Raw genomic sequence first — 143,252 nt, forward strand, 5'->3', positions numbered from 1 at the left:
AATGGTCATGGGTGAGGTTGTTGCCTCTGGAACCGATGACGGGTATGTTACTTACCACCCTGTACTACTTTCCACTTATCTGTCACATGAGTGGTTGATTCATACTGGAGCTAATGTACATATTTGTGTTGATATTAGCTTGTTGTATCTTATCAACAGTCATGGAGTGACAGTGACGATGGGGAATGTTAGTGCTGCACAAGTGCTTGGAATAGGAAACGTGGACCTGAAATTTGCTTCTGGGTAGATTCTATCTCTCACTAGAGTGCATCATGTTCCTTCTATTCGTAGAAATATTATAAGTGGAAGTTGTTTAGTTAAAAACGGCTTTGAACTTTCTTTGAAATGTAATAAAGTAGTTATTACTCATACTGGTACATTCTTTGGCAAGGGTTACTTGTCTGATGGTTTGTTTTTAATAAATGTTGAACCCGTTTTGTGTGGTTTTATTAATGATAGTGTTGCATCTTCTGTTAATTGTGTAGAATCATCTGATTTGTGGCACTTACGACTTGGTCATTTAAAATCTTGGTGCTCTAAAGAATATGTTGAATTTAGAGTTGATTCCAAAGTACGCCATTGATAAGAAATCTAAGTGTCAAGTGTGTGTAACTGCTAAACAAACAAGGAAACCTTTTCATAATATTGTTAGGGATTCAGACTTGTTAGATTTAGTACACCCAGACATATGTGAATTTGGTGGTGTGTTGACTAAGGATCACTGTAGATATTTCATTACCTTTATAGATGATTGTGGTAGATATTGTTATGTTTATTTGCTTAAACATAAGTATGAAGCACTAGATAAATTCATTATGTATAAAAATGAAGCTGAAACATAAATTGGCAAAGTACTTAAACGTTTGAGGTCTGATAGAGGTGGTGAGTATACGAGTACCTTGTTTAATGAATTTTGCGCAAATAATGGTATAGTTCATGAGGTTACTCCACCATACACACCTGAGTCTAATGGGTGGCAGAACGAAAGAACATAATTTTTAAAGACATGATTGACAATATGCTAATTAATTCTGGGTTGCCTAAGTACATGTGGGTAGAGGCTCTGAATACGGCTTGCCATATTCTAAATAGAGTCCCTCTGAAACATATGGACAAGACACCATATGAATTATGGAGAAAGCGTAGGACAAGTTTGAGTTATCTTCATGTGTGGGGGTGCCTTGCTAAGGTGCTTTTCCCTGAACACAAGAGAAAGAAACTGGGTCCGAAAACTGTTGATTGTATCTTTCTGGGCTATCTTGAAACCACAAATGCTATGAGATTTTTAGTATTAAAATCTGACATAGATGGTATTGTGGCGAATACGATAGTTGAGTTTCGTGATGCAACTTTCTTTGAGGAAGTATTCCCAATGAAGACTGGTATATCTTTGGGTAGTTCTGAGGATGATCCCACTCACACATCAAGTTCTATTCCTGATCATGTGGAAAAGATGACAAATATGGGGGTGGATCCTGGTAGTAGCTCTACTCCTAACAAAGTAGAGGAACCTAGAAGGAGTAAGCGTGCAAAGGTAGTCAAGGACTTTGGAAGTGACTTTATCACTTACAATGTCGAGGATGAACCTTTAACTTTCCATCAAGCCAAGGATTCTTCAGAGTCAAGGCATTGGAAAGGCGCTGTAAAGAGTGAAATTGACTCAATTATTTCAAACGGAACATGGGAGTTAGTTGATCTCCCTCCAGGGTGTTCTATTATTGGATGTAAATGGATCTTCAAGAGGAAGCTAAACCCTGATGGCTCAATAAATAAGTACAAGGCTAGGCTAGTTGCTAAGGGCTTTAGGCAAAGAGAAGGCATTGATTATTTTGATACATATTCTCCAGTTGCCTGAATGACAACAATCAGAATGCTTATTGCATTGGCTTCTGTACATGGTCTTATCATCCATCAAATGGATGTAAAGACAGCTTTTCTTCATGGTGACCTTGAAGAAGAGATTTATATGGATCAGCCTGAGGGATTTGTTGCTTCTGGTAATGAGAGGAAAGTATGTAGACTAGTCAAGTCCATCTATGGCCTTAAACAAACACCTATAGACTGGCATAAAAGTTTGATAAAACTGTTTTAGACTTCAAATTTTTTAATTAATGAAAGTGACAAGTGTGTCTACTATAAGGTTAGAGGTAATGATTGTGTGATCGTGTGCTTGTATGTAGATGATATCTTGTTGTTTGGAACCAATATTGAGATTATTAACGAGACAAAGAGTTTCTTGAAGATGCACTTTGAGATGAAGGATATGGGTGAAGCTAGTGTGATTCTTGGGATCAAGTTGACTCAGTCAACTGATGGAATAACTTTGTCACAGTCTCATTATTTAGAGAAATCTATACTTGAGAAGTATGGTTATTCAAATTGTAGAATCGCTAGTACACCATATGATTCAAAAGTTGCCTTAGTCAAGAATAGTTCAGGAGTTCCTGTGTCTCAGTTAAGGTATTCTTAGATTATTGGGAGTTTGCAATATCTTGCTAATGTGACTAGGCCAGATATTTCTTATTCTGTATCTCAGTTGGCTAGATATATAAGCTATCTAAACAAGACTCATTGGGAGGCACTGGATAGAGTTCTTAGATATCCGAAGGGAACTATTTCCCTTGGCTTGCATTATCGGAGATTTTCGGGGGTACTCGAGGGGTACAATGATGCAAGTTGGATAGCTAAGAAATCTGGTTCCAATGGAGTGACTGTATATGTGTTTACCCTTGCGGGTGGAGCAGTGTCCTGAAAGTCTTCTAGACAGACTTTGATTACTCGGTCTACTTTTGAGGCTGAGTTATGTGCACTTGATGCCACGGGTCGAAAGCTGAATGGTTATATGGACTCATGAGTATGTTACCTGTAGTAAGCAAGCCGCTTTCTGCCATTTCTGTTCATTGTGATAGTCGTACAACTATCGACAAAGTCAGAAGTGTAAAGTATAATGCTAAAACAAAGAGACACATCCAAGTTAGACTAAAGTCTATAAGGGGTCTTGTGTCTGATAGGATTATTGCTATAGAGTTCATAGGAACTCAGGATAATATAGCTGATCCGCTGACTAAAGGGATTGAGCATGCTATAGTCCTTAAGTCGAGGTTGGGGATGAGACTGGTAACCCATCATAATTCATCAACAGCGGGAACCCAATACACCTGAGAGGAGATCACTCGAAGTGTATTCAATGTGGTAATAACAAGTTGTAAGGATGAATTGGTAGTACCTCTACCATATACATTTAGATACTTATGTATCTGAGTCTATCCCCTATAAACCTTAAGAGGTACTTGAACTGCTAGTTAGCAAGAGTTATTTGAACTCTGAATGGGGTCAAGTCGTTTGACGAGATGATAGCAGTACATCTCTGGAGATGCCCAGCTAAGCGAATGTAATTGTGTGGTCGCAATTAGAGGAAAGGGTTATTCCTCGAAACATTCGACGAACAGGATCGAGACATGACCATTAACGTCTCAAAGCCGTAGATTGGCACCATAGTCTTTGACTTGTCGTCGTCTATGGAGTGTGGTTACACCCAACGGATAAAGATTCAAGGTGAAACATTCCATCTGTATCCAGTAGCCATCGAAGTAGAGGACTTAGGAGGGTTCAAACCCGGGAGGGTACCGACTCTGAAAAGCAAGTCATGATAAAATCTGGTATGCAATTTAATTATGGATTTGTGGGGGATTGTTAGAAAATGGAAAGTTTGAGGCATATTTTATATATGTTCTTGATATGATTTCCGGAAACTAACACTTGGAGGTTGTTCCTTGACATGAGGACTTAAACTTTCATATTTGGATCTAAGACATTTTCTTAGTGGAATCCATGAATATATTGTGACAAAGTTGCTTGTTTGAAATGGGTTATGGGGATTTTGTCCCACATTGGTATTGTAAAAGAAAGATATTGAGTTTATATAGCATCTTGTGTTAGTGTTGTTTACAACTACTAGCATAAGTGGAATGCTTGTGTGGCCTAGTGCTAGTGGGAACTCTTATATTTTTCTTTTCTATTACAAGTTTAATTATTTATATTGATTATTTAATTATTAATATAAAATATATTGAGTAAGGATTATTTTAATCATACTCTGAATATATTTTGTAATATTATTATTAATTAATCAGGATATAATATAAATAATAAGGAAAACCCATTTTGTTCACTTTTTCTGTTTTGTTACTTGGTGTACCACATCGAGTAAAATAGAAGAAGAGCAACTTGAGATGCCTATATATTGAGAGGTATACTTGAGATTAAAATGACACAAGTCTCGATGCCTACCCCGCAAACATATATGAGTTGCATAGGTTTTTTGGGCAAACTGAGGTGCGAGTCGCCGTTGATCATTGTTGGTTCTGTGGCCAGATTGATCTGTTGCTGTTTTATCCTGGAAGCGATATTGCTGCATTCCATCACAGCTTAAGTGGGGGGCAATAATCTCTTCAAGAACAGTCAAGTCCCCTTGAAGGGTTTGGCGACTCAGCTGTTATGTTCTTCTTCTTATCATAATTTGGAAAGCGATAAGAGATAAGTTTTCTTTACTTTCTTTGTCAATTACAGTCTTTATAGTTTGTTATTGTCTTCGTGTTTTGTTTCGTTATTTGGTTATTTGCCATGTTCTTGTTATTATATATATAACTGCCCATTGTTGCTGTGTAGTTAGAATTATACCCAACAGTATCAACCTCTCGTCCAATGACAAGAGCACAACATAATATTTTTAAACCGAATAAGTTCTATGGTTTTACAGCTGTGCCTTCTAGCATGTACACACCAGTCTCTTTTAAACAAGCACAAAAATATTCTCATTGGCGTGATGCTATGCAAGCAGAGTATACTACTTTATTACAAAATAAGACATGGGTTTTAGTACCGCCTACTGCCTCCCAAAATGTTGTTGATTGTCGATGGATTTTTAAAATCAAATAAAATTCTGATGGTTTGGTTGAGCGCTACAAGGCTCGGCTTGTTGCCAAGGGTTTCACTCAGCGCCCAGGAATTGATTTCCACGATACTTTTAGTCCGGTAATCAAACCGACTACAATTCATCTTGTCTTGTCCATTGCAGTTAAATCTTGCTGGAATACTCGCCAATTAGATATTAATAACGCATTCCTTCAAGGTCATTTAGATGAAGAAGTTTACATGAGGCAGCCTCCAGGATTTGTAAGTTCAAAATACCCTCACTATGTCTGCAAACTTCGGAAACCCATCTACGGACTTAAGCAGGCTTCTCGTTCATGGTACAGTGCCTTAAAATCCTACTTGATTACTATTGGTTTTTCTAAATCTGAGTCTGATGGTTCTTTATTTATCCTAAGCCTTGATGGTAGTATTGCTTATGTTCTTGTTTACGTTGATGATATAATAGTCACTGGCTGCACTGATTCTGTTGTTGAAAAAATTATTCAGCAATTATCTAGTCGATTTTCTTTAAAAGATCTCGGTCCTCTGCACTATTTCTTGGGAGTGGAAGTTTTTCGGTATTCTGGTGGTCTAATACTATCTCAAAGCAAGTATATTCAGGACTTATTGGTTGAACATAATATGCACGAGAGTAACGGCATGCCTACACCTATGAGTTCCTCTCTTTCTCTCACAACTGATCCAAATGCTTCAGCCACTGATATTACTGCGTATCGACAGATTATTGGAAAACTCCAATATATTTCTTTTACTAGGCCGGATATTGGATTTGCTGTCAATAAGCTCGCTCAATATATGCATCATCCTCAACATTCACAGTGGTTGGCTATTAAGCGTTTACTGAGATATCTTAAGCTTACTTGTATGTTTGGTTTAAACATAAGTTGTAAGGGTGATTCATGTTTGCGAGTTTATTCAGATTCAGATTGGGCTGGAAATCTTGTTGATTGGACTTCTACAACAGGATATGTTCTTTACTATGGTTCATCTCCCATAAGCTGGTCTTCTAAAAAGCAACGAACTGTTGCTCGCTCTTCCACAGAAGCAGAATATCGTGCTGTTGCTAGTGCTGTAGCTGAGACTAATTGGATATCTAATCTGTTGTTTGAGCTAAAATGTCCACTACAGTCTGCTCCTGATGTTTTCTGTGACAATGTAGGCACTACATACCTGTGTCGAAATCCTGTATTTCATAGCCGTATGAAGCACATTGCACTTGACTTTCACTTTGTTAGAGAACAGGTACAACGGAAGTCCATTCAAGTCCATCACATTCCTTCAACTGATCAAGTAGCTGACTTGCTTACTAAGCCTCTGCCTAAGTCTACCTTCCTGCATCAGTTTCACAAGCTTGGCCTCGTTCACTCCTTGCCGCGCTTGAGGGGGGATGATAAGATTAAGATAAATACATCTTCCTGAAGTTATTTGTTCTCAACAAACTCTAGTAGATAATCTTGTTGTACCGTGGATAATCTTGTACTATGTTAAGATAAATGATAAACTTAATAGTTTATCTCTATGACTAGATAGGAGTCAGTTCAGGTTGTATTTGTATTAGTATTTATACCCATGTAATCATGCTGATGAAAATAACAAGATAGTTCAATCACTTTACATCTCTTCCTTAACCCTTTTAGTGAGGTGGTTGAGCTAGAGACAGATAATGTAGTTGCTGAGAAGGAGTGGTCTAAGTCTAACTTTATGATAGACAGATAGAATTGTTCTAGAGCATGCGTATTGTCGTGCGATAACTAAGCATCGTACTAAGATGTTTCCCTATGCTCTAGCTAGTTTCAAGGAGTCCTCGCTAATTATTATTATTTGCGAAGCGTAGAGTTAAAAGCTCGGGTACTTCTGAAAACCCCAAGAAGGCTTAGCTTAGATAGACTTATCGCTTATGCGATTGACCCGACCTATAAATTAAATTTTGAGGAGTCTTAATATTTGGCTTCATATGTGGAAAGTGTTTAAAATCACCATTTAATTGAACTTTTATTAACTTTCAACCATGGTTCAAACACTTATAACCACACCCATAATTCTCCCATTCACCACTACGAAAGTGGAAATGTCAACGTGTCTTCGTTCCGCTATTACCAGAGATGAATGCTCTATCTAGGGCCATCCCATTCACCCCTGAGCAGTGATCGTCGTGCATGACTAAACCTTATTGTTGCACACGAGGAGCAATAATTCTCCGTGACCGAGATCTCGGCCGAAATCGTGGAAATTCCCTAACTTCAAAAAAAGGAACACCTTTGAGGAGATATAATTTGGAAGAAGAGTTCAATCGGGTACAAGATATAACACTCGGTTACAATGGCCAACATCCTCGCCCTCAGGATATAAAGATCAACTTTGTGTCGAATGAAGGCATTACACGAGAAACAACGAGAAATCGCCCCCGAGCGAGAATGTTTGGAGCGAAGGATAGTGCGAAGGGACTCTCCATCTTGAAGATCTTTTTTAAAGAGTACTCCCCTCCCCCAGTACGTCACCTTAACGGAGACGAAGATGATCCAGAGATTAGAGCCCTAGGAGTAGTGAAGGGGGGTCACCTCCTCGAGACTAGTCCCGACCTTATGTTAATGGTAAAAAGGATCGTAGTGCTATACACAATTGAAGAAATGACCGAGGACATGAGGAAGATAAATGATACGACAATAGAGGTGAGGAATATTATTATCCAAATATAATAATAAAATAGTGTTATTAAAATCATTCCGTTTGTGAAAGTTTTGCGGAAAAATCATTCTGAGAATGTGGCTACTTGGGAATTAAAAGAATCTATTCGTGAGAAATATCCACATTTGTTCGATTCAGGTACAAATATTTAGTTTTGTTATATTTCGGGGACGGAATCTTTTTTAAGGGGATATATATGTAATATACGTGAAATTTAATAATAATAATGATAATAATAATAATAATAATAATAATAATAATAATAAGATCTGGATTAAATTTAAATAAGTGATTTATTATATTTATGCTAATTAGAAAAGAAATAGAATTTGTAATTGATTATTATAATTTTAATTCTAATAATAGTAGGATACTTGTATTATTATATAAACTCAAGAGAGCCGATAGGAAAACCTAAATTTTATTGGAGAGAATAGCTGCAGAGCCGCCTAGGGAGAAAAATTGAGTTAGGGAATCAGTTGGTCGGTGATTTATTTGTTAAGGGCTACAGGTTTATAGATTTCATGATGTATAATGATTAAAATAATATAAGTTTGGATCTGGTAATTTGATTAATTAGTTGTAGCATCATTATATTTATGTTTTTCTTTCTTTCTTTTGTTCGTGGTCCGTTAATATATGTGTTAGTTACATAATCAAGATTTCATGATTAAAATTTGATAATTAAAAATAAAAGTTATTTATGACTTTATATGTTAATATGAATTGTGTTTGTTTAGTGTTTAATTATCATGTATTAACGTGGTATTTATTAATTTAATGCATATAAAATTTATGTAAATGCTTTAACTAGTTTATTTTATTATTAACAAATTATGTATGTTCCTATTTTGTCTTATGCTATATGTGTTAGATGAATATGCAATTTGCTTGCTTTCTTTTCGTATAATATTTATTATTATGATCCATATTATTAAAAGATAATTTATATTCCTAAAATATGAAGTACGTGTTTATGATCTAATCTACAAATATATATTATTTTTTAAAAAAAAACGGATATTAATATATATAGGTGTCGTAGAGTGTCGTGTGTAACATATAAGCATTAAATAATTTTGATATTGTATTTATAATTATTTAATATAGATTAGTTAGGCTTGTTCTTGATTTTGAGGATAAAACCATTTATTTGATTTTGTCTCGTCATGTTAGTCTAGTATATTAGTATAATTTATTATTAGTTTTAAGGCATATGCTGCAGGTAGAATTAATAAATTAAATATGTTATTAAATAATTCGAATAATGTAAAAAGCAACTTATGCAAATAATAAATTATATTTGTTATTTAGATTGGGGGCCAGTAATTTAGCGGAACGTTTACGGATTTTGTTAGTACGGATTTCGAGAGGTACGGAACGTTTGCGATATTCGAGATACGGATTTCTGTCGCCTTTTTATTCAGTGCTACTACTCTTAGAATTAAATATCTCTGATTCGCTCAACTCCATATTTTATTTGCTCCGTTAATATTATTTGATCATTTTGACTTCCGAAAATTATTTTAAAATTTGATTTGGAAAAATTTAAATATCTATTTATGTGGTTTTTAAAAATTATTTATGACACCCTCTACTTTGGAACTCTGAATTATTTGTCTCAGGTGATTTTTAAATTTTGCGAGAATATTTTATTTGAATCCTTATTGTGATTTAGGGTATACTGAGTTAACCAGCTGTAGGGGTACTACAGCCATGTCATTGCGGCACCAGTGACATGACACTTTCGTGACAGTGTGATTGGTCGCGGAGTATCCTTCTGTTAGCGCTTGAGAGGAGCTTTTGCGCATTTGATATTTGTTACGTGGGTGCACCCAGAGTTTGATTTGTGATTTGATTTATGGTGACGTTATATATGTCGTACACGTTATCCATCTTGTTACACGCATTAGGTACCCTATGATGTGTGTATTTGTATCTTTTATGATCTCGGTATGAAATATCCTAACCCCTCGTTGTTTCAGTCATACTTGTTTTTAAAATTATTGTTTTATTATAAATTGTGAAATCTTCATTTCTGATTTTTGTTTTATAAATTGTATTCCAAATCCGTACTGGGCGTTTGGCTCATGCCGTATTCTTTTTCTGGCAGATGCTTAGGGGGATCTGGTATTGTGTGATGGAGAACTACCCCAATTCGTTGATCAGGATTTCGGATTTTATCATTAATTAGACTTAATTATTTATTTAGAGAATTCAGAATTTATATTATTGGTTTAAACAGTTTGGAGATTTAATATTATCTTGAAGATTTTAGACTGTTTAATTTTTGTTTAGAAATATATTAGTGCTCTGTTTGCAGGTTTATGGATTACAGGTAATATCTCCTTTTAAAAGAAGGGGGTGTTACACCAGAGAATGCTCTAGCTAGGGCCATCCCGTTCACCCCTGAGCAGTGATCGTCGTGCATGACTAAACCTTACTGATGCACAAAAGGAACAAGAATTCTCTGTGACCGAGATATCGGCCGAAACCGTGGAAATTCTCGACTTCAAAAAAGGAACACCTTTGAGGAGGAATAATTAGGAAGAAGAGTTCAATTAGGTACAAGATATAATACTCGGTTGTAATGGCCAACATCCTCGCCCTCAGGATCATCAACAAGATGAAGACCAACTTTGTGTATGGATGAAGGCATTACACGAGAAACAACGAGAAAAATGTCTGGAGCGAAGGATAGTGTGAAGGGACTCTTCATCTTGAAGGTTTTTTTTAAAGAGCACTCCCCTCCCCAAATACGTCACCTTAACGGAGACGAATATAATCCAGAGATCAGAGCCCTAGGAGTGTGAAGGAGGATCACCTCATCGAAACTAGTCCCGACCTTATGTTGATGGTAAAAGGGATCGTGGTGCTATACAATTGAAGAAATGATCGAGGGCATGACGAAGATAAATAATACGATGATCGACGTGAGAAATATTATTATCTAAAGATAATAATAAAATAGTGTTGTTAAAATATAACTAACAGAACCCCACAAGAATCAAAATTGGCTTGTTGGTTGAAAATTATTCTTTTGGTCAAATGTTCGAATATTTTTTGAAAATATTTACAAAAATATTGCTTGCAATCAAAAGTAACTACTATTTCTATTTTGCGTTTTTCCTAAAAATTAATTGGAGTTGTTTTTTGTTACAATTAAGGTGCCATCTTGTAAAGCACCGTATTATGCGATCTAATATGATTTTATTTATTATATTTTAAAATTGCATTTGTGCCTGATTCCAATCGAAAATATGCTTGCAATATTACAAACTATAATTTTGTAAATATCTTTCATAAAGCGCTATTTTTGTATTTTCTTTTGAAAAATTATATTTTTGCAATATTCTTTTAAAAATTCTGTTTTTTTCCAAAAAAAAAAGCCTTAAATTTTTTTTAAAAAAGGCCCGTACATGATCTTACGTTATTTTAAGCAATTGAACACCTTTCATCCGGATGCTTTTACTCCGAACTTGTTAACCGGAATATAAATCATCATCAACGTCGACGATCTAAAGGAGGGTTTAGAATATAATAATTATTGTTATTATTATTTTTTCTGGGAATTTTAACTTATACTGATTTCAATTTAAGTATTGAGCTATGTATTAAATACTTCGAGTTGATTATAGTAAGTATTGAGCTATGTATTAAATACTTCGAGTTGATTATAATAAAATTTTATGTTTTTCCTCTATTTATCTATAATCTATCTATACTATTATGTTAAAAACGAAACAATAAGAGTTTGGTTGTGGGTGTTCATTCATTACTCAATTCAGAGCCGAATTGACGAGAACAATTAGATTTATTCTTAAAAATTAGTACTCCCTCCGTCCTCCTCAATTCTTCGAAATGAGGCTCAACACGTATTTTAATGCTCTTATTAAATGTAAATGTAGTTACATATTTTTTTAATTTTTTTTTCTTTTAAATAAAAATATGATGTTCAAATTTTAATAAAAAAAAGAAAATTTTAAAAATAAATTACAAAAATATATTTTATAGTTATCTTAAAATGCGTGTCAAGCGTGTGAAAAAAACTGTAAAGAAATGAGAGGGGCGGAGGTAGTATTATTTAAGAGATATAAAATTCGAATCTTGCCATCAATATAGTAAAAAAAATTAGTATTTTTTAAACGGTATAAGATTTGAATCCTGCCAGAAACATGTTAAAATTAGAATTTACAATATATAATGATAAAAATAACCGTTCTAACGGGTTATATACTAGTATAATATTATTCGAGCTAAAGTGGAAGAGAAGCTGTTACCAAATTATCGGACCAGGGTGGTTCAAACCTTAATATTCCATAACGTGGCATGAGTATTAGATCAAAGAGAAAAGCCTTCATTAGCAATCTGTTTTTCATTAGCAAGAGTATACATTTCTTACAGAGCAGGGGAAAAAGTGCAGTATCAGACTAATCTCTGGAATCACTATGCAGATATCCAGTTCAAGAAGCTAACAAAGCAAAAAAAAAAGTGAGCACCAATTCCTCCGAGCAGATCAGTCGTTGGAGCCAAGTCTAGTGTTAATATCTCAGACAAAAACTAGCAGTTGTAATAAGAGAACAGTGTCACAATAACAGTGGTACAAGAGTTGATGTATATTGTTTTGAGAAGCAGTACCGTGACGAACAAGATTATTAGAAAAAACACGCATAAGTCCACTCTCATCAACTCTAGTCTAGTAACAACAGCAGGTGCCAGGTGGTGATGCAATATCCAGAATATCCAGTGAATCAAGCAGCCCTTTCTACAATTAGCAGTGCTTCTAGTTCTTCTCTACGACGTTCCAGATCCTGCAATTGAGGGAGTCTTTTTATATTGAAGGATGAAAGCAGATTAAGAAACCCAAAAAGCTTTATACGAGTAAATGTATAAACTAATGGTATCCAGCCATAATTACAGAAATGACATTGCTGTTTTTTACTTGACCCAACATATATTTTTATAGAAAAATGTTTACCATTGAATAGTGATCACTGATCAACTGATCATACTATTATCTTAATCTAAGATTTCAAAATAGCAAACTTCTGCAAATTCGGATTTCATACAAATAATTTCCAAGGAATATTAAGTGCATCATTGTTCAAAACTACTCAACTCCAAGTTCTTACGATGTGCCTGCTGCTATGTAAACTGAGTACTACACATATAGTACCTTCCAGTGCATTTAAAAAAAAGTACAGAGTAGGCTGTTTCACCAGTTGACATTTAGAGCTAGGTTATTTGGATGAGATTTGACTCAGCTCACTAAGCAGTAAGCACCTCCTAGTTTTAGCCATCTAAACTTCTCAAAGGCACAGAACATGTAATATCATCCATCAAAAAATATATGATTATAAAATGGCGTGCAAAACAAAGTTATCCGTCAGAATGTAAGAGAGAAAGTAAGACGTGAGACTTCATGTCAATGAAGCAAGAGGAATAATTTATTTATTTTTGCTAAATGAAGCAAGAGGAAATTAAGACGAACAAATATATTATTGCGGTTATTATGGGAATCTATTTTGCTTTCTAATTGCTTGATGTATCCACCATTAAGTGCAATAATAAACATTAAGAGCCTGGACATTGAATTTCGGACTCCGTACATCTAGTTAGAAAATAATAACATTATTTACAGCTTACTTCCAGATCCTTTATTGCTTGCTCTGCTGACACTTCCTTTTTCTGGCGAGCACGTTTTAGATGTCCAATGCAGAGGACTCCCTGAAATTTGAATAAAATGAACTGGACTTCCACAAGAATCACATTCCCAAATATTTTCAATCCGAACGTCATGGGTAACTTTAAAACTAGATCACAAAACAAAGAATGTCTAAGAACATTCAATTAAAGATGAATCCTCGTGGTCCAAAACATACTGATGTACATTAGGATGGGAACGTTTTTGAGCTTACTGATACAACATAAACTACACCACAAGCAAGGAGCATGTAGCTAGCTACATTCTGGAGAAGAAGAAGGTCCTTCCTCTTGGTGGAAGTCTCAGGATATGCTCTAGTCATCACAGCAACACTGAAATGATATACTTGAGAAATCAAATTCAACAATTCAAGTTTGATAGGTGTCTGTGAAGAAGACCGAGTGAGCAAGTAATTTCGGATAAAAATAGAAGCTGTTCACTGTGTTCATATCATATATAGATAGCTCCATAAACAAAAAAAACTATAAAGATACATATTTTAAGGTTATTTAATCTTGGCATGACTAGATCCTATCCTTTTGAGCATGTAGCAAACTCAAACCCAATCATAACTAAATATACATTGCAGACATATCATATTACAGCTGAACTGTCCAGCCTAAGCTTTCAATCATATTCATCAAAATTTGTTAAATAGAACCGCACCCCATTAAAATGTTATTTAAATGTCTACAAAAGTTACTCCAAAGCAACTGAAATTGGTCACTTACTCAGCCCCCCTAGGCCAGACAGAGAACAATAGCTGAAGACTAGACACAGTGGCTCTTTAGACTGGATTCCAGATTAGTAGTAGAAGAATTACGCCTTCAGTAAAGTGCAATTTATATAAGTACAATGTCAGGAGCCTACTTTTGCTATAGCAATAACACAAGATGGGAAACTAATACTTTAGCAGAGTTTTTTAAGGCTGTAATATGATCCGGGCAGCTCGCGAGCTCACCCGGCTCGAAATCGTGTTACTGGGTTCGGCTCAGATCGTTTAGTTAAACGAGCTTGAGTCCGGGTAGAGGTTTCGGCTCGTTTAATTAAACGAGTCGGGAAACGAGCTGGCTCGACTTGACTCGTGAAATTAAACGAGCCCAATTTAGGTGGCGTTTTAGGCTCGATATAGCCGGCTCGTTTAAACCGACTCATTTAGCTAAACGAGCCGGCTCAACTCGACTCGTGAAAATTAACGAGTCGAGTTCGGGCAGAGGTTTAGGCTCGTTTAACTAAATGAGTCGGCTCGGCTCGGCTCAACTCAACTAAACCCGGCTCGAATTACACCCGGCTCGAAACTCGGCTCGCCCGAACCGGATTACACCCCTAGAGTTTTTTGATGTCTATCGGTCTTGTGCACCATAAAATTAGACCTTACATGCTATAACTTATAAAGCTTATACGTACGACCCAAGTGTGCTTATCTAGAAATTGGAGATTGCCTTACATAAATTGAGTCGACCTTTTACTTTTGCAATCACTGGTTTATAATTAGCATCTTGTATATAAAGTTCTGAGCCTAATCTACAAAACAAGAACCAACTCCTACTTCCCTCCCCCCTCCATGTACCTCTCTTGACTATAATATCCATCGTTAAGTCTAATGCCTTTTCCGTTAAAGAATATGTTACTGAGGGGAAAATACAAGTGTCAAGTGTCAGTAAACCAGTTAAAATAGCGAATTCGAGTCATACAAAAGAACTGGTTCATAGATATCAGATTTATCTAAAGTTTGAACATACAATATCTGCAGCATACCCCTGCCAACCCAATATTCCAAAACCTGCACCAGCAAAGTAAAACCTACAATAAGATTTGATCAATCTAAATATCATTTATGTATTTTAATCAAATAAGATGTCAAACAACATAATTACATAATGTGCCCGAACGTGTCCTTCCAAATTTCTAATCTAATACCACAGCAACAAGCACGCTAATCCAAAATTACTCGATCAAACCAAATGGATAAATTACAACCATTCATTATTAGAATTTAACATCCACAATAGCTAGTTATCGAGTGAAGTTACATTTATATAAATGAAAGCATAATAACCAAGCTTAACTAACTAATTAATTACCTTAGAAAACCTCATAATCAAATCCCATTCTGTCTCGGCAACAACTACAAATATAGCAATCGCAACCGCGTAACACCGGAATATTCCATCAAATAGCTACAATTAACACAAATGCTCACATTAATTGTCACAAAAACATAAACTCATATCACATTACACACACACAAAACATGAATTTCTCCGCATTCGATTATTTCATACAGTTAAAGTATACACACACATTACAAATAAGCAAATAGAGAGAGGGGGAGAGTAGAGACAGGGGAGAGAGATAGAGAGAGGAAGAGAGAGAGAGGGGAGAGAGATAGAGAGAGGGGAGAAAGGGGAGAGAGGGGAGAGAGATGGAGAGAGGAGAGAGAGAGAGACGGGAGAGAGAGTGGAGAGAAGAGAGAGAGAGAGAGAGAGAGAGAGAGTAGAGAGAGGGGAGAGAGATAGAGAGTGGAGAGAGAGACAGAGAACGAGAGATAGGGGAGAGAGATGGATAATTACATCATAACCATTTTTAAAAGATCGGATTGCGGAGAGAACATTAACAACAATGCAAAGAACAGAAGCAACACAAGTAAAAAAGCTGAAGCAACGACAAGTAATCAAAAACGGGTCGGGTCGGGTCCGAACTCTCGATCCATTTGTTGAAGAAGAACCACCACTACCAGTGTTCGGATTCAACTGCTGCGAGCTCTCGCCTTCAGCTGTAGACATTTCCAGAAGTTTCTAGAACAAAATGATTGTTTCACATCAAACCCTCGATTTACAATACATACACACAAATTATGTATCTATTTTATTCTTAGCGGAGCGAGTGAGGCCTCTAAGATTCTTCATCGAAAATGTAAAATCCGTTGGAGACCGGTAAGTGTCCGTTATGGACTTGTGATAAACAGACACCTCCCGGTATTTTGATTTTATAATCAGATTTTTTGTTTTTCATTTACTAATTAGGCTTTACATATTTTTAAAGTCACAACTCGAGTTTACAAAATGGACTCGAATCCTGAAAATCGAATCAAAATTTATAGAACTGAGATTCAATCCGAGATTCGAATCATATGATTCAATAATTATTCAAAAACATATTTAAACTAATTCGAAAATTACTTGAATCGAAAATTTAAATGAAAATGATCCAAAATACTGGATCTGATTATAAATTGGAACCGATGAAAATCGAATAATATATTATCTGAACCGAATATGACCCGAATTAAGTAAAATTCCTACTTTAAACATTTTTATGTTTATGATAACATAATTATTTAATCATATTTTTCTGTAAAAGTACATTATATAATATTAAAAATACTAAATTTATTAAAATTATATTTTTTTAAGTCTCACAAGTTAGAAAAATTAAATAAGCTTTGATCCGAAAATATCCGAACCGAAATTTGTGCGATCTTAATATAAATTTCATTCGATTTTAATCTGAATTAGACCCGAACCGAATCACACCCGATCCGAATGGTCTCCAAATATATCATAATCCGAAAGAGCATCTGATCCTAAATTCATCCGATTCGGAACCGAACCGATTATCCGAATTTCCAGGTCTAGTTACAACTATCTAATAGATAGATAAAGCGTTCCCGAAATCGTTTTCAAATGCCGAGTTATCATACCGTTATTGGTTGTTTTCTCGTAAATGTAATGAATTCCTCGTATATTAATTTGAGTTTTCCGAATGAAATAATGTCACGTATTATTTGAGAATATTTTTAAATTTATTTTGGGACATATAGTATTGCTCTATTGGATATGTGAATATGTAGCATTGCTCTTGGATGACAAAAACTTAGCCTTATCTTATATTTTTTTTGTTTTAATATTGTTGAAATTTAAAAACATTGTTTAATCAATTTTCATTTGTTAAATCTCAAAAATTACTCTTTGTTTGACATTTAACAAATTTTTGGTTGTCAAACTCTTTAACCCAACTCCGAATTTAAACTCGACAATGTTAGAAGTATTATCGATTCATTAATCACATCGGAACTAGAACTCACAATTCGTTCGTGTCGTGTCATGTAATTTCATGTCGTGTACTTTTTCGTGTCATGTACTCAAAAGCCAAACACAAAACCGACCCATTCAGGGTTCAGGGTTCATATACCTCTGTTTCGTGTTGTTCTCGTTTCGTGTAAAATTGAATATTAATATTTAATATAATTAAATAAATATATAAATGTAAATTGAATTTTTAGGTAAAATATATACGAAATTATATGAAATATATACATTCACATCATTTATATTTACAACATTATAAAGCTATGCATTATTTTTAAAGTATTCATTATAATTATACATATTTATATTTACATTTATTTAATTTAGATGTTAATATTTATAATAATTATTAATATTTAATTAAAATATATCTATTTCGTGTATTTCGTGTCGTGTCGTGTACCCAAAGGGTAAACACAAAACTGACACAATATCTCGGTCGTGTATCTCGTGTCGTGTACCTTTTCGTGTCGTGTACTGAAAATACAAATACAAATACTAAATTTTAGTGTCGTGTTCGTGTGTTTTCGTGTCGTGTTAAAAATTGCCAGGTTTAATCGGAACACCACAATTTTCAAAGAATTAAATTATTAATCACATCAAACTTCAAATCCCATCAGCAAATCTATGCCTTGGAAATGTTTACATTGTCAATTCAGTAAATGGATGAATTTTTGATTGACTGGGTGTTACATAGCTGCAAGTTCAAGCAATGATGATAAGCCAGCCATATTGACACTTACAATTTTTGGTTACAATCAGGAAGGATGCAAAATAAATAGTGTCCTTCAACCAAAGCATTTTCTGGTTCATGGTTCAGTTGTTTAACGAGAAAGCACGCAAACAGATCATGTCGCATTTCAAATACCTTAACCATTTAGAAGGGTCGCCATTGACAGTGGTGTTGTACTGCTGTTGTACTCATCCATCATTGCAACTCGTTATCGTAATTGACAGTGGTGTTGTGCTACGGTTGTACTCGTCCATCATTGCAACACGTTATCGTAATTGACTGGTGTTGTACTGCTATTGTACTCGTCCATCATTGCAACTAGTTATCGTACATTAGATAGATCCCAAAAATACCTGCATTTCCTGATGTTAACTCAATACTATCATCACCATCACTGACTGTGAATGTGGCTTTTGGTACTATTTTTAGCTGTGCTTCATGGGTAAAATTTTGAAAAATGCCACTCAATATAATATATGTAGTTGTATTCTTGACAGAATATATGATTCTGTAAAAATTAGCATACCCCAAGTGTTTAAAGCAAAGAAGTGTAGCCAAGAAACTTAATACAATAGTAATATCAAGATTGAAAAGTAAACTTACTGAATTGTAAACTGAAGAATCAGAGCGGCAAGTACATCCGGCTTCTTGTAACAAACTTAAGTTTTACTCTCCTGCCTCTCATGTGCATCATAAGAACCATGTGCTACTTGCTTATTGCTCTCAACACCCTCCCTCAAACTAGGCATCATGTTGATCATGCCAAGTTTGGAAAGCAGCTCATTAAAATGACCAGATGGAAGGATTTTAGTAAATACATCTGCTACCTGCAACTCAATAGGCAAATATGAGATTTGTAGCAGTTCTTCCATTACCTTATCTCTTGTAAAGTGTATATCTATTTCAATATGCTTGGTCCTTTCATGATGTACAGGATTTTTAGCTATATGAATAGCACTTTGATTGTCACATAGAAGAGTGACTGGTTTTAATCCTTTTATTCCCAATTCTTCTAATAATCTCACCATCCATGTTACTTCTGCTGCAGTTGCAGACATTGCTCTGTACTGTGCTTCTGATGAACTCTTTGAAACAACACTCTGTTTCTTAGATTTCCAACTTATTGGTGATTTCCCTAGCATTATAACATATCCAGAAATTGACCTTCTTGTGTCCAAGCAAGCACCCCAATCTGAGTCTGAATATGCTTGTAATACCAATTGATCACTTCCTTTCAGTAAAACTCCTTGTCCAGCGGTTGAGACCACATACTTAATAACATGCATTAAAGCCTTATAATGTGAAGTCATGGGCTGTTGTAGATACTGACTTAAATGCTGAACAGTGTAAGCCAAATCAGGTCTGGTGTGAGTTAGAAAATTAAGTTTTCCAACTAAACACCTATAGAGAGTAGGATTCTCAAATATCTCTCCTTCAGATGCTTCTAATTTGAGATTAATAGGAAGTGGAGTAACTACAGACTTGCAGTTCTTTATTCCAGTTTCAGCCAATAACTCTTTGGTAAACTTCTTCTGAGTTAAAGAAATCCCAAAATCAGAATACCCAACTTCTATTCCAAGAAAGTAGCTGAGTCTTCCCAGATATTTAATGCTAAAGACATCATCCAAATGTTGTTTGAGTTCCTTAATAGCATCAAGTTTTCTCCTGTCAAAATTATATTGTTAGATATATTTGATAATGTCATGGCTAATATAATTTATGTTTAGATTTCAGATCTTACTTAACAGGACAAATCAGTACTTAACCGTTGATCAGTACTTATACTGGAAGTCAGGACTTAAGGATATCAGTACTTATATTATCAGGAGATAATCATCAGAAGTTAGATATCAGAACTTAAGTGCTGAAGGATGATCAGATAAGGACAGTAGCTGATTAAAGGAAAGAAGATCAAGATAAACATAAGAAGAGATATGCATGAAGAAGGAGTTCCGTGAAGAATGGAATACTTGGAAGAAAAGATATCTGATTGATATATTTTAGGAAGCAAAATTATATTCCATATCAATTAGCGATTATCTTGTAACTGTGTAGTATATAAACTCAGACATACGGTTTACACTATAAGTATTATCATATTCGAGAAGATTATTCATTGTAACCCTAGCAGCTCTCGTGATATTTGTTCATCACTGAGAGGTAACAGTTCCATACTGTAACAGAGTTTATTGTTTCAATAAAGTTTGTTTTCTGTTACTTAAGATATTAAAGTTCGATTTGATTGTATTATACATTGTATTCACCCCCTCTACAGTGTGTGTGACCTAACATATATCATCTACATAAACAGCCACCACTGTTATAAGACCTTTATCATGCCTCAAGAATAAGGAATAATCATTCTTAGACTGTTGATAACCCTTATGCTGCAATTCCCCCACTAACTTGGCAAACCATTGCCTGGAAGCCTGTTTTAAGCCATAGATGGATTTGACAAGTTTGCAGACCTTTGAGAGAGGATTAGGCAAGCATTCAGGAACATGCATATAGACTTCTTCACATAGATCCCCATGCAGGAAAGCATTATTGACGTCCAACTGATGTAAAGTCAATTGTCGATGAGCAGCCACTGCAATCAAACACCGAATAGTAGCCATTTTGACAACAGGGGAAAATGTCTCAAGATAATCAATCCCCCACTTCTGATTATATCCTTTAGCCACTAACCGTGCTTTAAATCTCTCAACATTACCATCAGCCTTGAATTTAACCTTGTAGACCCATTTACAACCAATAGGCTTTTTACCAGGAGGTAAATCAACCAAAATCCAGGTGTAATTTTTATGTAAAGCAGTTAATTCTTTGTCCATGGCTTCCACCTACCTTGGATCTTGGGCTGCTTCTAAATAACTAGTTGGTTCTACCAAATTATGGAATGGAGAAACTGATAAAGAACCAGAAGCAGCAAAAGAAACTAGATTGCACCAATGAGTGAGAAAAATAGGACTACTGGTACTAGCACCACAAACATAATCACTTAAATGAATAGGTACTTTGGAAGTTCTTGTGCTTCTTCTAAGTGTATTATGTTGTGTGTCAAAATCAGTAGAACTATTAGAATCAAAATTTTAATGTGTGGAATCAGTATCAAAATGATAAGAATAGTGGTTTGTGGAAAAAATACTAGGAATCTCATCATAAGTAAAAGGTGTGTGGTTAGAAGAACTAGGTAAAAAGAAGGGAGAGGGATGTGTATTGTGATGAACATGAAAAGGAAAGTATTGCTCATGAAAAGTCACATCTCTCGAAACAGAAATGTGTAAGGTATCAACATTAAGTACCTTATAGCCCTTGATGCCCACAGGATATCCAATGAAAACATGAGTTGCAGCCCTTGTATCAAACTTAGTTCTTTGATGTTGTTGTGTGGAAACATAGCATAAGCACCCACAAACCTTGAAGTTCGAAATATCAGGAGCAGATTCAAAGAGTCTCTGGTAAGGACTAACATTATTAAGAATTGAGAGAGGCATTCTGTTTATCAAGTAGACTGCAGTAAGAATGCACTCTCCCCAAAACTGAATTGGCAATTTGGATTAGAAAAACAAAGCTCTTGCTGTCTCCAAAATGTGCATGTGCTTCCTTTCAACAATTCCATTTTGTTGAGGAGTATGTGCACATGACTTCTGATGCAGAATTCATTTGTCCAGATAGAACTTAGTAAGTTCTTTTCCACAAAATTCAGCAGCATTATCACTTCTGATGCCTTGAACTGATGTATGAAATTGATTTATCACATAAGCAACAAATCTTTGAATAACTTGGATTGCTTCATTTTTGTGAGTCATCAGAAATACCCATGTCATCCTTGTATAGTCATCAACTATTGTCAGGAAAAATTGATGTCCATTGTGTGTACCATCTTTGTAAGGACCCGAAGTGTCTACATTTATCAGTTGAAAAGAATGATGTGTTTTGATATTGCTCACAGGAAAGGACTCCCTTGTCTTTTTAGCTAAAGGACATATTTGGCAGATTTCATTTAATGTGCAAGAGCTAGATTTGTCAAACTCTGAAAGACCTGTATGAAGCAACTTATTCACTGGCATGTGTCCAAACCTAAGATGCCATAGTTTTGTTTGGACCACATGTTTACTATTAGCTGAAGTACAAGCCAAAAAATAATTTGTAACTGGACCATTATGGAGGTGAAGAGAACCTCCTTTTTCTACCCTACTTTCTTGAGATGCAGCCTCATTATCCAAGTAGTACAAACCATCCTCCAGATTACCAAGATGCAGTGCCCTCATTGAAGGGCCCTGAAGAAAGCAACCACTACTATTAAACACTACACTGCACTGTACATCCTGGCAGAGTTTAGGTATAGATATCAAATGAAACTTAAAATCTGGTACATACAGGACATCCTTTAAGACAATTTGATCATTGATGATTACAGTACCAGTATAACCAATTTCTACTTGTTTGCCATTTGGAATTGTAATATGAATATTATGGTCATCCAATGTCTTAATATCAGTAAACATAGACAAATCATAACACATATAATCTGTTGCTCCGCTATCCACTATCCAATTAATACCAAAAGAAGAGATAAGACAAAATTTACCTGCAACATTGGCAAATTTGTGTCCTGAACTCTCAGTAGAACCAATATGAGCTGCATTTTCTTCCTTTGTGTCCTTGTTTAGTAATTTCAAAATTTGTTGATATTGTGCCGTTGTGAATCCCCCAATATGATCATCTTCACTATCATTCCTGACATAATTATCTTCTGTATCATCTTCATATTGAACCATTGCTGCCTGTCTTCTATTAGATTTAAAATGATGAGAAAATCCATGAAACTTATAACATCTTTGTATTGTGTGTCCAGACATTTTACAGTGTTCACAAAAATATGTACTTGTCCTGTTTCTTGAGTCAATGTTTCCAAAATTTGACCTACTAGACATAAATTGTGAAGATCTGAATTTGTTATCTGAAAAACCTCTTCTATTAGCAGCGAAATCCATTGAATCTTCAGTTATAGAACTTTGATACAACTTTTTATGTTTCTCTTCTTGTAAAACCAATCTATAAGCCTGTGAAATAGCTGGAAGTGGATTCATTACCAGTATATTTCCTCTTATAAACTCATATCCTTCATTCAGCTTCATCAAAAAATCAACTAATCTTCTATCTTCTTGAGATTTCACCAGCTTTTATGTGATTTGACAAGAGCAATTAACACAAACACAGGATGAAAGAGGATCTACTTAGTCAAGTTGATCCCATAGCATTTTTATCTTAGTATAATAGGCAGAAATATAATCTTGTCCTTGTTTAATCTCATGTAAAGCTTGCTGTAACTCAAATAAAGATGCACCAGATGCCTGACCATATCTTTCTTCCAGATTTAACCAAATCTCCCTTGCAGATTGAAAATATAGAACACTTCTGGCTATATTCTGGCTTAGAACTCCCAACAACCATGAAATTAACATTGAATTACATCTCTCCCATGCCTTTTGATTAGAATCATTGAACACCGGTTTAGTAATCGTACCGTCTACAAATCCTATCTTATTTTTAGCTGAAAGGCTAATGAGTATTGATCTTTTCCAATCAGCATATGAAGTTCCATCAAATTGCATCGAAACTAATTTCATTCCAGGATTGTCGGAAGGATGCAAGTAAAACGGAGACGTAGGATCTTGTGTTGGCTCAATATTATTCATTGTGACAAAAGAACAAACAAGTACAGTGTACAACTTTGATTCTGATTAAACAACAACTATTTCTCCAAAACTATTGTTTCTCGATGAAGAACCAAATCAGCAAATGAACGAAAGTAGATTAAATCAACTTCACAAGCAATTATCGAAAATGCGGATCAAGAAATTTCACGGTGATCAAATCAACTTCAAGCAGAAACAATGAACTCACAACTAATCATCAAGTAGTGAGAAAGAATCGTAACTCGTGCTCTGATACCATAATACAATAGTAATATCAAGATTGAAAAGTAAACTTACTCAATTGTAAACTGAAGAATCAGAAACTCTCCATTAACAAACATTGCAAAGCTTCAAAGTCTGATCATACAAGTTCCATATACTACAAACTGTTGCTTACTGATTTCTACATATCATTTACTAGTAAACAAGAATGAATTCACAGTAATTGTTCATTCTGAAAACATACAACACAGATACAAGATTTATTCATGAAGAATGAGATGAAAGAGAAGGAAGAAGAGAAAGACAGAGTGTGGGATTTTTTTCTAACTAACTCTCCAACATCAGCACTTGGATATTTATTTTGAGTTCTTGCCGATGTGGCAAGTACAGCTGGCTTCTTATAACAAACTTAAGTTTTACTCTCCTGCTTCTCATGTGCATCATAAGAACCATGTGCTACTTGCTTATTGCTCACAACAAAACTGTGTAACCCATTCTGCGGCAAATCTAAAGTCATTTTTGGCTTCAAAATACTTCGTTGAGTGATCCAATCCGGAAAGTCTGATAAGTCGATGTATGTTTCAACTTCATGCCCAAATCCAGAGTAAATCTGTTGAAAATATATAGAGGATAGAGTTAATACCAGTTACATGCTCGAATATCGAAAACGTTTTCACTTCAGAGGGTAACTAGAGATCCAAAATCATTTACAAGTAAACCAAAAATAACTAATAAGTTAATAACAACCACTTTAGTTACCATGTGCCTGATCATAAAGAGTTCAAGATTAAGCCACCCTGAAAGAGACGTTTTGTGCAAGTGGACGCCATAAAAGATGAGCTGCAACCTCCAAGATGAAGTATTCTTAAAGAACTGAGTTGCTCCAAGCCTTATATCACTATCAAACCATTACAATTCACAAGTTCCAGCCACTCCAACTGTTTCAAACTCGATAAACCTGGTAGGTTTTCCAAAGATATACAACCATTTGCCAATATCGATTTCAGATCAAGAGGAAGTTCTGCAATAGACAACAGACGGACACAATATGTAATACAAAGATATTCTAGGTTTGAGAGCTGACTAATACCGGATGGTAAGGTAGTTAGCATGTTGTCAGTTAAAGTTAACTTATTCAACGACGGTGCAACCTGATTTGATTCAATATGTGGAAGTATTCTTAGCATAGTAGCACTAAATGCATTTATCTCGGCTAACCTTGTAAGCATCCACAGTTGATTCAGCAATATTCCTAATTTTCTACATCCAGAAACATCTAGAAGTTCCGGTGATCTAAGGTTACAAATGGCATCCGGAAGAGTTTCCAGGTTCTCATTATGGCTTAGTTTCAGCTTAACAAGCATAGTAAGATCTCCAATCGAACTCGGTAATTTCTAAATATCGAGTCCCTCATCATTCAGCTCTTTCAGGGATATAATGTTTCCCAAATTAATAGGCAATGCTTCAAGACTACTGCAGTTACCTATATTTAGCACTTTCAAGGCTCTTAAATGGCAAATGGTATTTGGAAGAGTTCTAAAGCTCTTGTTACTACTTAAACTAAGCCCAACAAGGTTACAAAGACATCCAATGGAGTCTGGTAAAAATAAAATAGCTATCCCCTCTGCATTGAGCTCTTTTAAGGATACAATCATCCCCAAGTTTATAGGCAATGCTTTCGGACTACTGCAGTCACCAATATCTAGAACCTCCAATGCTCTTAAGTTACAAACTGTGTATGGGAGAGATTCAAGGTTTTCATTACTACTTAACATAATCTCCAAAGGTTTAAGAGGAGGTCCAGTCTTCCAATCTAGTCTAAGCTCAACAAGCTTACTAAGTTGCCCGATTGAATTTGGTAGTCTCGAAACAGTCAGTCCTTCTGCATTGAGCACTTTTAGGGATCTCAAGTTCCCCAGTTTTATTGGAAATGCTTCCAGACTCGGAGAACCAGCTATATTTAAAATTTCCAGCGCTCTCAAGTTACAGATGTTGTTTGGGAGACTTCGTATGTTCAAACATCTACACAAATTTAGGGACACGAGCCTCACCAAAGTTCCAATTGATTTGTAAACCTCCTCCATGCTTTTACAGCCCTCGAGATTTAAATTTTCAAGGCATGGTAATATAGCAAAGTCTGGAGCTGTTGTTAAATGTAAAGAAAATGACATGTTTAAAGTCTTTAATTTTGCAAAAACACCTAATACCTATAAAAAGGAGTGCAATTAGGAGAAGTTACATCAGACATTGTTATGTGAATTATTATATATGCAAAAAGCATATCAATAGTACCTACCTTGTTTATCTCCAACTAGTTTTCGTTTGGCTATTAGGCAACTCAAGGATAACAAGTTTTCGTGGGTAAAATTCACAAGGCAAATACTTTAGGGGACACTGATCTGCTATGGATTCACTACGATTTACGAGACAGAGATAAGGATAAGGAAGAAATTGTACTGAATAATATAAATACTGGTTACAAGATAGATTTGCTACAATTCGAGATGTAGCCTCTCCTACAGTTAAATCCCACAATAATCAACCTGCCTATAATTATAAACCCTACTTCCTTTTATCCTCCCCACTTTCTCCTAACAAAAGACTATTATGCCCTTCTTTAAAAATAACAAGTCTTCAGTCCATTTGGGCTTCAATAGCGTGGGCTTTCTTACTCTTGGGCCTTCTCACATATGTGAACAGTATAGGTGGCTGGCCTGGGTTTATAGCATTACCCGCGACCCATACAGCCACCTTGTCCTCAAGGTGGAAAGAAGGGAATCTACTGTCCAACTCTACAAACTGCTCCCAGGTAGCTTCATATTCCGGTAACCCCTCCCATTGAATTAGCACTTCCATAGCCGCAGAGGGAGTTGCTGTGTTTTTTCGCACCCCTAGTACCTTCTGAGGAGTGCCTTCCCAGACTAGTGTGGCACTTATATTGGGAGGTAGGATTGATGTAGCATTGGATTGACCCACTGCTTTCTTTAATTGAGAAACATGGAATACTGGGTGAATTCTCGAAGTGGGTGGTAGCTGCAGTTTGTATGCCACCTTACCTACACACAGGATCACATCGAATGGGCCATAATAACGAGGTGCCAGCTTGGCACAAGCTCGCGTTGCTACTGACTATTGCCTGTACGGTTGCAGTTTGAGGTAGACGAGGTCTCCTACCTGGAACTCCAATTCTCTACGAGACTTGTCCTCTTGGTTTTTCATACGCTGTTGAGCCCGTAATAATTGTACCTTCAACTCATCAATAATAGCATCTCGTTCCTGTAACTGATCTTCAATGGCAGAGAGCCCTGTGCTTCCAGGAATGAATTTGATTAATGGTGGGGGATCTCTACCATACAAGGTCTTAAAGGGAGTGAAACCCGTTGACACATGGTACGAAGTATTATACCAATACTCCGCCCAAGATAAGCAATTTTCCCAAGTTCTTGATTTGCCATTAATAAAGCTCCTCAGATAGTTTTCCACACATTTGTTAACCACCTCTGTTTGACCGTCGGTTTGTGGGTGGTATGCGGTACTGTGATGCAACATTGTACCCTGTAGCCTAAAAATTTCTTTCCAAAAGAGACTGAGAAACACCTTATCACGATCTGATATAATAGTGGTGGGGAAACCATGGAGGCGTACCACTTCCCGAATAAAAACCGAGGCAACTCCTTGAGCTGTGAATGGGTGTTTTAAGGGCAGAAAATGTGCATATTTCGTGAGACGGTCGACTACCACCAGTACCGAATCCCAACCTTGCGATTTTGGTAGCCCCTCGATGAAATCCATCGACAACTCATCCCAAACAGTTGACGGTATTGGTAGTGGGTTAAGGAGACCCACTGGTTTGAGTGCAGATGACTTGATTTGTTGGCGCACCTTACATGCCTGCACATATTGGGTCACTGCCTTCCTCATGCCCGCCCAGAACCAAGTGGATGCAAGACGCTGATATGTCTTGAATTCGCCTGAATGGCCCCCCATGGGCGTATCATGATACGTGTGCAATAATTTGGCAATGAGAGAACACCTTGACGATAATTCAATTCTTCCATTAAACCTTAAAATCCCATGCTCCAAGGTGTATCCTTTGGCCACCACTTGTCCTTTTTCCAGGTCTGCTTTGAGTTTCTTAATAAAGGGATCTTCTTTGATAATTGCTTGTACCTCCTCCCAAGGTGTGCCCCCAGTAGTGATTAGAGTACTAAGTTCCCCAGCAGGCCCAGACTGCCGAGAGAGGGCATCTGCCACACGATTCGAGGCCCCAGACTTGTAATGAATTTCAAAGTCAAAGCCCATTAATTTGCTGACCCACTTTTGGTATTCCGGGCCTACTTCTCGTTGTTCCATCAAAAATTTCAGGCTTTGTTGGTCGGTTCTCACAATGAAATGTTGCCCGAGCAGGTAGTGTTTCCATTTGAGTATGGCTAGCACAATCGCCATTAGTTCCTTTTCGTATATGGATTTAAGTCGGGCTCTTGTTCCTAGGACCTTGCTGTAATATGCAATGGGGTGTCCTTCCTGAAGTAAAACAGCTCCCAACCCAAAACTAGAGGCGTCAGTTTCCACAATAAAAGCCTTGTTGAAGTTGGGCATAGCCAGAATAGGAGCTTGCGCCAAAGATCGTTTCAATAGCTCGAATGAAGCTGTAGTATTTTCAGTCCACCCAAAGTGATCCCTTTTCATCTGGTCCGTTAAAGGACGAGCTATTGTTGCATACCCAGCTATAAATTTTCGGTAGTAACCCGTTAACCCTAAAAAAGAACGTAACTGTTTCAAATTTTTGGGTTGTGGCCACTGTAGCATTGCCTCTATCTTACTTCCATCGACTGCAACCCCCTGATCGGAAATCACGTGTCCCAAATATGCTAACTGAGTCTGCCCAAACTCACACTTATCCTTGTTGGCATACAGTTGGTGCTCTTGTAACGTTTGTAACACCGTGGCCAAATGTCGCCGGTGTTGTGTTGCATCAGGACTGTAAACCAGAATATCATCAAAAAACACGAGGACAAAACGACGGAGATAAGGCTTGAAGACGGTGTTCATAAGGGCCTGAAAGGTAGAAGGCGCATTCTTTAACCCAAAAGGCATTACTAAGAATTCGTAATGCCCCTCATGTGTTCGGAAAGCCGTTTTCGTTACATCACCTGCCTTTACTCGAATTTGATGGTAACCCGACTGGAGATCTAATTTAGAAAAAAATTTAGCTCCATGAAGCTCATCTAATAGCTCGTCAATCACCGGTATTGGAAACTTGTCAGCCACTGTTACCTTGTTCAAAGCGCGGTAATCCACGCAAAACCTCCAAGATCCATTTTTCTTCTTCACTAAAATCACTGGACTGGAGAATGGGCTATTAGATGGTTGGATAATTCCTGCGTGCAGCATGTCCCGCACCAAAGCCTCAATTTCGTTCTTTTGAGCCTGGGAGTATCGATAAGGCCTCACGCTCACTGGGTCTGTTCCTTCCTTGAGAGTGATACCATGCTCGTGTCCCCTCGAAGGTGGCAATCCCGGAGGCATCTCAAAAACAGTCTCATAATTCTGCAGTGTAGTGCTAAGAAAGACAGGGACTTCGTGTTTGCCTTTCTCTTCAGCTCCTGGCTGTTTATTAGCAGACAGCTCGTTGAGCTCAACCAGAAAACCTTTTCATTCTTTCTTTAAGGTTTTGAGCATGGCTTTTAGAGATATTAACGAACGCCCCAAGCTTGGATCTCCTTGAACTGTCACTTGTTCTCCACCCACCATAAATTTCAATGTTTGGGTCTTCCAATTTGTTATCACCGTACCCAATTTCTCTAACCAAGCTACACCCAAGATCACGTCAGAATTACCCAAATCCAACGGTAGAAAATCCTCCACTACGGTTATAGTAGGCAATTGCACCATTACCCCCTTGCATTCTCCTTCTCCACCTGCCATTTCCCCATTTCCTAACGACACGCCAAACTTCCCTGTTTTAACCACTGATAACCCTAGTTTTTTAACCGCATTGGTGGATATAAAATTGTGGGTTGCCCCAGGATCCACCATTACCACCACATCTTTGCCCAGAACCTCGCCTCACAACTTCAGAGTTTTTGGATTAGTGATTCCCACAACCGAATTTAAGGAAATTTCAGGTGGGATCTCTTCATCTTCACTCGGTAATACAACCAGACCCTCCTCCCCCAACTCATCATTTCCCCCTTGCCCAGTCTCCCCAACCTCACCCTGCATTAAGATGACACTCAACTCACGTTTCTTACAACGATGACCTGCCGACCACTTTTCCTCACACCTGAAGCATTCCCTTTTTTCCCATTTCGCCTGTAATTCCTTCTCAGTTAATCTCCGAAACTCCCCCATCGGTTTGGCTACTGGTAAATTACTCATACTCCTTCCAGACGGACTAGAGGGTGAAGAGGATGACTGGGAATAAACTGACACTGAATGACTACTTGAACTGGGAAAACTGGACTGAGATTTAGATGAGGTTGAATACCACGTACCTGATTTGAATGGATTTGTGCTCACACCACTCGCTTTACGGTTCCCATTACATCTCAGCTTATCTTCTACTTTTACGGCCAATTCCATAGCATGGTCCAAATTAATCGGGCCTAACACACGCACTTCTGTTTTAATCTCATCCTTTAAACCGTTGATAAATTGGGCCAGTGCAATCTCTTCCGGAACTCCTGTTAGAGGGGCCATCAATTCAATGAAACGCCTTCTATATTCCACTACATCTGTTTGTTGTTCGTGGTGGAGCCACTGTTCTTGTAAGCTACCCATAGATGATGGTCGGAACTGCCGCAGCAACATGGACTTCAACTTTGTTCAATTCCGGATGGGACGACGCCTGTCTTCCCATTGAAACCATAGTAACGCATCCCCATCTAATGATACCACCGCCGCTTCTAAAGATTCCTCTTCTCCCAATCAGTAGTAATGAAAGTAAAGCTCTGCTCTCAAAATCCAGCCATCTGGGTTCATTCCATCGAACACCGGTAAATCCAGTTTTTTCACCTTCCAATTTCCTCCCACTGGGTCCCCAAACCGACCCGATCCAAACCCGAATCAACGGCCCGACCCAGTCCCTGACCCGAGACCCGATCCATAACCAAAACCCTCCTTTCGACCCGCTCCCCTCCCTTCGACACCCTTCCCTGACCCATTTAATTGAGTCGCCTCATTCACCTTCATGGACAACACCGTCGATCTCATCTCTTCTTGGAATTGCTCATGTTCCTCCTTAGATCTGTTGATTCTCATCTCAACCCGCTGCATAGCCTGGTCCAACGTGACAGATAGATGCTCTATAAGGGAACTTTGTAGGCTTCTGGTCGCATTATTAACGGTCGTTGCTACTTGTTCCCCGAGGGTTGTCCGTAGCTCTTCGATCCCCTTCTCAAGCTGCTCAATACGAGCTTGATTAGATGGCGGCGCAACCATTTCTCCTTGGATCTACTGCTCTGATACCAATTTGCTATGGATTCACTACGATTTACGAGACAAAGATAAGGATAAGGAAGAAATTGTACTGAATAATATAAATACTGGTTACAAGATAGATTTGCTACAATTCGAGATGTAGCCTCTCTTACAGTTAACTCCCACAATAATCAACCTGCCTATAATTGTAAACCCTACTTCCTTTTATCCTCCCCACTTTCTCCTAACAAAAGACTATTCTGCCCTTCTTTAAAAATAACAAGTCTTCAGTCCATTTGGGCTTCAATAACGTGGGCTTTCTTACTCTTGGGCCTTCTCACATATGTGAACAGTATAGGTGGCTGGCCTGGGTTTATAGCATGATCTCAACAGAACCACCTTAAATCTTCAAGTGCCTGTTCAAAACTTCCAGTGAGAAGTATACGATTGAGGCGAAGAAATCTTAATTTACTCATCTTTTTGAATGTTTCTGTAGCGAATGATACTCCCTCATAAAATACTCCATGGCTATAATATTTGTGAAGGATGATACCCTAAATTGCTTCTGTTCCCTACCACATAAATAAAAACAAAACTTGATGACCAGTAAATTGTAAATAACTTCAAATGATAGCAAAAATTGAAAAGATTTACCTCGTGCTTCTTTTATAATTAATTGTATCTTACGAGCAATTTTTCATGCAGTTATATATTGAGGAAAAGTTGATGAATGACAAGTATTATGTAAACTGTAAAGTCATGTAATAACATTGTTTAACATATACTGGCCTTTATATATGAAAGTTACCTTTTGGCTCCAACATGTTGCATATAATTTGCGACTCCCACAATCTACTATGTTTTTCAGTCTCATCAGAAGAGTTGTTGATGAGGATCAATGAATGAATATGTTAATTTGGATTTGGTTATGTGTGCTCGTGGTGATGTTTAATTGGAGAGGACACAAACATGGGTTATACAAACATGGGTTATGCAGCTTACTTGGACAACCCATGTTTGCGTCCTCTCCAATTGAACATCACCACGAGCACACATAACCAAATCCAAATTAACATATTCATTCATTGATCCTCGTCAGTTGTTGCGCACAATTTTCCTTCCAATATCCTTAAGCAGGTCATGCATACCTAACTTTTCCCTATTATAGATAGTTATTATAGATAAGTAATAAGCATCTTTTTCTTAGAATATCAATATTATGATCCGCATATGGATAATAAGTTTCAAGCATTTCAATCACCTTTTTTTCTTCTCTCCAATGAAACAACAACACAATATCAAGAAATAATTTCTTTAGCATAGGATCATCCGATTCCAAGGCATCCAAGCTAGGTACAAGTCTTTGCCTAATACTACAGTTGGGAGTTCACTGCAGTTTCTCAATGAAATATTTCCAACCTACTTCTGGTTTCTTATATAAAGAAGCATCAAACACCTCCAGGGCCAATAGAAGCCCACCAGCATGGCGTAATACATCTTTACACAATGCCATCAAACTGTTTTTTGGTTTAGCATTTCCAAATGCATGTTGAGTAAAAAGTGTGAGCGATTCAGCATCATCCAATTTCTTCACCATGTATCGATATCTGGGTTCTACTTCAATTGTATCTAGGATCTGTTCATTTCTCGTACTTATAATGACTACACTTCCAGAAGCAAAAGGTTTTACCAATGATTTGAATTGTTCATGGTGATCTGAATCATCAATAACAACTAAAACTTTGGTTGAACAAATTCTAGTTCCTATCAACTTAGTTCCTTGGCCAATATTGTCAACGTTAATGTCCTTACATTTAAGAACATCATTAATAAGTTGTTGTTGTAAAGATACTATGTTGTGTGCAAGCATCCCTAACATTTGCTAGGAAGCAGCTGCTAAGAATGAAGCAAGTCCACTTGTTATGTTAACATATAAGCGCAGGCAGAGAAAAGACAGAGACCCAAGGGTGCAGTTGGAATAATAAAATAACATTGAGGGTATTTTGGGGTTTTCAGTCGTGGGAGTATTTAAGATGTAAGAAAGGGGGCATAGGGTTTTCCATGAGAAATATTATTGTGGTTGTATTCTGGGAGATGCTCACCTCTCGAAGAGTGAGGTTCTTTTTTTGTAACTAACGTTTCACTTCAATCAGTATTTCGCTACCTTGAACTCTTAGTTTTCTGTTAATTATTAGCTGATTCTTAGCAAAGTGGTATCAGAGCCGCATCGATTCACTCACGGGACAGATATGGGCGCACCACCAACGAATCAACATCGCATAGAAATGTTGGAACAAGGTCTGGGGGATCTGCGTACCACTATGGCGGAGCAAATTGCTGTCTCAGTTCAAGCTGCAGCACAGGAGATGCAGAAATCCCTAATCACCCAACTCACAAACTCACTCGAGCAAACATCTCAAAGATTGGAGGACAGAGTTGCGAGGTCGAGAGAGAAACAAGATGTATTTATGAATTTATTGAAGGGGGAGCAGGAAAAATTTCAAGAGGAGATTCGTTCGACTCTCACCTCTTTCAAACCAACGGAGACATTGCAAGGGGAAGTAGTGAAACCTTCTCCGGAGTTTCGATTTGGGCAAGGACGACTGAGGTCGTTTGTGGATGAGGAAGGAGGGTCTGGAGTCGGGTCGGGTAGGTTTGTGGATGATGGGATCGGGTCGGGTCATGGAGGTGCAAACGGGTTGGGTCGAGGGCTGGAAATTGGGGGAAATTCTTCTCAGATTCATACAGGGGGCCTAATTGGCGATTTAAAAAATTGGATTTACCCACATTTGAAGGAGTTAATCCAGATGGATGGATTTTACGGGCAGAGCGGTACTTCAAGTTCTACCGATTGACAGAGGAAGAACAGGTGGAGGCAGCGGTAGTATCTCTCGATGGGGACGCGTTGTTGTGGTACCAGTGGGAGCATGGGAGGCGACCTATTCACCGTTGGGAAGAACTTAAGGGCATGCTCCTTCGTCAATTTCGCCCTACTTCAGCAGGAAGTTTACATGAACAATGGCTTGACCACTACCAGACAACGGACGTGGTTGAGTATCGGCGACGTTTTATTGAACTTATGGCGCCACTGGGGAGCATTCCTGAGGAAATTGCTAAGGGTCAGTACCTTGCTGGGTTAAAAGATGATGTAAAGGCAGAAGTTCGGTTACTTGGACCTCGAAGTCTGGATCATGCCATGGATCTCTCTGTCAAAGTGGAAGAGAAATTACGGGCTGGACCAAATGTGAAACGGGCTGGATCCTTTATGTCATCTCACTCAGGTAGCTCTAATTTTTCGTCGTTTAAGAGCCAAAACATGTCTGTCAGTCCTTCTACACGCACATCTTCTATTGTATCACACACTTCTTCTTCTCCTTCAATGACACCGACACATACCAGTAGTACTTTTCCTGTTGCAAAACCAATTGGGGCTGTTAGAAAGTTGTCAGATAAGGAGTTACAGGCAAAGAGGGCGAAAGGAGAGTGTTTTCGGTGTGATGAGAAGTGGTCAGCAGGTCACCGTTGTAAAAATAGGGAGCTTAGTGTGATTTTGTTACATGGTGATGAGGGGGATGATGAAATCAGTGATATCTTTGAGGGGGTGCCAGTTACAGATGAGATACCGGAGTGTGAAACTGTGAGACCGGAAATCTCTTTAAACTCAGTGGTTGGGATTACTAATCCAAAGACAATGAAAATGTTGGGAGAGGTTATGGGGCAAAAAGTGGTGGTGATGGTGGATCCAGGGGCCACACATAATTTCATCTCATTGGAAGCGGTAGAGAAATTGGGGCTACCGTTGCTCCCTTCGAAAGGTTTTGGTGTGTCGTTGGGAACAGGGGCAGATGTACGCGGTGAAGGTGAGTGCAGGGCAGTGGTACTTCAGTTACAAGGCATTACAGTGATCGAAAATTACTTGCCTTTACAATTGGGGAATTCTGATTTGATTTTGGGCGTTCAATGGTTAGAGAAGTTAGGGACGGTCTCGGCTAATTGGAAGACATTGACACTAAAATTCAAGCTTGGGCAAGATAATGTGGTTCTCAAAGGGGATCCTGCACTGGGCAGAACCATGATTTCACTTAAAGCAATGATAAGGACGATAAAAAAAGGGGGGGATGGATTTATGGTGGAGTGTAATCACTTAGGGGCGAATGTGGGGGAAAAAGTCAACGAAGAAACCCCAAAAGAGGTGCCCCAATATTTGGAAGCAACCCTCAGGCAACATACTAAGGTGTTTCAGATGCCATTAGGGTTACCCCCCTGTCGGGGACATGAACATTGTATCACCTTGAAGGATGGTACGAATCCAATCAGCGTCCGACCCTATCGGTATCCTCAGTCCCAAAAGGACGAGATAGAAGGGCTAATTCGTGACATGTTACAAGCTGGTATAATTCAGGAGTCCAAAAGCCCATTTTCGAGCCCAATACTCCTTGTCATAAAGAAAGACGGTTCGTGGCGGTTCTGTGTCGACTATCGAGCACTAAACAAAGCCACTGTTCCTGATAAGTATCCTATCCCAGCGATTGAGGAGTTGCTCGATGAACTGCATGGTGCAAAAGTTTTTTCAAAACTCGACTTAAAATCGGGCTACCATCAGATTCAGATTCGAAGTGAGGATGTGCCTAAAACAGCCTTTCGATCACATGAAGGGCATTACGAATTTCTCGTAATGCCATTTGGACTTATGAATGCACCCGCAACATTCCAGGCCTTAATGAACACGGTCTTTAAGCCATTTTTAAGAAAATTTGTCTGGTCTTCTTTGACGATATCCTCGTCTATAGCCCCTCAGAAGAGCAACACATGGAGCATTTAAATATGGTGCTGGAGACCCTAGAGACTCATCAGTTGTATGCCAACAAGAAAAAATGCGAGTTCGGGCAGCCTCAACTAGCATATTTGGGCCACATAATATCCGCTGATGGTGTGGCAGTAGACCCTAATAAAATTAAGGCAATGGAAATGTGGCCACTGCCCAGAAATTTAAAGGAATTAAAGGGATTTTTAGGGCTGACCGGATATTACCGGAAGTTCATTGCTGGATATGCTACCATTGCAAGGCCTCTTACTGACCAGACCAGGAAAGATCAATTTGGTTGGACACCTGAAGCATCATTGGCGTTTGAAAGGCTGAAACATGCCATGACACAAGCCCCAATTTTAGTGATGCCAAATTTTAAATTGAGTTTTGTGATAGAAACTGATGCTTCAGGGTTCGGTTTAGGGGCAGTGTTGTTGCAAGAAGGGCACCCCGTGGCCTATTTTAGTAAAGTATTGGGTTTGAGAGCACACCATAAATCTATTTACGAGAAGGAGCTTATGGCCATTGTTTTGGCAGTGTTAAGGTGGCGGCATTATCTCCTGGGGAGGAGATTTATCATACGCACGGACCAACAAAGTCTTAAATTCCTTTTGGAGCAAAGAGAGGTAGGAGCCGAGTACCAGCGATGGGTTAGTAAATTAATGGGCTTCGACTTTGAGATCCACTATAAACCGGGGGCCTCAAATAAGGTGGCCGATGCTTTATCCAGGGAGTTTCCGAGCCTGGTTGAACTGGCAGCAATGGTCTCCTCAGGTGGGCCTAAATGGACTGACATCCAACCTGTTATTCATCAAGATCCTTTTATCAAACAGATTACCCAAGACTTGATTGCTGGTAATCCAGTTCCCAAGGGTTACCATCTCGACCATGAAATATTAAAGTATAAAGGTCGGGTGGTTATTCCAAGAAATTCATCTCTAGTCAGCAACCTTCTTTAAGATTACCACGACTCTCCCTTGGGTGGTCATTCTGGTGACCTAAAGACCTATCAGCGCCTTGCTTCAAATTGGTATTGGCCAGGGATGCGCAAGCAAGTGGCAACGTATGTCTTTTCATGTCAGGTTTGCCAAAAATCAAAAACTTCTACCTTGAAACCCGCTGGACTGTTGCAACCCCTACCAGTTCCGGACAAAACTTGGGAGGATATCTCGATGGATTTTGTGGAGGGATTACCGAAATCGAAAGGGGCTGATGCAATCTTTGTGGTGGTTGACCGTTTAACAAAATATGCCCATTTTATTCCATTAAAACACCCTTTCACTGCATCATCGGTAGCAGATATCTTTATTAAGGAGATCGTTCGGCTACATGGATTTCCCTCTACCATTGTGTCGGACCGGGACAAGGTCTTTATGTCTCTTTTCTGGAAGGAACTATTTAAACTCCAGGGGACCAAGCTATGTCATAGTACAGCATACCACCCCCAGTCCGACGGACAAACGGAAGTGGTCAACAAGTGTGTTGAGACTTACTTAAGATGTTTTATTTCGGGACAACCGAAGACATGGGTCTCTTGGTTACCGTGGGCCGAGTACTGGTATAACACCTCTAGTCATGGTTCTACGGGATTCACCCCATTTAAAGCATTATATGGAAGAGACCCTCCTCAACTGGTGAAGTTCGTAAAGGGTAGTACCGGGCTGTCATCCCTTGAGGATCAGTTGGTGGAACGGGATGCCATGTTAGATGACTTAAAAGCGAACCTACTTAAAGCCCAACATCGGATGAAATTGCAAGAGGACCTGTCAAGACGAGAGTTAGAATTCGAAGTAGGAGAGCACGTGTACTTGAAGCTTCAGCCATACCGCCAGCACTCGTTAGCTAAAAAACCTTTTGACAAGCTAAGTGCCAGATTTTATGGACCCTACGAGGTGTTGCAGCGCGTAGGTAAGGCAGCTTACAAACTGAAGCTGCCATCAGAGGCGAAGATTCACCCAGTGTTCCATGTTTCGCAGCTCAAGCAAGTGGTAGGTCAGGCACCATCATCCGCTCAACTGCCACCTGCCCTTACAGATGCACTGGTTTTGGAAAGCTATCCGGAACAAGTTCTGGGCATTCGAAACACACCAGTAGGATCCTCGACGGAATCTGAGGTTTTGATTAAATGGGTGGGAGTGCCGGAGATAGAAGCAACCTGGGAACCCTTCCAAACTATAGCAGAATTGTTTCCTGATTTTCACCTTGAGGACAAGGTGACTCTTCTGGCAGGGGGTAATGCTAAGAATGAAGCAAGTCCACTTGTTATGTTAACATATAAGCGCAGGCAGAGAAAAGACAGAGACCCAAGGGTGCAGTTGGAATAATAAAATAACATTGAGGGTATTTTGGGGTTTTCAGTCGTGGGAGTATTTAAGATGTAAGAAAGGGGGCATAGGGTTTTCCATGAGAAATATTATTGTGGTTGTATTCTGGGAGATGCTCACCTCTCGAAGAGTGAGGTTCTTTTTTTGTAACTAACGTTTCACTTCAATCAGTATTTCGCTACCTTGAACTCTTAGTTTTCTGTTAATTATTAGCTGATTCTTAGCAGCAGCTTCCGTCAAAGTTACAGTAGTTCTGGTTATACACAGCTTTGGCAAGAGTTGTCTTGCCAACTCCACCCATACCATAAATACCAATCCTAGTGACACCTTCTGTGCCACTTCTCAACAGTGTCGTTAATTCTTTAACACGAGAATCTAAACCAACCAGATATTTTGCAACATCTAAAGTCTTAGGATTTAGTTCATGTACAATCCTATCAACAATTTCATTGATTATATCAGCTTCAGACCTGCAATGCAATTTTTGTATTAGTAGGAAAGGCCTCGTGTAAATTACCGCTGGTAGTTTTGTTTTTCTAATAAATACACCTAAACACTATACTCTAAACAACTCCTCAATATTTAAACCAAAGAAAAAAATACATAATGAGATTTATATCTGATGATCTCATTAAACCAAATATCAGATCTGGCAAGCGAGTATTAAACTAATCTATTGGTTACACGAAAATTAAATATAAAAACACACCTCAGTTAAGTTCGTTTTTGAAGTGTTTTACAATCTTATTGTTTAAAATCCGGAGTCATGACTGTTTGCAAATTATGAAATATCTTCTGGAGTCCTAAATTAATTATAGAAGCAGGAAGTAAACAAAACAGAACTGCCTAATAAATATGTTCAAGTTACCTTTTTCCAGATATATGTTTCCCCCAGATGTGTGCAACTTCTGTTAGTGCGAGGCGCCACTTGTTCACTTTCTCCATTTCACCAACAAAATCAATTTGGTGTTTTTCAAAAGCTTGTTCATAATTCTCAGTTTGGTGTCGCACAACAGATGCATCAATGTTGTAAAACACAGGAATAACCGATCTCTGCATCATTCTGTAACAACTAAGAATCTCTACCAGCTCTTCGAGGCACGAACCCGAAGATGCATAGTTTTCCGACAGGACAACAATAAAGTCCCGGAATTTTGAATAACATCTAGCAATGCACCTGAGATTATTTCTCCACTGCATATGGCAGGATCATCCATAAACGTTCGAACTCCATGAGGATGTAGGGCGGCGTAAAATGACTGGTAAATTTGTATCGAGTGTCTGTACAACAGAAGCTCAAGAAAACATACCAAATGGTAGAAGCCATTTAATCACATTCATGAAATAATTGAGATAGGCCTAACAAGAAGATTAGGAATAATTAAATAAAACAGGGGGAGGAGAAAGATAAAGTTGTGTATAATATATAAAACTCTGTGCTTGATTCATCATTAAGGATTCTTAATACTTAAGTTGAATTACAGTAGTACATTGCTGATTGCAGGCCTGGCCGGCAGTGGACAAAGGCTATACACATTTTATGAAGTCCATAAAAAATAAAATTTAGGTATGTCGAGTCAAATAATCAAATATCGCAAGAAAAGGTTTGTTTAGGATAGCGGAGCTTAATTACAATTATAGACAAGAAATGAATCCGCTAGGTTACAATGCTACATTCTACCGAGATATGGTTATCCCCGGATTAAAAATTCACTCAAGAACCCTAAATTACTATCCAAATCAACATGCAACTTAAGTCATTCATGGTTATTCTATTAAAAAGCTTGCATGCAGCAGGGAGAACAGAAGATTAATACCATAAACCTTGAGATGGATCACACCAAAAATACTTTTGAATTAGCAGCAAGATTGAGACTGCAGTGCATACCTTTAAAACTGAGGAAATTGATGAAGGATATCAGAAGCTTGCTTACATATGAATTTATTATAGACCACAACAGGTTTCTTCATTTTCTCATTTTTCATCCCTCTGCTAAGCAATGTAGCAGCTAGCTACAATGCATGATGATACTAATGCCTCTAGGCCTCCTTGACAACATCAAAACTTGTCTAAATTACATGGGAATTAGCCCCTCCTAAGTTCAACTCATTTTCAACAAATTTCTCCACCACAATCTTTGAATCAAATAACCAAGCCCCTCAAACTTGATCTGCACAATGCATGAACTAAATTTTATCTAGAATTATATAATAAAAACTAACAGTATATATCAACATATACTAATGAATTGGTCTATTTTATAAATTGTATATTTTATGATTTTCTCTAATTTAATAAAAGTAATCTTACTTCCCTTTTTACTCCTCAAATCTTGAGAGAAATCATAAAAAAATTCAAATTAATAATTCGATTATAATCACACTCCTTTCTGTTTCCTTTTCGTAAAGATAAATGTTATTTTCAGAGCTAATTTTTTAATTTCGAGAGTAAAATGAAAGTATAAAGACAAATTTGCCTTCACAATATTAATTGTAAATTTATATGCTTTTGGTACAATTTTATTTTTTCACTTCTGTTTTACTTTGAAAATTAAAAATTAAATATGAAAATAACATTTAAGCTTACACTTAATTTGTTTATTTAATTATTTTAAACATGAATATTCAAGTTCACAATGGATTTATTGTTTCTAAAACCAATTTGTTGTAGTAGTAAACTGTAGCCCCTCATACTAGATGCAGGCCCCACACAAAGTTCAGACACTAGGTGTAGGCCCACAACATTATTCAGACCAAGAAGCCCTCATCTTCTTGTCCAAAAATTCACTTCATTATCTACTCAAATCTTTTGTACATCTCCTCATCTTTAAAACCCATATCTGTAATGCAATCATCATCAATACCCTTGAATCATTTCCTTAATTTTCAACCAAAACTCCATTTATTCCCTCCAAAACTCTACAAAATTCACCCAAGACTCAGTCTTTTTGGGCCAAGACTCAATCTTTTTGGGCCAAGAATGGCTAATCCACCTACTGGATTGAAAATCAAAAGTATTTCACAAATGGGTAGTTCTGAATCTTCAGTTAGTGATGATGGTTTGTGTACTTTGTTAGAGTTTGTGGGTCAAAAGGGTGCTAATATGAGTGATGATTTAGCTATTTTGTTTGGTCATTTGGAGTATGCTAGCAAGAGAATTGCTTCTATTGTGGCTTCTCCATTTAATTCTAGCCTTGCCAATTATTCTGTTAATAATGTTGAAAATTCAGGGAGGGATAAACCTAAGCCACTCGATATCGTTGCGGTGCGTAATTCTTAGCATTTCTGTTGATATTTGTGCTTGTGATCTTAGGGGAAAGAATTGTAATGTTATGTTGATATGCTGATGGTTGATTTAGATTGTTCTACTTGAGTTGTTATAAGAATGTTTAAGTATATACAATAGTAAGGGACATGGGGGACACGTGTCTCCCGGAAATAATTTATTTACGGTTTTTCACCATTAAAAATTTTGAAAAATTATAACAGTGCCCTCATAAAAATTAATATATAAGAGGGTGCCTCCCAGAATTTAGTCGGTGCACCCCTAAGTAAAAACTTCTGGATCCGCCCCTAATATATATAAAACCGATTTTTTTTTAATTTAGGCGCCAACGTAGGTTTTACAATGGTAATTGCTAGTGGGAATGTTGCGGATAGTTATGTTATGTTGGTTTTCTTTGATGATTCTATAGTAGACGTCCGTTACTTGGTGAAGTTTATTACTTTAGTTGTCAATGGAATGTTAATAATATTTAAAAGTTAGTTTTTTGCAGTACTGTGAGATTAAGGTTAATAAAGTCAAATATGGTTATATGGTTTTTAGCTTATTACTTAAAGGGAGATTGTGATCTCAAGTTGGATCATTTTTTAAGTTGCTCATTATTGATAACTCGGAGAGTAGACCTTTCTTGATTGACTCCTCATGATGATATTTCTGTGCACTTGGGAAAAAATGAAAATCACTTGTTGGAAATTTTGTGAAAACAACTAATAGTCAGATATCCAGAGTTTTCTCTATGAAATTGGTTTTCCGAGAGTTACAGCAGTTGGTCATGTTCTTATGCAGAATGAAATCATTTTGTCTTCTCTGCGGAAGTCTGGTAAAGTTTCTGTTATGGCTTCAGAAGAAGATGATGCTCCAGTTTGGATAAGTGATGATGGTCCCTTTGTGGTGGTTACAGACCCTCTGGATGGTTCCCGCAATATTGATGCCTCTATTCCTACAGGAACAATCTTTGGGATCTACAACCGCCTTGCGGAAGTTGATCATTTGCCGGTGGAAGAAAAGGCAACAATAAATTCTCTTCAAAGTGGAACCCAGCTTGTTGCTGCTGGTTACGTCCTGTACTCATCGGCCACTATCATGTGCATTAGCTTTGGTTCGGGAACACATGCATTTACACTGGATCACGGAACAGGAGATTTTATTTTGACCCATCCCAGCATCATAATTCCTCCTCGAGGTAATATATTCAACCTTAGTTAATGGCTCCTGGATTTATAGTTGAATACGAAGTGGGAACCATTGGTAACTATGAAACGTATGCATGTTAAAAGAATACTTATTAACAAGCAGGGACGGAACTGGAAATTGAAAATGGGCCGGGCAGGGCTTGAGAAGTTATTACCGGGGCTTCACATATAATTAGGCAGAAATAATTTAAAATATGTTAATAGTATATTTTTTCCAAATCCTCCGGGGCTTAAGCCCAGGGAAGCCCCTCTATACTTCCGTCCCTGTTAATAACAAGAACAGGGAAGCCCCTTCGTACTTCCGTCCCTGTTAACAAGAACAGGGTATTTGAAATTCATTAGCTCAATTACGTGTTTCATAGATAACTTACTTTGTACCGAGTCTACAGTAGGCTAAGAAAACCCCTGTCAACTGTATCTATCTTTAGCGTGTGACTTGTTTTGAAAATACAATGTTGATTGGTCACCACCAAAAAAAATATGACATGACTGCAAGCAAAATTGTTTTCGAGATACTTCGTCAGTTTCTGTAAAGGTTCATTCTTCTTTTCCAGGTCAAATTTATTCGGTAAATGATGCTCGATATTTTGACTGGCCTGAAGGCTTAAGAAAATATATTGACACTGTGCGACAAGGCAAAGGCAAATACCCAAAGAAATACTCAGCTAGATATATATGTTCTCTTGTTGCTGATTTTCATAGAACCTTGTTATATGGGGGAGTGGCAATGAATCCTAGAGACCATCTTCGTCTTGTCTACGAGGCAAATCCACTCAGCTTTCTTGTGGAACATGCTGGAGGTAGAGGTTCTGATGGCAAACATAAAATTTTATCTATTCAGCCCGTGAAGTTACACCAAAGACTTCCTCTTTTCTTGGGGAGTCCGGAGGATATGGAAGAGTTGGAAAGCTATGGAGATGTTCAACAAAAAGTAAATCCTGGATATGAAGTTTGATGCTTTCTTGATCTTTGGCTGCTCATCTTAGTTCTGTCGACTAAAGCCTGAGGCCAGGCATTCCATCTAACCTCATTTCCATAAAGTCGATTTTCTCTTTAAAAAATTTGTATTTCATGGAGTATCTTACTCTGTTAAATTCACATGTAGTTTCTCCATAAATTTCAAGTTTCTGTTCATATTTTACAGCAGATGCCTAGATACATGTAAATTCTTCACTCTAAAAGATGGTGCATTGGGGTTTCTTAAACAAAAAGCATTGGGCACTAGAGCCGTAGAGCCGCCTCATCCTCCGGTCTCTTTCCTTTCTCAAGTTAGCTGAGGGGCTTTCATTGGTTTTTCTCTAGTGGAAAGCCAACCCCTTTATTTTATTAGTTTTAGTATATTTTCCTTCAATAAAATCCATTTTTTTTGTGTTTGTGTGTCTCTTTTTTGAAAGTATTTATTTTGTCTATTCTTTTGGTTGTTTTGTTATGTTTTTTGTTTATTCGGTGTTGGATTTGTTAAGAGTGGTTTTATTGATATTTTTGGAGACTTGAAAAGTCCGCATCGAATCCGGGGTGATTATTACAATAGCTAATGTTTCACAATCAAAGATTGTTCATTATTTGGAAGATTACACTTTCGACATGTTTACAGCTGATATATGAATTTGGATCATTTGAGATATATATGATTTTGTTTTTAGCTTGGTTAGTGTTTCTAAACACTAAGCTAACAATAGTTTTTATGTGATAATGTACATTGTGATTTTGTTGTTGCTTTGAGGGATGTTGGGATGTCTTTGATTTAGTTTTTAACTTCAATAATTTTTAAATTGTGTGCTAAATAATCATGAAACAAATCATCAAGTATGTTATTTGTTTCTCCAACATGTATTGACAGCTGGGATTTGTCCCCATTGTGGTATGTTATATTTAATGAAAACTGTTTTTTGTTGGTTAAAAAAAAGAAAATAAAATGATGTATTAACATAGTATGTTACAGAAATTTCTTATTCCAGTGAAAAAAATTATAATTACTAGTTTATACTGCCATGTATTAACATAGTATGGCACTTAATAATCTTGGTTATTTTCATTTTTTCTTACATTTTTTTGCATGAAATTTCATATTTTCTAATTTTACAATTAAAAAAGTTATATTTCATATATATATTTTACATCAAATATTACATCATTTTACATCAAAATTTATATTAAAAATATTATTAATTATATATTTTACATCAAAAATTGTGGATAACGTTTGAAGATATAGTATAATAAAATTAAACATATATATATATATTAATTTTATTATACTATATCTTCAAACGTAACCCACAATTTTTGATGTAAAATGTATAATTTAATAATATTTTTAATTTCTATTTGTCTATCTACAACTTAAAATTAATAATAATAATTTTGAAATTACGAATATGTCCCTGACAACCAAATCATTTTAACTCCCTTCACCAATCAATATCAATATCTTTCTTTATATATATAAAGGAAAACTTTCGGAAGATTTAGAATCACTTCAATCGTATTTATCTTTTTTTCTGGAACTCCTAAATTTTAATTCAAAAAATTGAAACTCCCTTTTCTAGGTCCTATATTTTAGAAAATAAAATACAAGTTCATGTAGAAATAGAAATTAAATCCAAGTTTATATTGAGTAGAAAACTTCCTTATTTAGGTTTTATATTTCAGAAAATTAAATCCAAGTTCATATAGAATTAGAAATAAAATTCAAGTTTATATAGAAGTAGAATTTTATTAAAATTCTATTCAATTAAACAATAGAACAATTGAAACTTATAATAGTTAAAACTTATTTCAAATTATTCAAAATAGAAAAAAAATGTACTAACATATTTGAAATGGAAAAGAGTTATAATAATTAAAATTTCTTTTAACTCATTCGAAATAGAAAAGAAAAATAATTTACTACTAACAATCTCTTCTATATATTAAAGAAGAACATGTAGATAATATTGATGAGATTAAAAAGTCTCATTGAAATTACAGTTTTACCCTTGCTATGTCTGCCTAAAATCCCTTGCTTTGCCGGCCTGAAATCCCCTACCCGCGATTTCTTTGTTCTCCACGGCCGCCCACAAGCACTTCCTCCGGACAGTCAACCCTTGGTGTTACTTTGGATTCAGATCATCATCAGCCAAAGACCCCCCAATCTTTTCAACCGCAAGCCTCAACACATCCTCACGCTAACCCTAGCGCAGTCAAACAACAATTCAAAGTTCGAGACTGAAGGGTTGGAGACCGGGAGTTCAGGGTCCAGTCGCACTGGGTGTGGTATGCCCTTTGATACTACAGGACAATTAGGTAGAGTTCTTTTCCAAATTCTCGCATTTACACTTCCGCCTCATAGGCTTGTAATTTGAATTATCGATATCACTTCTTGAATATGTTATTTTGTACACTCTTCCTCTGCTGTTGTTATTGTTGCTTCTTTTTACGTGTGGGATTGGAATCTGCATCGCTTCGCAATGCCCGCAAGTAGCACACTTCTTCTCGCACCGTGGTGGCCTTGAACCAATTTGCGTTCTCAAACTCGACTTTAATTCCTGCAATAGTTAAATTATTAATCAACCAAATTTATGTTATAGACATGAATGAAGCAATTTACTTAACTATCATGATACAGAGAAGTGGATAAGTAATTAGTCTCACCTGGGAGCGGCTAACTGGGTTCCCAGTGTTCTTCTGCCTGCATTATACAAATAATTGAATAAATATTAGCTATGAAGTGGCGTGAACTTTGTCGTGACACACACAAGCGCTTTTATCGGTAATTAGTAAGATTAATGAATTGAGATCCTTTGAGTTTACCTGTAGCAATCTAAATATGATTGATGATGGAACTTCTACAATCACTTCGAAGATATATCAAACACCGCAAAGAACACACAAATAGCATGTACAATTCTTCATAGTCAATCACTCTGGTAATGAAATTTCAACTGAATGGATAAAGGTAGGCGGAAATGAAAGTGATTGTACATGCTGGATGTTTAATCTGAATGTGTTGTAAAGTTCTAGTAATTAGTATCAGTAAATGCAATAATCTTGTTGCCTGTGTCAGCTGGTCTGAACAAATGGGTTCAAAAATCGCTTGTCAAACTTTCTAGAATTGTCAAAACATAGAATCAGAGCCTAAAGTTCCCAATGTATGGACGTTTTGAGCTCCTTTCCACATTGATTATCAAGTTATTCCAATGGTTTTTATCTACAATTAACAGGTAAAGATGGCGTGGGGACGCCTAGGAAAAGGAGGCGTCCTAGGATCACTGTGACTGAAGATGTTTTGGAGAAGAGAAGAGAATCAAGGAAATTAGTGAATGCCCGCCGTACACAAAGTAAGTTATTGTAAAAGAGTTTTGATCTGCATACATGTTGGATAAAATGCCTAGCTATTTAATTCAGTTTCTCATTGTTGTGCATATCAACTCTATTCAAAGTACACACATTTCGTACTTACAAACTCTTGTAATGTTCTTTAGATAAAATTTTAAATTAAATTATAGTGAAGGTCTAAATTGGTTTAAATCTACACTTGACAGGTAGGATGGTGTGGGGCCAACAAGGAAAAACGGGCGTCCTAAAATTATTGTGACTGGAGAGGTTTTGGAGAGAAGAAGATTATCAAGACAGGGAGTTAATTCCCACCGTAAAAAAAGTAAGTTATTATAGAAGAGTTATGAGCTACATCATTGTCGGTTTCCAGGTTAATGTGGTCAAACGGTGCAGCCACCAACCCTGCACTCATTCAAAATTCTACAACAGCTCTTACTAAATTAATTTGGTCATGTTTGATTATCCTCGTAACTTTCTACTGCCCATAAATTAATTTTGTAGGAAATCTTGCTGATGCTACTGAGGCTACCGGTGTAGGTACTAAATTCAATTTAATGCTTCTATGCCTGAACCTGGTCATCCTTGGTTATAGAAATAACAATCAGGAATCCCTTTTAGTGTTATATAGGTTCATATTTTCGTTATAAATATTTCAAGCGGTGGAGGAGCACGCACAAGGCTGTCAGCCTAACATGGTTCCATTCCCAGGTTCGATAAGTGGGGAAGGAACAAGCCGGGGTAATTTATTTATCCACAACTTCTGTAAAATAATCACCCCCAAGTCGGCCCTGAATCAAATTTCTTTATGGACTCTTGCAATGTATGTGAACCTCAACGGCTTTCTGATTATTCTCTGTCCAAAACAAGGTTCAAGGATGTAAGGAATACACAGTAATCAAGGTGTCTGAAAAAATTGTCATCGATTCATGCATCAATAAAGTAAATAACTTCGCGTTTGTTGTTACTGCAAGTGATCTAACTGGAACAAATAGGCGGAGGATGGAATAACTTTTTATATTTAGAATTTTCATATAACATAAAAGAATTTTTGTATATGCTACATCAAAATACAACTTGTGTAAACTTGGATACAACAACATAGCATGTACATAATTTCCCATGTTTTAATATTGATAAAATATGTTTGTATATTTATGGTTTGAATATACGATATTCATGTGAGTTGTATAATCATATGATGATTATATAATCTGTATGTATACCGATATATTTTTATTATGAGAATCGTATTAGATACGGATTCTGAATCAAATGTTGAAGATTCCAAGAAATCCAGGTCTAGTGTCCGATTTTCGCGAACGAATACTCTATTCGATAGGGAATCAAGCTTCTGAAAAAAACAGATAGCTAAAGCTATCATTGACTCGTATGTAAGGCGTTTGACATCGTTTATGGTCTGTAAATAGCGATTTAATATTTTCTGAATTTGATTCTGATTTTTCTGATTTTTGCTAAATTTTGTTTTTATGATTAGATCATGATGGGTATGATACGTTAAAATTAGATTATGTGTTTTAACATGTTCTTAAGTATTAATTGAGCATGATGGATGGTTATGGATTATGACTTTTAGGATAATGGTCTTGGTTTTTAAATACGGCTTGCATGTCGTTTGATCTTGTTATTATTAAATCTCGAATGTAACTCGAGTTCTTCTTGTAAGTTCATTAGATTAGTTTTTATATTCCATTCTTGTAATGTACATGAAGACATGAAGATTTAAAGATTAAGGAAAGAAAGTCCAATGGAGGCAATCCAAGGAAGTAATACAATGAGGCAACTCAAGAAAAGAAGACATGTAATCGTTAGTTTGTATTTATTTACCACCTTAGATTGACCTATATCTTTGTCATTAGCTTGATGAAGATCACATAGGATGAAGTCATAACCAATCACGTTTACTTTATTGCACTTTACATATATATGCTCATATGATGAATGTATGTGTAGAGTAGTTTAATGATGCATGCTTAATTAGATTAAGGATGTATGTATTAGATGCGACACCCATGTCATGCTTGCTAAACAAGATAAAATCTGTAACGACTCAAGAATTTAAAATGAACGAAAGATTATGAGATTCTCGTATTTATGAAACATGGAATAAAATATGAATTTTCTTTATTTCTGACATAGGGCGGTTTTGTCAAAAGCGGGTTCATTGAACTTGTAAGGTTGTGGGTTTTAAGCGAGACCGTTGTGACTCCCTCACTACCTGAAAATCAAACCATTGACGAATATTGATTTGAAGTGTTTTATTATAGGAAAAATTGGGAATCTCTTTATGATGGGATCATGATCATTTTAAAATTAACGAAACCCTAAATTTAATATTAAGTTGATCTGATTCCTTCCAATGAGTCCAATGCGTTAACCCCTAAATCGATAAGGAGTGGGTTCACCGAAGCGAAGTACTCCCATCTATTGTGGGAGATGTGTTGAAGTATATTGATACTTTTTTAATATTGAGTTTGACTTAACTAAGTTACCACAATAGGATTGTGAACATAGAGGCATAGAGTTTGGCAAAATTTATTAGATAAATATGAACAAATGTTGTTCCACCAAGCTATCCAAGAGTTATATAGTTGATATAATTGATAAATGTTGTCTACCTAAATAATCATGTTTTAGGAGAAAATCCAAAGCTGGCCTAATGTATGGTGAAATATGGATCTTGGCTCACTAGAAAGGATATAAAAGATATTCTTTTCGAATTAATAGTTAGGGATATTGATTTGATAAAAATAGTAGGAGATATATTTTGTAAATAATCACTTGAACATAATTAAGTGATCATCTGTAGACTAATTCATTTTATGTACTTTAATATTTTAGATATCAAATGACAAATTACACAAATAACTTCTCTATGTAATAGTCCTTGAGAAGGACAAGCTAACATGAAATAATTTCCTCGATTGACATGGGAACTTGAGGATTGTCCTTAGGTTCGAGGATGTCACTCAAACCCCTCCCTTATTTCTTCTAGCTGAGAATGAAATATGTGTTGAACAAAATGCTTGCCTGAAGCAAATAAATTGTGCAACTGATATTTCATGTCTCATACTTGCAATTATGAGTGCCGAGCTTTAGAAGCAACAAGAGCATATTGATGCGTATGATGTGATTGAGCACCTTCAAAGGATGTTTGAAGGATATGGTCGTCAAGAAAGATTTGACAATAATAAGGCACTATAAATTTGCATAAACGGGAGACTGAGATCCAGTTAGGCCAAATATTCTAAAGATGATAGGTATAATGAGTACCTTGATATTTTTGGGTTTCAAGATTCGTCTAGAGACTCTGATTGATTTGATCAAGCAATCTTTGAACAACTTATATTCTCAGTTTGTTATGAACAAAATGAATAAGATAGATTAAACATCTACTTAGTTGTTAAGCATGTTGAGAACTGCTGAAAACAACATGGTAAAGGCATGAACTATGTCCATATTGATGGTGTACGAAATGCAAATGGGAAAAGAAAATGGACACGCAAGGTGAAGATGTGATCTTATTCCCTAAAGGGCTTTTGAAGCCTAATGGAGGTGTTGATACTGGATATTTGAAAGTTAACCTGTAGAGCTTATTTAGAAGATCTAAATAAAAGACCGTCAAGGGTCAAGCTTCAGGTATTGGGATAGAATTAGAGCAAAAGTTGTTGCTCTAGTTGGATGAACTCGGTACCTTATTTTTCCCAAAAGATTAATTTAAGAACTTGATAAAAAAAAAATTACGTGACTGCATCTAACAGAGATATTGTATCAATTTCTTGTCAGGAAAAGAAATGTTTTCATTTAATTAAATAAACAACAGATGTTTATTTTATTTTAGTGATAATACATATAATGTTGCACAATTACTTAACAATTTATATGTTCGAAAATGACTCAAATCAAACATTACCTTTGGTACTATCGTTTAAGCTATATTAATGAAAAATACATTTTTGAATTACATATGGATGAATACTTGGATAAGTTTGATTCTGAATCACATGAAGGATGCAAACCTTGTCTCATTGGCAAAATGACTAAAGCTCCTTTTACCACAGAAGGTGAAAGGGCCATCGAACGATTAGGACTTATACATAGTGATGTATGTGGTCCAATACATATGATGGCAATGAGTGGCTTTTACTACTTCATAACATTTACTGATGATTTTAGTAGATATGAATAAGTGTATCTTTTAAAGAACAAATCTGATTCTTTTGAAATGTTCAAAGAATATTAGGCTGAAGTAGAAAAGCATACAGGTGAAAGTATAAAAGTTTTGCGATCAGATCGTGGAGGAGAATACTTAAGCCAATAATTTAAAGGTTTCTTGAAGGAATGTGGTATTGTATCACAACTTACTCCTCTAGGAACGCCTCAATGGAACAGAGTTTCTAAGATGAGAAATCGAACTATGTTGGACATGGTGTGATCGATGATGAGTCTAGCGGATCTTCCAATTAGTTTCTGGGGCTATGCTCTGGAAACAGCCGCATATACACTTAACCTAGTTCCGATAAAAGCGTTTCAAAAGACTCCATATAAAATATGGACTAAAAAATGTCATAGCATATCATTTATGAAAATTTGGGAATGTGAAGCGTTTTTGAAATGTTTAGTCTCAGAAAAGCTAGGACCAAAATCAGATATATGCTATTTTATGGGATACCCAAGTGAGACTAAAGAGTATAGTTTCTATAATCCTTCCGAGAGTAAAGTGTTTGTTGCTCGGATCGCTATTTTTCTTGAGGAAGAACTTCTTTCTAATAATATTAGTGGGAGGATAATAGATATCGATGAAGGTCGAGAACCACATGATAATATTGAACCAGAGTTGGAACATGATCATTAAGTACATCAAAATGTTGAAAGCAATCATGTTCAGAAAACACGGGTTGTTCTTAGATCTAGTAGGATTCGTTATAAGCCTGGGAGATATTATGGATTTTTCTTGACTCAAGATGGTAATGTGATGCTTGTTGATGATGACGAGCCTCTAACCTACCAAGATGCTATGATCAGTCCAGACTCCGAGAGATGACTGTAGGCCATGAAATTCGAGATGGAATCCATGTATCAAAATAAAGTATGGACTTTTAGTTGACCACTCGAAAGGGTGAAACCTATAGGGTGCAAGTGGGTTTTAAAAAAAAGCCAACATGGATGGTAAAGTACAGACCTATAAAGCGCGACTAGTGGAAAAAGGTTTCAAGCAAATTCATGGTATAGACTATGATGAGACTTTTTCACCAGTTGCTGGTCAAGTCCATCAGGATTTTGCTAGCAACGTTGCTTACTTTGACTATGAGATTTGGAAAATGGATGTCAAAACCGCTTTCTTATATGAGATCCTTGAAGATTATATATATATGATACAACCTGAGGGTTTTGTTGATCCAAAGTTTGCTAAGATGGTCTATAAGTTGCTTCTATCTATTTATAGATTGAAGCAAACCTCAAGGAGATGGAATATTCATTTCGATGAAACGGTCAAAGAGTTTGGCTTTATTCAAAATGAAGATAAACCATGTGTTTACAAGAAGGTTAGTGGGAGACATGCGACATTCCTAGCAATATATGTAGATGACATATAACAAATAGGGAATGCCATATCTTCTCTACAGGCTATTAAGACTTGGTTGAGAAATATTTTCTCGATGAAAGACTTAGGCGATGCTACCTATATATTAGGGATCAAGATCTATAGAGATAGATTGAGGAGATTAACAGACCTAGTCGGAGTACATACATTGATAAAGTATTGCATCATTTTAGGATGCAGGAGGCAAATAAAGAATATGTTTTGATGTCTCATGGGAGAGTGATCTCAAAGGATAATTGTCCCTGAATCATTAGATGATAAGGGCCATTTGAGAAAGTTCCATATGCTTCAGCAATTGGATCTATAATATGTGTAATGCTATGTATTTATCCTGATGTTTCATATGCTTTGAGCATGACGAGCAGATACTAGTCTAATCCAGGTGAGGGTCACTGGATAGTTTTCAAGAATATTCTTAAATACTTAAAGATGAATAAAGATTTATTTCTGGTGTATGAAAAAGATAGGGAACTCGTTGTAAAGGGTTACACTGATGTTAGTTTCTGAACCTAATTTTTGGACAAACATGGATGATTATGTGTTTATGTCCATTTTGTATTTTGTCTAAATATAAGTGATGTTAGCCGGAATAGTTCACAATATGAACATTGATGATTTTGTAATAGAAGCCGAATATATTGATGCTTTCAAAATAACAAAGGAGACTGTTTGGGCATGTCCTTAGGCAATATCACCTTATTAATGAGATTAATGATCAAGGAGATATATATGTAAAGTGTATAGTAATGATAATATTGCAGATTCGCTGACTAAGGCTTTGTCACAGCAGAAGCACGATGATCATACTAGTTCCATGGATATTTGATACATGGGTGATTGACTCTAGCGTAAGTGGGAGATTGTCGGTGTTTGTGCCCTAAAGACAACACTATAATGTTTTAGTTTAAAATATTTGGATTATTAATGTTTATGTTCTATCGATTATTCTCTTTATAATTTATTATGTCTTAATTTACTGCGATATAAATGTTAGATTAATAAATGTCCTTAAAATATGATATGAATTCTATATCTCTAAGTACGTGACTTAGAAATGAGATTATGAGAATAGTATAAATATTCCTAAAGGTCCCTAGTCGACTATTATTACTAAGGGACAATAATAATGCATTAAGACTAGTGTGTTTGTTGACTGATGATCACATCTCATTGATCATAGGTATAGTGATACTAAAGTAAAAAACACAGGTATATATAAATGTACATGTTGCTGGATAAGACCCAATGTGAGATTCTACATGTTTGTTGTGTCATAAGTAATTCTCACTGTGATAATGATGTAATGGTCCTTAGACTTGAAATCATTATATTTTTATACAAGAATTAATGTACTTTGATTACTTAAAAGTTACCTTTGACTGGGTAACGATAAAAGTGTATTTCAGGTATATTATGAATCATATGAGAAATACGAATGATCTAGATAGGATTAAATACTCATATTTTAGGAGTGATATTATTGGCCACTTGTGTGAGCTAGACTATGAAATGCGTGGCCATGCTCAAATGATGATTTGATATGATAGTCTACTCATTGATCAAGGAAACTTGGATTAAACTATGATGAAGATGACACATTACATGCATCTAGTTTAATCTATAATATTCGGTTAAAGGGATTATATTACATTGTACATTATTATGAAAGGTTTAATCGAATCACCGATTTAATTATTATTACTTGGGTAGCAATGATGTATTACTAGATGCCGCTCATTGTTTATAATTTTAATATGAGATATTAAAATTATTGACAACGTAATAATAACTTATAGGGTCACACACAAAGAACGCTTGAAGGAAAAATAATTTAAATTATGAATTTAAATTAAATAAGTAATTTGTTTTATTTATGATATTAATTAAATATGACTTAATTAGTTAAAAAATAAAATAGAGAAATTACTTAAACTAATTCCAAAATAAGTTATTAATTAATTAAGTGTGACTTAACTAAATAATAAATTGAGATTTCATATTAGTATTAATTATAATTAGATTATAATTAGAAAACTCATTCTTCTCTCTATGTAAACTATTTGAGGGCTGATTTATAAAAAAAAGGATACATAGTTTTTATAAAACCCTAGCCGTTCAAGGAGTAAGAGGAAGAGAGGTAGAGATGGAGTTTTCGGGTGATAGTACCCATCAATCTTTCAAGATAAGCGTTCGTGTGGATACCGTAGAGCGTAGATCGCGAGGGCGGGATACGTGGTGATTCAACAAGGTTTGGAACTTCAATAATCCTCCATTAATGAACTCTTAAAGCTTCTTTAAGGTAAAGATTCTTACTACGAATTAAATATCTATTTTCGCATGAATCTTGCGTAAGATTTCAATTTTATTCTGGTTTTAATTTAATTTTACATCGTTTCCGTTGCATTTATGTGCTCGAAACCCTTAATTATATATGTAAGTATTCTCCAACTAACTGTTGGTAGCTCCATCCTTGACGACGTATAACAAAAAAGGAGAAGTGAAAAAGAGTGTTTACAAGATTTTTCAATATGTCTAATGACAAAATAAAAAAGAAAGCCGCCCTTAAATTGATGAACTAAACCCACTTTAAAGCTTTTTAAGGCCACTAACAATATACCTTTATAATAACAAATATTTACTTGTTAAAAGTTTTTATTATCTAGGCATATTTTGAAATAAAATATAAAAATAAATTTTTTGATAAATTTTGATTGATAAAACATAGTTGTTTTACGGAAAAAATAATGTCCCTAAATATTTTATTTGTTTATGAATACACAGATTTCATATATTCGTTTGATACAAGTTTGAAAAGTATCTAAAAAATAGAATATTGCCCATTATCCATTGATTCTGACCAAATAAGATATTATTATTTTAGAAATAATTTTAGTATCTAATTAAAATTGTTGACATTAGATGCATCCTATAATATATCTTGTTGTCGCAAAAATAATAATTTAAAGATGATTCAGTTATAACTTACTGAATATGTTATATACAATACAATATTTTTAACTTTGATATTATTAATTAACTGTGAGGCATATATCATGTCATTCCCTCCAAACGAACTTTATTTTCAACATATGAGTAGACTTGAATGGTGAATGGGGAGTATCGTGTTAATGCTTCAAAACACAAAGTACATATTACTAAGTAATCTTAATCTAGGAATTTGCTATATATTAATCAAAATAAATATTTACAATTCAATTAAGTTTTTTAGCATTTAAATGCAAAACTCAACTTGTATGTGTTTGAAAAAGAAGTAATACTAACACTCAAACTAATTAAATAACATGATTGTATTACTGTATAATTGAAAATTTAGTTATAAATAAATACACATATAATATGGATCAGATTCGGATATTCGATTGTTAATAATTTAAATTCATATTTGTTTCGAATTTAATCCAAAAACAATTGGTTTGCTTATTCTATCTGATTTATTCGCATTAAAAATCCAAAGGTTCATAAAAAAACTCGATATTATTTCAGAAATTTCTATATCCCAATTCATGAAATTTTTTTTGTTTATGGCATATGTCACGACTTCTACACCCTAATCTAATATTCTTCTCGTACGGGCCTTGGGGCTGGTCTGGGTTTTTGGGCCATACTTTTCACTTACGCTATTACTAGCCTATGATTTAGCATTTTATTTCTCAAATTGTGACAAGAAGAACGATTCTCAAATTAGGTCTATATATATACGGCTAAAAGTGTTTTTTCACATCTCCGCCTCCATCGAACATTCAAGGGATTATAAGAAAAGCTACTTCTGACGCTACAATAATGGCAAGTTCTTTCTCATGCTCTAGATTTATAATAAATCCTCTAAATCCTCTCTTATTGCGAGGATCCTCATTCTTGTAAATGTGTTTATTCGGTTATCTAAGCATGTAATTGCATTCACAATTGTACTAATCTGATTACTATCTTGAGATTTATTTCTTGTAAAAGTCATTTAACATATATATATGTGTGTGTGTCTGTGTGTGTGTGTATACATATATATATATATATAAACATGTAATTGCATTCAAAATTGTACTAATCTGATTATTATCTTGAGATTTATTTCCTGTAGAAGTCATTATATATATATTTATAGAGAGAGTGAGGGGGGGGGAGAGAGAGCTATTCCACTAGAAATCTTCTAAAAATGAAAACTAAAAATTAGTGACATTTTTGTAATTATTTACTACTTCAACACCTAAATATTATACAAACATATACACCCCCAACATCATCCCTATCCTGCACATTTCATTCATCCCCCACCCAAACATCACCACCACCAGGCACCAGATCTCTTCCACCATCGCGCCGTTGACGGTAAAAACCAGATCTATCATTCTCTCTCTCCCTCCCTCTCGCTCTTCCTCCCCCTCTCTCTCTCCCATACTCACCAATCTGCACCTCCTCCGCTCACCTTGTTCGGCCGCTGCCGCGGCACAACCTCCCCTGCCCCCTTCCGCTACCCTCACCATCCTGATCATGTCATCGTCATCGTAATATTGTTTTTTAATCACTCCTACCCTTATTCTTTCATCTCTCTGCAACCTTATCTCCTTATTTTTCATTATTTCTTCTCGATAATCCACAACGAAACACTTCAGATCTGTAATTTCGGTAATTTTATTTTATTTTTTAGACATGCATATCAGATCTAGTGATTTTAAATATATGCCTATGGTGATTTTGTTGAAATTCTGATTGTGGTGTTCGGTAGTGATGAAGATGGCGTGATGGTGATATTGTTGTGGTGGTGATAATTGTAGGCGGTGGTTGTAGTTAGTAATAGTGTAATTGTTGTATTTATTAGTGGTGATTTGTGGCAACAATTTAGTGATTTATGGATAGCGTGAAAATATGATCGGAAATGGTGACCGGAATCAGTGTGGTGATTTTTTATTTTTCAAATGTGGTGATTTTTTACAGTGGTTTTCGGATGTGGGACCCGCTGATAGGGCAGTGGTCCCTGCTGACGTGGGGGCTAGACCCGCTGATGTGGCAGTGGTCCCTGCTGACGTGGGGGCTAAACTGTAAAAGTGGGGTAGTTATTGTGTGAATTAGGGGGGTATAATGTAAGTTTTAAAATAAAGAAAGCATGATGTAAATCTTCAAAGTTATTTTCTAGTTTTCATTTTAAGAATTATTTCTATTTGAACAATTTCCTATATATATAAACACTCCTTAAAATAAAAACTAAAAACCCCATCAACCACATACCTCACTTTCACATTTACTGTATTCTCCCACTCCTCCCCTAAATCCAAAATCTCATCCTTGAAGCTATCCACCAGCTACTAACATCATATATGGAGATGGTCAAATAAAAATACTCCTAAAATAAAAACTTAAAACCCCATTATCCACCTACCTCACTTTTACATTTACTGTATTCTCAACCCTCACTCCTCCCCCAAATCCAAAATCTCACCCTTGAACCCATCCACCAACTACCAACAGCATCGCCCCCAATACCGCCGTCAAACTCACCACCACCATCACCCCCAATAATGTCGTCAAACTCACCACCACCATCACCCTCTTGCCCACCGCCATCCCCCGGTTCCCCTCCATTTTCTCCATCTTCCTCCTTTGATCTTCATCTTCTCTTAACTTTTCCTTTTTTGATTACAACTATCTCTACCCCACATCTCTTTTTCTCTTCCCCGCCTCTCTCTCTCTCTCTTCCCCACCTCTCTCTAAATGTAAAAGTTACTGTATTAATAATTATAGTTAGTGAATTCTGTTTGATATTATAGTTGTCGCACGGTAATCATGGTGAACTGATGATTGGAGGTGATGGTGATGGTGAGATAGAATTACATGATTCATGTACCATGTGGAACTGATTGTGTTAATTCTCCATGTATGGCTAAAGGTAGTTGTAATAAAATTTATGATACAGCTTCTATCTCGTTCTTCAAAACAATCGTTGATCACCTCCATGTCCCAGTCTTTAGTTCCAGGATGAAACAGGGATTCTACAACTTGATTTGCCAGCACTGGGGAGACTGTAGAAACAAAAGGATTGTCTGCATTATTAAGCCATGGTTGACCAACAATCTGTATGTCTTTACCTGTACCAATTCTCCAGCTGGACCCTGTAGAAATAAACTTCTTTGCCTCGATTATGCTTCTCCAAATGAAACTTGGGCTACTTCCCAATCTAGCATACATGAATTCCGTATTTGCAAAATATTTAGCTTTATAAACACGAGCAACCAAGCTATCTGGATTTGTGATTAACCTCCTACATTGTTTTCCCAACATAGAAATATTAACATCACGAAGACATTTGAAACCTAAACCACCAGCCTGTTTGTGATGTGTCAATAGATCCCAAGACATCCAAATTATCTGAGATTTGTTTTTCTGAGATGAAGACTAGAAGAACTTGGCCATGGATTTTTCTAAATCTCAAATTAATTCAAGAGGGAGGAGAAAAACGCTCATTTCGTACGTAGGCAAAGTCTGAGCTACGAATGCTAGCTTTTACTTTCTCCTTTAAATAACCAAAAATCACAGACTTATTCATCCCTAAGGTATTAGGAAGACCTAAATACTTAGAGGATTCACCAGCTTCCTGAATTTGTAGCAACTGACATATAAGATCTCTATTATACTGAATTACGTTTCCACTAAAAAACACGGTCGACTTACTTCTGTTAATTCTCTGACCTGAAGCTTTTTCATAAAGATGCAACAGCTCCAACACCTTTTCAGCCTCACCTGTCTCAGCTTTACAGTAAAGATAGCTATCATCAGCAAATAGCATGTGACTTATTACTGGAGCTTTTCTGCAAATACGAATTCCTTGTAACCACTTCCTAGCTTCAAAATGTCTGATCAAAACTGATAGACCATCAGCACAAATGATAAAGAGATAAGGAGATAGGGGATCTCCTTGTCTCAATCCCCTACTTGGTTTTATTGGGCCCATATGATACTCTCCATGAACGATAGTATAGACAGCAGTAGAAACACATTGCATAATTAAATAAGTCCACCATTTATCGAACCTCATTCTGAGCAACATTTCATACAGAAATTTCCATTCTATATGATCATACGCTTTGGACATGTCGAGCTTGAAAGCCATAAAGCCTTCCTTTCCCAACTTTTTTTGCTTAAGGTAGTACATAACTTCAAAAGATATCATAATATTGCCAGTGATCAGCCTACCACGGACAAATGCGCTCTGTGTGTCTGAGATAACCGTATCCAACACCTTCTTTAATCTATTTGCCATCACCTTTGTAAGGATCTTCATAATAACATTACACAAGGCTATTGGTCTCAACTCTGTGCATGTTGTTAGGTTTTTTTTCTTGGGGATGAGGACAATATTAGTAGCATTAACATTTTCATACAGAGTCCCTGACGCAAAGAAATCACGTACCATCTAAACCACTACATCACCTACCACACTCCAATTCTTTTGAAAGAAACCCAGGGTCATACCGTCAGTCCCCGGAGCTTTATCAGGAAACATACTGAAAATAGCATCTTTTACTTCTCTATCAGATACAAGTCCGAGTAATGCTCTGTTTTGTTGTTCAGATATTACACTAGGTATACAGCTGAGTGCTTCTTCTCCTTGTGCTTGATCTGCAGTAAATAGATTTTGATAGTATTCTTTGATGACGTCCTGTAACCCTTCCTTCCAACCTACCCAACACCCTCTTCGTTCTTCAATCTCTGAAAATGATTAGCATGTTTCCTCCTTTTACAAGCTGAGTGGAAGTATTTGGTATTTTTTTCACCAGCTTGCAACCAAAACTGTTTGGACCTTTGACGCCAAAAAATCTCACGTTGATCCAAAATTAAAAACAATTGTATCCTAATGGTTTCAAACTCTGTGTTGGAGACAGCGTCCCTCTTTCCCCTTAATAATTTCAACTTCATTTTGCACTCTTTAATGCGTCTCCTAAAACAACCTGTAATCTCCTGCCCCCAGACTTCCAAACTATCAGCACATCTGTTTAGCTTCTGCATTACATTATCGTTCGACTCATCCTTCCAGCATTCTTTGATAATCTGGAAGCACATAGGCTCGGTGAACCAAGCGTTTTCAAAACGAAAAGAACGTTTCTTGTTACCTCTCTATTGCACTTCCAGACACAATAGCAGAGGACTGTGATCAGATTGAGAGCCTTCAAGGTTATAAACTTTTGCCCCGTCAAACAAATCTAACCACTGTGTATTAGCTAGCACTCGATCTAATCTTATTTCCACCCAATGATCAGAATTTCAACCTCTTTCCCAAGTAAACTGATGACCGGTGAGAGGGATATCATACAATTCTGCATCACGAAGACAGTCATTAAACCCTTCTATGAGATGATTAGGATAAGGGGGACCACCTCTTTTATCTGACTGAGAAGTAACATTGTTAAAGTCTCCCACCAAAACCCAAGGCAGATTAGCATCTCGAGATAAATTCCTCAATAGGTCCCAAGTTTTATGTCTCTGCGATCTTACAGGTTCCCCATATATACCTGTCAAGCGCCAATCAGTATCATCATTTGATCTTACTGATACATCTATATGAAAGCGTGAATAACTAAGCAAGCTAACTGCATCTGCATTTTTCCAGAACAGAGCAATTCCCCCACTTTTTCCTTGAGGCTCCACAACTATAAAATTTTCAAAACCCAGCTTATTGCACAAACTCTCCATTTTACTTTAACTACTTATTTTTTCACACAAAAAAACAAAAAACGGTTTCTCAGTACGGGTTACATCTTATAGGAACTGAACTTTTCCAGGTGAACCCAGACCCTGGCAGTTCCTAGATAATATATTCATGATGACTGGCGGGACTGCATAACAGTGCCCGTCATTAGCTTGTTTTTTGATTCAGTAGAATCATCATTCTGTGTTTCCATATGTGTGTCCTCTACATGAGGGGTAGAGACTGGAATATTATGGTCCAAGCCCACTCTTCGTCTTTTTGGATCCACAATAATTAAGTCAACTGTGTCCGGCCCATTACCATCTCCCTCCAAAACATTTTTCGAATTTTGAATGTTTACCTGATTATCCTCCTTTTGCTTTGATTTATCCAATTTACCATCAATTCCGCCTACACTTTCCCTCTGAGCCATCCTAACAAAATGAATATCCTCCCCTACATTAACGCTAGATAGTTGTCCTGTTGCACCAATTATGGGGTTTTCCTTATCCACGTTTCTTCCGCCATTCTCATCGGAATTCATCCCCTGAGCACTTCCTCCATTACGAAGCCATTTGGCCCCCATAGTATGAGTTTTCCTTCTTGGATATGCCCTAAGCCATGGACCATACAGTTTTTCGATCTTTGCCACCGGAGTATCGAAAACACGCTCACAGAACCGTTCTCCATGACCTATCATCCCACAGATGAAACAAAACATAGGAATAGCTTCATATTGAAAATTTACCCAGCACCACTCTTTCTCTGACTTCTTTAGCTTCATTCTACGTTTAACAGGATAATCTAGTGGCATTGAAACTCGAATACGTAAATAGTCTCTCCACACCCCTATAAAATTATTAGGGTCTCCATCAATGTATGACCCAATGTAGTTTCCTATATCAGTAGCTACGCGTTGTGACATAAAACCTGCAGACATACCATGCAATTGAACCCAGAGATCAATCTTTTTAATCTCTACCGTCCTGGGATTATCTCCCTGTTTGAGACGTTCCATAACTAAGTGAAAGCGCCCAAACGACCAAGGGCTTCCTTCGATCACCCTTCTGATGTCCATCTCATGGTAAAACTGGAACAAAAAACTATTGTCATCCAGTTGCTTTACATACATACCACGTCCAGGCCTCCATAACGATACCATCTTGTGTTGCATCGCTTGAAAGTCTATATGAGATTCAGTAAGAAATCGTCCCACTAAATACCACCTGGTATCAATCTCACTTAAATCATCTGCACTGTTTTCATAACTGAGTCCACCTTGTTCCTCTTCTTCAATTTGAATCGCTGCGAAAGCCTCCTCCATATCTTGCAGATACCTCTGTTGTTTGTCCATTAGAAATAACCAGAAAAGCCTTATTGATAAAAGTAATTATCAACGACAATTGCAACTCCAGACCTTAGATATAAAACGAAGAGATTACAGATCTCACAGAGACATACATGTCAAAAGACAAGACTTTGATTACTAAATTAATTTATGAACTGCAAATTCTAAAACAAAAAATATGCTCTCATCAGTTAATTCCCCGAAATCCCATAATTTAAAATATACACTTGAACTGTCACACAGATGAAAACTCATACTCTTATATCATTATTATTTACATAATTGTACTTCTAACGAGCAAACTATATACGACAGTGTTCCCAGAATCCATACTTAAGTGATCTTCAATAAGAACAATTATTCACTATAGTCATAATTCTAATCAAATTACTAGTTGAAAAAGTTCCAAACTAGACGAGCCACTTTATTGGGTGTCTCTTCCCTTATCGGATTTGATGTCTTAAAAACCATCTCATATTTAGTTAAAAATATATTCAATCCTAAAAAAGGGAAGTTTCAATACTCGGCAAGTAAAAAATAAAAATTAAATTACTAATACATCACCATTCATACACGAACAAGATGAATCATAATTTCATAAAGAATTGATATAATTATTATTTGAAAATTTTAAATATGTAGTCAGGGTATTACCACAGATCAGATATTTTGTAAATTTACCAAATCTTATCGACAAGTGACGTATCAAATCTTATATCAACATTCATCTCATTCGCCACAACTTTCTTATTTCCATAATAATTACTCCCTCCGTCCCAGCCATTTGTATACAGATGGTTTGGGCACGGAGGACAAGAAACATAATAAAATAATATTATTTTTGTTAAGATAGTTGGATGAGAGAGAAAGAAAAAGTGTAATTCAGTGAGAAAAAGTATAAAGTTGGTTAAAGTGGTGGGAACATTCAATATTTAATGAATAAAGTGAGTGTAGTGGGAGAAAGTAGTGGGTGTAGTTGAATTTTATATTATAATTTTTTTACTAATTTTGGTAAGTTTGAAATGTACAGAATTGAATGGGACATCCGAAAAAGGAAAGTGTATAGAAATTAATGGGACAGAGGGAGTAGTTATTCTCCTTGGTCATAAAGTCTTTATGACAACACTTATATCATTCGATAGTTTAATGATATAAGTTATTTCGGTTGGGCATTGAGTTAACTCAACTATATGCTCAAACAAATTAATAACAATATCAAATTCTTTATTTTTAAAATTTAATAATTACCCATAAAAAATCGTAATCTAAAGTAAGCTATTCTATGCTCGTATTACTCAAGATTTTTATTCATTTAAATATTGAACCACTTTGAGGTTACGAATCAGAAGGATCTTCTCAACTCAAAATTATTTATTTGTTGCCAGATAATAAAATAATATAACGATTATCACATTTAAGACATATTTTATTAATTAATAGCAAGCATAATTATATCTTCTTATGTGTCAATATTATATAACAAAAATTAAATTTAACCATTTCGGAACATTATCCTAAAATAGCATAATAGTATAATTTGTTCAAGATATTGAAAAACATAAAATATAGTTAAAATTGTCATTACATAAAAAGTGAAAATTGAGAGGAAAATGAATGAAAGAGGTACTTCAAAGTGTGGGATGCATGAATGTTAATTAAATTTATATTACTGTATTTGAAAGTTAGTTAAATTTGAAATAAGATTTAGAATAATCCATTGGAGACATCATCTTATTCAAGCAACGCAAATCACTCTTAGGTACTAAATTATAGCAATCTCTTCATCTATAAGACAATTTTTTGACATTCTCTGGTATGTTGGTACTATTTTATAAGAAGTAATGCTATGGTATGTTGGTACTATTTTATAAGAAGTAATGCTAGAAGTCCCAGATTTAGGCTCTGTTTGTGATTGCTGTTAAAAATTGTTGTGCTGTTAGAAAAAGTGCTGTTGTAAAAATCAGATGACTGTTTGGTAATTTTTTTGATATATATGTCTTGATGCAAAAAATTAAAAATTATGATGTTTTTGATAAGGTTTGATGGTGAAATCAGCATCTGCTTTCCGCAACAGCTGAAAAGCAGCTTTTTTTTAAAAGTATGGGGGGACTTGCTTTTTCTAACAGTAGCTTTTAGGCCAAAAACACTTTTCCGAAAAGCAGCTTTTAAATTTTACCAAACAGTTTTTTAACTGCTTTTCAGCGAAAAGCTGCTGTTGCTGTCTGCAACAGCAATACCAAACACACCCTTGGTACCAAAAACATTTCCCTAATAAGATGACATGGGTGACGTGTCAATATGAACTATTTTATTTAGTATTTTTAATGTGATCACATGAGAGCCATCTTTTTTAATTGCATCATAATCAATTTGGGGAATGCCACGTGCCATTGAGGAACCATTTTGGGATCCAATTTAGGTACTCTAGCATTTATCTTTTATAAGATAAATGATCTCTCATGTTAAGAAAATTATTTTTCATTAAAATAATGTTAATATCAGACAAGATATTGGACTTTTTATATAACTAACAATCACTTATCTTATTATTACACATCTTTCGATTATCCATTTTATTTGGGAAAAAGTTATCTAAATCTTTATTGAATTATAAATCGAGAGCCTTATAACAAGATTTTATACATGCCCTTTAAAATATTTGTCATGTCTCATATATAAAAGTTTTAGCGGAGCACGGTTGGATAGCTCAATTGTTTAAGAGTTTATCTTCGGTCGTCCTAGGTATTGGGTTCGATCATCGCTCACCCCGAGAATTTATGAGAACAAATACTCATTTGTAAGCCTATAAAACATAAGATTAATTTGTATTCCTACTAAATAAAATTAAAAACCCTCCTAAGGACCTGTAACCAACCCGAAACCAACAAAAACATCAGTATTTTTCCAGAGCTCTATACCAACAACATTCTCCTATCCGTACACACACCCTGTTTATAAAAATCATATTTGTAAAGATTTTATGCTATATCTTTCTTTTATAACAATGTATGTCACTAACAGTACTATAGTTTACGTTACTAATAAACATACATACAAAATTTTGACTTTTAAATGCATCACAATCATCAATCATTAATGAAGAGGGAGAACATTTTTTAGCATCTTCAAAATCATATTAGGATTGTCTATGTAACATTTATTTATTACCAAAAGATATACTCCCTCCGTCCCTCCCAAATGTTTACATTTGGGTGGGGCGCGTAGTTTAAGAAAAATGATAAAATAGTGGAAAAAAGTTAAAAAAGTGAGTAAAGTAGTGAGACCGATTAATATTATATGTATAAAGTGGGTATAGTGGAGAGAAGTAGTGGATGTAGTTATTTTAAAAATTATAAAAACCTTACCATTTTTGGAAAGTTTTGAAATGTAAATAATTGGAAGGGACATCCAAAAAAGAAAAGTGTAAACAAATGGGAGGGACAGAGGGAGTAGTTTATCACAAAACAACATATAAGATTTGCAGTTTGCAAACTCCCCAAAGAATTCGTTTCAAAGGAACCAATTATAGCCTCATTTTCACTAATTGCTTAGAGATTCACCAAATCCGAAAGACTGACATGCAGAGATGCATCACTGACCTTATATATAGTGTTGAAGTGATTATTACGAAAAAATTCATTAAGTTTATTTTCTCCCACTTGCTCTTGCAAACAGGTCAGGTTACATAAATATCAGCTTTCAATATGTTGAATACCTCATCTGATCCAACATATTAGGTTGGGAGAGTGTTAAAGTAGGTCTACCTCTTTTTGTACAACTGCATCTTGTTTTTTTTTATCGTAGATAACCTGTAGCCGTTACCCTTCGGGTGTGCACTGGGTAAATCTTACGGGCTCACGCAATAGCCTGCAAACCACGTGAACCAAGGTAAACCGCATTTAAACGACAGGCTCTGGCTCCATAAATTCTCCTCCTGTGGTTAACCTGTCACCAAAAGAATAGTTTTCCTCTGTTTAACCAACTAAGCCAACCCTTGCGGGCTAACTGCATCTTGTTGTGAAATTATATAAGTGGTTTATGTGTTGGTTTTCTTCTTTGGCCTAAAAGGTAACTCAGTAATATCCCCACCACATATATTAGTTTGATTCACAATTATGAGTGTATGAGTGTGGTTGCCTTCCTCGTCTTTTTTTAGTAATCTTGGTCTTTTGGGAGACTGATGCTCTGTTTGGTATTGCTGTTGTAGACAGCTACAACAACTTTTTGCTGAAAAGCTGTCAGAAAGATGTTTGGTAAATTCTAAAAGCTACTGTCAAGAAAAACGCTTTTGGTCTAAAAGCTGCTGTTAGCAAAAACATCTCCCCCATGCTTTTGGAAAAAGCTGCTTTCAGCTTTTGCAGGAAGTAGCTATCAGTTTTACCATCAAACCTTCTCAAAAATATTATTTTTATATATTATATCTCAAAATATGTATAAATTAAAAATAATTACCAAACATTCATCTAATTTTTCTGACAGCACTTTTTCCACCAGCACTTTTTCCACCGGCACTTTTTATCACAGCACAGCAGTTTTCAACAGCACTCTCAAACAGAGCCTGGGGCACTTGGTTCATTGGAAATTGTTGTTGTGTTTAATCAAGAATAAGTGTAGATGGGCCATGGATCTGTGGGTTAGTCTGTTGTTCATCACTAGATTTCAGATTCAATTTTGTTGACAATGAGAAATATAAATGTTTATCCAAGGGATATGTCTTAAAGATGGCACTCATGTAAGAAGTGACACCTATGTGAACATCTGCTAAGTTTCCAGAGTTTAGTTTACCAAATAGAACTTTGGACATGGACTTAGAATACCCAAATCTATGTTTGTTCATTCCAAGTAAATCAATCAAAGCAGTATTTTTATAATTTAAAACCGATTGAATGAATCAGGGAAGAGAGATCTTATTACCTCGTTTAGAGTCTGGTAATGAGCTCTCAAATGATCAGTTTACCCTAAAAAGAAGCTTAGAAAAAATAAAAAAAAATTATAAAAAATGTAGTATTTTTGATAATTTATCAAAAAAAATAAATAAATCTGATAATACATGTAGGGGCGTTTGAATGCAGAGGAGAAATGAGAATCGGGAATGAGAACAGAGGGTATGAGAATGTTTGAATGCAGAGGAGGAATGAGAATCTGGAATGAGAATAGAGGGTGAGAATAGAGGATATGAGAACGAGGGTTAATGACAATGAGAATTGAAAGGAAACTCAAGGGGTACGGTGAGTTTAATTTACCCATCAAGCGGGAAGGAAAAATTGGTAATCCAAATAATGTGACTTAGGTTTAAAGTTCCGATTCCCAAACACATTTTTTCAATAAAAATGGAATATTTTATCCAACTGTCCTATCCTGCACATTGATTCACTTCAGTCCTCATCATCCACCGTTCAATCGATCACATCTTAACGGCTCAGATGCTTCCACGTATATCTTACCAAAATTGAATACAACACTGAGCAGCAATAATTACACTCACATTCTACTCATTTTCACTGAAACCGAGAGCTTTTCGCCTCCGTCTTGTCTCTCGCCGCCGTCACTTTCCGCGTCACTTTCCGCGTCACTTTCCGATCTAACGCCGCCGTAAGCTCTTGTTCTATTCATATGCTCATTTTCTACATTTATTTCTTAATTTTTGTTTATATTCATTATTTAATCTGTTTGTTTTTTAATCATATTTATTTCTTAGTTTGATTGTTTGAGATGTAATATGTGTATTTTGTGTTCTGTATACTTCGAAACCCTAAGTGATATTGGTGATTTTAATTTGTGTAAAGTGCTTTTCGAAATGTTGTAGAATCAGCTGTGTCGTGTTATTGTGTAGATTGTTTGATATGTGTTTTGTGTTTGTTGTTTAATTTGTTTCCTATGTTGAACATAACAGTGCTGTGTTGCTTACGTTTTATTGAAATTTTACATTCTGTGTGTGAGAAAGGGAGAGGAGAGAGAGAGAGAGAGAAGAAGTGGGAGGGAGGGAGTGAGAGAGAGGAAGTGAGAGAGGGAGGGAGAGAGAGAGAGAGAGAAGTATGTTCAATATGAACATAGCAGTGCTGTGTTGCTTACGTTTTCTCGGAATTTTACATTCTGTGTGTGTGTGTGTGAGAGAGAGAGAGGGGGGGGGAGGGAGGGAGTGAGAGAGAGTGAGGGAGGAAGTGAGAGAGAGGGGGGGAGAGAAAGGGAGGGAGAGGGAGCGGTGGAGAGAAAGAGAGAAGTATGTTTGTGTTTGTGTGTTTACTCTGTTCTGTGTTTTTTGTTGGTTCAATTTGTTCGATATGAAGGTTATAAAACTCGAAAACAGGCTGTACTCGTTTGTATTGTTTTACATTTTTTCGAAATGTTGCATTTCCGCCTGCGTGTGTGTGTGTTTTGTGTCTTTTGTCGATTTAGTTTGGTCAGTATGAAGGTTATAAAACTTGAAAACAGGTTCTACTCGTTTGTATTGTTTTACATTTTTTCAAAATTTTGCATTTCTGTGTGTGTGTTTTTCCTGTTCTGTGTTTTTTGTCGATTTAGTTTGTTTAATATGAAGGTTATAGAATTCAGAAATAGGTTGTGCTCAGATGTATTGTTCGGATTCAGTTAACCTCCATTTATCCAGGTACTCTTCTGAGTTGACCGATTTTTACAACAACTTTTTTTTAGCTGGAATCTACTTGTTAGTTTGATTTGTGAGATGAGAACTGTGTATTTTGTTGTTTTCTCCCATTCTCTTGCTTATTTTGTTAAACCATGGGCTGAGAAAACAGATGTTGGATGCATAATGTAGTTTAGCGAATGCCTCTTTTATTGTTTATATACTTTTTGTGTGTATTTGCCTATCACGTAGCGATGTGCAAATTATGCTTTACTTATGTGATTAAAAAATTTGAGTATTTGTAGTCTATGCATATAGTATATATCTGGTCGTACTCTGCTCTATCGTCTAATAAATTTTGTCTTCGGCCTCTAGGTTTTAAATTTTTTAGAGTATTCTCTCATATGTTTACTTTCCTTAGATTAATTTGCAAAAGGTTGCAACGAAAGAAACAAATGTAGTAGACAAATGTGCCTATGTTTTCTGTATTTGTATTGTTGTTGCTTGTGTACGTTTGCACTTGGTAATATATTCCATTATGTGATGCATAGTAATCCATATGTATGATGATCTCTCATTGTTACCTAGAGGACACAGCAAAACTGTATTGTTCAGATTTTTTTAGGAATTTTGCTTTTCAGTGTATGGGTGAGTTGAGTATTTGCTCTGTTCTGTGTTTTTTCTCGGTTTAGTATGTATGTATAAATGTTACACGGTACAGATTTGTACTCGGTTGTACTGTTCGGATTCAGTTGACCTCCGATTTCCGAGTATTATTTTTAGTTGACCGATTTTTACAACACCTTTTTCAGCTGGTATCTACTTGTTTCTTTAATTTATGAGATGAAAACTGTGAATTTTGTTCTTGACTTCTTTCTTTCTGTTTCCTTGCTTATTTTGTCAAATCATGGGATGAGAAGAACAGATGTGGTCTGCATAATGTTATAACAATTGCCTCTTCTTTTTCCTGTAATCTAAGTCCCTATTACTTAGCGCGTTAACGGTGTACAAACTATGCTTTATTTATTTGATTGAAACTTTTGATTACTTGTAGCCTCTGCACATATATTATATGTCACTCTACTCTCTCATCTAATAAATTTTGGCATCGGGATCTAGTTTTAACTTTTTTTTAGTTTTCTCTTATACATTTACTTTCATCTTGGATAATTCTGTAAAAGGTTACGACAGAGGGAACTAATGTAGTAGACAAATGTGCCTATGTTTTCCTGCATTTTGTTGTTGCTTGTTTTCCCTTGTGCTTATAAATTTATTTCATTATGTTAAGTATGCATAGTACTCCGTTTGGATGATCTCTCATTGTTACCTAAAAGACTTGCATTATTCTGTGTACACAGAAATACTGTATTTTTTACATTTGTTTTGGGATCTTTGCATTTCAGTGTGTGTGTGTGTTTACCCTGTTTTGTGTTTTTCTCAGTGTAGTTTATTTAATATGAAGGTTATAGAATTCGGAAGTAGGTTGTACTCGGTTGTATCGTTGCAGTTCAGTTGGCCTCCAATTTCTGAATACTCGTCTGAGTTGACCGATTTTTACAACGCCTTTTTTAGCCGTCTACTTAGTTTTATTTATGAGATGAAAATTGTGTATTCTGTTCTTTTTTCTGTTCCCATTCTTATTTTGTCACGTAGTTATAATGGATGCTCCTCTTTTCCCATTAATATTACTTTTTTTGTGTCTTTGTTTATCATGTAGCGATATGTGATTGAAACGTTTGATTATTAGTTGTTTGGCATATAGTATCTATCTAGTCTTAATTTCTCTACTTTGTCATCCATCAAATTTTGCCATTGGAAGCTACTGTCTATGCATAACAAGTAGTAGACTATTGTGCCTACTTTCTTGTTACTTGTTTTCCCTTACCTTGGTTATTTATTTGAGTATGTAAATATTTTATGACCTCTCATTGAAGATTTGCGTTATAGCTAACACTATACTTGACTTGAAATATTAATTTTAGATGGATTCTGGCTCAAGTGAAGAATCAGAGATAAGTGACTCTGAGATATTTGAATACAAGGAAAAACCTTATGGATTACTAAAGAGTGGGAAATTGAAAGTAAAAGGACCTCAGGGCAGCCTTAGGTGCCCCTTCTGTGCTGGTAAGAAGAAGCAAGACTACAAGTACAAAGACCTTCTTCAGCATGCAACTGGAGCGGGTAAAGTGTCCTCTAACAGAAGAGCTAAACAGAAAGCCAACCATCTTGCATTGGCTGAGTACCTGGAGAATGAATTAGCAAATGAAGCAGAGCAACCACCTGCTCGGGTCATGCCACTGCCACCTGCACCTGCAGCTCCGCAGACTGATCAGAATGGACTACTGTGCGTTCCTTGGACAGGAATTGTTGTTAACATAGTGAAACATATTGAGAGTGGAAAGTGTATGTTTAGCGAAGAATACATGATGGATAAATTTTACAAGTATAGACCAAAAGATGTTGTGTTGTTTTGGGATGACGAAAAGAATACTGGACAAGCCATCATTAAGTTCGACAGTAATTGGGCTGGCTACAGAAATTGTATGGAATTTGAGAAATCCTTCGAATCTAGTCATTGCAGTAAGAAGGATTGGGTATCTAACAAAGTTGTTTCTGGCATGTATGGATGGTTTGCACGTGCTGATGACTTTGAGTCTGCTGGAGTAATTGGTGATTATCTTCGGAAGAATGGAGAGCTGAAAACAATTGCTGATATTGTTGAGGAAGAAGATCGGGGTAGACAAAACAAAATCTATAATCTAGCATATGAACTAGACAAGAAGATTGAAAATTTGGATGATCTGCAGATTAAATATAATGAGAAGTACATGTCCCTGAGTAGGTTGCTCGATGAAAAGGACAGATTGCACCAAGATTTTTTTGAAGGTTTTCATTTCGTTATTTTCTCTCTTTTTGTTATGTGCATTATATTGGCATATGTACAAAATAGACCGTGTGCATGTAAAAAATGCATTACTGTGCTCATATAGGGTTTACATTGTTATATTTAGCATAAAAATGTGATTGAACTGTTAATGGTTATAAATCTGCCATGGTACCCAACAATTAAGTTTTGCTAATAGATAGTTCTGGTATTTTTGAGAAGCACCCTCTAAGGCTCTGGAAGTCATTGATTAACAGCATTTAGCATGCTCTGTTGTCCAGACCATATATTGTAATCTTTGCTCTTTCATTCTTTTAGTATATGTGATTTGATGTGTGAGAACAGATAAGTTGGTTTGTCTGAATTCTCTACTTCTTCAGAAACAAGGAGGATGCAACGAATGTCTCGGGCACACATACAAAGAGTTATGGCTGAACAAGAGTTGCTCAACTCAGATTTGGAAAAGAAGAAAAAAGAACTTGATTCATGGAGCAGGGAATTGAACAGGCGTGAAACACGGACTGAACGTGACCGGCTAAAGCTTGACGAAGAGAAGAATAAGGTTTTGATAAGTTAAAACATATAGTGTCGGTGCACAAGTTATACATGCTTTCTATGGCTCCAATATGTATTTATTTAAATAGTTCTTCTGTTTTAGCTTTACTTTGTTGGTATGTTTATTTACATATTGACTATCAATTTAAAAATGTGAGTAAATGATAAACAATGCTGCAAGAGTTTTTTTCTTTTGGCGGATATAGTTGCTAAAAAGAAGTGTCGGAAGTGTTGTACTATGTATTCGATAGTTTCTGATTGCTCATTTGTCACACCATCTTGCGTTATCAGAATGATGTGAGAAACAGTTCACTTCAAATGGCCTCAATGGAGCAGAAAAAGGCAGATGAAAATGTCTTACGGTTGGTGGAGGAGCAGCAGGTGTGTACCACCTCAAATAAACTATTGTACAATAACGGCTTTGTTATTCACATGTCTCTATATTTATATGTTAATACTTAATGTCTATTCTCTGTTGTAATTGTTGATTTGGTATCCGAATTTGCAGAGGGAGAAGGAGGAGGCCCTAAAAGACATACTGAAACTAGAGCGGGAGCTGGACGAGAAACAGAAACTGGAGATGGAAATTGCAGAATTGAAAGGGAAGATAGAAGTGATGAAACATCTGGGAAATGAAGATGACGAAGCCATTCAAAGCAAGATGAAAGAGATGCAAGAAGAACTGGAAGAGAAAGAGGATCATAGGACTCATATGGAAACTTTAAATCAGACTCTTCTTATCAAGGAGCGTCAGAGCAATGACGAGCTGCAAGAAGCTCGTAAATCATTGATTAAGGTTTGGTATTTTTCCTTGTCCTCTGTTCTTTTCATGATGGAGCTATCAATGTCATTCAGGATAGGATCCTTTTACTGATAGAATATAAATGGTAGAATAACAATATAAAGCACGTGGAGACATTTGAAACAAGAAGTGTACTGTAAAAAAAGATGTTTCTGCTGATGCAGATATTACTTGGTGATAACAGATTTGTCTATGTAGATACTATAGTTAATCAACGTTACTGTGATGCATGGTTTTATAAGTATTACCTCTGTCATGTTGATGACACTTTTTTTTTTAAAAATCGAAAGGGCTTGGAAGAGATCTTAAGCGGCCCCCGCACAAATATCAGTGTAAAAAGAATGGGAGAAATTGATGTGAAAGTCTTCCAGCAAAAATGCAAGGAAAGATTTTCAGCTGATGAAGCTGATATTAAAGCCTTGGAAATGTGTTCCCTATGGCAAGAAAACATGAAGAAATCGGAATGGCATCCATATAAAATTGTTGCGGTTGAAGGAAGTTCTGAGCATCAGGTATTGCAAATAACTTCAACGGGTAGATACTTGTTATCTTCTTTGATTTGCATTTATCTATGTTATGTCATATTTGGCATGCTGCGGAAATGAAGGTATGCTTGTTCCTGAATGAAAGTTTCATTTGTCAGGACTGTAAAAGTTATGTTATATTGTTGTCTAGTGTTTTCTATGAAATGTTAGTAATTGTTAGTAATTAGTGAGGGTCATTCTCATTGCAGGAAATAGTTGATCCAGATGATGAGATGCTAAGAAATCTTAAAGAGGAATGGGGAACTGAAATATACGACGCAATTTGTAAAGCCTTACTGGAGATGAATGAATACAATCCAAGTGGTAGATATGTGGTCTCTGAATTGTGGAATACAAAAGAAGAAAGGAAAGCAACGGTTAAGGAAGTTGTCAGCTATATCATGAAGAACTTAAAGACAGTTAGGCGTAGGCGATGATGACGATGAGGTATTTATCCAATATTATTTATGCAAGTATGTTAAATAAATGCAAATAGTTTTTGCATTAGAGTTGGGTCTGGAATATGCCTGCAATTTCAGAAAAAAAAAAATTACTGGAGTCATGAGTCAGTAACCTCTAAATTTCCCGAATAATTTGATAGATGAAAAGTTGAAAGGTAGTCAGATTCTGTCGAGCATTAGAACATACTAACACTTGTTTTACTGAATACGTATGAAAATTATTTTTGACAGGATGATGAAATCTTACATCTAGTTCTGCTGTTATTTCAAAGTTAACGAAGCTGATATCAAAGCTTGGACTTTGGAGTTTGATGCGGGGCAATTTTCAGTAATGTTATGTGATCATTCTAGTTAGGTTTCATTTTCCGAACTTGAGAGCCCTTATGTGAATGATCTTTAGAGTAAGAAGATGCTATTACTTGGAAAGTAAGCTGTCGGAGTTATCATTAGTCTGTCTGGTATCATGAGTCTTGTGTGGTATCCTAATGCCGATGATGGTCGGAAACACTTCCTTTTCCTTGCTAAATGAAACACTCTACTCTTTTCTAGAACTATTTCTGGTATTTTTGATCTTTTTCATAAATCACATTTCAGTTGAGGTGAAATCTATACTATACTCCTATTATAAGTTTAGTTTTATCGTTTAGTTAACACCTTCCTAAAAACTAAAAACTATGTTAACATCAACTTGATATCTAATCGTACTCAGCTTCTTTCTTATATTTTTTGTAGGGAAACAAAAATCTTTCAATTTTTTTGTAATTCGGGTGACTATAACAAAGTGAAAGTTTGGAATAGGAACGGTGTACGTGGATGATTTGGTAATGTTTTTGTAATATTGTTTTTTATAATGTAAATCAAAAAATAATGATAAATAAATTTATAATGTACTAATAAAGAAATTATTCATAACTGATGTTTATAATGAGTTTAATGATGAAACTTGACAAAAAATATATAAAAAATAGTGTTACCAAAAATCTCAATCTGAAATTTGTATAAAATATACTCATTTACAAAGCATGTCATCCTAATTATTCAGAAAAAATACATTATTTTATTTATCAAATCCTAATTTAAAAATCTTATTTAAATATAATCACAAAAAATAGATTTATGATAATATTTTTAAAACTCGAACAGGATAAAATAATCCTAACCTCTACTTACCAAACACTATTCAATTTTTCTAGATCAATCTATTCCTAATAAGTCGCAATCTACTACATCCCCCTCACACTACCTTACACTGCACCCGCATCTAGATCCTTCCTCCCCCATCTAAAATCATTCAACGATCAGGATCTTGCCACGTAATACCCTCCTCATTCACATGACCTATCTGATGACCTCTCAACATACACACACATATATATCGTGTACTGATTAACAAGTCTTATTATCGTGTTAAACAACTTTCTCTCTCTAAAAATCAATCTTGTGTATTTTCTCTCTCTAGAAATCGCCGCCGCTCTCGAAAACCATGGCTCGCCGTAGCTCAGGTACGATCTATAGACACAGTATTTGTATGTATATGTTGTAGTAGATGGTCATTTACGATTTGATTTTGTTTCTAGGGTTTCATTTTTTGAGTTTTTGTAATTTTTATTGATTGATTGTTGTAATTGATTAATATTGTGTTGTGTGTATGTATATGTGCGAAAGATTGAAGTTTATGTTATTTACTGATATAATTGTGTTCATTTTTTATTTTTTATGTGAAGTTTTTATATGTATCTGTTATTTGATTATGTTTAGATATTGTTCGAGGTTCGGGGCAAAAGATTGAATATTTTATAGCGGATTTAGGGTTTTATTGATTTGATTTGTGTATTGTTGTGTTTGTTTATCGAAAAACGTCCCTGAACTTCTACATTTTAGTTAATATACATTAAAATTAGGTTGTGCTGATTTGTGCTTTGTCTAATTGGTACTTCGGTAGTGATTTACGGAATGAGAATCAATTGGATATGCGTCTACAGTTTCGTAAGTTTTAGTATGGCCTGTAGGAGATTTATAAGGAAGTACACAGTCTATTGTAATATAAGATAAAAGATAGGAGTGTTTTTTTAAGGAACTAGGCTGTCTGTTGTAATAGGCCAACATACGAGGTTTGATGGGTATTATAAGCATTGGTTGTATTTGTTATTTGAGTGTGATTTGTTTGTTAAAAATGTGATACGGTTAATTAGAAATGGATGTACTGTGTCCTGTAAGAAAGTCGTTTTTCTGTTGGAATAATGATGTTTCAAGAAGTTAAAAATTAAGTTTTTATTGCAGGAAGATCTGCTCCCCGCCCAGCTGCTCGCCGTGCACCTCCCCCAGCACCTGGTACTGTTATTGAATCTGATAATTTTGTTTAATTTTCAGTTTTGTGACGTTTTCACATTCCTAATGGTTCGACTGTTCCTATTGCAGTTCGCCAAGCTCCTCCCCCTGCTCCTGCTTCAAGTGGTGGTGGCGGTGGATCCATGCTTGGAGGCCTTGGTGCAACTATTGCTCAAGGTATGATAACACTTAACTGATATTTTTTTTAAATCTAATATGTTTACAATGTTCTCTGTGAACCAAACATTGTATGTTTATGTTTCTGGTTGTTTTTGTATAGGTATGGCTTTTGGAACTGGAAGTGCAGTTGCGCACAGAGCTGTCGATAGTGTGATGGGTCCACGCACCATTCAACATGAAGCTGTTCCAGCCGCAGCTGGTTCTGCTGCCCCTGAACTTTCCAGAGATGCCTGTGGAATGCACCTTGATGCATTCACCAAGGTGTGTTCTGATTTCCCAAGTAGTTCAGTACCGAGAGTGATTTAATTTTATCTTTCAATAAAAAGATCTCTTTAAATCGTGTTTATTTTTTCTGGTTGCAGTGCCTCAATTCCTCCGGAAGTGAGATAAGCAAGTGCCAGTTTTATATGGATATGCTGAATGAGTGCAAGAACAACTCTGGCTCTATGATTAATGCTTAATTTTTCATGTCTTGCATTTGAAGTGGTACAGTTCTTAATTTGAACTGGTATAATTATTGGTGAACCATATTTAGGCTTGGTTCGTATTGGTTGACGTTATCGTTTTTCAGTGGTGATGTCTGTAATAATAATTCTATGGACCTATTTTATCTTTTGCCGAAGCGGATAATATATTGGGTACTTGGCTAATGCTATTATCAGTTAAATTTTGTGCTTCTGTGTATTCTTATTGCATTTTTATGCTAAATGGATTTTTTCGAAGATAAAGTTTAGTTTTGCGTCATGCTTGAAAGATTAGGTTTCTTGCCCTGTTCCATTGTAAATAAAGATGTATGTAAACCGAGAACATTGCCTGTTGGTTAGATTTTAGCTTTTCAGGCTTTAGGACTAGTGCAAAATTGAAGCTTTGAGTTTGTAAGATTCAGTGCCTTTGTTTTACTGTAGTTGACTTGCATAACAATGTTTTTGTTTAATCAAGTACTTCTTCCCTCCAGTGTTTTTAACTTGGCACTGGTGATGTAGGATTAGGGCCGTCAATGGATCGGACCTATAGACACATTACATTTGGGTTTATTTTTTTTCCTAGTTCATACCGAGGTGAGATTACATGACAGAAAGAGTTGTTCAGACTCCTACATCCTGAGGTTTTTTTTGTTGATTGTTTACATCCCGAGGTTGCATTAGTGGAGGATGCCTGTCAAGTCTCTAGAGAAAGTGTAGCAAGACCTGAGTTTTTTCATTGTTTGGCAAGTGTTTTTTATCCTGAATAATATTGAAACTGTCTGTCTTGTACCTTGCATTTAGAATCACATATGCCTGAGCTTGATGGATTTAGCAGGACCTGTGTTTAAGTAGAAAGTCATTTGTGCTGTATGTTTCATTCTTTTCTTCGTTTCATTTAAACAAACTAAATCGGAGCTCAAACACCTCATTTTGAGAAGGAATGTTGCCCGCCCCTGTCCTCAATTGCTCATTTTACGTCTTCTCCTTGACGTTTTCTTATCATAATAATGTGTACCCAGTTTTCTTCTTTTCCAAATGTTCCCTATAGTTTTTGGTGTTTGCCATTAGTTTCATTCATTTCAATCCATTCTATATGAATCACTTGTCATATAAGCTCCCCTCCAGTTTTACACTTTCATTTAGATTAGTGAAGTTGCTATGTATATCATGAGACCAACGGTGGAAGTGATGGAAAGAAAATTGAAATGTAAGGTAATGAAAATAGGGCCATCTCATTGAGTTCTAGTAGATGAGTGACACTTTGACAAAGACAAAGTGTGATGCAGTTTCGCTAATAAGGTTAAAGTTTTGAATAGAGGGACAGTGTGTGACTCGAGAAGTTCCTATTAACATTGCCACTCCAATTTTCTTTCACAATTTTCTCTTGAGGAAGCTGGTGCACAGCTTCTTCCATGCTTCTCTATCAGGTTCACCTTTCTCAACTTTCGACTTCACCTCATCAGCATAGGACTCCTGCACATTTGCAAAATAATTCTTAGGAGCCGATAGTTGTTATGCAAGATGTATAAGACCTCGAGGTAAATGTTGAACTTACCACGATATAGTTGCGTTGGAGGAGACGATCAATGAGATGGAGGAGTATATCCTTCGTGTACTCGGGATGGCCTTGGATGCCCATGATGTGATCACCGTACTTGAACATCTCGATCCGCGTCTTCTCTGACCATGCCACTACCTCAACCTGAGGAGGAAGTTCCCACACCTGGTACACAAAACGAATTGCGATCATTAAGTAGTTATTCAAGTAGTTGTAGAGAACTGTTTTACTAGTTGCTGAAGAGAGCAAAAGACAATGCAATACAAGCGCACCTCATCGCGGTGGCATTCGATCACTGATAAGGAAGCAGGCATCTGTAGTGACGAGAACAACTCGGACGAGGATGAAAGCTGGACTTGAGTAACACCAATGTCCCAGCCTGAGGTTGCTCGGCCGATCTTTCCGCCCAGTGCTCGTCCCAATATCTGAATCAAACGATACTGATGTTTTTGACAGAACACGATACTGATGTAATGTAGAACGATTTATTCACGATAAGATGTTTACTTAAGATCACTAAGACGAGTTTAGTCGATAATGAATATCTTCACTTCTCTTAATTTTTTTTAAAAAATTTATTTGCTAAATCTTTGTTAGTATCTACTCATTCATCTGACTCTTGTAGTCATGTTAAATGTTGAATAAAAATGTACTCCCTCCGTCCTATTCAATTATCTACATATATTTTTCTACACTCGGCCATAATTTATTTTTTAATTTGTCTTTTCTTGTATATTTTGACCATTTACAGAAGCTTTTTTCGTATATCTTATAACAAAATCTTCTAAAATTTCAGTATTCACTTTATCCAAAAATGCATTTTGATCAAGTCTATTTAGCATTTATTGCGACATTTTTGTTTAAATATATATATATATATATATATATAATATTAATATTTTCAGGGGCCCCGTGCGATGGCTCACCCCGCGCTCCCCGAACGCCCCCTCTAGTGGTAGTTATGTTAAATGTTAGAATAAAAATGTACTCCCTCCCCTCCATCCCATTCAATTCTCTTACAAACTTTTTTCAAGACTCCACATGTATTTTAAGGTAAATATAAATATACTTCCGTAATTTATTTTTTAATTTTTCTTTTAAGTATTAAACTTTAAATATTAATTTTTTATTTAATTTTTTTAAAAATAAACTAAAAATTTATATAATTATATTTAATGAGAGCATTAAAATACGTATCGAACACCGCGTCCGTCAAGAGAGACATTCAATGAAAGAGAGAGTACTAACATAGTAACATGCATGTGATATATATGATGACACGGACCGCAAAGATGGACCAGCTAATTTGGACTAAAACGGACAAAATAAAGTTGGGCTGCAAAACTTGTGGCCCCAGTTACATATTTATGGGTACAACTTAATATGGTTATACTTGTTCTCTACTCCCTCCGTTTCTAAAAACGTTTCCTCTGTGTGTTGGACACGTTTGTCAATGCATACTTTTGATCGTTAATATCTTTAAATTCGTATTAGTATTAAATATAAAAATTTCACTGTATTAAAGTACTGATAAATACGAATCCAACGAAATCACTCATGACTATGTTTGATATTATAGATTAGACGTAAATTAGTAATCAATCGCTTACCGTGAACGGTATCGAAAGTCAAAAGAGTAAACGTATATTGGGACGGAGGGAGTAATATGTAAATTCACATGGCCCTATAATAGTGCCCAATAGGTCCAAGTTTGTACGGACAATGTAGGCTGTATGGACCATCGTCACTATATCTACTCTCTGTCATCTCACAGAATTCTCAACACGGTCTCATGACTCGTCCAAGAAAAAAGGCCCTTTTTCTCGTAATTTGGGAGTAAATAATCTAAAATATCGTATCAGGAAAATGACCCTTACTATTATTCTAAAACGCAAATAATGAGTTTATTCAATAATTGAAAATTCAGGAAATTATATAATGGTCCAATTGGACCTGCAAATTTTCTTAGATAAACGTATTTTTTACGATGCGTTAATTGCTTAACGCATCAAAATTTTGCGTTTCCTTTTTTAAATTTGAAAACAAATCATATGATTTTAGTTACGAAACGCAAGATAAGTTTGTGTTTTTTGAATTTGGAAATAAAACGCAATAAAATTTTGCATTTTTGAGTAATAATAAGAGCCATATTCTAGCGTCTGTGAGATTTTAGATCTTTTTTCCTTCAAATTATGATACCAAGGACCATGAGCCGTCATTCAACCCCACTTTCTCTTTTTTATCTAAAATGTTACTCCCTCTGTCCCATTTAATTATATACATTACTTTTTGGCACGCTTTTCAATGCTCATTTAAAATATAACTCCGCAATATTTTTTTTTATTTTTTTTTCTGAATAAAAGTTTTATGTTTAAACTTTTATTCAAAAAAAGAAAATTTCAAAAAAACATTATGAAACTGTATTTTATAGAAGTCTCGAAATGCGTGCAAACAGTAGACGTATAGTAACTAGAGGGACGTAGGGAGTATTAGTTTGTAAACAGTTAACCGCTCGTGAACAAAATAATAATTTTAATTTATATTTATTTTAGGACAACCAAAAAAGTTTGCAAATATGTTCAGAGGCAAAAAATATTCATAGTTTTTGCACGAATTTACTAATTTGTTCGAGCCGAGTTTGTATCGAGTCAAAATTACATATTTCGGGACAAATCAATGCACTAAATATGTTCTTACATGTCAGTTTATTTATACAAAGTACATATAACTATCATAATATACAAATAATAAAGAGAAGGATTACCCATATAAAATCTAAAATCAAAACAAGATCTCAGTACAATTAAAAAGATTATCACTTAAATAACATACCAAGCACATCTGTAGTAAATAATACAAACAAAAAACGACAGTTGTTCATAAAATAACTTTAATATCACAACTAGCAACAAATAAACACATTATGTTATTCCCCTAGGGAATCAGGGTTAAAATGAGGGGCAGTTTTGAATATAAGGGGGTCGGAATTTTTTTTAACGAGTTTGAGTTGAGCATTTGACATATTCTGCTCGAGTTCGGTTTAAAATAGGCTCAAGCTCGACTTGAAAAATATTCAAAAATACAATTTTATATATTAGATTATTGCGAATATTTTCGGCTAAAAATCCTCTCTTAATTATTGCATTTGCAACATTTAAAATCACTGACAATTTTACCAACATTTACTCAAGGATATTTTTATCCCAAATAAAAAATTTTAAGTAGTGGCAATCTTTTCTTGAAAAATTAATGGGGGTCACTTTTATTTTTATATAATTTGAATATACATAATAAACTAAATAACACGGAATCGTTATAAATTTATTTTATTTTGACGGTTTTTACTGAACACGTGTCTGTACACTATTTTTTTACTAGTTAAACACATTTACGCATTAAAATAAACGCATAATCGACATCGTATAAAGAAAACGAGGAAGATATTGCTGACAACTAATAGTAATAATAGAGTAATAAGTTCAAAATTTAAAGGATTAAAAAGACTTACCTGGTGACCAAAGCAAATACCAAGAACTTGTTTCTTCATAGAGTTCAAGTTCTGCAACAGACTGAGTAGCTTGCAGATCCAAATATCATTACCGTAAGCATCACTACAACTTCCGGTGATCACGAAGCCGTCGTAGAGCCCGATCATGTCATCGGGAGGCAATTCACCGGCTGCAACTCTGTAAACATCCCATGTTTCGCCTTCTTCTGCCAGCATTTCGACAAAAACTCCAAAATATCCTCCGTACTTTTTCTTCACGTAATCGGAGTCCTCTGCGCATAAAAGAACACCAAATCTCTTCCCACCCATTGTATGTAGTTTGGAGAGAGAGAGAGAGAGAGGGAGGGAGAGAGAGAGAGAGAGGGAGAGAGGGAGAGAGGGAGAGAGAGAGGTTTATGAGGACAAGAAATGTGGTATGTTGTGCAGTTTGTTTGCTTTGATGGGTTGATAAAAATGTAATCTTGCTTGTTTATAAACTTAGGGACATATGGAAATGGTTTTAATTCCTATTTTTTTTAACCAACTAGGTTAAGGAAAATGTCAGGGATATCAAATTTGTCATTCAAATATTTTCTCAAATCTGTGTCATTCGAATAGTTGACAATCTTTCACTAATAATATGGGACCTGCACTTATATGCGCCAAACAACCGGACGTGCACTTATATGCGCCAAGCAACCAAAATCACGAATAGTTGACTATCTTTCAATAATAATATGGGATCTCGCGCACTCATATGCACCCAACAACCAAAATCAGTGTCAGTCACGTGATTTGATAATTTTTTTTTTTTAAAAAAAAAGATATTTGGAATATCTAGTACTCGTTTAGAAAAATGTTACAGATCCCAAATTTGTAAAAAATTTAGAAAGATATCTGAAGATATTTAGGTTTATATGTCTGAGAAAATAAGACCTTAATTAACCACTTAATGAAATATTCATGGTCATTTTTGTCAATTGTTTCCCATTCTCCTATTTATACGTTATTTTGATATTTGTTATTCATATACCTTAAATACAAAATATGAAAAATAAACGTTCCTGTAAATTAATGTTTCAATTTATACTGTATATCACTTATCTTATATAGGATCGCTAGTTCAGCTTATAAAGGACATCAATCATATACTACATCCGTCATACTCGGTTGTATATTGTATACGTTTACTGTTTGCACGTATTTTGAGAATTCTATAAAATATAGTTTCGTAATATTTTTTTAAAATTTTCTTTTTTTGAATAAAATTTTAAACATAAAATTTTTATTTAGTAAAAAAAAATTCTTTTTAAAAATATTAAGGAGTTATTTTAAAAACGTATTGAAAAGCGTGTCAAAAAGTAATGTATAAAATCTAATGGGATAGATGGAGTATTAATAATCTCGACTGAGCGAAAATCGAACACATAATTTAAAATTAAAATAAATATTAGAATCTCCTAAATTTTGAATCACTTTCTAAATTTTATTTAAAATGAAACTAGAATCATATATTTACTTTTCAAGGACCTTTATGTAATAATTAATTGATGCTAGAAAATCGTTCTTTATAAATATAGAGCGAGGAGTATATTAATATGAGCCCCAAATTAAAACGATACCATAACTTTACATAATAATATCAATTAAAGAGTAGTAACCTTTTTTAAATAATTTAAATATTATTGCATTTTTAGTAAATTTTGTTTAATAAAGCTTCGGTCTTTCTAATGTGTGCCCAAGTGCACACAATAAGCACTAAATTTTATGAGTTTGTTACATTTTTATTGGTGGAGTTGTTGTAAATGCAGGGGTCCATCAATATTTATGATTAGAGAACGAATCAAAATACACCAAACTACGAGAGTTAGTACTTATTGTGTGTCCACGTTAGAAAACCCGATAAAGCTTAGAGATCCGGTATCCTAGTGGACATCGAGCTGTCAGAAGAGTACATGGAAGTGCTCACGTGATATTCTATCACATGCATGAATGCTTATGTGTAGATGCTACCCAATCATCATTTACGCCAAAATAATATATTTGTTTTATTTTTCTCTTTTTTTTCCTGATAAAATCGACCCGAATTTAATTAAAAATATATTTTAAAACTTTTAAAATATTTTTAAACATATTAAAATATTTGTTCTTTTCTAATTATATAATAATATTCTTTCTCAAAATTTTATCAGTGCTACAACTCAAAACTTAAATCTCATTTAAAAAAAGTCTATATATGACCGCACTTTCACTATACGTATTTTAACAATTAACAATCAGGTTTTGCAATTAATCGAGTTCTCGTAACGTAACTTATTGAAATGTTCTTCTATAACATTTATAACTTGAATGTTTTTAAATTGAAATGATAAAAAAAAAATTTAATCAAAAAAAATCAAAACATAAATATTACATTGAATTGTTAGGCTAACGTATGTTTGTTATAACAAAGTTCGGTAGTGTGTAGTTTATTACAACCGCGTAACTCAACTTAATAAAAAATTACTCTATTAACTTATAAGACGCTGTTTGTGACTTTTCGTAATTTTTAAATTATAAATCGTGGGGCTCAAGGAATGTACACGACGGAAGTGTGTGAAAAATTATTTGTATTTGACTGAAGTAAATGGAATGGGAAAAAAAAGAAGATAATAAGGATTGGAGAAAAAATATACAAAATATGAATTAATGTAAAATCAATCAATCATTAATATATTTATACAAAGGAGAAGAAGGAGACGTTTTTCTGGCATATCTCAAATCGCCTCATTCTATTTTTCTAATTTTCTCAATATTTTAAGTTAAAAAATATCAAAAAATCTTGTAATATATAAAGGAACCTGGAGCTTCGGAATCGTCTGAAAATTATTTATCTATTTTTCTAGAGTTTCTTTATTTTAATTTAATAAAATCAAATTAATAGGAAAGATGATAAATATTTAGAAGTCAATCATATTTAGAATTTGTTTAATCGAATTAAGATGGAAGATAATAAATAGTTAGAAGTCAATCTTATTTACAATATATTTATAAAAATTACCTTTTTTCTAAATTTCCTTATATAAATTTAAATTAATAGGGAAGATAATAAGTATTTAGAAGTCAATCCTATTTGGAATTTTATTTAATTGAATTAACACAATAAGTAATAAATATTTAGAAGTCAATTCTATTTAGAATATATTTAAACAAATTATACCTTTTTCTCAACTAATTTAAATCGTGATTTCTTATTTAAAAATGAATTTCAAACGTGCTCCAAAATCGTTTGATAAATATTTATAAAAAAATTTCTAAAACTCCTCTATTTTAATTCGATAAAATTCAATTTTCTTATATATATTCAAATTATTAGGGGAGATATTAAATATTTAGAATTCAATTATATTTCGAAGTTGTTTAATCGAATTAATATGTAAGATAATAAATATTTAGAAATCAATTCTATTTAGAATATATTTAAACAAATTTTACCATTTTCATAAATTTCCTTATATACATTCAAATTAATAGGAAAGATAATAAATATTTAGAAGTCAATTCTATTTAGAATTTTATTTAATTGAATTAATAGGAAAATTAATAAATATTTAGAAGTACGATCTTAATTAACTTAAGAAAACGTGATATAAATTTGTACCATGAAAAAATATATACATAATTTTTTTTGTTATGTATATTATAACGGGTGTCGGCTTAACAAAACGTGACACAAAATAATTAATTTATTATATTTTATATTTTTTAAAATAATCTTGATATGAAAATTTTTTAAAATAATTTTTTTAGGGCCGCTGCACAGCGGGGCTTTGTCGACTAGTACTTATATAAAGGAGAAGACGGAGACGTTTAGGTGGCGTATCTCAAATCGCCTCATTCTATTTTTTTAATTTTCTCAATTTTTTGAGTTAAAAATATCAAAAATTATAATTAACTTATATTCTGCTAAATATATTTTCATCATTCGTAATATTTTCCTAAAATTTCTACAAGATCTTTCATTAAAATTTTTAAAATCAACTTACCATCTTTCTCATTTAATTAACTTTCCATCTCTTAAAGTTTCCACAATATCTTTTATTAAAAATTTTAAAATCAAATTACCATCTTAATATTCTCCTGAAACTTCTTCCTTCACTTTAAATTACATTTCCTTCTTCAAAAAATTTCATTAAAATTTTTAAAATCAATTTACCATCTTAATATTCTCCTAAAACTTCTTATTTCTCTTTAAATTAAATTCCCATCTCCAAAATTTCTTTTTAATATAATTTCTCCTCCTTCTCCTAAAATCAACATACTGCATTATATTTTGCTAATAAATAATATAATTTCATAATATTAGATTTGTGAATAATGAGATAACGACTTATTGAAGTAAACATGTTAAACGAGAGAACGGCTTTTTAAACTTCTATAATTTGTTATATTTATTGATTATTCAATAATTTAGAATGACCAAGATCACATGAGAAATGCAAAAACAAAAACAAACAAAATATTATTTTAGAAGGCCGCTGCGAAACGCGACTTCGTAAACTAGTAGTTATTACGATGTGATAAAGAATTAAGTACTCTCTTCCAAATTGATTATAGATACGTGATAAAATATAAAATGAGTCAAATAATAATAAAATTTAAAATTTACCAATTTTAAAAGATATTAACCTCATTTTAATTTTGAGATGTTATTCGCACTTTAAATTACTTGAATTTTTCAAATTTATCTTAAAGAATACTCGTCTCGAGGTAATAATGGTAACAGTGGGGATCGAGTCTACAAACATTGTGGTAACCGTTTTCTAAACTAGAGTTACAGGTTCAAATGGTCTACGGATATTGTATTGGTTGACTTTATTTTCGGATTACAAATAAAATAAAATTAGGTTCTTTGGAGTCCCTATTTCATTGGAGTCCTGGGAGTTTATATATGTTTTGAAAGTAAATATAACTTAAATTGTTGCAAGACATATTATTTTTCGAATGATATTCTACAAATATCACAATTTTAAGTAAAACATGTTTAAGTCTTCAGTTTTCCAAAAAAGAAAACAAAAAACTGGAAAACGAAGGTTTTCTAAATTTTAACTAAATTTTAGAAAAAATTTGAAAACTGATTTTAGATGTTTTCCACAATTTTCCATATAAATTAGAAAATAGTTTTCTAACTTTATAAAACTGAGGCGTACATAGTTGCTTCCTCAAACCCTAAAAAAAACTCTCTCAGCCTCTCTTTTTCTCTAGCCGCCGTTCGGGGCTTCCATCGGTTTTTACCGGTGGAAAGCCCCAAATCAGCTATTTTCCTTACTTTTTTCGTGTTTTTCAATAATACTCCTCCCCGGGTAAGAATTTTTATCGTTCAAGATTGTATTTTTGTTTGATAAAATCTTTGTTGGGTGAGATTTGTTCCCAATTTATTGGGTTTTGTTTATTCTCTCCTTGTGAGAGCTTGGTGTATTTTTTTGGTGTGTTTTTTGGTGTGTTTTGGTGTGATTCGATGTCCAGGACGTTAGATCTGCCGGATTTTCAGAGGTTTGATTCAGTAATAAAGATTTATATGGGATTGCAATTACGATCGATAGCTCAAACTGGTTTTGGTGAAGGTGATACATGTGTATATATCAATTTCAACAAATCGCTTGATTGTGTCTTCATAAAGACTAAATTAATCAGCGATATGATCTGTTTTATGTTTGTTCGACTCGATTATTCTTGTAGATGCCATATGTCTTTTCATTATTGAATTAATTCTGATTTTTTTCAAAAAAAAAAAAAGAAAACACGGCATTAAATAAGGAGAGGTTATTTTAACGTTACCCATGATACACCCCTTTATATTTTTATCTAAACTGTTTTTGTTCATGTTCTACTTCTTCTCTACCGAGCTCTTCTCCGCCTCTATTTTTCTACCTTGTTTTAAGCACCTTTCATTAATGTATGATTTCATGGAATTGTTTGTTAATATTGTTCATTACTTTTTAACCTGATGGTGTATGTATTGTTTGTATAGTTTTAATGTTATATATATTACAATTAGTTACTCTATTGTATATTTGCAACAAATATAGATGGGTGCACACCCTACTCATGGAGAACCTGTGGAGTGGACTGAAGAAACTGAAAAGAATTTTTTAGAGATTTTGGCTGAAAGAGTTAAAAGAGATCCAAATGGAGCTCCGATTTTTAAAACAACTGACTGGCAAGAGATGGATGACAAGATGTTTGTACAAACTGGAATAAAGTATGGGCCTGATAAATTAAAAGGAAAATATCATCGAATGCGTTCAGTGCATACTAAATTTGGGGAACTTATAAATAATACTGGTGTTACTTGGAGTTCTACTAGTGGTATGGTGAATGCTGATGAAAGTGTTTGGGATGCTTTTTTTAAGGTTTGGTCTTTCTTTGTTATTTTAAATTTTAGGCTAAATCATTGTTTATTATATAATACAATAAAATATTTGATAATTTTGCAGCGAGACAAAATTTTCAAGACCTTTAAGAAAAAAGGGTGTAAGATCTATCCATTGTTAAATATTGTTTTCAGTAGTTCTATGGCTACATGTGCTTTTCATAATGCATCAAGTGCTATACCTCAAACTTCAGAGGAAGAACAAGCAATTAAGCAAAAGTATTTAGGTGGATTTGAAGGTCTTGGTGATAATGTTGGTGGTTTTGAGGCATGTGAAGGTCAATCTGATATGAGGGGTAAACGTAATTTTGAAGATTTAGAGAATGAATATATACCAGGACAAAGAAGAGCTCTAAAAAAGAAATCTGCAAGTGAAAAGTATGATGTTCTAATGCAAGTTTGGGAGCAGTCAATGAATGTCAAAAAAGAAAGAGATCTTGCAAAAGCAGAGAGATACAAATCACAAAAAGTTGAAGCTACAAGCTTGGATTCCGATGAGTACTCCATTGACAAATATATGGTTACACTTAATAACTTATCTGAAGTCTCCACGACATCTTTCAATAAAGCACTGGATTTCTTTATTAATCCTGGAGAAAAATGTTTCTACTAATGAACGATGACAGAAAGAAGGGTTGGCTTGATGATTTGAAATAGATTATTTAGGAAGTGCTGGTTTTATTTGAATTTGTTTTCCAACAAGGTGAAAGAATTGTAGAATTATACTTAGTTCAACATGTTTGTTCCTGCTAGTTCTTAGTTCAACATGTTTGAAATAGACCTTTGTTCTGTTAATTTAATTTACCATGAAAATTACTTGTTTAAGTGTGTGTATTTTTAATTTAGTACTCAACATATGGTGAGAAATTTTCTAATATGATGCAAGTTCTTTAGCTTCATATATGATGCAAAGTCTTTATAGTAATGTCTCACCAATTTGAGCATTGTATACGTAGGAAGAGGTTAAAATAATATTTACAATTCACCAAAAACTTTGCTCATTCACAAGTAAAAATTAATCTACTTAACAAATGAGTAAAAAAATACTTATAAATACAATTACAAACAAATATATGAGTAAGAAAATATTTATAAATACAATTACAAACAAATATATGACGTATCAATATTAGTGTACTTTGTTTTTACTAAATATTAACAATATTAAAGTAGTATAAAATGTACGTATAATTTTATATAATAGTTATTATCACATATATTATTTTACTTTTTTTGTTAGGTTGTTTTATTATACTTTATTTTTACAAAATAATATTATATACTTTATTTTTAAAAAAATGTTACATGTATTATTTTACTTTTTTGTTAGGTTGTTTTATTATACTTTATTTTTACAAAAATAATATTATATAGTTTATTTTAAAAAAATTACATGAATTATTTTACTTTTTTTGTTAGGTTATTTTATTATACTTTAATTTTTAAAAAAATAATATTATATACTTTATTTAAAAAAAAGGTTACATGTATTATTTTACTTTTTTGTTAGGTTGTTTTATTGTACTTTATTTTCACAAAAATAATATTATATACTTTGTTTTTACATAAATAGTAATCTGTACTATTACTTTGGTGTAATGGTGATTATATATTTTTAAATAATTATATGCACTATTATACTTCGTTATCACATATGTGTATAATTGTACTTTATTTTTACTACTATACCTTATTCTTGAACAATATTAAATAGTGTATACTATACTTTTAACTTTTTATATAATAGTGATTATATAATTTTTAGATATTAATGTCTACTATTATATTTAGTTTTTACGAAGATACTAATATGTATTATTGTACTTTATTTTTACTAAATAAAATTAAAACATGATCAAGAAGGAAAAGAATAAAAAATAGGAATTATATAACTAAACATAGGAATAAAATATTAAAATTTAATTACAAAACATTAAAATATTAAATTAGTATATAATATACATATATAATTGTTTTGACAAGATATGCATATATAATTTTTATACAACAGTAATATGTATTTTTAGATAGTAATATGTACTGTTGTACTTTATTTTTACAAAAATTGAATGTGAAAAAATTGAATGTAAAATATAAAATATCTCAACTGTATATCATAATTATCTGAGCATAGTTTTTTTACATAACAATATATTAATGGTCAAAAGCTTCACTTTGAAATAGAAAATATCTCAACTGTATATCAAATTCTTAGTATAAGTCATCATCTTCAGCTATACATCAGTAGCAAACTCCTAAATAACAGTAAGTAGCAACGACCTTAGTTATATATACTAGTAATTATCAATCACCTAAGTTATACATATAGCAATCATATAAGCACTCAACATTCACCTTTTTTTATCATATTGAATATGGATTTTCTCTCAAATTCATTAGACAACAGCTCCAATTCATATGAGGATAGTGATGATGAATCAGATTTACTGAACATGATTATGTTAATTTCATTAACAGAATGTTCTAAATCTTTTATAGACAGGCTACCTAGTAGGACATCTGTATTGAGTGGAAAAGAATATATTAGAGAGATATTATGTGGCAATCCAATTCAGTGTTATGAATTATTCAGAATGAAACCACATGTATTCTTAAACTTGTGTGATAGGTTAAAAATGTCAGGTTTATTAGAAGATTCTAGGAATGTTAGCGTGGAAGAAGGATTAGCTATGGGATTGAGAATCTTATCCCACGGTACCAGACAAGAGTAATTTGTGATCGTTTTCAACATTATCTTGGTATTGTTCATCGTTGGTTTAAAAAAGTATTGAGAGCATTCAAAACATTGGGAGTTGATATTGTTAAACTCGTGGATAGAGGTGAAGTGCAACCTCAAATCCGTAATGATCCGCGATGGTATCCATTTTTCAAGATATTTTGATCAATTATATAAAGTACGTAATGATCCGCGATGGTATCCATTTTTCAAGATATTTTGATCAATTATATAAAGTATAATAATAATAATATATTATTATTATTATTATTGTTATTATTATTATTATTATTATTATCATCATCATCATCATCATCATCATCATTATCATCATCTAATGAACTATTAAAATTTAAATTATGTAGAACTGCATAGGGGCTATTGATGGTACACATGTATCTGCATGGGCACCTGCGTCCAAACAAAAATCTTTTCGTGGTAGAAAAGTTATATTAGTCACACAAAATATTATGGATATTTGCTCACTGGATATGATGTTCACTTTTGTATACACTGGCTGGGAGGGGACAACTAATGATTCTCGCGTATTTTATGATGCTGTTGTTAGGCCGGAAAATAAATTTCCAATTCCAACTGGTGGTAAGTAACTTAATAGATTCTTTTATTTTCTTATATTGATTATATCTATTGACAATAAATTTTTTTTTTGGTGTAGATTTTTTTTTTATGTTGTAGATAGCGGTTATCCTAATTTAAAAGGTTTTTTAGCTCCATTTCGAAGTGAAAGATATCATCGTAGAGATTTTGATACTGGTGGAGGAATAAGAGGAAATGATGAATTATTTAATTATACACACTCATCTATCCGAAATGTGATTGAACACGCATTCGGTGTTCTTAAAGCTAGATTTCATATTTTAAAAGATATACCAAATTATCCGCTGAGGCGTCAAATGTTGATTCCACATGCATGTTGTGCATTGCATAACTTTATACGGATGGAGGATCGAGCTGACAGATATTTTACAATTTATGGTCAAGACTATTTATAAGTTCCGGGAGAAGGGTCTAATGTTGTCAAGAAGGTTTCCCATTGGATATGACTAATCACGACGAAATGATTCAAGTCAGAGAATCAATTGCTAATAATTTGTGGAATCATTATACAACAAGGCGCCGAAGATAATCATTTTCGTATGATTTCTAAATTTGCATTTTACTTGTTTGATTAGAATAAGTTTCATGTACAAAACAAGCTTGAATAATTTGGTGCGGTAGATTTGGCACCGTAGAGAATATATTTTCATGTGAGTTCTAAATTTGCGATTTCTTTGTTAAATGAGAACAAGTTTTATGGCATAAATGAGTTTGAATATTTTTTAGTGTCTTTTTTATTTTGCAAATAACTGGTATAAAAATTGTACAATTCATAATCTATATATTTTGTTAAGTTTTGAATTTTTATTTCTATATTAAAATTAAATTATAAGTGGATTATATATAATATTAAGTATTTATAATAAAGAATAAGTAATTTTAAAAAGTAAATTTAAATATAAGATGTTTCACTTTTATAAAATATTTGTTATGTGAAACATGTTTTTCAGTTTTCCAGGAATAAAAAACTGTAACATTAAACAAGTTTTCCATTTTTCTTTATTGAAACACTGCTCTACTTTTGGAACTCATAATCTTTGTTTTCCAAAATTTTGTAAGAAAATAAAAATTCAAGAAAAACAAGAAAAATGAGAAATAGAAAACTGGAAACTGGAAAAATTTTCTGCAAGTAAACAACCCCTAACTTTGAGTGTTTCATTTTTTTCTCCCAGTCTTACCCTCGTGTGAGCTTCCTTTACTTCTGTCTTTCTTTTTTGTATACTTGTATTTTTTTTCAAAATATATGTTACTGTTTAATTTTGTGCAATTTTTTATATTAAGTTTATTTTAGAGGATTATTTATTTGGAAAAATACTTAAATATGTTAAGTTGTTTGCTTATAATGTACATAATTTTTAACACTTCATTTTAACAGTTTCTTTTTTATAACTTTATTACATAATGTTTATTTATTTTGACTTTATTATGATGCTTATGTTACGAAAATATTATAATTTTAATTTACCTTTTTAGTAATTTGTATTTCAATAGTGCTATTTCAAAAATTTGTCTTTTGAATTTTATATTAATATATTACTCTATTATATTATAAGTTTGTATTTTTTTTTTAAAATATAACTTATAAGTTATAATTTACCAAACACATAACCAACTTATAAGTAACTTATACATAAAATTATCCAAATGCCTAAATAACTTATAAGATACGATGTTCATATAACTTATATGACATTTATCGACTTTAAGTCATAAGTTACATTTTTTAAGAAATCTCAAACGACCCCTTAGTTTAATTTCAAAAATGTCATTGACGCTTTTCTCACTCCTGCATGCAACCCACGTAAACAAACAACCGAAGAAGCTTATGCCGAAAGCTTTGAATTCAAAATTCAAATTCCTATATACACTATTCAAGAATTCAAATATAACTTTTGTATATCTAAAAGAAAATAAAATTTGTATATTCTCTCCATATTTTACTTTCTCTTCTCTGCTTCTCTGTATCTTCATGATACTCTCTTTATATTAATTTCATATTACCTTATTAATAATTATTTCTTATTTTTTAAGTTCAAATTGTGCCAAGAAATTGTTTGATATTTTGTCTAAAAGAAAAGGTGAGAAAATTTCGCACATTGTAAGTATATTTCTTATCAAAATTTGGGATAATGATTTAAGTTTTTGGATGCATATGTAAGTTTTTTCTTATATTTGTTGTTCGTAACGAATTATATGTAACCATTATAAAAATTTGGGATAATGATTTAGTATTTTATAACTAATCTATAGAAATTTAACACACTGACACACAAGATTTTATGAACAAATTAACATTTTATACATATTTAGAGTATGCCCATATATTTCACTGACTAAAGATTACATTGTGTCTCAGCAGTGGATCTACTAGATATATTTTTATTTTATTTTATTGCCTAAACCAATTAATGTATTACTCTCAAGTGTTGTTGTTTACTTCTTTGAAATGTATGATGAAATATGTATATGTATGTAGATTTATATATATATACACACAATTCCTATGTCCTAATTTATCTGTCTTGTTTGATTTTTGATAATTTATTTATATGTGTAATTTAATATTGAATTTAATTTAACAGTTTTTAATTTTTTAGGGTTCACCAATTCCTTAAATAGGTTTTAAAAATATTTAGCTCTTTTTATTAATAAGAAATTAAGATAAATATTACATCTATTTAGGATTTAGGGTTTAGGGTCTAAAGGGCATAAAGCCTAAACCACAACTTAGTTTAGGGTTTAAGGCCGCTAGGCCCTAAACCATAGAAACCATACCCTATTGATAGTAATTTCTATGTACAATATAGTGATTAACATGTGTAATTTAGTGATTACTATGTATATTTTAGTGAATAACATATGTAATATACTGATTTTTTACTTTTTTCACTGCACTCCTCTTCCACTTGTTCATTTTTGATTTGTTGTATGATTCTTACTTTTCAAATTGATCTTCACTTTCATGTGTCTCATGTTGTTCAAATTCCATCTGATCTTGACTTTCTTGTGTCTCGTCTTCTTCAAATTCCATCATGACTAGTGTCTTGTGTTTCTTATGTTGGTATTTCATCCTACATAGTTTTTATTGAATTATTGGTATCACACAAGGTGACAAGGATGATGAAGAATAAATGCAAAATATGCATACTAATCCAGGAAATTAGAAATAACAGATTAAGTGTAGAATACATACGTCATTATTGTTATCTGGTATTCCTGCAGTTTGCTTAAATTTTTTTATTTGGCCTTGAATAAACCCTCTGTTTCTTTACTGTATCACTATTTCTTATTGGTGGAGTATTTGGTATTGCATCATTTATAAGAATTACAAAATGAATGTAAATATGAAATTATTTTAAGCAAATACGTTATACCTTGTTCCATTATCTTTTGTTGATCTGTCGAATCTTCTAGGTCAACAAAGACAGGTGTAGTTCGTCTTATTTGCCGAGTTGATTATTTTATTCTTGAATTTCGGCGTGGTGTTACTGTAGAAGCTCCTGTAAAATTGATAGCAAAAATCATTAAATTTTACCACAACAATCAACAAAATAAGTTCCAGATCTTATGCCGAAATAAATATTATAAAAGTCAATAATAAAATAGTGTATGTGCTTCTTAAAAGGATATAACGACTAATGCAAACATTTAAACAAAAATAATAAAATTTAGCAAAATAATTAATAATTACGATTTAGCATAACAATCAATAACATAGACTCACTATTTTAAATTTGCAAAAGTCAACTTATGACAAAACATAACCACGATAACATTTAATATAAAAAGCAACCACGAGAACATAATAACATCAACACCAATAACCATCTTCACATTCTGAAATTTGTCTAGTGATCTGTACTTGTATAGTTATGTTACCTATTGACACATGTGTACTTATTTTGCTCAAAATGTAGCACTCCAGTTACTCATCACACTAAGCATTCTATACACATACTACTATGTCTTCAAAACATAAGTACTGTGAACTTTTTACAAGTGGAATTGCAGAAATACATGAACCAACACAATCTACTCAAGCAGACAGCCGTGAGTCCATAATGTCTGTGACAGTTGTTGAAAAGCAAAATAGATGAAAAATCACTTTCAAATACGATCTCCTTAGATATACGATCCTGTTCGCAGTAACCTCAAGTCTAACAACCTTAAATCCAATAAGTCTACTAAATTATTAACAATATTAAAGTCGCAACAAATAGTAAAATCTCGTCATATCAAAAGCAAATTAAATTGATCTCGTTCTGACCATCATTTTATCCCCAAATCTAATTTAACAAAACTTTATAATACAGATGTTCACTACAATAATGCATCAAATTAAGTTTATATATAAATTTATGCATATTACTGTGATGAATTTTCATTATTAGACATGTTCACTAAACTAACAATCACTAAACTAAATACAAATAAGTACATCTAAATAACAATCTATTAAATAATCGCTAGACTATTCAATAATTAATATGCATATTATTTTAAATATTCACTAAATACTCTTAAATAATCACTTAATATTTCATCGACAATTTTATTGAATATAATCATTTATCCAATAAAACACTGTAGAACATTTTAAAACTTAATTCAACATAGCTCCTCTAGTCTTATCCATTTTTGCTTCAATAAAAGGCTAAATATGATATATTTTAAGATTAATATGTTAGATTACAGAATAATAATTAAAAAAAATCATAGAATTCACTAAAATACAAACATGCATTCATCAAATTAAGTTTATATTAAATTTATGCATATTAGTGTGATGAATATTGAGATATATACCTGTTCGAGTTGATTTTAGTCACAAACTTTGATTTGAGGTTCTTCGTTGCAGAAAATCTTCTGTTTCGGTTGCAATGTAGTTCCGGTGAACTCGTGTTTTGAAGGTATACGAAGAAATAATGTTGAAATTGTCTGAATAGATGTGAGATCTCTGGTTTTGATGGTTGAATTTAGTGATTATTTTCATTGATTTTGTTGGAGACGATGATGGAAGAGTTTTGTGCGCATGTTTTGTGTAACTGATTTTTAATTTTTAATTTACGGGGCACATATAAAGGCTTGTCTTAGGGGTCGTTTGGTTCGGCTAATTCTCGTATCAGGTATGAGTTTCTTTCATTCCAAACTCATACTTGATGTTTGGCTGACTGTTTTTAAAATTTGATACACATTCCTTATACCCGTATGGAATCAAATTTGATACCTCATGGGGGAGATGAGTTTGAGAGAGGGGCATGAGGTATCAAAATAAATTTCATTATTTCATTACTTAAAAAGTTAAATACAATCTTAAAACATATATCTTAAACATCATATTTAATTTTAAATAAGTTAAGCTTATTTTTAATTAATACAAAATAGTAATATTTTATTTTTATTTATTTTAAAAATTATAAATTAACATTAAAATTTAAAATTTTAATTTTTTAATCACTTATATTTAATTGTTTTTTGTTTGTAAGTTGTATAACAACTTAAATTCGACATATGCAATATTTAAAAGTTTATTTCAATCAATAAATCAAAAATATTTAAATGAAACATATTTTATTTGAACACCGAACCAAACACGTAATATCAGGAATGATTTCTCAACCCCATTCCAGCCTAACCCGATTTCTTATTCCAAACCCATACCGTCTTCTGAACCAAACGACCCCTTAATGGGCTGGGCTGAGTTGTTTTGTCTTGGGCTGTGTTAAGTTTCTAATTTTTATTTTAAGGCTGTTTATATTTGAACAATCCTATATATATATATCCATATTTGATCATTTAAAATTTATCAATAACAGATAGTTACGTAATTCAAAGATCAAAATGAAGTTTAAATAACAACCCATAATATTATCAATTATAATATGTATTTATTTATTCATAATATTTAAGTTAGAATAAATAAGGAGCTTTTTTTTAATTGAAAAATATAAAGATAAGACAATTTTAAAATCTATTTTTCTGTTGTGTGCCCATGGGCACACACTAAGCACAAATTTCTATAATTTTAGTTTGTTTTGATTGACCAGTACTTCTTAATAATACTGGATCCCCCTGCATTTTAAAACTTAATTCAACATAGCTCCTCTAGTCCTAGCCATTTTTGCTTTAATAAAAGGCTAAATATGATCTGTTTTAAGATTAATATGTTAGATTACAGAATAATAATTAAAAAAAACATATTAATCACTAAAATACAAACATGCATTCATTAAATTAAATTTATATGTAAATTTATGCATATTATTGTGATGAATATTGAGATATATACATGTTCGAGTTGATTTTAGTCACAAACTTTGATTTGAAGTTCTTCGTTGCAGAAAATCTTCCGTTTCAGTTGCAAAGTAGTTCCGGTGAACTCGTGTTTTGAAGGTATATGGAGAAACAATGTTGAAATTGACTGAATAGATGTGAGATCTCGGGTCTTGATGGTTGAATTTAGTGATTATTTTCGTTGATTTTGTTGGAGACGGTGATGGAGGAGTTTTGTGCTCATGTTTTGTGTAACTGATTTTTAATTTTAATTTTACGATGCAAATATAAAGGACTTATCTTAATGGGCTGGGCTGGGTTGTTTTGTCTTGGGTTGTGCTAAGTTTCTAGTTTTTTATTTTAAGACTGTTTATATTTGAACAACCCCATATATATATCATTTAAAATTTATCAATAACAGATAGTTCCGTAATTCAAAGATCAAAATGAAGTTTAAATAACAACCCATAATTTTATCAATTCTAATATGTATTTATTTATTCATAATATTTAAGTTAGAATAAATAAGGAGTTTTTTTTAATTGAGAAATATAAAAATAAGACAATTTTAAAATAAGGGAAAAAGAGGAGAATGAAGAAATAGTTAGGAACAGACAAAATTGAAGAATGAAAATATGAATGTTAAGATACTACTCCCTCTGTTTCATTTTATTTGTCTCTTAACTTTTCTGCACACATCTCAAGATGCATTGACCGTATAGTAAAAGTTATTATTTTTAATTTTTTTTTGTAAATAAAAGTTTAAGTTATATATTTTTATTCAGAAAAAGAAAATTTTTAAAAATTATTATTTTAACTATACGGTCAAAGCACTTAGAAATGAGTTCAAAAAAGTCAAACGAATATTAAAATGAAACAGAGGGAGTAAGATTTACAACTTTGGGCTCATGACAAAAAATGAGGACTGATCTTATTTTTTGTCAAACATGGCAGACAAGAGGGGAGTGGGCTTTTGGTCCCGATGAAGTGTATATATGACGGGTCAAACATGCACTAAGATTTACAATTTTGGGCTCATGACCAAAAATGAGGACTATCTTATCTTTTGCCAAACATGGCAGACAAGAGGGGAATGGGCTTTTGGTCCTAATGAAGTGTAGATATGACAGGCCAAACATGCATATTGTTATTTATATCTTGTTCTGCTTATATTATGGGCTTTTCGTGAAGTATATTCTACGAATATCACTAATTTATTAAAATTGTTGATTTTTTTTTTAAATTTAATAAGTATAATGTGTGTACTTTAAAAAAATAAACAATAATAAGTAGAATGTGTATATTCTAAAAGGTGAACAAAAATTCTCCAAATTAAATATGTTTCGTATAATATCACTAATTTATTAAAATTGTTGAATTTTTTTAAATTTAATAAGTATAATGTGTGTACTTTAAAAAAATAAACAATAATAAGTAGAATTTGTATATTCTAAAAGGTGAACAAATATTCTCCAAATTAAATATGTTTCGTATAATAAATTTTTTTGTAACATTTTACATAATGTACATATATTATATTCAAATTTTGAATAAAATAATAATATTCACATAACATGATTCGTAAAAGAGTAGTACTAGGTTCCCCCAATTTTTCCACAAAATTTTTACCAAATGATGTGGCAAACACATGTCATGTTTTAATTTATAGGCGCATATTAATGCACATGAGGTACCATATTATATTCAGGAAAATTGCTATTTATGATACGCCACATCAGCATTTGGGGAAAAGATTTAAAATAATAGGTTTGCAATGTTTAGTTGCATAACCTTCCATAACATAACAAAACGGTGGTCTTCGTATAACTTAACTCTCCGAATTTATTAAAAAGAAATTCATTCTTAAAGTGTGTTTCGGACACCATAATTTCCCAAATTAAAATCATGATTGAATATATATGTACACGTCCGGACCGAAAACACCGAACACGCGTGTACTGTCCGAAGACTAAATAGACACAGTCAAGTTACCGTACACAAATACTAAGATTAACAACTTTGGGCTCGTAACCAAAAATGAGTCCGATATGACTGAGCCAGACAAGAGGGAAATGGGCTTCAGGGGAATGGGCTTTTGGTCCAAATGAAGATATGATTGGCCCAGCATGCATATTATTTTATTTAAAATTGTTAAAAATATATTCCGCAAACTGAATATATATTCTACAAACTAAACATGTTACGTATAATAAAATATTGTGTAATATATTTTACATGTAGTATATATATTATATTCAAAATTTTAAATAAAATAATAATATCACATAACATGATTCCTAAAATAATAGGATTGACATGTTCTTTTCTCTCTCTGTTTCTTTTTATAATCGTTTGGTTTTTCTGCACTCATTTCCAAGTATTTTGACCGCATATTAAAAATAATAGTAATTTTTTTTAAAAAATCTGAATAAAATATATAACTTAAATTTTAATTTACAAAAAAAAATTTAAAAATAATATTGTTTACTATGCAATCAATACATCTTGAGATGTGTACAGAAAAGTCAAGCGACAAATAAAATCGACAGATAAAATGTGTGCAGAAAAGTTAAGCGACAAATAAAATGAAACGAAGGCCGCAGTTGCTAAAATGAAACGGACAGATAAAATGAAACGGAGGGAGCAGTTGCATAACACCGACACGCATGTAAGTAAACGCGTGTACGCGTGTACGCGTGTACGCGTGTACGGGTGTACGGGTGTACGCGCCAAAGACGCGTGTACTGTCCGAAGACAAAATAGACAGTCAAGTTACCGTACAGAAATAAAGTAAACTAAAAGCCTTGTGGGGTTCTTTAACTTACTTTTGTCCTTGTCTTTTCATTTACTTAACTCTTAAGGTCTGTGCTTCATCACTTTGTAATAATCACAATCACTGCTCTTTCTTTAGAAAATTTCCAAGAATAGAATTCAAACTACACATGGGCTTTGTGGGCTTTCTTGATCTTGTGTTGAAATGCTTCCAGCTACTTGCCTGGTAAATTTCTTTAATTTTGCCACTTTTTAATTTGAAAAATGGTTTTTTTTGTTTATATTTTTGGGTTTTGATTGTAATGATTGTAGTTAACCATGCATGTGGATGCTAATCACATTTTTGTGTTTTGGTTAAATTTAGGCCCTCATTTGCTCTAGGGTACCCTCTGTAAGTATCTTTATGTGTTTGATAAGTTGGTTTTTGCTGTTGATACATTTAGCTTATTTTTGTTCTTGTTGTTGTTCTTGGTAGTGTTAAATGTGTAATTGTGATTGCATTTGGTGTTTGACAGATGTGCTTCGATTCGGGCAATTGAGACTAATTCTGATTTCCACATGAGGAAGTTGGTTGCATATTGGATTGTGTTTTCTTTGATTTCTCTTTTTGAGTTTACATTTAGTAAACTCCTTGAATGGTAATCATTTCTTGTCTTTATAATTGACTTTGTATGTCAAGCAAAAAAGATAATAAGTGTGAATTCATGGAAATTGTCGTATTTGTAGTAGTACAATGATAGAAATTTTGGTTGTCTTCGTCATAAAGCATGGGTTGATTAGGCTTATCACTGCTAGTTATGCTGATTTTAAGGTGGAAATGTTTTAACATATTTAAATATTTTCATGATGGTGAAAACCCCTATGCGTTTATGGGCATAGGTTAGATCATTATAGCATGTGAAGCATCGAGTTAAATTTTTTGCTAGATACATTATGCAAATTTAACTACTCGAAAGGTCATTGTTAGACAAATAGATAGATTAACTTTATTGCCTTATTTAGATTAATTCCAAATTATATTAATACATTATAGGGAATTTAATTCCTAGATCAACCATTACTGAAATTGTTAATAAGACACCTTGCAACATTTTTCTATTCTCACTTTCCTGTCTCTTTACGCCAGGGTTCCCGTGTGGCCTTACGTAAATATATTAGCCATCTGCTGGTTAGTGATGCCCGGCTTCAATGGAGCTAGTATTGCCTACAACAATATTGTACGTCCATGCTTATCTATGCAACCACCTCAAATCCTTGTTGACATGTTAAACAAGAAGCAGTATGTTCCTCTTACAAGAGAATCCTTTCTAGAAGAGGCAGAAAAATATGTCAAAGAAAATGGAACTGAGGGTTTGGAGAGACTTTTTGCTAGCAAGGTACATACTAATCTCCTCATATATGAAAGCTTATGATTTGGAATTATCAATGACAAGTATATATACCTTTGATTCTCGACACCTCATTGGTTCTGTATTTGATGTGAAAGGAAAGTACATTTAAATCATAAATCTCAATGGTACACAAGTCATGAATCTGTATGGTGTATATCTGCTTAAGCATCTAGGATACTAGACTTGTTCTGCATTCCTTAAGAGAAGGGAAGTAAAATAAAATTATGAATATGTATGGGCTTTTGTTATAAATAATTGGCATCATGGTAGCCAGGTAAATACACCTCTTCCCTTGGTGACAAAATGGTGAGGGATCGATTCTTTATGAATACATGTGTGCGTAAAGTACATAGAATTATCGTGATTGACTTTACTTAAAAAAGGGATGTTTGATGTCAGTGGATGCTTAACTAGGTTTTAACTAGCTGCGTTGTTTTAATTAGGTGTTAGCAGGCCTTTATAATTTTATTAACATTTTTAAGAGTGCTTCCTTATAGTGATAAGAAATTTATCATTTCCTTTTGAATGTCATGTACTGCAACATTATAAAACAGCAAATAATCAGTGAGCCTCCAGTTGCGCAAAAGGATATAAAAGCAGTAGATCATTTGGACAAAAGTACGGCAGCTGCAGAGATCGAGGTCAGTCATTAAGTTTGATCTATGTCTTCTAATCCTCCATTTTTTTAGAAGAAAATATCATGTTTCGAAAAACTTTCTGGCAGAAGAAAATTTTGGACGGAAAATGATTTTACTACAAAATGTCCGGTAGTTAGCTACAGTGTTCAAAATAGTTTTCATTATTATATTTTTTATTATATCTGTATACACATTTGTTTGTCTTGTTTAAGCCGGGGGCATTAATGTTATTAACTTCTCTAGTCCTGGAAGAAGAGGCATATTGGGTTTGTTTTAATATCACTGGAAAATTTCTTCAGGTGTTTGTTTAAGTCTTAGGATTATAGTTATAATACTAATTTATATAACATAAAATATTTAAATTCTTTTATAATGCAATATATACAACTTTCTCAAAGATATACAAAATATATGTTTGAATTTGTTCAAACTAGACGTACAAACAAATGAAACAGGATAAGGCCATTCACAATATTTTGGCACACAAACAATCAAAGATTAATTCATTTCTGCCAAATAATCATTTTATTAGGTGGCTTTTCTATAATTTTTATAACTCTCCTTTTACCTTTAGGTTTCACAAGCAGCTTAAAAACACACTGTGAAGTTTAAAGTTTGATTTTTAGAGTTCTTTCATCATCTCTAAAATACATTTACAGAACTTCTGCACTATCTACAATTATCAAGGCAAATTGTTAACTGTACTTGTTTGTTTTTCACTTTTTCTGTTTCCTTTTTTCATCTGCTTTTATTCATAAACCGTTCTTATATTTGCAACATTTTTCTCTCAGGTGACAACAACAGTCGATGCAGATATCAAAGTTAACAATGCTGCATTGCCAGAAAATCCAACAGAGAATGCATTTTTAGTACCTCCTGCTTTTAAGAATGTCCAGAAAGAGTGGACTTGTGCTGTATGTCAAGTAACAACGCAGAGTGAGGCAACTTTAAAATCACATCTTCAAGGGATAAAACACAGGACGAAATGCGAGGAGTTAAAATTAGTAAAGCAGACAGCGGCAAAGAAAGGAGTCTCTACTGGTACCCCGAACAAAGAGAGGAATTGTGCAATCAGTCAGGTAACAACTCAGAGCAAGACAACATGGACTTCACTTCACCAGGAATTCATTGAAGGAAAGCAAACGGAGATAAAAAATAATTCCTCAAGTACCACAATTAAGTCGGAACAACCTAATCACGTTCCGAAGAAAGTGTCATCTGACAGTGGAATAAACAAGGTTAGTTGTGTTAATCAAAATCCAAAGAAATCATCATCTGGAAGTGGACCAAGCTACAAGTTTGGTTGTGATCTATGGCGGGTGAAGTTACAGAGTGAGGCAACACAGAAATCACATCTTCAAGGGACAAAAGACAAGTCAAAATCTGAACAACTAAAAGCAAATGAGACGACAGAGAAAGACAAGATTACCTCGTCCGCAAAGTGTTCAGATAAAAACTCTAGTGGACTAAACCAAAATCCAAGTACAATAGCACGGGTAAATATAGAAGCTAAGGTCGGCAAAGGATTTCACTCGTGCTCTATATGTAAGGTAACATGCACCAGTAAATCTGATATGGCATTTCATCTCCGCGGGAATAGACACTTGTCCGTAATTGAAGATTCAGGCTACGAAAGAGGGGTTCAGTATTGGTGCAATATATGCGATGTGAAATGCTTAAGTGAGCTAGATATGGCCTCTCATCTCAACGGGAAAACGCACGCCTCCAATCTAAATGAATCGGATTAATCTGTCATGCTTGCGAGAATATTGCAGCTCTGAAAATCGCTTCTCTGGTTTTGCTGTTTATGGGTCATCATAGGAATGCCACAAAGTTATATAATATGTATTGGTTCATATCAGCCTGTGATGTATTGGAAAAGAAAGTGGCAATTTGTAAAAGTAAAAAGGCCATGTGCCAATGGTAAAAATTTCACATTTATCGTAAATAAATTGTATTATTTATCGTAAATAAATTGGCAATATTGACAGAATCATTGATGATGCAGTTGTTGAAAGCTGAAAATTACCATAAGATTTTTTTGGCAAAGTTTGAACTTTAAAACAATTTCTTTATAATATAATATGAAAAGTGAGAAATAGAATTCTTTAGTAGAATAATAGAAAAAATATTTTCTCAAATCTTTTCTGTAAATTATTGAAATGTGGCTTATATAGAATTTAAATATTTGGTTTCTGTGCACTCTCTTTCAAGACACAAATTAAATGGTTATCACATAAATATGTAGCTGCTATTCCTCATACTTCATACACTTGTGCAATGCCCCAAAATCAACCACATACATATGCATATCACCCTACAAAATCACCCTACTCAGGTTTGTTGTTCCGGCAGATCTACCACATTAACAAAAATCTCAACATCGTAAATGCAGTCAGAAGCATCGGGCACTTAAGAGCAACAAACGTCGTCTGAACTGCCAAGAAGACAAATGAAGATACTGCAGACTGTGAAAGTAAAACTAAACTTTGTTACACTCGTGCAAAGCATGGGCAACGAGGTTTGCTGAAACATTGTTTGACATAGAAGTATTAAGATATCTGAACTTTCAGTTGCTTATTTTACTTTGAGTGTGCTTCGCTTTGAATTAGGATAGGTTGACAAGTAAAACTGACTTACTTCAAAATCTGGATTAGTGAGATTCATGGAAGCTCTGCAGACTCAGCTGCTGAAAGAACTTCAAGAAATAATGTTTGGGGGCTGAAAAAAGAACTGCAATTGCAAATCCATCTCTGCGACACTGTAAATACATAAATTCAGGTGCACGCTGAGTAATTATTATAGAAATTACAAAATATTAAATAAACTCGTAACAAGATGTTAGTGAAACTTGAGGTTACGAAGAATTGAATGGACCTCTTCCCCAAGAATAATAACATCCACATCGACCAATTTAAAGTTATTAAATCCAGGAAGCCTCCCTTTTCCTTTGTAGCGAGCAACCTGAATTTTCTCAAGAATCAGAATGTAGTCAAAAAATTAAAGAAGACAAGTGAAAGCTCAAAATACCAGATTTCATATGCTGATATTAAATGACATGAAGGACTGCAAATTTCTAAAACTTTTAAAACTAGAATGAGTAATTTAGCAAAAATAAATAAATAGAATGAGTACTATAAAATTGATAGTTTCAAGCTCCTTAATGAAACAACATACAGCTCCAAATCTTTCTTCAAGAAGGATTCCAGGATGAAGCTTATGTTTTTCCCCAACCTTCGCCCTAAACACTACCTGTAGATTAACAAACACTGCTTGTTGATGGACAAAAGATAGCCAAAGAAAGAACTAAAGTGATATACAAATTCCTGAAGAAACAGTCTAATATGAAAAAGAAACACCAGAAACTTAATTTAAAAAATATTGACTGGACTATCATCAAGATTGTGCTCTTATACTGTTCAATACAAGGTCTGTGATGATCACGATCTAGTTCTCTTTGCTACATTTGTTATGTATGTTAGTGTAAGCATCATAGATGTGGGTGCATCAAGTAATCAAAAACACAGACAGGTCTGATCCCTAAAATTACTGAAACACTGAAGAAAAAACATATGGACATCAAAGGAGACGTATAAAAAAAACTATTATACTACAGAAAGAAGACACATACATGGCACTTGATGATTAAACAGAAAAAGATGATAAAGAGGTGTAAAGACTTGCCTGACCAGCTGGCACATCAAAATCACCGGTCAAGTTCACAGCTTCAACGTATTCGCACAACTCAGGCTCTGAAACTTCTTTTGTGCCATCAATCTCGGGCCAAGGACCAAACAATCTCCTCAGTTGAATGACTTCTGAAGCGAGGTAACCATTTGAGCCAATACATAATCCTGTACAGATAGAGAATTCTAGTACTTCAGAGGATGTAAAGTTCCAATCTTAATGAGAAGTACAAAAACACTGTAAAACATTGATATTACAGGTCCTGATACAGAATACAAACAATATTAATAAATTACACTACCATTTAGAGGATCAGATGAAGATGGAACATCAATCCGGTTAAATGTTGTTAGTCGAGATAGAAGCGGTTGCTGATTTTGTGCCCGACGAGAAGTGAAATAAATTTCATGTGATCTTCCTCTTCCATAACCCCCTGTAAAATATGTACAACATGCTAAATACATAATAGTTTCACCAGTAAAATAGTTCAATTTATCAGCAGTAGAAACAAACCTTGGGGTATCCCTCTGACAGCGCAGTCAACAAAATCAAGGGAACTATAGTCTGTAGTACGATAAACTTCAAGGTTATGGTCGTCAGAAACATGTTGGTCCTTTTCCAATTTCAGACAAAAGGAGAAGCATTCTTTTCTCTCCAGTGTTCCTGGTACCCGAAGTACTTTTTTACCAAGATTCCTCGTAACCTTATCTACAATGTCACCAATAGTAAAGACAAAGTGTGCCACAATTTTCTCTTCGAGGGAATCCACCACAAACTCAGTTCCAATGTCACGAGATATGTGTTGACTTGACCGATGTTTTGCTGCAAAGTTCTTCACCGTCTCATCGTCCATATAATTTCCAGTTGCTGCCATGAATTTCATCATCATCATCTCAGCCCACTGATCATGATCGGTTTTACTACCTACTGCTGTCAAGGGAAAGACACCCAGTTCTAGCCGTGTGTGCTCTAAGGTTCCCAAAGAATGGTGACAAGCTTCCTTATGCTTTATACAGATGGCCTATAAAACATAAATATGAGAGTATGTTAATTGTTAAGAAAGATAGTAGATTACAACAAATTGTTACCTGTGAGTTGTGACTACTGCCTAGTTTCTTCACTACTAGTGAAAATCAACAGATATAATTTGCTAAATTTATCCAATTTAATGCCACTTTAAGAGTTTAAGCAAAAAATGGAAGTACGTAATCTAGCTGAAAGCAAGTCTATGATTATGTACTTCGTGATACTCCATTATGTAAGAGTGAGAGCCACTGTAATTGGTGGAAAAGATTGAATAGGAGGTATACCAAAAAGTACCTGCTCCTTGTATTCACCTTGTAAACCAGTTGTGACATATATCTCGAATACTGGGGTTCCCTTTTTGGCTGCTGCAAGCTGCCTAAAACCAAAACACAGTTGCCAACCAAAATCCTTTAACAAAACAGTTAAAGAGTAACTGAAATTGGTACAACAAGAATCTGATAAATACTAACAGGATCAGCTTGTTACAAAATGTACAAGTGCGCGTGAATAATGTGATATGGCCAAGTGTAAGCCGACAAGGGTTTACTCAAATGTCTTATGTATGAACTTTCAAACTAAAGTGAAGTGTAATTCGTTGATTTAACATGTAATGTAGGTGAAATGTTTCTGTAAATTTCCAAGAAGGTCAGATATGACTTGGTATTGTGACTAGCATCATGATTCTTTAATTTTAAATACATTACTGTAGTTAAAATATTAGTATGAAAACGGATCATTGTGAAAGAATGAACATAGAGTAAAACTTCTTGACCATACCAAGGACTATAAATTCTTGCCAAATATCTTCCCTCCTCTGCACTTATATGAATAAGCTGACCATAAGGATGTTTCTTTTCTTCAGAAATCCCAGCCCCCCACCCAACCTGAAAAACGATGTACAAAGCAAAACACGTGCAAGTAAAACCAGAGACAATCGTCGGTGCCAATTTCAACTACTTTCCAATGGTACTACCAAATTACACAGAGAGGCAGGTCTGCGCGTTAAGAAGCTACAGCCAACAAGCCACCCCAGACATTTGAAAGAAGTTAAACGGCAACAATCCGACAAATTAAAGAGTACATAACTATACACCAAATCAACCCCAAGATACAAAACCGACAATTGGGGCTGATAAAAAGGAAATTGCTAATCATGAAAACAGTGCCTTAATCCTTTAATTACATTACGCCATCAAATATAATAAACAGCTAAATTGTTTCTTCAGTCGTAATTACACCTAATTTAACATGATCTTACTCCTTCAATATACATTGTGACATCGTAAAAAAATAACAACTAAATTAGTTCTTCAGACATAAGGTACCACAAACGTTACAAGATCGTATACAGTTGAAGTAACGATAGATAACGAATGTAACAAAGTTATGAAATTACAACTAAAGTGAAGTATACTCCAAACAAACAATTTGACATGTAATGTAGGAGAAACAATTCTGCAATTTTCAAAGAAGGTCAGACAGTGTTACTAAACTCTACAAAAATCCTGTATCGAGGATATGACTTGGTATTGTGACTATCGTCATGACTCTTTAATTTGAATACAGTACTGCAGTTAAAATATTATTATAAAAACGGATCATTGTGGAAGATGAAGGCAGAGAGTAGAAGTGCCACAAAGCTATTGACCATACCAAGGACTATAACTTCTTGCCAAGTATCTTCCCTGCTCTGCACTTATATGAATAAGCTGACCATAAGGATGTTTCTTTTCTTCAGAAATCCCAGCCCACCACCCTACCTGAAAAACGACGTACAAAGCAAAACACGTGTAGTAAGACCAAAGACAATCGTCGGTGCCAATTTAAACTACTGTCCAATGGTACTACCAAGTTACACGGAGAGATAAGTCTGTCCGTTAATAAGCTACAGCAAGCCACCCCGGACATATAAGAAATAAATTAAACGATAACAAATAAACCAATAGAAGAACTAATTGAAGAGCACATAACATTATAACAATACACCAGATCAACCCCAAGATACAAAACCGACAATTGGAGCTGATAAAAAGGAAATTGCTAATCATGAAAACAGTGCCTTAATCCTTTAATTACATTAAGCCATCAAATATAATAAACAGCTAAATTGTTTCTTCAGTCGTAATTACACCTAATTTAACATGATCTTACTCCTTCAATATACATTGTGACATCATAAAAAAAGTAACAACTAAATTAGTTCCTCATACATAAGGTACCACACCTAGTAAACAGGCATTTGCCTGCTATGTCAGAAACGTTATAAGATCGTATACAGTTAAAGTAACGATAGATAACGAATGTAACAGAGTAATGAAATTACAATTAAACGCAGAGATTCACATAATCATTGTTCATAAATCACAACACAAGTGGATTAATATAAAAAAACAACGAGAAATGAGTGGAAAGAACTTACGAGTCCTGAATTAGTATCATCGTGGCGAGTGGAATGATTATGATGATTGTGTAGAAAGTAGAGTGAGATTTGAAGTGGGGAGAGAGAGAGATATATGAACAGGAAGGGGAGGGAGAGAGAGGTGTGTGTGAGAGAGGGAGAGAGAGAGAGAGAGAGATGACGGAGAGAGAGATGAGAGAGAGAGAGGGAGAGAGAGAGGGAGGGAGAGAGAGAGAGGGAGAGAGAGAGGGAGGGAGAGAGAGAGAGATGTACGATTGGTGTGTGTATAGTACTGAGTAGTGTCAGCAGCAACAAGCATGACTACTGATGCTTAACAGAAAATGGGAATGTTTTTTGTTTTGGAGGGAAGGAAGGATCGTCACGGGCCCCGCATTTCATCTACAAATAGAGTTTACTAGTAATATTGGGCATTTTTTATTATTTTATTTATGGGTACAAACAAAACAAGATTTTTTTGACGGTTTCTCGTGATAAACGCGGAAATTTATTAATTTAGCTTATGATTGATTTAGGTTTTGTGTATACAAGTGATCCACCATTATCAAAAATAGTTCTGCAATGCAGTTTTGCATATATTAAGCAAATATAATTTACATTTGATCTAATTTCCAAAATAACATCACATAAAAAAATGTATAATTTCTTTTACGGTCAATCTATTTATATTTAGCTAACATGTTTAAACATGAATTAATAATAAATGTACTAAGACTTCTTCGTTTTGTTGATCAATCTTGCATCTAACCGGCTAACCCAATGGTAAATTCACGCAGAGGTCAACAGGGACACAGGCCCCCACAAAAATAAAAATTAATAAAAACAGGGAGAGAGAGAGGTGTGTGTGAGAGAGAGGGGACGGAGAGAGAGATGAGAGAGAGAGATGGGCTCAGGTGCCCGCGTGAGGGCACCGGGCTCAATTGCGGATGACCCATGAGCCCACATCTTATAAAAACACGTTATATTTATTGATTGAAAAAGGAAGGTGGTGCAGGTCGAGATTACCAGGCCGGCCCGTATCAAAGGATTTTGTGTGCAACACGGAAAGTGATTTATAGATGACTGAGTTGCTTGTAGATTTCGGGGTCGACACGGGTTATTCCTATAATTACGGGAAGAAATGCGGAGATGCCGCAAGATTGTAGGAAGCGTGTGGAGCCGGTCGAGATTTACGTGATTAATTGGCTGAAGGCCTGACTTTATCGTGGGCTTGGGCTGCACGGGTTGGAGAACCCTAACCCTAGCCTACGTGACTTATTCCCCAAGAACTACATAAGGCTTGATCCCTATAAATAGGGTACGTAGGCACTTGTATGAGACATGAGTCGACACTTGATAGAAAATAACAAACCCTATTCTTTCTTAAGAAGTCAACATACAAGCTCAGTCACCACCATACATAACCTTCCTCCGCCCTTGATCCTTGTTTCACCCATCAACCTCCACAACACTGTTATACGAAATTCTTCCTATAACAATTGACGCTAGAAGGAGGGGAGTTTTCATCTTAGGGAGAAGGATGACCAAAAAAGGCAAACAAGCGGCGACACTAGGAAGCGGGGGCAAGAAGAAGGACCAGAACGAGGTCGAGCACATGCCCCCAGAGAATCAGGCGCCACCTCCACCAATCGCAACCGTGGATGGGCAGGCGGTCATGACGTATCTCGAAGGGCTAGTCGATCAGATGAATGAGATTAACGCCCGGATGTCACGGGTAGAGAGAAGCTCGGGCCGAAACGCCAAGCGTAAGGCATGCCGCCTCAAGATCTCTCAGCGTAGCTGGAAGGGCAAAGGTCCTCAAAAGAGGTTGATCCACGATTTTGATGACGCGGCAACTGAGACCAAGCAGAGGAAAGAGGCATCGCATGAAGAAGAAGACATACCCCAAGGTCATGATGAGCGGGGCAGCCAGATATCTAAGAGATCGGGGCAGAAGCCAGTTTCGTCTGAGGCCAGGTCGACTAGCGTGCTAGACCGTGTGGGTAAAAAGCTAAGAGCATGACCTCAGGCTTAAGTTAGAGAATTGCAAGAAGGAGAAAGAAGAGAAGGAACCCATGGATCAGAGAGGCTCAAAAAGAGAACGTGCAGCGACCCCTCCAGAAAGACGTCAACACACCTCGCCCAGGAGGGAGGAGCGACGTAGGCGCAGAGACAATCATGAAGAGGAGTCGCAAGTGCGAGCTGGAGGAGGGGGACACCGCGAGCAACCTCAAGGCTCACACCATTCGAGTAACGCAGATGGTGACAGAGAAGGAGAAGTTGTTAGAGTAAGAGACCTGAGGAGGATCTTAGATGAGATTGAGCGAGAGAAGAGGGGACCCCCAACCTCGGCTGCCCCTTCTCCATTCACGGCTGTCATCCGATCATCCCCCCTGCCTAGGGTATTTAGGCACAACCCCGACCTTCTATTCAACGGCGAAGCCGACCCGGCGGAATACCTTATACAATTTAACACTGAGATGGAAGTCTATCAGGTGTCAGAGATGACCCGCTGCAGACACTTCGCGGCATCACTCAGAGGTAGTGCCCAACAATGGTTCTCCAAGTTGGGGCCTGCTAGCATAAGGACATGGCGACAATTGGAGGACCTGTTCTTCAGACAATTTCAGTCCACCCTCCACTATTCACCTTTTGTGGCCACGTTAGCCAACATCAAGCAAAGGGAGGGGGAGTCCCTGGCAGAATACTTTCGTCGGTTCAACACCGAAGTTCCCAAGGTGAGGGGAGCCAGTGAGGAGACCATCAAGAATTTCTTAATTGCAGGGTTGAAAGAAGGGTCAAAATTCCGGAAGAGCCTCCAGGCGAGTGAGACGACAACCTTGGTCGAGTTCTATGAGCAAGCTGAACCCTTAAAGAGGGTAGAGAAGTCGATGAGAGAGCTGAAAATCAGCGAGACTTATCGAGATAAGAGAGACCGATCTTCGAGCCCTGATGAGAGGAGAAAGACATATTGGCGTAGCTCAAGCCCCAAAAAGTCTGCCTGAGGTAAAGAGACAAGCAAAGATTCGGGGAGGCCTTATACAAGAAAATGGTAGACACACACCCCTCTGGTAGCCTCTATCGACCACATATATGCTACTTATGTTGGGAAGGGGGTATTCAGGAAGGCATCCCTTCTCACAGACTATAACAAGAGGGACACTTCGAAGTATTGTGCATATCATGAGGCCACGGGGCACGATACAGCTGATTGCAGACAATTGAGGGATGAAATCGAGACGTTGATAAGACAAGGAAAGCTTACATAGTGGGTTGTCAAGGAGGTTCAAAAGCATAGAACTGATTATCATACCCTCCCTCCTCCACCCCCAGAGGACAAAGAAAGGATACCTCGGGCTGGAAGCATTCATATTATTCTAGGCGGGTCTCACATTGGCGGAGACAGCCGGAAGGCGATGGACAGGTATGCTCGAGAGACAAAGGACAAGCCCCTTACCAACGTCAACCATCTGAGGCAAAGGCCCCCGGAGCTCTTTGAAAGGGAGGCCAATGACATCTTGTTTAGGGAGAACGATGCGAAATGGGTGCATTACCCTCCTACAGATGCCCTGGTTATAAAAATGAAGATTGGGACGATGAATGTTCACCGAGCAATGGTGGATACTGGGAGCTCGGCTGATGTTTTGACTTATGATGCCTACAAGAAGCTGGGATTATTGGATAGAAAATTAACCTCGACAGGTGGACACCTATACGGGTTCACGGGAAACTCGATCGGAGTGAAAGGGATAATTCGGCTCCCGGTGACCATAGGAGAAGAGCCCTATGTGGCCACCCAGATCGCTATGTTTACGGTTGTAGATCAGCCTTGTGCCTACAATGTTATAGTGGGCGGACCACTCATAAGGGCAATGAGGATGATGACCTCGATCCATCACATGACGGTAAAATTCGCAACCCCCACGGGGGTAGGCTTCTTGAAGAGTTGTCAATACGAATCAAGGGTCTGCTACAACCAGACACTCAGGGCGGCCGAGTCAGGAAATGTATTAAAGGAAACAGCTGGACCGGGTGAAGGCGATGTCTTTATGGAAGAGGATGAGGGCAGGAAGAGAGTACGTCCTGAGGGACACGAGACTTGTAACCTGATTTCAATCGAGGAATTGCCCAAGAACTATTTCGAGCACATGGGGATTCAGGTGGAACCGCACCCAGGGGCATTGCTAATGAAAACCTCTCAGCCCATCATGTTAATACAAGAAGGGATTGTGGAAGAGGCAAGCGATGAAGAAGAGAGCCCAGAACAAATCGCCGCAAGACTCAGGAAAGGGAAGTGGGCACGCGAAGAAACAACAACCACTATGGATCTGCCCAATGGAATCACTCGCACTGTCACTACGACCTCTGAATGGCTGATAATTCCGGCCCGAGCTCACCAGCCTGAGCCCGAGGATACGGAAGGTTTGAGAATCACGGAAGTGGGAGAGTCTAGTGAGGCTCGAGCAGACTTAGACCCGAGAATGCCCCCAATGGTTGAGAGGGCTGGGGCCGCAGAGGACACAATCCCGATCTTGGTAGACCCAAAAAATCCCTCCAAGGTACTCAGAATATGCTGTAACTGAAGTCCTGACTTGAGGGAGGATCTGGCCCGATTCCTGAGGAGAAATTTAGATGTCTTTGCATGGTCACACTCTGATATGATAGGGATTGACCCGAATGTCATATGCCACCGGCTCAACTTATACCCAAAAAAGAAGGGGGTCAGACAGAAGAGGCAGCCGATTAGTGAAGAGAGGGTGGAGGCAGGACTTTTGAGGGAAACCTTCTACCCCATGTGGCTAGCCAACTCAGTGCTTATCAAGAAACCAAATGGCAAATGGAGGATATGTGTGGACTTCACCGACCTAAACAAAGCTTGCCCGAAGGATAGTTTTCCTCTACCCCGAATCGACCAGCTGGTTGATTCCACGCCCGGGCACGCACTGCTTAGCTTTATGGATGCTTATTCGGGATATAACCAAATCCCCATGTATGGGCCAGATCAGGAGCACACCTCCTTCATTACTGATCGGGGCCTCTACTGTTACATCGGGATGCCCTTCGGGCTCCTTAACGCTGGGGCAACGTATCAAAGGCTGGTGAATAAGATGTTCAAACATCAGTTGGGAAAAACCATGGAGGCCTACGTAGATGATATGCTTGTGAAGTCAAAGGAAGCAAGGATCATGTCGGCCACCTATCAGAAATGTTCCAGATCCTAAGGGAGTACTAGATGAAGCTCAACCCCCAGAAATGTGTGTTTGGGGTCGAATCGGGGAAGTTTTGGGATTTATTGTCAACCATAGAGGCATTGAGGCCAACCCCGCCAAGATACGAGCCCTACTCGAGATGAGATCCCCTAGACGGGTGAAGGATGTTCAAAGCTTAACGGGGCGAGTGGCTGCCTTAAACCGCTTCGTCTCAAAGTCCTCCGATAAATGCCAGGAGTTCTTCAAAGCAATTAAAGGAGTGGGGAGGAATTTTGAATAGACAGAAGAATGTGAGGAAGCCTTTCAGAACATAAAGAAGCATCTCAGCAGCCCTCCAATGTGGTCCAACCCAAGGGCAGGTGAGACTCTGGTCCTATACTTGACCGTCTCTGACTTTGCAGTAAGTGCAGTGTTAGTCCGAGAGGAGGATGATATCCAGCTCCCTGTATATTATGTGAGTAAAAGGATAGCTGAGGCTGAGACTCGGTACACAAGCCTCGAGAAGTTAGCATATGCTCTGATCCTGGCCTCCCGAAAGCTCGGGCCCTATTTTCAGGCGCACGGGATAGAAGTAAGAACCTCCTACCCCTTAGGCAAGTAATGCACAAACCAGAGTCTTCTGGTCGAATGCTGAAGTGGACGATTGAGCTCGGCCAGTTTGAGGTGGATTATAAGCCAATGACCGCAATCTAAGGCCAAGCCCTGGCTGATTTTGTGCTGAAATTTCCTCCGCATCAAGAAGTGGGGCAGGGAGCCCTTGTTGTCATACCTAGTGCAGAGGAGGTCGGGCTGGAAATTCAAAATAGTGCCCCATGGTGGAGCCTATTTGTGGATGGAGCCTCCAATGGGGATGGGGTGAGAGTTGGAATTGAGCTAGTCAGCCCAGAGGCGCACAAGATCAGACGTGCGACCCCTCTGGCCTTTCATGCAACCAACAATGATGCTGAGTATGAGGCCCTGATCAACGGTCTCAAGCTAGCTTTGGAAATGAAGGTGGAGAATTTGAATGTGTTTAGTGACTCCATGATTGTGGTATATCAGATAAACGGGGGGTATCAAGCTAAGGGGCCGAGAACGGAGCTTTACCTGAAGTGCGCGCAGAGGATAATTGCAAGGTTCAATAAGGTGAGGCTGGAACTAATCCCGCGCGGGCAGAATGAAGGCGCAGACGAGCTAGCTAAACTCGGCTCGTGCCGCGAGGCTACCTTACTTGGGGTCGTGCCCCTTGATATACAGAGGCAGCCTAGTGTGCCCGAGCACGAGGTGGGCAGCCTCAGTGCTAACCTCAGCCCTACATGGATGACACCTATCTTAGCCTACATAAAAGAAGGATCACTCCCGGACGAAAAGAATGAGGCAAGAAGAATAAAATACAAGGTAGCCCGCTATGTGATATATGATGGGAACCTATACAGAAGAGGGTTCAGTGTGCCCCTCCTCAAGTGCATAGATGAGGAGGAGTGCAATTATATCCTTAGGGAAGTACACGAGGGCATTTGTGACAATCACTCGGGGGGTAGCTCTCTTGCTCAGAAAAACCTCCGTCAAGGTTACTATTGGCCAACGATGAAAAAAATGCCTTTGAATTCTCTCGGGCCTGTGATAAGTGTCAGCGATATGCCAATTACTATAACAGCCCCGTGGCTCCCCTCACATCCGTCATGAGCCCTTGGCCCTTCGCTATGTGGGGAATTGATCTGATTGGAGAACTCCCGAAGGCCAAGGGAGGAGTCAAGTATGCGGTTGTTGCGGTAGACTACTTCACTAAGTGGGCAGAGACCGAGCCTCTAGCCACTATCACGGCAAAAAAGCTCAAGGAATTTGTGCACAGGACTATTTTGTGTCGCTATGACATCCCTTACAAGTTGATATCTGACAACGGGAAACAGTTCGATAGCAAAGAAATGCGAGAATTTTGTGAGCAGCTGGGGATTAAGAAGAGTTTTGATGTAGTTTGCCACCCCCAAAGCAACGGGCAGACGGAGGCTGTTAATAAAATCATTAAGCACACCTTGAAGGCAAATCTTGAAGAGAAGAAAGGGACATGGCCGGAGGAGCTCGCCCAGGTCCTGTGGTCTTACAACACGACTCCTCGAACTACAACTGGAGAGACCCCTTTCTCTTTGGTGTATGGGTGTGAAGCTATGGTGCCCGTTGAGGTAGGGGCAGGTTCTTTTCGGAGGGACAACTATGACTCAGAGGCAAATGAGGTCAACCATCGGCTCTATTTGGACATGATCGAAGAAACTCGGGAAGATGCTCAGATCAGGATATCAGCATATCAGCAGAGGACAGCTAGGCACTACAACAGTAAGGTTCGAGCCCGGACTTTCAAGGTGGGAGATTTGGTTCTGCGCCGGGTCATGCCAAACACCAAGGTGGTGAGTCACAAAGTCTTTGGGGCAAATTGGGAAGACCCCTACAAGATAAAATCAGTGCTTTGGGAGAGAACCTACCACCTCAATGATATGCAAGATAAGTTGATCCCGAGAGCCTGGAACGCGGAACACCTCTGCAAGTATTATCAGTAATATTATTCTTTTCAGACTTAGTATTATCTTAAAATATTCCTAAGTCTCGGGGGGTAGTGCCATATAGGTGTCTCCCTGAGACCACAAGCATGTACTCCTTTCACTTTCCATTATCTATGAATAAAAGATTGATATCTATTTGTGCCCTTGATATTTTAACTCCTGTTAATAGATTAAAATACCCAGCAGGGGAGCCCATCCCTGGGAGCCCATGCGAGGATAAAACAGCTGTTTTATTAACATGTTAAAATCACAAGTTAAGCCGGGCCCCGACCCGCTTCACAACAAATCTATGGAACGAGCTGGGCCCCGGCCCGCTTGGAAAAATAATGAGAACAAAGCAGATTAAAGATAAAGATAGGGAGAGGTGACCACAATCTAACTTAAAAGTTAAGGATAGCCGCAACGCGAGCCCATATCAAGGCGAGCCGGGCAGACCAGCCCGATGTCATGATATCAAGGCGAGCCGGGAAGACCAGCTCGCTGTCATGCGTACATGGCCCGGGGTCGCATTATGCTAGAAGAATATACATGAACAAGATGCGAGCTCCTAGGCCCGACCCGCTAATGCGAGTACACTTACAATATTTGTGAGTTAGTAATGATGCGAGCCTGCTCGGCTCGCTGTGAAGGTATAATACCCGCCATACGCGGCCAGGGCTATGATAGCTTTTGGTCAGTAGGGGCACGGTAAGTTTACACAAAATAAAGAAAACCAACTAGCACAGTAAAGGCATACGTGGGCACAAAAGACTTGATATTTTATACAAGTAAGTTGTAAATAAGTTATGCCCCAAGACAGAATATTTCAAATACAAACGCGAGGCGAGAAGGGTGCCCGCTTACCCAATCAAAAGTCTAAGTTCCTAAATAAAATTAATCTAAGGGTTATCAGCCTCCGTCTCCTTGCGAGCCTCATCTGCCGCGACCCGGGCCTACTCAGCTGTGAGCTGGGCCTCCTCAGCAATCTGAGTGTCCCGTTCCATCTCCAGCTTTAGCTTCTCAGCATGCCTAGCTGTTCACGCCCAGAGCCGCCCAATCAAAGTCAGGGACCTTACTGATAAAGATTTTCATAAAGTTCCTGGCACCCAGGTTCCTATCATCAGCGAGGGCGGCCTTGCGGCCCGCGGTCAAGGCAGAAACCGACCCCTCCAGCTCGAGCACCCTCTCCTCGAGGCCGTCCTTCTCCTTCTTCCACACTTCCGCAGCCAGATCATGAGCCTCCTTCTGCTCCCTTAAAGCCTTCTCGTGAGCAGCATTCAAATCGAGCATCTTTTGATTATAATTATTCACCAGCGTAACTTTCTCCTGCCCGTGCTCGGCGACCTTGCTATGAAGAGATTTGACCTTAGAGTCTAGCTTTATATTGTTCTGGATGAGGGCTCGCATCTCTCAAGCCTTAGACAGTGCGTCCTGGTTGGCCTCGAGAGAAGAAGAGGACCAATTCTTCACATCCTGGTCGCTGATGTTAGCTTGAGCGAGCCGGCCAAATGTGGCCGCGACCGTGTTGACTAAAGAAGAAGTTGGAAGAGGGGCATCAGATGGAGCAGCCTTCTTTGGGTCAGGCTCGCCAATTTTTCCCTCCTTATGGCCTCTATGCCTTTTCAGCCGAGGAGAAGGCCCTGAGTCCTTGAGATGCTTAGAAAGAGTAGTCATGCAGGCTGGAGGGTTGGCCTGAGAGCGAGCCCTTGTGGTCGCAGCAGCGGGTTGAACTGGGCCCGAGGCCGCAGCTTGCTCAGCTTCTTCCATAAAGGAGATAAGGGAGATGGTCATTTCTGAAAAAGAAAACAATAAAGTGATATATTAGTCACAACGAGATGCAATAAAAAAAAAAGAAAATGCGAGCAGATAAATGCAGAGAATTGAAGTGTAATGAGGAGTGAGATGCATGCAGAAAATATAAATATGCGAGCACACGAGCTCGCACATGCGAGCAGACAGGCTCGCACATGCGGGCCCGACGTTCTTACCCTTTCTGACCCTCTTCTTAGAGTTCTTCTTTTGCGGAGTCAGCCTCACTCCTTCCTTCAAAAACCCACACACGACCAGGTTTGAGGTCGTTATGAGTTTTCGAGTATCCCTGTTTGCCTTAGGAAGATCTAGAAGGTTGTCCGCGTTTATTTTCTCTTGTCCCACAAGGACAGTGCGAGGCGGGGTGGCTGGAGATAAATATAAAATATTTTTTGTTAAAAGAAAGAACTATGGTGAAGGAAAGGAGAGCGACCAGGGAGGACTTACATGGATTATAAAAAAGTGGGTCTGAACCCGGGGCACCTCGTGGACATAAAAGTAGGGGCTCTTCCATTTTCCTACGTTGTTCGGCCCGTTGTGAATGAGGTTTTTCTTGTTGAAGCACGACCAGACAAAGAAGTAGAAATACCCAAAGTCGTTGGGAGAATGCTTCAAATTGAGGAAATAACCCAGCTGCCTCGCGGTTAAAGGAGGGTACCCGCATTTGTGGTACATGATGTACAGTGCGAGGGCGGCCCAGTATCCGCTTGGATTGATTTGAAGGGGTGCGAGCTGGTAGTACTCGTAAACATCTTTGATGAAGGGATGAAGGGGTGAAGAGATTCCTAGCCTTAGTAGGAAAGTGGACAAGACCATGCGAGGCACCCTGCCTCCATTCTCCAGGTGATTGAATCTAGAGCATCTCATATGCGACAGGGGCAAGACAACATGGCCCTCGAGCTGGAACTGCTCGATGTGCTCGGCCAGGTGTTTTTGAGTAAGCGAGGTGGGCAGATCGCGACAAGCGAAAACTTTAACCTCCTCGTTTGCAGTTGAGCTCTCCTCCCCATCAAGAATGATCTGCCTCTTAAAAATAATTTCACCCTCAAGCTTGGGCTGGGCAGGAGGCACATAAGGCTCATGTGAGGCCGCAGGGACATAGTTATAGTTGCAGATCTAATACTGACTAGTGACATCTGCCACCTCCTCGCTCTGAGGGGAGTCATAAGACCAATGCGAGCCGTTTTCTTCACCCTCGAGCCCCAAGATGGGATATTCTGCGGCTACAGGCTCTTTTCCCTTCTTGGTGTCGTAGTATGCACTTTCCAGATCGCTGTCCGTGGACTTTGAGTCAAGGTGAATGGGGTCAAGGTTGTTGGCTGCAGCTTGCCTCAGGCGGGCCGCCCTCTCTTCAACCATTTCTCTTAGAATCTCCTCAGCTCGCTCTTTATCCATGGGAGCGGGCTCGCGGTTTAGCAGCTCCTCCACCCCAAGTGAAACTGGAATGTTGGAGAGGCCCACAGGCCTGTTTCTCCAATCATATATGTTTTTCTCCCTGGTGTAATCTTCACGGTTAGGGTCGAGGTGAATATCCAGCGAGCCGGAGCCAGTTGCTCGCATTGAGTTCTCGACTCTGGCAATGTTCAGGGCCCCTCGAGGGGTGATAGCAGAGCCAGGGGAAATAAGTTGGATGAGACGGCCATAGAGGGAGGTCAGCTCGCGTTGGAAATCCTTTGAGCCTCGCTGCTCAGGTGGATATTGATTTAATGGAGATGGAGTGGCCGAAGAGCGAACCAGGCTGGCACAGGAGCGAGCCGGGCTCGAGGAAGAGCGAGATGATCCATAAGAGTGGGTTGAAGACGCACTCAACATCTGTAAAGGATGGTGAAAATTAGTGTGTGGCCCTAAAAAGAAAATAAAAACAAGTATGGGGTCGCACCTAACTGTCCTCGCATCTCACACGAGATCGCACCTAAGTATCTAAGCGAGCAGACGGGCACGCATCGCATGTTGTGATTGTGTGTGAGCTTGCACCGAACAGGTGGTGTGTGCTCGCATGGTGTATATGAACAAATATGAATGGATATGGAAGATTGAAGATCAAAGGAATACCTGTAAGTGAAATGTAGGATGATCCTGATGAATCCGGTCCCAGAGAATATCGCCGCCGGTAGACGGTTCTTGTGGTGATGATGGTTTTCGCCTTGGTAGATCCTTGAGAAAAATGAGTAGCAATTCGAGAAGTATTTTTGGAAATGTGAAAAATGAAGTGAAGATCTCACATATTTATAGGAGATAGGAGAGAGAAAGGGAGAAGACCATGTGTCATCATCTCAGAGGATGACACGCATCCATATGCCAGATGTCCAACATATGTCATGTGTTCAAACACATGGTCGTTGAAAGGCATGCGAGGTGAGAAATGCGAGGTGGTTTGGTACGACCTCATGGGCTCGCGCTTTCTGGGCCATAAAAAGCTAATGTTGGAAAAATTCCTAGCCTCAAGATGCGACCAGGAATTTTGGGGGTAGTTGTTATGCCCGCTTTCGGTCATGGGCCCTAAACAGGTCCCTATAGGCTCACGACATGCGAGCTGGGCTCACGACATGCGAGTTGGGCTCACGACATGCGAGCTGGGCTCATGATATGCGAGATGGGCTCAGGACATGTGAGTCGGGCTCACATATGCGAGCTGGGCTCACACATGCGAGTTGGGCTCACACATGCGAGCTGGGCTCACATTTGCCATCGGGGCTCTCATATGCGAGCCGGGCTCGGTTGTCCCCACGAGGTGGGCTCAGGTACTTTCAAGCGAGGTGGGCTCAGGTGCCCACATGCGGGTTGGGCTCAGGTGCCCACACGCGGGGCGGGCTCAGGTGCCCACATGTGGGCTGGGCCCATGAGCCCACATCTTATAAAAATAGAGGTAACATTATATTTATTAATTAAAAAGGAAGGCGGTGCGGGCCGAGGTGACCAGGTCGGCCCGCATCAAAGGACTTTGTGTGTAACACGGAAAGAGACTCATAAATGACTGAGTTGCTCGTAGATTTCGGGGCCGACACGGGTTATTCCTACAATTACGGGAAGAAATACGGAGATGCCGCGAGATTGTTGGAAGCGTGTGGAGCCGGTCGAGATTTACGTGACTAATTGGCTGAAGGCCTGAATTTATCGTGGGCTTGGGCTGCACGGGTTGGAGAACCCTAACCCTAGCCTACGTGACTTGTTCCCCAAGAACTACGTAAGGCTTGATCCCTGTAAATAGGGTACGTAGGCACTTGTATGATACATGAGTCGACACTTGATAGAGAATTAAAAACCCTATTCTTTCTTAAGGAGTCAACATACAAGCTCAGCCACCACCATACATAACCTTCCTCCGCCCTCAAACACCGCCCTTAATCCTTGTTTCACCCATCAACCTCCACAACACTGTTATACGAAATTCTCCCTATAACAGGTACCACACATAGTAAACTGGCATTTGCCTGCTATGTCAAAAACATTATAAGATCGTATACAGTTAAAGTAATGATAGAAAATGAATGTAACTGAGTAATGAAATTATAATTAAACGTAGAGATTCACATAATCATTGTTCATAAATCACAACACAAGTCGATTATAATAGTAAGAAACATAAATATCAGCAACAAATTAACTATCCACTAAACATTTACGGAAAAACAAAGCACAAGTTATACTATAGCTTTATATTTCTCAATTGCGCCATTAAACTTCGTTTATACACTACGCGTCTGTTAAGTAATCAGTCACACTAAAACCTTAAGGTAGTAGAGGAAGGTCCGAACATGATTTTATATTTTTTAACAGTGCCTATTGTGAACATAACCATATATAATTAAATTTAATAGAAATCGAAACTGAGACCTAAAATGTGTATCGTCCACGGAGACTTAATTGACTTAATACAGATGTTCACTAAAATAATGCATCAAATTAAGTTTATATATAAATTTCTGCATATTACTATGATGAATTTTGATTAATATACATGTTCAGTAAAATAACAATCACTAAACTAAATACAAATAAGTACATCTAAATAACAATCTACTAAATAATCGCTAAACTGTTCAATTATTAACATGCATATTATTTTAAAGATTCACTAATTACTCTTAAATAATCACTTAATATTTCATCAACAATTTTATTGAATATAATCATTTTATGAAATAAATCACTGTAAAATATTTTAAAACTTAATTCAACACAACTCCTCTAATCCTAGCCTTTTTTGCTTCAATAAAAGGCTAAATATGATTTGTTTTAAGATTAATATGTTAGATTACAGAATAATAATTAAAAAACCCTAGAATTCACTAAAATACAAGCATGCATCATCAAATTAAGTTTATATGTAAATTTATGCATATTTCTGTGATGAATATTGAGATACATACATGTTCGAGTTGATTTTAGTCACAAACTTTGATTTGAAGTTCTTCGTTGCAGAAAATCTCCCGTTTCGGTTGCAAAGTAGTTCCGGTAAACTCGTATTTTAAAGGTATACGAAGAAATAATGTTGAAATTGACTGAGAGATCTCGGGTTTTGATGGTTGAATTTAGTAATAATTTCCGTTGATTTTGTTGGAGACGATGATGGAGGAGTTTTGTGCACGTGTTTTGTGTAATTGATTTTTAATTTTAATTTTACGGGGCAAACATAAAGGGCTTGTCTTAATGGGTTGGGCTGGGTTGTTTTGTCTTAGGATGGGCTAAGTTTCTAATTTTTATTTTAAGGATCTTTCTATTTGAACAACCCTATATATATCCATTATTTTATCATTTAAAATTTATCAATAACATATAGTTACGTAATTCAAAGATCAAAATGAAGTTCAAATAACAACCCATAATTTTATCAATTCTAATATGTATTTATTTTTTCATAATATTTAAGCTAGAATAAATAAGAAGCTTTTTTTTAATTGAGAAATATAAAGATAAAGACAATTTTAAAATTAGGAAAAAAGGGAAATGAAGTAGTAGTTGGGAACAAACAAAAGTGAAGAATGAAAATATGAATGTTAAGATACTAAGATTTACAACTTTGGGCTCATGACCAAAAATGAGGACTGATCTTATTTTTTGCCAAACATGGCAGACAAGAGGGGAGGGGGATTTTGGTCCTGATGAAGTGTATATATGACGGGTCAAACATGCACTAAGATTTACAATTTTGGGCTCATGACCAGAAAGGAGGACTGATCTTATCTTTTGCCAAACATGGCAGACAAGAGGGGAATGGGATTTTGGTCCTAATGAAATATAGATATGACGGGCCAAACATGCACTTTGTTATTTATCTCTGGTTCTTTCTGTTATAAAAATTGGTCGATTTTTCAAAAATCGCCGATAAATCGATCAAAAATATTTGTCCGATTTGACCGATTTCCGATAATCGCCAATAAATCATCCGATTTTTTAAAAATCGTCCGATAAATCGTAAATCGGTACCTCAACCGAATAGTCCCGATTTCCGAAATCTGTAATACTGCTTGTTCTGCTTATATTATTGGTTTTTGTGAAGTATATTCTACGAATATCACTAATTTATTAAAATAGTTAATTTTTTTAAAATTTAATAAGTAGAATGTTTGTAATTTAAAATAATAAACAATAATAAGTAGAATGTGTATATTCTAAAAGGTGAACAAATATTCTCCAAATTAAATATGTTTCGTATAATAAAGTTTTTTGTAACATTTTACATACTGTACATATATTATATTCAAATTTTGAATAAAATAATAATAATCACATAACATGATTAGTAAAATAATAGATTTAAAATGTTTAGTTGCATAACCTTCCATAACATAACAAAACAGTGGTCTTCATATAAGTTAACTCCCCGAATTTATTAAAAAAGAATTAATTCTTACGGGGGTTTTCGGACATCATGATTTCTAAAAATAAATTCCGTATAGGGATTTTTACATAAATAACCAAATTACAGAAAATATTTGTAATAATATATGCAATCACATATGCAAACGTTTCAACTTCATATGTAACTACATATATCTCGTCCGCATTTTTGCGCAAATATGTTTATAAGACTAAAGGGACACAGTCAGGTTACCGTACAGAAATAAAGTAAACTAAAGCCTTGTGTGGTTCTTTAACTGACTTTTGTCTTGTCTTTTCATTTACTTAACTCTTAAGGCCTGTGTTTCATCACTTTGTAATAATAACAATCACTGCTCTTTCTTTAGAAAATTTCCAAGAATAGAATTCAAACTACACATGGGCTTTGTGGGCTTTCTTGATCTTGTGTTGAAATGCTTCCAGCTACTTGCCTGGTAAATTTCTTCAATTTTGCCACTTTTTAATTTGAAAAATGGTTTTTTTTTGTTTATATTTTTGGGTTTTGATTGTAATGATTGTAGTTAACCATGCATGTGGATGCTAATCACATTTTTGTGTTTTGGTTAAATTTAGGCCCTCATTTGCTCTAGGGTACCCTCTGTAAGTATCTTTATGTGTTTGATAAGTTGGTTTTTGCTGTTGATACATTTAGCTTATTTGTGTTCTTGTTGTTGTTCTTGGTAGTGTTAAATGTGTAATTGTGATTGCATTTGGTGTTTGACAGATGTGCTTCGATCCAGGCAATTGAGACAAATTCCAATTTCCACATGAGGAAGTTGGTTGCATATTGGATTTTGTTTTCTTTGATTTCTCTTTTTGAGTATACATTTAGTAAACTCCTTGACTGGTAATCTTATCTTGACTTTATTATTGGCTATACATGTCTTGTAAACACATAAATAAGTGTGAATTATTGGGAATTGTCGTATTTGTAGTCGTACAATAATTGAAATTTTGGTTGTCTTTGTCATAAAGCATGGGTTGATTAGGTTTACCACTGCTAATTATGCTAATTCTATGGTGGAAATTTTTTAACATGCTTAAATATATTCATGATGGTCAAAACCCCTTTGCGTTTATGGAAGCATAGGTTCGATCATTATAGCTTATAGCATGTGCAGCATCGAGTTAAAAAATTTAGCTAGATACATTATGCAAATTTAACTACTTGAAAGGTCAAGTAGTTATTATACATTATTAATATATTATAGGGAATTTAATTCCTAGATCAACCATTACTGAAATTGTTAATAAGAGACCTTGCAACATTTTTCTATTCTCACTGTCCTGTCTCTTTATGCCAGGGTTCCCGTGTGGCCTTACGTAAAGATATTAGCCATCTGCTGGTTAGTGATGCCCGGCTTCAATGGAGCTAGTATTGCCTACAACAATATTGTACGTCCATGCTTATCTATGCAACCACCTCAAATCCTTGTTGACATGGTAAACCAGAAGCAGTATGTTCCTCTTACAAGAGAATCCTTTCTAGAAGAGGCAGAAAAATATGTCAAAGAAAATGGAACTGAGGGTTTGGAGAGACTTTTTGCTAGCAAGGTACATCCTAATCTCCTCATATATGAAAGCTTATGATTTGGAATTATCAATGACAAGTATAAATACCTTTGATTCTCGACACCTCATTGGTTCTGTATTTGATGTGAAAGGAAAGTACATTTAAATCATAAATCTCAATGGTACACAAGTCATGAATCTGTATGGTGTATATCTGCTTAAGCATCTAGGATACTAGACTTGTTCTGCATTCCTTAAGAGAAGGGAAGTAAAATAAAATCATGAATATGTATGGGCTTTTGTTATAAATAATTGGCATCATGGTAGCCAGGTAAATACACCTCTTCCCTTGGTGACAAAATGGTGAGGGATCGATTCTCTATGAATACATGTGTGCGTAAAGTACATAGAATTATCGTGATTGACTTTACTTAAAAAAGGGATGTTTGATGTCAGTGGATGCTTAACTAGGTTTTAACTAGCTGCGTTGTTTTAATTAGGTGTTAGCAGGCCTTTATAATTTTATTAACATTTTTAAGAGTGCTTCCTTATAGTGATAAGAAATTTATCATTTCCTTTTGAATGTCATGTACTGCAACATTATAAAACAGCAAATAATCAGTGAGCCTCCAGTTGCGCAAAAGGATATAAAAGCAGTAGATCATTTGGACAAAAGTACGGCAGCTGCAGAGATCGAGGTCAGTCATTAAGTTTGATCTATGTCTTCTAATCCTCCATTTTTTTAGAAGAAAATATCATGTTTCGAAAAACTTTCTGGCAGAAGAAAATTTTGGACGGAAAATGATTTTACTACAAACTGTCCGGTAGTTAGCTACAGTGTTCAAAATAGTTTTCATTATTATATTTTTTATTATATCTGTATACACATTTGTTTGTCTTGTTTAAGCCGGAGGCATTAATGTTATTAACTTCTCTAGTCCTGGAAGAAGAGGCATATTGGGTTTGTTTTAATATCACTGGAAAATTTCTTCAGGTGTTTGTTTAAGTCTTAGGATTATAGTTATAATACTAATTTATATAACAAAAAATATTTAAATACTTTTATAATGCAATATATACAACTTTCTCAAAGATATACAAAATATATGTTTGAATTTGTTCAAACTAGACGTACAAACAAATGAAACAGGATAAGGCCATTCACAATATTTTGGCACACAAACAATCAAAGATTAATTCATTTCTGCGAAATAATCATTTTATTAGGTGGCTTTTCTATAATTTTTATAACTCTCCTTTTACCTTTAGGTTTCACAAGCAGCTTAAAAACACTGTGAAGTTTAAAGTTTGATTTTTAGAGTTCTTTCATCATCTCTAAAATACATTTACAGAACTTCTGCACTATCTACAATTATCAAGGCAAATTGTTAACTGTACTTGTTTGTTTTTCACTTTTTCTGTTTCCTTTTTTCATCTGCTTTTATTCATAAACCGTTCTTATATTTGCAACATTTTTCTCTCAGGTGACAACAACAGTCGATGCAGATATCAAAGTTAACAATGCTGCATTGCCAGAAAATCTAACAGAGAATGCATTTTTAGTACCTCCTGCTTTTAAGAATGTCCAGAAAGAGTGGACTTGTGCTGTATGTCAAGTAACAACGCAGAGTGAGGCAACTTTAAAATCACATCTTCAAGGGATAAAACACAGGACGAAATGCGAGGAGTTAAAATTAGTAAAGCAGACAGCGGCAAAGAAAGGAGTCTCTACTGGTACCCCGAACAAAGAGAGGAATTGTGCAATCAGTCAGGTAACAACTCAGAGCAAGACAACATGGACTTCACTTCACCAGGAATTCATTGAAGGAAAGCAAACGGAGATAAAAAATAATTCCTCAAGTACCACAATTAAGTCGGAACAACCTAATCACGTTCCGAAGAAAGTGTCATCTGACAGTGGAATAAACAAGGTTAGTTGTGTTAATCAAAATCCAAAGAAATCATCATCTGGAAGTGGACCAAGCTACAAGTTTGGTTGTGATCTATGGCGGGTGAAGTTACAGAGTGAGGCAACACAGAAATCACATCTTCAAGGGACAAAAGACAAGTCAAAATCTGAACAACTAAAAGCAAATGAGACGACAGAGAAAGACAAGATTACCTCGTCCGCAAAGTGTTCAGATAAAAACTCTAGTGGACTAAACCAAAATCCAAGTACAATAGCACGGGTAAATATAGAAGCTAAGGTCGGCAAAGGATTTCACTCGTGCTCTATATGTAAGGTAACATGCACCAGTAAATCTGATATGGCATTTCATCTCCGCGGGAATAGACACTTGTCCGTAATTGAAGATTCAGGCTACGAAAGAGGGGTTCAGTATTGGTGCAATATATGCGATGTGAAATGCTTAAGTGAGCTAGATATGGCCTCTCATCTCAACGGGAAAACGCACGCCTCCAATCTAAATGAATCGGATTAATCTGTCATGCTTGCGAGAATATTGCAGCTCTGAAAATCGCTTCTCTGGTTTTGCTGTTTATGGGTCATCATAGGAATGCCACAAAGTTATATAATATGTATTGGTTCATATCAGCCTGTGATGTATTGGAAAAGAAAGTGGCAATTTGTAAAAGTAAAAAGGCCATGTGCCAATGGTAAAAATTTCACATTTATCGTAAATAAATTGTATTATTTATCGTAAATAAATTGGCAATATTGACAGAATCATTGATGATGCAGTTGTTGAAAGCTGAAAATTACCATAAGATTTTTTTGGCAAAGTTTGAACTTTAAAACAATTTCTTTATAATATAATATGAAAAGTGAGAAATAGAATTCTTTAGTAGAATAATAGAAAAAATATTTTCTCAAATCTTTTCTGTAAATTATTGAAATGTGGCTTATATAGAATTTAAATATTTGGTTTCTGTGCACTCTCTTTCAAGACACAAATTAAATGGTTATCACATAAATATGTAGCTGCTATTCCTCATACTTCATACACTTGTGCAATGCCCCAAAATCAACCACATACATATGCATATCACCCTACAAAATCACCCTACTCAGGTTTGTTGTTCCGGCAGATCTACCACATTAACAAAAATCTCAACATCGTAAATGCAGTCAGAAGCATCGGGCACTTAAGAGCAACAAACGTCGTCTGAACTGCCAAGAAGACAAATGAAGATACTGCAGACTGTGAAAGTAAAACTAAACTTTGTTACACTCGTGCAAAGCATGGGCAACGAGGTTTGCTGAAACATTGTTTGACATAGAAGTATTAAGATATCTGAACTTTCAGTTGCTTATTTTACTTTGAGTGTGCTTCGCTTTGAATTAGGATAGGTTGACAAGTAAAACTGACTTACTTCAAAATCTGGATTAGTGAGATTCATGGAAGCTCTGCAGACTCAGCTGCTGAAAGAACTTCAAGAAATAATGTTTGGGGGCTGAAAAAAGAACTGCAATTGCAAATCCATCTCTGCGACACTGTAAATACATAAATTCAGGTGCACGCTGAGTAATTATTATAGAAATTACAAAATATTAAATAAACTCGTAACAAGATGTTAGTGAAACTTGAGGTTACGAAGAATTGAATGGACCTCTTCCCCAAGAATAATAACATCCACATCGACCAATTTAAAGTTATTAAATCCAGGAAGCCTCCCTTTTCCTTTGTAGCGAGCAACCTGAATTTTCTCAAGAATCAGAATGTAGTCAAAAAATTAAAGAAGACAAGTGAAAGCTCAAAATACCAGATTTCATATGCTGATATTAAATGACATGAAGGACTGCAAATTTCTAAAACTTTTAAAACTAGAATGAGTAATTTAGCAAAAATAAATAAATAGAATGAGTACTATAAAATTGATAGTTTCAAGCTCCTTAATGAAACAACATACAGCTCCAAATCTTTCTTCAAGAAGGATTCCAGGATGAAGCTTATGTTTTTCCCCAACCTTCGCCCTAAACACTACCTGTAGATTAACAAACACTGCTTGTTGATGGACAAAAGATAGCCAAAGAAAGAACTAAAGTGATATACAAATTCCTGAAGAAACAGTCTAATATGAAAAAGAAACACCAGAAACTTAATTTAAAAAATATTGACTGGACTATCATCAAGATTGTGCTCTTATACTGTTCAATACAAGGTCTGTGATGATCACGATCTAGTTCTCTTTGCTACATTTGTTATGTATGTTAGTGTAAGCATCATAGATGTGGGTGCATCAAGTAATCAAAAACACAGACAGGTCTGATCCCTAAAATTACTGAAACACTGAAGAAAAAACATATGGACATCAAAGGAGACGTATAAAAAAAACTATTATACTACAGAAAGAAGACACATACATGGCACTTGATGATTAAACAGAAAAAGATGATAAAGAGGTGTAAAGACTTGCCTGACCAGCTGGCACATCAAAATCACCGGTCAAGTTCACAGCTTCAACGTATTCGCACAACTCAGGCTCTGAAACTTCTTTTGTGCCATCAATCTCGGGCCAAGGACCAAACAATCTCCTCAGTTGAATGACTTCTGAAGCGAGGTAACCATTTGAGCCAATACATAATCCTGTACAGATAGAGAATTCTAGTACTTCAGAGGATGTAAAGTTCCAATCTTAATGAGAAGTACAAAAACACTGTAAAACATTGATATTACAGGTCCTGATACAGAATACAAACAATATTAATAAATTACACTACCATTTAGAGGATCAGATGAAGATGGAACATCAATCCGGTTAAATGTTGTTAGTCGAGATAGAAGCGGTTGCTGATTTTGTGCCCGACGAGAAGTGAAATAAATTTCATGTGATCTTCCTCTTCCATAACCCCCTGTAAAATATGTACAACATGCTAAATACATAATAGTTTCACCAGTAAAATAGTTCAATTTATCAGCAGTAGAAACAAACCTTGGGGTATCCCTCTGACAGCGCAGTCAACAAAATCAAGGGAACTATAGTCTGTAGTACGATAAACTTCAAGGTTATGGTCGTCAGAAACATGTTGGTCCTTTTCCAATTTCAGACAAAAGGAGAAGCATTCTTTTCTCTCCAGTGTTCCTGGTACCCGAAGTACTTTTTTACCAAGATTCCTCGTAACCTTATCTACAATGTCACCAATAGTAAAGACAAAGTGTGCCACAATTTTCTCTTCGAGGGAATCCACCACAAACTCAGTTCCAATGTCACGAGATATGTGTTGACTTGACCGATGTTTTGCTGCAAAGTTCTTCACCGTCTCATCGTCCATATAATTTCCAGTTGCTGCCATGAATTTCATCATCATCATCTCAGCCCACTGATCATGATCGGTTTTACTACCTACTGCTGTCAAGGGAAAGACACCCAGTTCTAGCCGTGTGTGCTCTAAGGTTCCCAAAGAATGGTGACAAGCTTCCTTATGCTTTATACAGATGGCCTATAAAACATAAATATGAGAGTATGTTAATTGTTAAGAAAGATAGTAGATTACAACAAATTGTTACCTGTGAGTTGTGACTACTGCCTAGTTTCTTCACTACTAGTGAAAATCAACAGATATAATTTGCTAAATTTATCCAATTTAATGCCACTTTAAGAGTTTAAGCAAAAAATGGAAGTACGTAATCTAGCTGAAAGCAAGTCTATGATTATGTACTTCGTGATACTCCATTATGTAAGAGTGAGAGCCACTGTAATTGGTGGAAAAGATTGAATAGGAGGTATACCAAAAAGTACCTGCTCCTTGTATTCACCTTGTAAACCAGTTGTGACATATATCTCGAATACTGGGGTTCCCTTTTTGGCTGCTGCAAGCTGCCTAAAACCAAAACACAGTTGCCAACCAAAATCCTTTAACAAAACAGTTAAAGAGTAACTGAAATTGGTACAACAAGAATCTGATAAATACTAACAGGATCAGCTTGTTACAAAATGTACAAGTGCGCGTGAATAATGTGATATGGCCAAGTGTAAGCCGACAAGGGTTTACTCAAATGTCTTATGTATGAACTTTCAAACTAAAGTGAAGTGTAATTCGTTGATTTAACATGTAATGTAGGTGAAATGTTTCTGTAAATTTCCAAGAAGGTCAGATATGACTTGGTATTGTGACTAGCATCATGATTCTTTAATTTTAAATACATTACTGTAGTTAAAATATTAGTATGAAAACGGATCATTGTGAAAGAATGAACATAGAGTAAAACTTCTTGACCATACCAAGGACTATAAATTCTTGCCAAATATCTTCCCTCCTCTGCACTTATATGAATAAGCTGACCATAAGGATGTTTCTTTTCTTCAGAAATCCCAGCCCCCCACCCAACCTGAAAAACGATGTACAAAGCAAAACACGTGCAAGTAAAACCAGAGACAATCGTCGGTGCCAATTTCAACTACTTTCCAATGGTACTACCAAATTACACAGAGAGGCAGGTCTGCGCGTTAAGAAGCTACAGCCAACAAGCCACCCCAGACATTTGAAAGAAGTTAAACGGCAACAATCCGACAAATTAAAGAGTACATAACTATACACCAAATCAACCCCAAGATACAAAACCGACAATTGGGGCTGATAAAAAGGAAATTGCTAATCATGAAAACAGTGCCTTAATCCTTTAATTACATTACGCCATCAAATATAATAAACAGCTAAATTGTTTCTTCAGTCGTAATTACACCTAATTTAACATGATCTTACTCCTTCAATATACATTGTGACATCGTAAAAAAATAACAACTAAATTAGTTCTTCAGACATAAGGTACCACAAACGTTACAAGATCGTATACAGTTGAAGTAACGATAGATAACGAATGTAACAAAGTTATGAAATTACAACTAAAGTGAAGTATACTCCAAACAAACAATTTGACATGTAATGTAGGAGAAACAATTCTGCAATTTTCAAAGAAGGTCAGACAGTGTTACTAAACTCTACAAAAATCCTGTATCGAGGATATGACTTGGTATTGTGACTATCGTCATGACTCTTTAATTTGAATACAGTACTGCAGTTAAAATATTATTATAAAAACGGATCATTGTGGAAGATGAAGGCAGAGAGTAGAAGTGCCACAAAGCTATTGACCATACCAAGGACTATAACTTCTTGCCAAGTATCTTCCCTGCTCTGCACTTATATGAATAAGCTGACCATAAGGATGTTTCTTTTCTTCAGAAATCCCAGCCCACCACCCTACCTGAAAAACGACGTACAAAGCAAAACACGTGTAGTAAGACCAAAGACAATCGTCGGTGCCAATTTAAACTACTGTCCAATGGTACTACCAAGTTACACGGAGAGATAAGTCTGTCCGTTAATAAGCTACAGCAAGCCACCCCGGACATATAAGAAATAAATTAAACGATAACAAATAAACCAATAGAAGAACTAATTGAAGAGCACATAACATTATAACAATACACCAGATCAACCCCAAGATACAAAACCGACAATTGGAGCTGATAAAAAGGAAATTGCTAATCATGAAAACAGTGCCTTAATCCTTTAATTACATTAAGCCATCAAATATAATAAACAGCTAAATTGTTTCTTCAGTCGTAATTACACCTAATTTAACATGATCTTACTCCTTCAATATACATTGTGACATCATAAAAAAAGTAACAACTAAATTAGTTCCTCATACATAAGGTACCACACCTAGTAAACAGGCATTTGCCTGCTATGTCAGAAACGTTATAAGATCGTATACAGTTAAAGTAACGATAGATAACGAATGTAACAGAGTAATGAAATTACAATTAAACGCAGAGATTCACATAATCATTGTTCATAAATCACAACACAAGTGGATTAATATAAAAAAACAACGAGAAATGAGTGGAAAGAACTTACGAGTCCTGAATTAGTATCATCGTGGCGAGTGGAATGATTATGATGATTGTGTAGAAAGTAGAGTGAGATTTGAAGTGGGGAGAGAGAGAGATATATGAACAGGAAGGGGAGGGAGAGAGAGGTGTGTGTGAGAGAGGGAGAGAGAGAGAGAGAGAGAGATGACGGAGAGAGAGATGAGAGAGAGAGAGGGAGAGAGAGAGGGAGGGAGAGAGAGAGAGGGAGAGAGAGAGGGAGGGAGAGAGAGAGATGTACGATTGGTGTGTGTATAGTACTGAGTAGTGTCAGCAGCAACAAGCATGACTACTGATGCTTAACAGAAAATGGGAATGTTTTTTGTTTTGGAGGGAAGGAAGGATCGTCACGGGCCCCGCATTTCATCTACAAATAGAGTTTACTAGTAATATTGGGCATTTTTTATTATTTTATTTATGGGTACAAACAAAACAAGATTTTTTTGACGGTTTCTCGTGATAAACGCGGAAATTTATTAATTTAGCTTATGATTGATTTAGGTTTTGTGTATACAAGTGATCCACCATTATCAAAAAATAGTTCTGCAATGCAGTTTTGCATATATTAAGCAAATATAATTTACATTTGATCTAATTTCCAAAATAACATCACATAAAAAAATGTATAATTTCTTTTACGGTCAATCTATTTATATTTAGCTAACATGTTTAAACATGAATTAATAATAAATGTACTAAGACTTCTTCGTTTTGTTGATCAATCTTGCATCTAACCGGCTAACCCAATGGTAAATTCACGCAGAGGTCAACAGGGACACAGGCCCCCACAAAAATAAAAATTAATAAAAACAGGGAGAGAGAGAGGTGTGTGTGAGAGAGAGGGGACGGAGAGAGAGATGAGAGAGAGAGATGGGCTCAGGTGCCCGCGTGAGGGCACCGGGCTCAATTGCGGATGGCCCATGAGCCCACATCTTATAAAAACACGTTATATTTATTGATTGAAAAAGGAAGGTGGTGCAGGTCGAGATTACCAGGCCGGCCCGTATCAAAGGATTTTGTGTGCAACACGGAAAGTGATTTATAGATGACTGAGTTGCTTGTAGATTTCGGGGTCGACACGGGTTATTCCTATAATTACGGGAAGAAATGCGGAGATGCCGCAAGATTGTAGGAAGCGTGTGGAGCCGGTCGAGATTTACGTGATTAATTGGCTGAAGGCCTGACTTTATCGTGGGCTTGGGCTGCACGGGTTGGAGAACCCTAACCCTAGCCTACGTGACTTATTCCCCAAGAACTACATAAGGCTTGATCCCTATAAATAGGGTACGTAGGCACTTGTATGAGACATGAGTCGACACTTGATAGAAAATAACAAACCCTATTCTTTCTTAAGAAGTCAACATACAAGCTCAGTCACCACCATACATAACCTTCCTCCGCCCTTGATCCTTGTTTCACCCATCAACCTCCACAACACTGTTATACGAAATTCTTCCTATAACAATTGACGCTAGAAGGAGGGGAGTTTTCATCTTAGGGAGAAGGATGACCAAAAAAGGCAAACAAGCGGCGACACTAGGAAGCGGGGGCAAGAAGAAGGACCAGAACGAGGTCGAGCACATGCCCCCAGAGAATCAGGCGCCACCTCCACCAATCGCAACCGTGGATGGGCAGGCGGTCATGACGTATCTCGAAGGGCTAGTCGATCAGATGAATGAGATTAACGCCCGGATGTCACGGGTAGAGAGAAGCTCGGGCCGAAACGCCAAGCGTAAGGCATGCCGCCTCAAGATCTCTCAGCGTAGCTGGAAGGGCAAAGGTCCTCAAAAGAGGTTGATCCACGATTTTGATGACGCGGCAACTGAGACCAAGCAGAGGAAAGAGGCATCGCATGAAGAAGAAGACATACCCCAAGGTCATGATGAGCGGGGCAGCCAGATATCTAAGAGATCGGGGCAGAAGCCAGTTTCGTCTGAGGCCAGGTCGACTAGCGTGCTAGACCGTGTGGGTAAAAAGCTAAGAGCATGACCTCAGGCTTAAGTTAGAGAATTGCAAGAAGGAGAAAGAAGAGAAGGAACCCATGGATCAGAGAGGCTCAAAAAGAGAACGTGCAGCGACCCCTCCAGAAAGACGTCAACACACCTCGCCCAGGAGGGAGGAGCGACGTAGGCGCAGAGACAATCATGAAGAGGAGTCGCAAGTGCGAGCTGGAGGAGGGGGACACCGCGAGCAACCTCAAGGCTCACACCATTCGAGTAACGCAGATGGTGACAGAGAAGGAGAAGTTGTTAGAGTAAGAGACCTGAGGAGGATCTTAGATGAGATTGAGCGAGAGAAGAGGGGACCCCCAACCTCGGCTGCCCCTTCTCCATTCACGGCTGTCATCCGATCATCCCCCCTGCCTAGGGTATTTAGGCACAACCCCGACCTTCTATTCAACGGCGAAGCCGACCCGGCGGAATACCTTATACAATTTAACACTGAGATGGAAGTCTATCAGGTGTCAGAGATGACCCGCTGCAGACACTTCGCGGCATCACTCAGAGGTAGTGCCCAACAATGGTTCTCCAAGTTGGGGCCTGCTAGCATAAGGACATGGCGACAATTGGAGGACCTGTTCTTCAGACAATTTCAGTCCACCCTCCACTATTCACCTTTTGTGGCCACGTTAGCCAACATCAAGCAAAGGGAGGGGGAGTCCCTGGCAGAATACTTTCGTCGGTTCAACACCGAAGTTCCCAAGGTGAGGGGAGCCAGTGAGGAGACCATCAAGAATTTCTTAATTGCAGGGTTGAAAGAAGGGTCAAAATTCCGGAAGAGCCTCCAGGCGAGTGAGACGACAACCTTGGTCGAGTTCTATGAGCAAGCTGAACCCTTAAAGAGGGTAGAGAAGTCGATGAGAGAGCTGAAAATCAGCGAGACTTATCGAGATAAGAGAGACCGATCTTCGAGCCCTGATGAGAGGAGAAAGACATATTGGCGTAGCTCAAGCCCCAAAAAGTCTGCCTGAGGTAAAGAGACAAGCAAAGATTCGGGGAGGCCTTATACAAGAAAATGGTAGACACACACCCCTCTGGTAGCCTCTATCGACCACATATATGCTACTTATGTTGGGAAGGGGGTATTCAGGAAGGCATCCCTTCTCACAGACTATAACAAGAGGGACACTTCGAAGTATTGTGCATATCATGAGGCCACGGGGCACGATACAGCTGATTGCAGACAATTGAGGGATGAAATCGAGACGTTGATAAGACAAGGAAAGCTTACATAGTGGGTTGTCAAGGAGGTTCAAAAGCATAGAACTGATTATCATACCCTCCCTCCTCCACCCCCAGAGGACAAAGAAAGGATACCTCGGGCTGGAAGCATTCATATTATTCTAGGCGGGTCTCACATTGGCGGAGACAGCCGGAAGGCGATGGACAGGTATGCTCGAGAGACAAAGGACAAGCCCCTTACCAACGTCAACCATCTGAGGCAAAGGCCCCCGGAGCTCTTTGAAAGGGAGGCCAATGACATCTTGTTTAGGGAGAACGATGCGAAATGGGTGCATTACCCTCCTACAGATGCCCTGGTTATAAAAATGAAGATTGGGACGATGAATGTTCACCGAGCAATGGTGGATACTGGGAGCTCGGCTGATGTTTTGACTTATGATGCCTACAAGAAGCTGGGATTATTGGATAGAAAATTAACCTCGACAGGTGGACACCTATACGGGTTCACGGGAAACTCGATCGGAGTGAAAGGGATAATTCGGCTCCCGGTGACCATAGGAGAAGAGCCCTATGTGGCCACCCAGATCGCTATGTTTACGGTTGTAGATCAGCCTTGTGCCTACAATGTTATAGTGGGCGGACCACTCATAAGGGCAATGAGGATGATGACCTCGATCCATCACATGACGGTAAAATTCGCAACCCCCACGGGGGTAGGCTTCTTGAAGAGTTGTCAATACGAATCAAGGGTCTGCTACAACCAGACACTCAGGGCGGCCGAGTCAGGAAATGTATTAAAGGAAACAGCTGGACCGGGTGAAGGCGATGTCTTTATGGAAGAGGATGAGGGCAGGAAGAGAGTACGTCCTGAGGGACACGAGACTTGTAACCTGATTTCAATCGAGGAATTGCCCAAGAACTATTTCGAGCACATGGGGATTCAGGTGGAACCGCACCCAGGGGCATTGCTAATGAAAACCTCTCAGCCCATCATGTTAATACAAGAAGGGATTGTGGAAGAGGCAAGCGATGAAGAAGAGAGCCCAGAACAAATCGCCGCAAGACTCAGGAAAGGGAAGTGGGCACGCGAAGAAACAACAACCACTATGGATCTGCCCAATGGAATCACTCGCACTGTCACTACGACCTCTGAATGGCTGATAATTCCGGCCCGAGCTCACCAGCCTGAGCCCGAGGATACGGAAGGTTTGAGAATCACGGAAGTGGGAGAGTCTAGTGAGGCTCGAGCAGACTTAGACCCGAGAATGCCCCCAATGGTTGAGAGGGCTGGGGCCGCAGAGGACACAATCCCGATCTTGGTAGACCCAAAAAATCCCTCCAAGGTACTCAGAATATGCTGTAACTGAAGTCCTGACTTGAGGGAGGATCTGGCCCGATTCCTGAGGAGAAATTTAGATGTCTTTGCATGGTCACACTCTGATATGATAGGGATTGACCCGAATGTCATATGCCACCGGCTCAACTTATACCCAAAAAAGAAGGGGGTCAGACAGAAGAGGCAGCCGATTAGTGAAGAGAGGGTGGAGGCAGGACTTTTGAGGGAAACCTTCTACCCCATGTGGCTAGCCAACTCAGTGCTTATCAAGAAACCAAATGGCAAATGGAGGATATGTGTGGACTTCACCGACCTAAACAAAGCTTGCCCGAAGGATAGTTTTCCTCTACCCCGAATCGACCAGCTGGTTGATTCCATGCCCGGGCACGCACTGCTTAGCTTTATGGATGCTTATTCGGGATATAACCAAATCCCCATGTATGGGCCAGATCAGGAGCACACCTCCTTCATTACTGATCGGGGCCTCTACTGTTACATCGGGATGCCCTTCGGGCTCCTTAACGCTGGGGCAACGTATCAAAGGCTGGTGAATAAGATGTTCAAACATCAGTTGGGAAAAACCATGGAGGCCTACGTAGATGATATGCTTGTGAAGTCAAAGGAAGCAAGGATCATGTCGGCCACCTATCAGAAATGTTCCAGATCCTAAGGGAGTACTAGATGAAGCTCAACCCCCAGAAATGTGTGTTTGGGGTCGAATCGGGGAAGTTTTTGGGATTTATTGTCAACCATAGAGGCATTGAGGCCAACCCCGCCAAGATACGAGCCCTACTCGAGATGAGATCCCCTAGACGGGTGAAGGATGTTCAAAGCTTAACGGGGCGAGTGGCTGCCTTAAACCGCTTCGTCTCAAAGTCCTCCGATAAATGCCAGGAGTTCTTCAAAGCAATTAAAGGAGTGGGGAGGAATTTTGAATAGACAGAAGAATGTGAGGAAGCCTTTCAGAACATAAAGAAGCATCTCAGCAGCCCTCCAATGTGGTCCAACCCAAGGGCAGGTGAGACTCTGGTCCTATACTTGACCGTCTCTGACTTTGCAGTAAGTGCAGTGTTAGTCCGAGAGGAGGATGATATCCAGCTCCCTGTATATTATGTGAGTAAAAGGATAGCTGAGGCTGAGACTCGGTACACAAGCCTCGAGAAGTTAGCATATGCTCTGATCCTGGCCTCCCGAAAGCTCGGGCCCTATTTTCAGGCGCACGGGATAGAAGTAAGAACCTCCTACCCCTTAGGCAAGTAATGCACAAACCAGAGTCTTCTGGTCGAATGCTGAAGTGGACGATTGAGCTCGGCCAGTTTGAGGTGGATTATAAGCCAATGACCGCAATCTAAGGCCAAGCCCTGGCTGATTTTGTGCTGAAATTTCCTCCGCATCAAGAAGTGGGGCAGGGAGCCCTTGTTGTCATACCTAGTGCAGAGGAGGTCGGGCTGGAAATTCAAAATAGTGCCCCATGGTGGAGCCTATTTGTGGATGGAGCCTCCAATGGGGATGGGGTGAGAGTTGGAATTGAGCTAGTCAGCCCAGAGGCGCACAAGATCAGACGTGCGACCCCTCTGGCCTTTCATGCAACCAACAATGATGCTGAGTATGAGGCCCTGATCAACGGTCTCAAGCTAGCTTTGGAAATGAAGGTGGAGAATTTGAATGTGTTTAGTGACTCCATGATTGTGGTATATCAGATAAACGGGGGGTATCAAGCTAAGGGGCCGAGAACGGAGCTTTACCTGAAGTGCGCGCAGAGGATAATTGCAAGGTTCAATAAGGTGAGGCTGGAACTAATCCCGCGCGGGCAGAATGAAGGCGCAGACGAGCTAGCTAAACTCGGCTCGTGCCGCGAGGCTACCTTACTTGGGGTCGTGCCCCTTGATATACAGAGGCAGCCTAGTGTGCCCGAGCACGAGGTGGGCAGCCTCAGTGCTAACCTCAGCCCTACATGGATGACACCTATCTTAGCCTACATAAAAGAAGGATCACTCCCGGACGAAAAGAATGAGGCAAGAAGAATAAAATACAAGGTAGCCCGCTATGTGATATATGATGGGAACCTATACAGAAGAGGGTTCAGTGTGCCCCTCCTCAAGTGCATAGATGAGGAGGAGTGCAATTATATCCTTAGGGAAGTACACGAGGGCATTTGTGACAATCACTCGGGGGGTAGCTCTCTTGCTCAGAAAAACCTCCGTCAAGGTTACTATTGGCCAACGATGAAAAAAATGCCTTTGAATTCTCTCGGGCCTGTGATAAGTGTCAGCGATATGCCAATTACTATAACAGCCCCGTGGCTCCCCTCACATCTGTCATGAGCCCTTGGCCCTTCGCTATGTGGGGAATTGATCTGATTGGAGAACTCCCGAAGGCCAAGGGAGGAGTCAAGTATGCGGTTGTTGCGGTAGACTACTTCACTAAGTGGGCAGAGACCGAGCCTCTAGCCACTATCACGGCAAAAAAGCTCAAGGAATTTGTGCACAGGACTATTTTGTGTCGCTATGACATCCCTTACAAGTTGATATCTGACAACGGGAAACAGTTCGATAGCAAAGAAATGCGAGAATTTTGTGAGCAGCTGGGGATTAAGAAGAGTTTTGATGTAGTTTGCCACCCCCAAAGCAACGGGCAGACGGAGGCTGTTAATAAAATCATTAAGCACACCTTGAAGGCAAATCTTGAAGAGAAGAAAGGGACATGGCCGGAGGAGCTCGCCCAGGTCCTGTGGTCTTACAACACGACTCCTCGAACTACAACTGGAGAGACCCCTTTCTCTTTGGTGTATGGGTGTGAAGCTATGGTGCCCGTTGAGGTAGGGGCAGGTTCTTTTCGGAGGGACAACTATGACTCAGAGGCAAATGAGGTCAACCATCGGCTCTATTTGGACATGATCGAAGAAACTCGGGAAGATGCTCAGATCAGGATATCAGCATATCAGCAGAGGACAGCTAGGCACTACAACAGTAAGGTTCGAGCCCGGACTTTCAAGGTGGGAGATTTGGTTCTGCGCCGGGTCATGCCAAACACCAAGGTGGTGAGTCACAAAGTCTTTGGGGCAAATTGGGAAGACCCCTACAAGATAAAATCAGTGCTTTGGGAGAGAACCTACCACCTCAATGATATGCAAGATAAGTTGATCCCGAGAGCC

The 143,252-nt window shown here is 36.3% G+C and overlaps 14 protein-coding genes across 14 annotated transcripts; 7 read left to right on the forward strand and 7 right to left on the reverse strand.

The window, feature by feature from the left end:
• Positions 1-11,956: 11,956 nt before the first annotated feature.
• LOC141668650 (uncharacterized) lies at positions 11,957-16,293 on the reverse strand. Its single transcript, XM_074475615.1, has 6 exons — positions 15,898-16,293; positions 15,409-15,504; positions 15,067-15,107; positions 13,539-13,656; positions 13,267-13,347; positions 11,957-12,431 (listed from the first exon to the last, which is right to left on the reverse strand). Exons 1-6 carry the CDS (start codon positions 16,108-16,110, stop codon positions 12,372-12,374), a joined length of 609 nt encoding a protein of 202 aa, XP_074331716.1. The 5' UTR covers positions 16,111-16,293; the 3' UTR covers positions 11,957-12,371.
• A 7,095-nt stretch (positions 16,294-23,388) lies between these two features.
• Positions 23,389-23,850, reverse strand: LOC141666359 (uncharacterized). Its single transcript, XM_074472349.1, has one exon. It carries the CDS (start codon positions 23,848-23,850, stop codon positions 23,389-23,391), a length of 462 nt encoding a protein of 153 aa, XP_074328450.1.
• Positions 23,851-32,881: 9,031 nt separating this feature from the next.
• On the reverse strand, positions 32,882-33,373 carry LOC141666360 (disease resistance protein Roq1-like). Its single transcript, XM_074472350.1, has one exon. The coding sequence runs from the start codon at positions 33,371-33,373 to the stop codon at positions 32,882-32,884; it is 492 nt and encodes a 163-aa protein (XP_074328451.1).
• A 370-nt stretch (positions 33,374-33,743) lies between these two features.
• LOC141666362 (uncharacterized) lies at positions 33,744-36,316 on the forward strand. Its single transcript, XM_074472351.1, has 2 exons — positions 33,744-34,182; positions 34,290-36,316. The coding sequence occupies exons 1-2, from the start codon at positions 33,744-33,746 to the stop codon at positions 36,314-36,316; spliced, it is 2,466 nt and encodes an 821-aa protein (XP_074328452.1).
• A 2,529-nt stretch (positions 36,317-38,845) lies between these two features.
• On the reverse strand, positions 38,846-39,687 carry LOC141666363 (TMV resistance protein N-like). Its single transcript, XM_074472352.1, has 2 exons — positions 39,494-39,687; positions 38,846-39,095 (listed from the first exon to the last, which is right to left on the reverse strand). The coding sequence occupies exons 1-2, from the start codon at positions 39,685-39,687 to the stop codon at positions 38,846-38,848; spliced, it is 444 nt and encodes a 147-aa protein (XP_074328453.1).
• A 1,689-nt stretch (positions 39,688-41,376) lies between these two features.
• Positions 41,377-44,470, forward strand: LOC141668655 (uncharacterized). The gene is made up of 3 exons (XM_074475627.1): positions 41,377-41,890; positions 42,695-43,091; positions 43,656-44,470. The coding sequence occupies exons 1-3, from the start codon at positions 41,471-41,473 to the stop codon at positions 44,054-44,056; spliced, it is 1,218 nt and encodes a 405-aa protein (XP_074331728.1). The 5' UTR covers positions 41,377-41,470; the 3' UTR covers positions 44,057-44,470.
• A 24,051-nt stretch (positions 44,471-68,521) lies between these two features.
• Positions 68,522-75,447, forward strand: LOC141668656 (factor of DNA methylation 1-like). Its single transcript, XM_074475628.1, has 8 exons — positions 68,522-68,676; positions 71,650-72,553; positions 72,932-73,113; positions 73,398-73,487; positions 73,615-73,902; positions 74,199-74,420; positions 74,642-74,879; positions 75,125-75,447. The coding sequence occupies exons 2-7, from the start codon at positions 71,650-71,652 to the stop codon at positions 74,867-74,869; spliced, it is 1,914 nt and encodes a 637-aa protein (XP_074331729.1). The 5' UTR covers positions 68,522-68,676; the 3' UTR covers positions 74,870-74,879; positions 75,125-75,447.
• A 793-nt stretch (positions 75,448-76,240) lies between these two features.
• On the forward strand, positions 76,241-78,074 carry LOC141668657 (uncharacterized). Its single transcript, XM_074475629.1, has 5 exons — positions 76,241-76,395; positions 77,174-77,224; positions 77,312-77,398; positions 77,502-77,662; positions 77,764-78,074. Exons 1-5 carry the CDS (start codon positions 76,377-76,379, stop codon positions 77,860-77,862), a joined length of 417 nt encoding a protein of 138 aa, XP_074331730.1. The 5' UTR covers positions 76,241-76,376; the 3' UTR covers positions 77,863-78,074.
• A 992-nt stretch (positions 78,075-79,066) lies between these two features.
• LOC141663537 (gamma-glutamyl peptidase 5-like) lies at positions 79,067-83,387 on the reverse strand. The gene is made up of 4 exons (XM_074469299.1): positions 82,932-83,387; positions 79,696-79,848; positions 79,421-79,588; positions 79,067-79,338 (listed from the first exon to the last, which is right to left on the reverse strand). The coding sequence occupies exons 1-4, from the start codon at positions 83,238-83,240 to the stop codon at positions 79,237-79,239; spliced, it is 732 nt and encodes a 243-aa protein (XP_074325400.1). The 5' UTR covers positions 83,241-83,387; the 3' UTR covers positions 79,067-79,236.
• A 5,591-nt stretch (positions 83,388-88,978) lies between these two features.
• On the forward strand, positions 88,979-93,072 carry LOC141666364 (uncharacterized). Its single transcript, XM_074472353.1, has 4 exons — positions 88,979-89,302; positions 89,387-89,842; positions 92,425-92,659; positions 92,756-93,072. Exons 1-4 carry the CDS (start codon positions 88,979-88,981, stop codon positions 93,070-93,072), a joined length of 1,332 nt encoding a protein of 443 aa, XP_074328454.1.
• Positions 93,073-101,790: 8,718 nt separating this feature from the next.
• Positions 101,791-105,713, forward strand: LOC141668665 (uncharacterized). The gene is made up of 6 exons (XM_074475637.1): positions 101,791-101,948; positions 102,087-102,113; positions 102,238-102,360; positions 102,849-103,098; positions 103,668-103,754; positions 104,543-105,713. Exons 1-6 carry the CDS (start codon positions 101,893-101,895, stop codon positions 105,497-105,499), a joined length of 1,500 nt encoding a protein of 499 aa, XP_074331738.1. The 5' UTR covers positions 101,791-101,892; the 3' UTR covers positions 105,500-105,713.
• A 202-nt stretch (positions 105,714-105,915) lies between these two features.
• LOC141668666 (protein EXECUTER 1, chloroplastic-like) lies at positions 105,916-111,104 on the reverse strand. Its single transcript, XM_074475638.1, has 10 exons — positions 110,884-111,104; positions 110,118-110,224; positions 108,759-108,840; positions 107,952-108,459; positions 107,740-107,871; positions 107,436-107,605; positions 106,929-107,003; positions 106,629-106,715; positions 106,392-106,512; positions 105,916-106,219 (listed from the first exon to the last, which is right to left on the reverse strand). The coding sequence occupies exons 4-9, from the start codon at positions 108,328-108,330 to the stop codon at positions 106,405-106,407; spliced, it is 951 nt and encodes a 316-aa protein (XP_074331739.1). The 5' UTR covers positions 108,331-108,459; positions 108,759-108,840; positions 110,118-110,224; positions 110,884-111,104; the 3' UTR covers positions 105,916-106,219; positions 106,392-106,404.
• A 15,365-nt stretch (positions 111,105-126,469) lies between these two features.
• On the forward strand, positions 126,470-130,399 carry LOC141668664 (uncharacterized). The gene is made up of 6 exons (XM_074475635.1): positions 126,470-126,666; positions 126,806-126,832; positions 126,957-127,079; positions 127,537-127,786; positions 128,356-128,442; positions 129,229-130,399. The coding sequence occupies exons 1-6, from the start codon at positions 126,611-126,613 to the stop codon at positions 130,183-130,185; spliced, it is 1,500 nt and encodes a 499-aa protein (XP_074331736.1). The 5' UTR covers positions 126,470-126,610; the 3' UTR covers positions 130,186-130,399.
• A 202-nt stretch (positions 130,400-130,601) lies between these two features.
• Positions 130,602-135,797, reverse strand: LOC141668667 (protein EXECUTER 1, chloroplastic-like). The gene is made up of 10 exons (XM_074475639.1): positions 135,570-135,797; positions 134,804-134,910; positions 133,445-133,526; positions 132,638-133,145; positions 132,426-132,557; positions 132,122-132,291; positions 131,615-131,689; positions 131,315-131,401; positions 131,078-131,198; positions 130,602-130,905 (listed from the first exon to the last, which is right to left on the reverse strand). The coding sequence occupies exons 4-9, from the start codon at positions 133,014-133,016 to the stop codon at positions 131,091-131,093; spliced, it is 951 nt and encodes a 316-aa protein (XP_074331740.1). The 5' UTR covers positions 133,017-133,145; positions 133,445-133,526; positions 134,804-134,910; positions 135,570-135,797; the 3' UTR covers positions 130,602-130,905; positions 131,078-131,090.
• Between the last annotated feature and the right edge of the window lie 7,455 nt (positions 135,798-143,252).

This window comes from Apium graveolens, chromosome 6, assembly GCF_009905375.1.
Source record: "Apium graveolens cultivar Ventura chromosome 6, ASM990537v1, whole genome shotgun sequence".
Classification (NCBI taxonomy): Eukaryota; Viridiplantae; Streptophyta; class Magnoliopsida; order Apiales; family Apiaceae; genus Apium; species Apium graveolens.

What these genes read in the sequence shown, in the direction of transcription:
- LOC141668650 (XM_074475615.1), bottom strand. Translation starts at nt 16,110, where the DNA reads ATGTCTACAGCTGAAGGCGAGAGCTCGCAGCAGTTGAATCCGAACACT. An exon ending in CTTTTAAAAATGGTTATGAT is followed by an intron (nt 15,505 to 15,897) that starts GTAATTATCCAT and finishes TGTTAATTGTAG; the next exon opens with CTATTTGATGGAATATTCCG. An exon ending in TGATTATGAGGTTTTCTAAG is followed by an intron (nt 15,108 to 15,408) that starts GTAATTAATTAG and finishes TTGCTGGTGCAG; the next exon opens with GTTTTGGAATATTGGGTTGG.
- LOC141666359 (XM_074472349.1), bottom strand. Translation starts at nt 23,850, where the DNA reads ATGAATAATATTGAGCCAACACAAGATCCTACGTCTCCGTTTTACTTG.
- LOC141666360 (XM_074472350.1), bottom strand. Translation starts at nt 33,373, where the DNA reads ATGTTAGGGATGCTTGCACACAACATAGTATCTTTACAACAACAACTT.
- LOC141666362 (XM_074472351.1), top strand. Translation starts at nt 33,744, where the DNA reads ATGGGCGCACCACCAACGAATCAACATCGCATAGAAATGTTGGAACAA. An exon ending in GATCGGGTCGGGTCATGGAG is followed by an intron (nt 34,183 to 34,289) that starts GTGCAAACGGGT and finishes CCACATTTGAAG; the next exon opens with GAGTTAATCCAGATGGATGG.
- LOC141666363 (XM_074472352.1), bottom strand. Translation starts at nt 39,687, where the DNA reads ATGATGCAGAGATCGGTTATTCCTGTGTTTTACAACATTGATGCATCT. An exon ending in AAACATATATCTGGAAAAAG is followed by an intron (nt 39,096 to 39,493) that starts GTAACTTGAACA and finishes ATTGCATTGCAG; the next exon opens with GTCTGAAGCTGATATAATCA.
- LOC141668655 (XM_074475627.1), top strand. Translation starts at nt 41,471, where the DNA reads ATGCAATCATCATCAATACCCTTGAATCATTTCCTTAATTTTCAACCA. An exon ending in AGCCACTCGATATCGTTGCG is followed by an intron (nt 41,891 to 42,694) that starts GTGCGTAATTCT and finishes GTTCTTATGCAG; the next exon opens with AATGAAATCATTTTGTCTTC. An exon ending in CATCATAATTCCTCCTCGAG is followed by an intron (nt 43,092 to 43,655) that starts GTAATATATTCA and finishes CTTCTTTTCCAG; the next exon opens with GTCAAATTTATTCGGTAAAT.
- LOC141668656 (XM_074475628.1), top strand. Translation starts at nt 71,650, where the DNA reads ATGGATTCTGGCTCAAGTGAAGAATCAGAGATAAGTGACTCTGAGATA. An exon ending in TTGACGAAGAGAAGAATAAG is followed by an intron (nt 73,114 to 73,397) that starts GTTTTGATAAGT and finishes TTGCGTTATCAG; the next exon opens with AATGATGTGAGAAACAGTTC. An exon ending in GGTTGGTGGAGGAGCAGCAG is followed by an intron (nt 73,488 to 73,614) that starts GTGTGTACCACC and finishes CCGAATTTGCAG; the next exon opens with AGGGAGAAGGAGGAGGCCCT.
- LOC141668657 (XM_074475629.1), top strand. An exon ending in TGGTGCAACTATTGCTCAAG is followed by an intron (nt 77,399 to 77,501) that starts GTATGATAACAC and finishes GTTTTTGTATAG; the next exon opens with GTATGGCTTTTGGAACTGGA. An exon ending in ACCTTGATGCATTCACCAAG is followed by an intron (nt 77,663 to 77,763) that starts GTGTGTTCTGAT and finishes TTCTGGTTGCAG; the next exon opens with TGCCTCAATTCCTCCGGAAG.
- LOC141663537 (XM_074469299.1), bottom strand. Translation starts at nt 83,240, where the DNA reads ATGGGTGGGAAGAGATTTGGTGTTCTTTTATGCGCAGAGGACTCCGAT. An exon ending in TCGAATGCCACCGCGATGAG is followed by an intron (nt 79,589 to 79,695) that starts GTGCGCTTGTAT and finishes TTTGTGTACCAG; the next exon opens with GTGTGGGAACTTCCTCCTCA. An exon ending in TCCAACGCAACTATATCGTG is followed by an intron (nt 79,339 to 79,420) that starts GTAAGTTCAACA and finishes GCAAATGTGCAG; the next exon opens with GAGTCCTATGCTGATGAGGT.
- LOC141666364 (XM_074472353.1), top strand. Translation starts at nt 88,979, where the DNA reads ATGGGTGCACACCCTACTCATGGAGAACCTGTGGAGTGGACTGAAGAA. An exon ending in TTTGGGATGCTTTTTTTAAG is followed by an intron (nt 89,303 to 89,386) that starts GTTTGGTCTTTC and finishes ATAATTTTGCAG; the next exon opens with CGAGACAAAATTTTCAAGAC. An exon ending in ATTTCCAATTCCAACTGGTG is followed by an intron (nt 92,660 to 92,755) that starts GTAAGTAACTTA and finishes TTTATGTTGTAG; the next exon opens with ATAGCGGTTATCCTAATTTA.
- LOC141668665 (XM_074475637.1), top strand. Translation starts at nt 101,893, where the DNA reads ATGGGCTTTGTGGGCTTTCTTGATCTTGTGTTGAAATGCTTCCAGCTA. An exon ending in TGCTTCCAGCTACTTGCCTG is followed by an intron (nt 101,949 to 102,086) that starts GTAAATTTCTTT and finishes GGTTAAATTTAG; the next exon opens with GCCCTCATTTGCTCTAGGGT. An exon ending in TTTGCTCTAGGGTACCCTCT is followed by an intron (nt 102,114 to 102,237) that starts GTAAGTATCTTT and finishes GGTGTTTGACAG; the next exon opens with ATGTGCTTCGATTCGGGCAA.
- LOC141668666 (XM_074475638.1), bottom strand. Translation starts at nt 108,330, where the DNA reads ATGATGATGATGAAATTCATGGCAGCAACTGGAAATTATATGGACGAT. An exon ending in TTCATCTGATCCTCTAAATG is followed by an intron (nt 107,606 to 107,739) that starts GTAGTGTAATTT and finishes CTATCTGTACAG; the next exon opens with GATTATGTATTGGCTCAAAT. An exon ending in TTATTATTCTTGGGGAAGAG is followed by an intron (nt 106,513 to 106,628) that starts GTCCATTCAATT and finishes ATGTATTTACAG; the next exon opens with TGTCGCAGAGATGGATTTGC.
- LOC141668664 (XM_074475635.1), top strand. Translation starts at nt 126,611, where the DNA reads ATGGGCTTTGTGGGCTTTCTTGATCTTGTGTTGAAATGCTTCCAGCTA. An exon ending in TGCTTCCAGCTACTTGCCTG is followed by an intron (nt 126,667 to 126,805) that starts GTAAATTTCTTC and finishes GGTTAAATTTAG; the next exon opens with GCCCTCATTTGCTCTAGGGT. An exon ending in TTTGCTCTAGGGTACCCTCT is followed by an intron (nt 126,833 to 126,956) that starts GTAAGTATCTTT and finishes GGTGTTTGACAG; the next exon opens with ATGTGCTTCGATCCAGGCAA.
- LOC141668667 (XM_074475639.1), bottom strand. Translation starts at nt 133,016, where the DNA reads ATGATGATGATGAAATTCATGGCAGCAACTGGAAATTATATGGACGAT. An exon ending in TTCATCTGATCCTCTAAATG is followed by an intron (nt 132,292 to 132,425) that starts GTAGTGTAATTT and finishes CTATCTGTACAG; the next exon opens with GATTATGTATTGGCTCAAAT. An exon ending in TTGAAGAAAGATTTGGAGCT is followed by an intron (nt 131,402 to 131,614) that starts GTATGTTGTTTC and finishes GAGAAAATTCAG; the next exon opens with GTTGCTCGCTACAAAGGAAA.